Raw genomic sequence first — 144179 nt, 5'->3', positions numbered from 1 at the left:
CATTTCGGAAGTTATGTGCTATGTAATGAAGAAAATCAAATGGGATGGTGTCTCGCGGCCATATATAGATTGTTGCGATATTGATAACAAGTGATGGGTAATAAATTGACAAAAGAAGATGCTCCGAATGATTGATGAAAATCTGTGGATGATATTGACGAAACGATACCATAGGGGAAAACGCAACTGCGACCCCACCCTGTGCTCTTGCACCATGCCCTGAATAGTCATGGCGATATATTTGATAACCTGGTAGACGTACTGTGCTGGTAGGTTTGAGTGCAGTTTCATTTAATGCAAATAGATCAATGTGTTCCTCTAGCAGTAGCTGTTCCAGTAGAAGTTTATGTTGTAGAAACGATCGAATATTAAGAAATAGAATATTCATAATTACCATAATGAGAAATACGAGTGCCATGGTTTTATACGGTTGTTTCAAGTGGTGCGATTTGAAAATGGGCATATTGTCTGGAGTAGGTAGCATGGAGATTGATATTGAAGAGTGATTTAGCTGTGTCACTAATAGTGCGAAGGATATGATCACGTTGAAAAGGCAGTATGTTTTGAAGCACAATAGTCAAATAACGGAGAAGATCCTCAACACTGACAGGGTGTAAGACGGATTAAGCTGGTGACGTTGGCTTATCAGAACTTCGGAGGGGTGCTGTAAACTCTGGAAGTGTAGGTTCTGCCTGAGGTTTTACCTTGCAGCGATAGCTGTAAGTGGGGTGTGAGTCTCCGCACGTGGCACATTTTGGAGGTTGCTGTTGGTTTTTACAAATCTAGTATTATGTTGTTCGCCGCAATAGCCACATTTAGGTTGATTAGGGCAGGAGTTTGTAAAATGAGAATTATAAACTTGACATTTCACGTCCGAGAAGTTGCCCCCCCCCCCATTGAAGTACAAATGATCTCTTCTAGTGCAATCGTTAGTGCTTCTTACAACACCAACTCACAACATTAGTGCTTCAATAGTTTTGACGCTATAAGCAAAAAACTTTGGGGAGGGGCCAACTTCACGTTAGCCCCCCAGAAAGCACTAACGATTAAATCTAGTGCAATCGTTATTGCTTCCAGAAAGCACTAATAGTTCGTTAGTGTTGCACAATTAGTGTGGCTATGGCCAGTTATATGTCACGAAATTCCCATAAGATATACACGAGGAATTTTTAATAGGCTCAAATTCCCGCCAAATTCAAAAGCGCTAATGTCCTCTTCTAATGCAATCGTTAGTGCTTTGTTAGTGCTTCTTAGAATACCAAATCGGAACATTAGTGTTGCAATAGTTTGGACGCTAGGAGCAAAAAACTTTTGAAGTGTAACTTCACGTTATGCCCCCAGGAAACACTAACGATTAAACCTGGTGCAATCGTTAGTGCACCGTTAGTGCTTTCAGGAAACACTAGTGTTTTGTTTTGCTTTACTATTATTGTAGATCTGCCCACTTATATGTCGCAAAGATATTCAAACTCACGAGGTCGGCGTTCACGAGTTCGAAACTTACGCTCACTCGACCTCAGCCTCACGAAGTGAGCGTGAGATAAGTCTGGTGATGTGAGCGTGAGGTTGAGTGAGCTCTAGGTGAGACTGGTGAGGTGAGCGTGAGATCAGACTGGTGATGTGAGCGTGAGGTTGAGTGAGCGTGAGGTCAGACTGGTGTTGCGAACGTTAGGTTGTGTGAGCGTGAGGTCAGGCTGGATATTTGGGCGTGAGGTCAGACTGGTGATGTGAGCGTGAGGTTGAGTGAGCGTGAGGTCAGACTGGTGTTGCGAACGTTAGGTTGTGTGAGCGTGAGGTCAGGCTGGTTATTTGGGCGTGAGGTCAGACTGGTGATGTGAGCGTGAGGTCGAAATGAGTTCATGAGTTCAGATCGAAATTAATTTTTTGAGCGCGAGGTTGAGTGAGGTTAGGTCAAAGTGGTCACCTCTGGTTACGAAACTCCCATAAATACATGGGGAATAGTTCACTGGAACAAATTCCGGACAAATTCAAAACAGCTAATGATATTTTTAATACAATTGTTAGTGCTTCGTTAGTGCTTCCTAGAGCAGTGACTCTTAACACTAGTGCCGCAATAGTATGGAAACTAGAAGAAAAAAACTTTAAAGGACAAACATGAAGTTAGCCCCAGGAAGCACTAACAATCAAACCTAGTGCAATTGACAGTTCATTGTTGGTGTTTCTAGAAAACACAAAGAGTGAAAGAGAATGTGAATAATGAGTGTTTTTTCACACATACTCTCTCTTCCACTCTTCTCCAAAACCCATTCCAGAGTTTGGAGCTCTTAAAAGTAGCTCTAAGTAGGAGTATTACAAACCACCGAGCCCCCAGAAGTCCATCGTAGATCCGCCTCTCGAGAAGAGTATGCGTGAATAAACACTTATTATTCACATTCAGTTTGCACAACTCAACAAATAAACAATATTTTCATTCACTTCCATCTACTACTGCATTCTACTGAACTGTAACGCCTTTTATGTTTAAAAATAATTATTCATTTTCAATAATTGTAAATGTTTAAGTTCAGTAATTCACCATGAATAGAGTCAACTAGAAGTGTTTTTGTAACGAAGAAATAACAACATGAACTGTAAAATATCTTTCAACAAACTGTCGAGGGTTGAGAGTCGACAAACTTTACTCTCTCGTTTACCGATTACCTCGAAACCGCGGTAGCCAGAATTAGTCCAGGATAGGGGACTTACATTAAGAAAATGAAAATCTCAGGAAAATGCAAAAGTCTTTTAGTCTTGTAGCTCTTAGTCCGTATGAAAGTACTGATAGAAATATGGCCAATGAATTATGACTATTTTGTAGAACATTCCATTTTAATATCACAGGAAATTCATCTTCCGGCTTGCTTGGTTGTGAAAAGTTATAGAGTGTATTGGTATACTGTGTAAAGTATGTGTACTGTCGCTGATTTGTGAAAACAATCAGAAACAGAAGTAAAAGGTAAATTACAGTAATAGTTTGCTCTTAATAGTTTTGTATTGAAAGGGAAACGGAAAACCGACTTTTATCTTAACATGTTCTTTCTTAAAGTTTCTATGCGGGTTCACACCCTTCCCCCTCAACATTGAATACGGAAATGGAGAACTTATTTAGAATTTGATTGCTGATCCCAGTATATTTCAAGCATCACTTCTCGGGCCTAGGCCTCTGTTATGTCGATAACGCTATCGTCGATATCTATATCATCATACATCAACATTCGATATCGCAAATATATGGACATGAATATATCATTCTAAATTTTCGATATCGATATTGGGGGGGGACGAGTTATAAGGAGCCCCTAAGACTTGCGATGGATGAAGAAATTAAAGTTACTTTTTACAATCATTATAACTTTATTACCATAAATTGCAATGTAAGTACATCCGCTTGCAAATTTCCAATATTATATTATATAATTTCTTAGACGCCAGAACGTTTCTGTTCCCTAAAAAAAAAAGAAACAAAAAATCACGTCCAAAAGCAAGTGCTTCGAACTTTGAACTAGAATTTACCATAAGAAAGTTTTTTATTTCTCTCTTATTTGCAGTTTGCCACACTGATATATTTCTGACAAAATTGAGGTTTAGTCCAACGCCTTTCGAAGTTGCAACCAATCCAACCGCCGAGCTGTTTGGGTTGCCTGCTATTTTAGGAAGAGGAGAATTGCAGGTGGTAATGCACTTTTGGGGTCGTGTATACATATCACCGTTGAGTTGATACATTTATAATTATTGAAGTATGCCTTCTTTGTTTTTATTTGGTTTGTGTATATTGAATAATTAGTAGAACACTGTATGGTATTAAATTTCGTATGTTGCTGGTAACCCTGTTAACAATTTGTATTTAACGTAGGAGGTGTCTGCTAGGGTGACCGGGGTGACAACAGGAATCTCCTTAGAAGAATTGTTCAAGAAAAAGGTTAATCAATAACAGTTACTTCACATTATTTAATTGCTCCACATTAATTAACTGTAAAGACACTTAGATTGTTTTAATTACAGTCTTCTTAGCATTTTCATCTTCGTATACAACTTTGAATCATGAAGCCTAAAGTTCACAAATAAATAATACTATTGTAAAAGATCAATTAACGTTATGTTCCAAAACTCGTAAACACCATTTTACATACTCAACAAACAGAATGAAACATACTAAAATTAGAAAAGGATTGTAGTTAATTTTTATCGTATCGTAAAACAATGCAGAAGAAAAAAATAATAAAATGACTGTTTATATATGAACCAAGGAAAAAAATTACATTTTCATACGAAAAATTAGAAACATAATGAAATTCATCTCCCAAAATCGAACTAATAGAGAAAAAAACAAAACTATTACTGTTTTCAACAAGTCCTAGCGATGCACTATAGATAGCACTAGATTTTGTCGTTAGTGCTTTCTGGGGAACTAACGTGAAGTTAGCCCTCTTTCTTTTTTACTCCTAGCATCCAAACTACTCAAGCATTAATGTTCGGATTTGGTGGTCTAAGAAGTATTAACGATTGCACTGGAAGAGATCATTAGCGCTTTTGAATTTAGGGAAGTTTAACTCAACGGAAAATTCCCAATGTTTTTCTTACGTGAGTTTCGTCACTAATAATAAAGCACTAACGAAACTGTTAGTGTTTTCTAGTACCACCAACAATGTACTATCAATTGCACTAGGTTTCATTGTTACTGCTTCTTGGGGGGCTAACTTCACGTTTGTCCTTGAATTTGTTTGCTTTTAGTGACCAAACTATTGCAGCACTAGTGTTAAAAGTCACTACTCTAGAAAGCACTAACGAAGCACTAAAGATTGTATTAAAGATATCATTAGCTCTTTTGAGTTTGTCGGGAATTAGTCCCAGTGAAATATTCCCCATGTGTTTATGGGAGTTTCGTAACCAGAGGTGACCTAACCTCACTCAAGCTCAGGCTCAAAAAATTAATTGCGACCTGAACTCACGGAATCATTTCGACCTCACGCTCACACAACCTCACGCTCACATAACCAGCCTGACCTCACGCTCACTCAACCTCACGTTCGTATCATCAGTCTGACCTCACGCTCACCTCACCAGTCTCAACTAGAGCTCAGTCAACCTCACGCCCACATCACCAGCCTTATCTCACGCTCACTTCGTGAGGTTGAGGTCGAGTGAGCGTAAGTTTCGAACTCGTGAGCGCCGACCTCGTGAGTTTGGACATCTTTGTGACATATAAGAGCGCAGATCTACAATAATAGTAAAGCAAAACAAAACAATTAGTGTTTCCTGGAAGCACTAACGATGCACTAACGATTGCACCAGGTTTAATCGTTAGTGCTTTCTGGGGGGTCTAACGTGAAGTTGCCCCCCCAAAGTCTTTTGCTTCTAGCGTCCAAACTTTTGAAGCACTAATGTTGGGAGTTTGTGTTCTAAGAAGCACTAAGGAAGCACTAACGATTGCACTAGAAGAGGTCATTAGCGCTTTTGAATTTGGCAGGAATTTGAGCCAATTAAAAATTCCCCATGTATTCCTTATGGGAATTTCGTGACATATAACTGGCCATAGCCACACTAGTTGCGAAGCATTAACGAAACTATTAGTGTTTTCTGGAAGCACTAACGATGCACTAACGATTGCAATAGGTTTAATCGTTAGTGCTTTCTGGCGGGGCGAACGTGAAGTTGCCCCCCTCCAAAGTTTTTTGCTTCTAGCGTCCAAATTATTGAAGCACTAATGTTGGGGTTGGTGTTCTAAGAAGCACTAACGAAGGACTAACGATTGCACTAAAAGAGATTATTAGCGCTTTTGAATTTGGCGGGAATTTATGCCAATTAAAAATTCCCCATGTATTCCTTATGGGAATTTCGTGACATATAACTGGCCATAGCCACACTAGTTGTGAAGCACTAACGAAACTATTAGTGTTTTCTGGAAGCACTAACGATGCACTAACGATTGCAATAGGTTTAGTCGTTAGTGCTTTCTGGGGAGGCTAACGTGAAGTTGGCCCTCCCAAAGTTTTTTGCTTCTAGCGTCCAAACTATTGAAGCACTAATGTTGGGGTTTGTGTTCTCAGAAGCACTAACGAAGCACTAACGATTGCACTAGAAGAGGTCATTAGCGCTTTTGAATTTGGCGGGAATTTGAGCCAATTAAAAATTCCCCATGTATTAATTATGGGAATTTTGTGACATATAACTGGCCATAGCCACACTAAATTTGAAGCACTAACGAAACTATTAGTGTTTTCTGGAAGCACTAACGATGCACTAACGATTGCACTAGGTTTAGTCGTTAGTGCTTTCTGGGGGGGGCTAACGTGAAGTTGCCCCCCCCAAAGTTTTTTGCTTCTAGCGTCCAAACTATTGAAGCACTAATGTTGGGAGTTGATGTTCTAAGAAGCACTAACGAAGCACTAACGATTGCACTAGAAGAGATTATTAGTGCTTTAATGGGGGGGCCAACTTCTCGGACGTTATAAGAGGACAGGGAAAAAGTAATGGGAATAGGGAAATTTCCAGAAAATTTTTTGTCAGAATTTTAGCCCCTCTGGAACAGCCCTGTGTAAAAGTAGAGATCTGGAAAAACTGTGATAAATACTAATCTGTACACTGAATATTTGTGAAAAATTTGAGTCTTCTAGGTGCAAAATGTAAGCCTGCCATAAATTGATAAAAACAGATCTAACCATTTTTTTTCAGAATTTCAGGTAAAAATTTCCTGAGCATCCAAATTCATCCTAGGATAATGATTCGCGAATCATTCTTTTCAGAGTAGAACTGCCTTTCAAACGGTACTATTCACATATCCCCATTATGTATCTGAGGCTTTAAAATATCGAGAAAATGGATTTTTGATAAAAATAGCCTTTTTTCTTCTTTTTTTAAACAGTGTTTGGCCTTTCTGGACCCCTCCTGTGCTAACGCAGAGACCTGACAAAAATCTGATAAATACTACTCGGTGGACTGAATGTTTGTCGAAAATTTCCATCTTCTAGGTGCAAAAGTAAGCCAGCAAAAAAATGAAAATAGGCCTAACCAAAAAAATATTTTTTAAAGTTATGACGTCATCATCTCCTATGTCTCGACGGAAGAAGGCGTGAAACCGAATGTAACGTGTTCTACAATGATCCTAGGCTTCAAAAACAAAGAAACCCAGACGAAACAGCTAAAATACGAGAGTTATAACGCTACAGTATCATAAAACACCCGTATGGTACAAATTATAAGATCGTAAAAGGGCTAGTGCGTGCTGATTTGTTTTACAGCTTGTGTAGTTTAGAAAACGCCTGTAGATGGCTGCACGTTGTGTAGGTATTAATTTTGGAGATACCTAATTAAAAGTACACACACTTTGATGAATATTTACTAAAAGTATAATAAATGTAAAAGATGTATTTAAGCCGTTTTGTCAAACTACACGGACTTCTATACATTCTCATTTACTAAACGTGACATTCCAAAGAAACAATTTTAATTGAATAAATTATACGGATTAGAGTAAGTTCAGAAAGCCAACAGCACTTACTAAAAAGGCTCACCGGAACGTCCTGGGGACTAAAAGCGAACACAATTCTGAACACATACAAGGCCTTTTTACGGCCTGTACTGACTTACGGAAACGTTGCATGGATTGCGGCCACCCGCAAAATTTATGAAAAGTTATTAGTATTAGAACGACATGCTTTCCGCATTGCATATCGAGTCAAATTGCCTAGTCCCACAGCAGACTTGTACAACCGAATTCAGTTTCCTACCCTTCAGTTTCATCTTGAAACTTTACGTCTCACATACATATGCTCTCGTTATAACACCCAACACCCTTTACTTCTGAATACTATGCACCACTTAGCTCTCCATCCTTCTCCATCTCGATATTACCCTACACCGCTATCGTTACTCTATACTCTCTACTGCTACACTCTACCTCCTGACGCCTTAGACCAGGAACTCCTCAAAGACTATCAAGTTCATATCAGTTGCTCCAGTTCAGGTTCGGAAAGATCCTTAAGACCTTAGTAATTATTATAATAAAGAACTTCTCTGAGACCGTCACAAAATCAATTAAATCTTCTATTTACGCAACACTCTTCCCTAAGAGAGGGCGTAACCCTCTAAAAGGGTGCTAGTCATTATGACTAGCTATAAACAGACCGACCAACCGACCGCCAACAGCAATTGGACACTCTTCATTTTTGCACGTTATTTTTTGGAGAAGGAAATAGATGATTTATGTCTTTCCTTCAACTTAATCGAGTAATTGAAAGAACTGAAATAGTCTTCCACTCATATTTCCATCATTTGCACGCTGAATCCATCTTCTACTAACATAACTCCTATTGTCTACTTTGAAGCCTAGAGCAGCCCCTAGGCAAGAAGATGATTTCATCTGTCGAACTAACATTTTTAGTGTTGTGATGTGATAGCACGCCTCGCCTCACCCTTCATGCTCATTTCACAATCTATTTATCTATGGTATGCCTTCTCACCAGGTACTCATATTACTTTGATATATCAGTTGCTCCAGTTCAGGTTCGGAAAGATTCTTAAGACCTTAGCAATTATTATAATAAAGAACTTCTCTGAGACCGTCACAAAATCCCTTAAATCTTCTATTTACGTAACACTCTTCCCTAAGAGAGGGCGTAACCCTCTAAAAGGGTGCTAGTCATTATGACTAGCTATAAACAGACTGACTGACTGACTGACCAACAGCAATTGGACACTCTTCATTTTTTGCACGTTATTTTTTGGAGAAGGAAATAGATGATTTATGTCTTTCCTTCAACTTAATCGAGTAATTGAAAGAACTGAAATAGTTTTTATGTTGGAACGAATTACTAAAGAGCTGGATTTTTTTCCGTTATTAAAACGTCATAAGTGGAGTATTTCGTCAGAAGTTCCCAACCCTTCCCCGCGGCCCTATACATGAAAAAGTCGCATTCGAACATTGAAATGTCAATAACTCGATTAAGATAGCTCGTATCAATATGATATTTTGAATTTATTTTCCTTATCTTACGCTCTTTAAATTATGTCCGTATGTGTTTTTAGCTAAAGTAAGTATATACGGCGCTATTGAAATAATTTGCTGACAAAAGTAGATTTTTCAATATAATGTTCAACATTTTTATTATTATTAGACCTACTAAAAACCTAATAGCGCTGGAACAAAATGTTTCAAATAAAACTCTTACCTTGTTTCATTAGCTTTAAAATGATATACGCATAGGTTTATAGGAATGGGAACGATGTCTAGAGATTTCTTACCAAATGACTGCACGTGCGGGAAAGTCATTCTGCCGGGTCGGCTAGGCGCACGCCGTACTACCATTTTTTTTTTTTTTTTTTTTTTTTGTACGTCATCTTTCACATTATCTACCTCCATGCGTTAGTTTTTTCAGTGGGAAATTTATGAAGTTTGTATGTGTTAAATGATGGAAGTGGTGCAGTGAAAGTGAGAAGTACTTAATGACTATTTAGTAGTTTTTTTTTTTCTGTAAGGTTTTTGGTTTATAATTAGATATGTACGCGTATTTTAGTCTGCCTTTAGTATTCTGATATGCTATCTTTATCTGGAACGTAACATTTTGTTTACATGCTCATAAGATTAATCAATTTAGATGCTTCTCTTTTAAAAACCAATAGTCAAATTTTCGTTAGGTTTAACTGCGAAATAGCAGTTTTCAAGTGCAAAGTAAGCATTGAAAGGTTTAATCACTACATGATTACTCACAGTCAATATAGGAATTAGGATAAAATATGTAATATGCCTGGATATAAACCCAAATGTGTTTCATTTCAAACAATAAAATTCAATTTAAAATACATAACTCTTTATAACGTTTTTGATTATACAATATTTGATCATTTTCGAGCTGACTATATTACTATTTCTTTTGTCCATAGCACTTGACTTAGAAATTAATGTTCCTAGTTTTAAATTTGAATTTCCATATCATTTTGATTAATGAAACTTAACGCAGTATAATATATTACATTGACAAGAATGTAGGAATTTCAAATTGTTCCAGGCTACCTGAACAACATTAATATAGAAAACAAGGAATATTTTAATTTCATTTCTTTAATTTGTAAAGTGTTGGGTAAGTTATTGTAAAAATGTAACGCGTTACAAGTTACCCTACTTTCTCTTAAAATGTAACGCGTTACTAACGCGTTACTTGTTTCAAAAAAGTAGCTGTTACTTTACTTTTAGTACCGAAACTTTCAATATGTGAAAAAAAATTATTACTTCAGTTTTCCGTACTGCTATTACTACCGCTATTATTATTATTATTATTATTATTATTATTATTATTATTATTATTATTATTATTATTATTATTATTATTATTATTATTATTATTATTGTATGTTCTGAATCGATTTATGTAAATGCAAGGACAAATTTTTACTTGCATTTACATAAATCGACAGGTATATTTATTTATTTTTATTTATTTATTTAACAACTACCAGATACAGCTCAGAGACCATTTTATACTGGATATCTAACAACAACAATGGGAAGGATTTGGGAAGGTATCGGCTAGGGCCTGTCTTAGTAGGTACCATCCCGGCATTTGCCTGGTAGGATTGACGGAAACCCTGGAAAACCCCAATCAAGATGGTCGGCAGCGGGAATCGAACCCGCGACCTCGCTAATGCGAAGCCAACACTCTACCACTACTTCTACTTCGCTCGGTATGAATATTTTAATGTAATGTAACATTGACTAAAATGCCAGACTGCGTTACTCGTAGGGATGGGCACGAGTGAGTTCGAGCAAGTTTTCCTTGAAACTCGATCGACTAGAAACAGACATCTTTGAGTTCGACCCGAGCACTGGTGATGAGGAAATGCAAGACCAAGACCAAGATCCGGGTTGTCTTGGTCTTGGTCTTGGTCTTGGTCTTGCACCGGAACCCTTGTTCTTCGTCTTGGTCTTGGTCTTGCTTGCAAGAGTCCTGCTTTTAAGAAATCTTATGCTTTTCATAGGGAAATTTTACTCTGGATATAAGGGATAATAAATTCTACAATGCGCCAATAGTAACGGAAATGCAATGTATGTTTCTAAATGTAATATAGGCTCTACTGTTTATCTTCGTCTAAGTATGATGATAGTGTATAACATAGGCGATGTTCCTTTTTTTTCAGTGCATGTCCACACTTCACTACTTATAAGATAAAGCACAACGTTTTGTAATCTTTTTCTGCTTTTTAACAGATCCAATACTCCACTGGTTCCCAAACTGGGGAGGCTACTCCTGAGACGCATGAAAGAAAATCAAGATGGCACACATTACTGAAATACCATGAATTGCAAAATTATTTTTACACTCTAAAGGCGTCAGATTTTTTTCTTTTCAACCACGGTTAGCTAACCTTTGCATTGAACCAACTTCCAATTAAATATTAAGATTTTCTTTTACTCATTCCAAATATGTACTCTATGGGGTAGAAACATGGACATTACACAAAAACGATGAAAAAATTGCAGTCTTTCGAAACGTAAGCATGGAGAAGAAAGGAGAGAATAAGTTGGTTTGAACGGAAAACGAACGAGGTGTTAGAAATAGTAGCAGTAGGGGAGGAAACAAGAATTTGAGATATAATTAAGAGAAAGAGGAACTGCTTGTGACATTAGCTGAAGAGGAACTGTATTACGACAGACGTATTAGAGGGTATGGTAAAAGGAAGGAGAGGGAGAGGCGAATGAGATTGTAGTTGAAAGAATGTATTAAAACAGAAAATTGCTATGTAAGAGGAAGAGACTAGCTGAGGACCACCGTACATCGAAGCTTCTTAGTTGCAGTTAGTGACCTGCCCATAATGACAGAATAGCTATGATAATAATAATAATAATAATAATAATAATAATAATAATAATAATAATAATAATAATAATATGTTTAGCAATATTGGCCAAAAAGATAGGAAAAAATTAAAATAATATTGATTATAATCAAACCAGGTTTAAAGAAATCTGCAATATTTCGAGTCTGCTGCTGCTTTAATGGAAATAGTTCCTGCGCTTCGTTCTTATGCACCGATAAAAGATGTTTTTTCGGTCCTTGAAGTGTTTCTGTTTTTCATTTTTTTGCCACTTTACTCTTCGATTTTTTTTGGGGGGGGTATAGTTTGCATAACCCATAGGGATGCTCCCCACTTCCCGTAAGAAGTTCGAAGTACACATGAGATCTACTTTTTGCGCTCGCGACCCCCGTTTTTCATTTTTTAATTTCTTCTTACTGGACGTTTGTGGCGTTTCGTCAGCAGACTGTCTGAGGGAAAGCAACTGAAGGGTGTAAAACAAATCCCTCTTTTGCTATATGGAAACCAGGACTAGCCGACAAATTTTACCAGCTCGAAGGCCAAAGGTTTAAGTTTACTCCAGATAACACACACCTGTAGAATAGTGTCTGATTTCCCGATAAGTAATCTTCATTGTTTGAAAACGCAGCAGAAATGCATCGTAATCCAGTACCAATGATACATTTCTTTGTGTACAACAAGCTTTGATTAGAATGCTACCTGTGTGGCTTGGAAACGAGTAATAACTACAGAAAACGCGAACAACCGAACCAATTCACAAAACGACGTACTGTAGCTATATACTATAGAATCAGATCGACTCACACGGATTGCATAAACTACTTGAAATACATTCAATCCAGCGGCATTTTTATTGAAGCCAAGAACTTCAAGTGAAAGATGTAATGTTTTTCCCCTTTTTACATTTTATAAAAGAATTTAAGTAGCAAAGGTACTTATGCAAGACTCTTGCGCAAGAGTCTTGGTCTTGCATCGGGATTCCTGGTTTTGGTCTTGCATGCAAGACTCTTGCAACAGCTGCAAGACCAAGACTCTTGCGCTCATCACTACCGAGAACTCGGCTTAAAAAATGTCCTCCAACTCGACTCGAATTCGGGTCGAGTTTCGAGTCGAGTCGAACCAAATTTGGAGTATAGTTTCGAGTACTCTCTTCAAGTGTCTTAAATAGACAATATAATTATTATCAATGTTACAACAACTACTACAACTTTATTATTATTATTATTATTATTATTATTATTATTATTATTATTATTATTATTATTATTATTATTATTATAACAACACTTTAGAAACATGAAAGATAGGTGGTTTACATCTGAATACTAAAAAAGTAGTTGATTGCCAACCTCGGTAGTCGTGAAGTCTAGGAGTCAAGGACATTGTTAATGAGCTTCTGAATTTGGATTGAGGTTATGGGTTGAGTATACGGGCTCGAGCCAAACATTGTTAAAAGTTATAGAACACTGGTCAAATATATTCAAAACTGCTCGGCCCGGGTTTAGAATTGTCAACGACTCATGAAGTTCTGCTCACAGCTCATTCACTATCGACCCAAACCGAGAAGTGAGCCGAGCCAGGTTTAGGAATGTCAACGACTCAAGCAGATCGGCTCACAGCTCATTCACTATCGACCCAAACCGAGAAATTAGCCGAGCCAACAGCTCACCCAACAGAGTCGGCTAGAGCCCTTCTCTCAGTTAAGTCGAACTGAGCAGATGGCTCTTCCCAACCAAGCCAGCTCGAGCCGATGGTTCACCCCAAGCGAGCCGGCTCGAGCCATCAGCTCAGTTAAGCCGAACCGAGCTAAGCTTGTTATAAAAAAATCTCTTGTAGTGTCGTTATCAAGACGAGACGAGATGCGAGCAGTGTCCCCTTTCGTGAGCAACACTAAAAGTATTCCATATTACTGCTTAGCTTACAGTTCTCATGACTTTCGCTTTCCACTGTAATCAGGCCATGATTTCAAAACGAGTTAAAACGAGCGAGTCATTTATCAAACTCGACTCGACTCGAAAGTAAACGCCAAAAACAGTGAATCGGCTCGGAACTCGACTCGATAATATTACTTTTGACTCGACTCGAAACTCGACTTGGATTCGAGTCGAGGTTTAGCTTTACTCGTGTTCATCCCTATGCGTTAGGAAAAAATGGTTGCTTATTATTGTTCAGCTAAACTAATTATATAATAATAATGTTTCTATGTAAAATCAAAAATACAGAATATAGAGAAACATTACACTACAATAAACATTACATTACAGAGACAAAATGAGAACACATGAACTGGGTGTGAATCAAAACTTGGCAGTAACTCTAAAATCGATACATACTTTTTAAAGCTAGTTTTTCCAAACTCTATAATCAACGGGACTTTAGGATAAGCGAACTGATCTAAAATAACTCTAATATTACACACCATCAACATTACATCAATAAAGTAGGCCTGCTCATCAGAACACCTTTCATTCATATTAAACCCTTACTGTATGTTGTTAATTATGGCACCCTAGCTGTTGATAAATATTTCCCGCCAGGGCCACCACTTTACTTTTTAATTCTGTTCACTATCATCTTCAGCTTTTAAGAAAACTTATTCTTTCAAATGGTTTCTTTGCGGTAATATAAATGCACACCTATGGTTTAACCATATTTCAGTTTTAAGCTATATTTTGGGCTTAAACTGTTATAAAAACATTTTTTTGTTCATATTTTAAGAAGATATAACTTTTTTCCTAAGCAATGGAGTTATTTAGAATCTTGTCTTCTTGAAAGTGTTCAGCCCTGTGTAACATAATTTTAAGGAACCAGCATGAAGGAGAGTCAAAGTGGTTGATCTGCGTAAAATTTACCAGTTTGGAAACGGAAGTTTACAGCTCAGTTTATATCTGTGTTAATATCTCTCTTTATACTCTCTATAGCATACTTGAAATGCAGTCTCTTTGTTACACAGTGGTTGAAAATATATCCTTTTACGCTCAGGGAAGATTTTAAATGCGCAGCAGATAAAAGTAGGACTGCGAAAATATTATAGTAATCTACTTTGACCACAACTCCAGCAGAAATTTTTCGCGGGATACCTAACTAAATCATCGCCGATGCTTATCATAAGATACTCGTTTCTACCTTCACACTGAAAATACGGATATATTTCGAATATTATGGACATTTTAGAAACATTTGAAAGGTTTTTGTTATAGGCTCTGGTATCATTGAACTTCAAGCCAAGAGCTCTTATAATCTGCATTTCTGTAGCTTTTTTAAAAAATTCTTTTCAAGGGGTAGCGTCATTTCAGGAATTTCGTGGGACGGGGAGAAAGCTCTTTGATATAAGGTTTTCATTAATATATTATTATATTATTTGAGAAAACAACGAAGCGTTTGTTTTTTAATATTATTTTATGACATATTTTATATATTTTTTAACGATACAAGTAAATAAATGTATACTTTTAAACCTTTTAGGTCATAGAAAATTGAGCGTTAGTAAAAATTAAGAAGAAGAAAGCTAATAAAAGACAAAACATTGTAGTGTGTCTTTAGGATACAAAAATCACTAAAACTATTAAATACCTCTACTAGTCTACTGATAAGTGCGGTGTCGTACGCTTCAGTGCGGATGCCAGATTTATTTTCTTGGCCGTTAAACGGGGGAACAGAAAAAAATGTTTTTTGTGTTCGTTACTTTGAATTTCATCAATATATATGGAACAAAATATTTTAAGTGTTTAGGACTCTAAAAACCTTAATTGGGTCCTGATTTTATCAATATTAACTTTGTTACAGATCTCTCTTCTCTCTCTCTCTCGTGCATGCCATTTGTAAATACTTCCCTGGACAAAAGAGAACTGGGAGATCTCATGTAGTTTGAATGCTATCTGGAGCTTTAGCGTCACACCTGATATAGCCTCGGTGCTGAAGACGACTTTAACCTACGAACGAATCAAACAGAAACTAAACTGGAATGGTTGAGCTGTAATTCTTTTTATCCTCTCTCCGCCTAATCTAGAAGTCAATATACGGACGACCATCTCGTGAAGGTTCTAGAACACAGGTCCCCCCATATAGGTTAATAGCTAAGTTGGTTATTTTCTGTACCAAAATAAAATATTTAATTCACATAGTATTGCCGAGCGAGCGTGAGCGAGTGATAGCGAGTTAGAGCCCTGCAGGACACTCTGTTTTCTGTCTTAAATACAACTAGTGATGGGCAGTGGGAATATTCCCGGTTGAAAGGAAAATAAAAATTGGGAATATTCCCGGGATTTTCCCTGTCATATAAATTCCCGGGAAGAAATTTATTTTTATTTCTTTATTTTATTTTCAAAATTATAAGAACTATATGACTAATTACTTTATTTTCATTTATTATCATTTACTACTAGATTTTAATTAATTTGGAGGTTAAAATATTTAAATTGTTGACTGTACTTTTTATAATAGTTAATAATATGATCTTTAAATTTCCATTTCCATTTGTACTATAAAGTAGCAAAACACTAATTTATAAATGAAAAGGAACAACTCAGTAAAGTAATCTAGAAATTCTATGGAGGTAGAGTTGGAGTACTATCAATACACCCCGAATTACCGTTAGTAATAGACGTGTCTGCTGTCTGACTCAGAGCTTCTGAATAAGTACTCAGGCTTCTCTTACCTACGTGTGAATTAACGCATGAAATTTCGAGATATGGGTAGGAAGAAAGGTCGTGTATGGCAATCTTACGTCCAAAATTCTAAAGACAATTCAGTATCTTGCAAATATTGTGGACAAATATATATGCGCAAATGTTGATAAAATGGTAAGACATGTGTTTTCTGGCAGTTGCTTAATTTGTATATAATATAAAAATTTCATATATTTATAACATCAGTAGTAAGATCAACTTTTGAAAACCCAATTACTTATAAACATAAACTGTTTAGTGGTATAAAATTACACTGGTCTACAGTGGATTTTTTTTTACAGAAACGAAAGTAGCCAATCTTTATAGATTTCGAGGCGCTTAACACGAATACCACACTTAAAATTAGCTGGTAGCTCAGGGTTGCAGTAAATGTGGAATGTACCTAAAAAATTCATGTTTTCACGTCAATTTTGTTTGGTTTTACACAGGAACGTATAATTACGTCCCTATTTATCGTTGCGGGATGTGTTATACCTCTTTCTATTCGGCGATGACCGTACTTTCTGAAAATTTAACAATCGTTGCGATAACCGGTACCGTTGGGAAATTATATACCCATATATTCGAAAATATCCCTTTTTTAGAGGAAAATCCGAATTTTTATATTTTTTACTGGCAACCCTGCAATAGTAAGATTATAATTTATATTTGAAAAGTAACCTGTCTATATTAAAAATGTTTTCTGCAAATGTCGTCATGATCGAAGCGAGCCGATCTGTGAAAAAAAATATTATCCCTTCTACCGAAATGCCGAAATTTTACATACCTTTCCAACATGTACATTAAAAATGTAATATTGATTTCCGTATGCCGAACAGAACTATAGGACAATACATTCAGACAATGTAACTATCATTTCGGTAGTCTGTACTGGGGTGGGGATTTATGTACTGAAATATTCCACGACAAATTCCCTTTCTGCGAAATTCCGATTTTTTTCTGCCTACAGCTGGCAATCCTGCAATAAATAACTGGAAAGAATTCCGATTTTTTTCTGCCTACAGCTGGCAATCCTGCAATAAATAACTGGAAAGAATGCTGGAAAAGTTATTATAAGACTGGTAACATTATGTGCCATCAAGAAGACCAAACTGAGAATAAATATTATTCTTTGAACTGAAATATCGCAAATTTCCCCTTTTCACTATATTTTGGCCAAAAAAAAAGAAAAATAATAAATTGGTCCTCGGACCTTCGTTATTGCTGCACAAAAGTAAATTGTATACAAATTTATTGCCTAGGATAAATGAACGCACTCACCTTCAATGAATGCGCCGTTTGTTTGCCTTCCTCTTGTAGGTTGTATGTGGATCATCCCTCCGTAGCATCCAGCAGAAGTCAGCCAACATTGCAGCTGTCCACCGACCCGTGTATCGATGTTCCATGAGAGAAATATCCCTGTGAAATCTCTCGCCGTGTTCATCACTGAAAGCACCACAGTTCTCTGGGAAGACATCGAGGTGTGGGTGAAGAAAACACATTTTCAGTGTCATGTTGCAGCCAGTGTTTTGATAAGCATGAATTAATTCATCCACAAGGTCCCTGTAATTGTCGGCTCTCTTGTTTCCCAAGAACGATGTGGTCAAATTACGGAAACAACGCCACGCATGCAGTTGATCAGGGGTTAGAGTGGCCTCAAAGTCAGGGTCATTTAGAAGCTGTCGTATCTATGGACCAATGAATATTCCCTGTTTGATCTTCTCTTTACTTAATCGTGGAAACTTCATGCACAAATATCTGAATGTTGCTTCATTCGTGTTCACTGCCTTTACAAACGCTGTCAAAAGTCCCTACTTAATACGCAGTGATGGGAGGACAATTTTCTGAGGGTTCACCAGAGGTTCATTGACAATATTTTTTGAGCCAGGAATCAGAGCTGTTCTTAAAGGCCCCTCTTTTTGTGTATAGTGTTTATCTCTTGCGCGACTGTCCCACTCACATATATAACAACAATACTTAGTATAACCTCCTTGTAAACCCAACCAAATCGAAATTACTTTGAAATCTCCCCATACTAGCCATTCATGCTGATTGTAACTAATGACGTGTAGAACAGATTTCAACGTAGTGTACGTTTCTTTCGCTAAAGCAGCATATGCGACAGGGATGGACGGTCTTTCGTTATTTATATGTAACAGTACACCCTTCAGGCTTGTTTTGGAACCATCTATGAATAGTCTCCACTCGTCCGGTTTGTATGAAATATGTAGGTCATGAAACAAACCTTCAACATCACTGCAGAATGTAATGTCACCTTCAGTACTGAAATGGTTCTCAAGTTCTTTCTGACGATCCCGAAAAACTGACAATCGTACTGTTTCAGCTAGAAGGTTCCACTGCTGAAGCCATGAGGCTAACACTTCAACTTTCCACTTCGGAAGGTTTAAATCCCTAATCAGATCACTGAGTTCACGTTGTGTGATTTTGTATGTTTCGCTGGATGAAGATGGCGTAAATGAAGGATCAACAACACTGGTGGATGGATGCACTCCTTCGGCTGGAGGTGTAGGATCAGCATTCTCGCTATCACTGTTTGATGTTGTTGCATTTGGGGGAACAGGAACTGGCAGTCCTTGTCCATGAGGCACAGGGCGAATTACAAATTGGATGTCAGGGTATTCGATATTTCTCTTCCTTTTGGTATTGATTCCTTTCTTCAAGGGCGGTGTCATACAAAAATAGCAATCAGACACATGATTTGTGGGTTCACGCCAAATAGCAGGCACGCCAAACTTCATAGAGACGTTCTTCCCATGCATCCAAGCACTTAGTACGGAAGAACACGACGTATAACACACATGTGGAGCCTAAGATTTGTCTTGGTCTCCCACTCGACAACCGAAATACAATGAATAAGCTTTCCTTACTGCATCAGTAAGTGGTCGCCTTCTATTACCACAAATAGCGTGTGCACAAATGTAACAAAATTATCAGGATTGTTCTTGCAGGTGCGGGGCATTTTCATGAAAACCGACACTCGTTCAAATAACACAAACACTCCCAGTTTAATTCAAATACTTTACTGTATATACATTCACTACCAACCACCTCTCAACCAAGACACATTACAGTACAGTAAAAGAGAGCGCGGACACACACACGCACGCCGCCAACAAGTTTCAGCCTGTCGAATGATCAGGTGATTGGATCGTGGGCACATGAGTGAGCTTTACGCATTGTTGCCAGATCCAACAAGTACAACTTGCTTAACGACGGCAGCGAAACCGTTGTTGCACTTCTTTGTATATTGCTATTATAACAACAACGAATTCATTTGTTCCCTAAGTACGTGTGACACTTACCCCTTCGAAATTTCTTGACAATACGGTCATCCCATGGGAAAAACATTTTTTGTGTGGATGTGAATAGAATATAAATTGTTGGTGTCAACGTATATTTTATGATTATATTTATCCGAGGATTGCCAGTGCAGTTATTTATTGCAGGATTGCCAGCTGTAGGCAGAAAAAGTCGGAATTTTGGAGAAAGGGAATTTGTCGTGGAATATTTCAGTACATAAAATTCCCACCCTAGTACAGACTACCGAAATGATAGTTACATTGTCTGAATGTATTGTCCTATAGTTCTGTTCGGCATACGGAAGTCAATATTACATTTTTAATGTACATGTTGCAAAGGTATGTAAAATTTCGGCATTTCGGTAGAAGGAATAATAATTTTTTTTTCACAGTTCGGCTCACTTCGATCATGACGACAGTTGCAGAAAACATTCCTAATATTGATAGGTTACTTTTCAAATATAAATTATAATTTTACTATTGCAGGGTTGCCAGTAAAAAGATAAAAAAATTCGGATTTTCCTCTAAAAAAGGGATATTTTCGAACATATGGGTATATAATTTCCCAACGGTACCGGTTACCGGAAGGATTGTTAAATTTTCAGAAAGTACGGTCAACGACAAATAGAAAGAGGTATAACACATTCCGCAACGATAAATAGGGACGTAATTATACGTTCCTGAGTAAAACCTAACAAAATAAGTGTGAAAACATGAACTTTTAGGTAAATTCCACATTTACTGCCAACCCTGAGCTACCAGCTAATTTTAAGTGTGATATTCGTGTTCAGCGCCTCGAAATCTATAAAGATTGGCTACTTTCGTTTTTGTAAAAAATAAAAAGTGAAAATTTGTTGACCAGTGTTATTTGGACTTCCTATACCAAATGTTTTTCAACATATTTACTCCCGTAAAGCACATTATAAGTAAATACACATATGTGCGTACCCTCTAAGCATAATAAAATAACACAATACCGTTCAGAATATACATTTTAAAGAATCCTCTGGAGACAACAGTAATAAATATACTATGATTAAAAAAAGGAATTTGATTTTTAAATCAATATAGTAATAGAATGCAAGTTTCTTTCGTTTACACATAAATTCCCGGAATATTCCCATTTTGGGTAATCTTCCCGGGAATTTTCCCTGGGAATATTCCCAAAAAATATATTCCTGGTAATTTACCCATCACTAATTCCAACTAAGTAGGAAGGTGGATTTGTGTTCTGGAACCTTATCGACCATCTCTCTAAGGGCTCTGACGTAACCTATTTTCCCCTTCAAATTTCTCATTCTACCAACAAATTTATCACTGTCTTACCTTTTCTGTATATTTATGTACTTAATAGAAGAAGAGAAAATCAAAGATATTATAAAGTATCTTTTTATTCAGAGAACAAGACTAGATTTATAAAAGTTTGTGTAGTTTAAAGGAAGTCATGAGAGGGCAGCACAAGCACCCCATATTTATTTTAGAAAAGCACGATTACAAGTTTTGAGACTTTGAACAATATTTAAAAGAAATATATTTCCTGTAAGGAATGAATTTAAATAGTTTACTCAATCTACATATATTTCGAAATATTTGAATTTGCTGATCACGAAATTACTAATAACTGTTACTAAAATAGTACATTCCGTGGATTGGATAAAAAAAACTGGGGGCAATATTTCATCTTCTGGGTCGATAGCAATATCGTCCGTATCAACTGTGACGTACCAAACGTCAGAACAGTTGTCTTTTAAGAATCCTGTCCAACTTCCTGGTCGAAGAAGCTTCATACTGTGTGTAACAGCTGAGAGACTCATCAAGCCCACCTCAGCTGATACCTACGCATTTGGCAAGCGTCTTCAGGCCCACCTATAAGTAAAAAAGTTTGTAAACAGAACGCTGCAGCCTAGCTGTCGCGCACCTAATCCTACATTTCCCCACTCCCTTTTCCGCGACGATGATGTTTTACAGTGTTGCAATCTGCAGGGAGCGGAATGGTCTGAGGATTTTCTACGACATTTGAGTGTAAAAGCTGTATATTGACTGTGCCAGTTTGTACCAATGAAAAAATAATAACAAAAAGAGAAATTTTCCTTTCAGAAGGCGTGAAGGGATCGCCCCGTCGGAAAGCGTCACTGCTTACAGTGTATCCATGAGGTAGTCTGCACAGGCCCGGCCCATGAATTAATAATATGAGGCCCGACCCGAGTTAGAAATATGTTTTAGCATTTAGGCCAGACCCCATGTGATAATCAAATGAGCCTGAAATAAGCCCGAATTACAAAAACTTAACAATTAAGGCAAAATTGTATTTTTTTTATTTGCAACAATTAAATGTTTAATTTTGCAGTTTAAAAGCTTTCATGATTCAGAGCCAACAAGGAAATAAAGGTTATCCTTTATATTTAGTTAACTATGAATTCTCTTTTTAAAAAAGTCATTATATAAATGCTCATATAACATAAACTGACATTGTCTTGAAGAAAAAAAAAACAAGACACGTTCTCAATGCTCTTGTTCTTTAATTCAGTGTAAGAAGCAGTATTTTCACTCAGACAAGCTACGCATATTTATTTCTGTTACTTTCAGTTTTTTTTTCTATTACACAGCTTTTCTCTCGATTGCACAGTGATTTTAAGTGTAGGCGTCTCAAGTTACAAATTTAGGTGTACGTTAAAAGTTCTCCAGAAAATATCGTTGTATTATGCCCGAAAAGGTCCAGAGAAATATTATTGTTTATTTAAAAATTTACGGCCCGGGCCCGGCCCTAGGCCCGAGCTCGTGCAGACCTCTACCACGAGGTTGCTTACCTACTAAAAAAAAAGTAAGTTTCGGACTTTAAACATTTTAGCAGGTGATATTTGTTGTAACATAAGTTTGCTGAGATAGTATCACTGGAACTTTCAAAGCCAGACAAGTGGATGGAAGAGTAGTGGGGAGGAAGGCGGAATGCGAAGTGCTCCGCAGCGATCTGCGCATCTTGGTTTGAAACTTGTCGAGTTATAGACCACTATCCGAACGGGTGGTCTTCATATAACCTTACCTTACCTACTACATCAGCCGGCTTTTTAAGCTTGCATAATGGATCCTGGACCAGGTCCAGGGCATCCCGGACTACCACACCAAGTTGTACAGGGCCCCTCTATCCCATCAGTGAAAGGGGATAAGCGGAAGGATCGGCATGAAGTCATTTCAAATTCTACAGGAACTTCAAATTTGCCATCCAATGCATCCGCTCCTATAAATACTGACCAAATCAAACAAGCTTGAAAACGTCCTCACACATTAAGTGAATCTTCCTCTTCTTCTAATGAACTCATGGCCGCAGACTTCCCGCCGCTCAAGACATCTACTAAACCACCAATTTATGACTACCTTCTCACGAACTATGCTGCTACATATCAGGATCTTCGTCAGCTATATATACGAATTTTGAAATACGTTCCTCGAACTAACATCAAACAACTCATTCATACCAAGAATGGTATCATTATACGCTCGCCAGATCCAAATCTAGCCACTACCATACGTAACACTTATTCTTATGAAATTTTCGGACCATCAGCAGATCTTAAGAAGCTAACTTCCAAACAAGTCAAGCAACCTCCGCCTCCTCGTAAACCACCGGCACTTTCTGTAGTCATACGCGGTGTGGACCCTCAATTCAGTGATGAGGAAATCACCAAAGAACTACAGCTAGAGGGACATTCCATACTAAAGTGCATCCGTATTAAGAACGCTAATGGTTCTACTTATATGGTGCGGGTTCTTACGAATTCCCAAGACACCATAGACAATCTTCTTAGCGACGGCGCTTATATTTATTTAAAACGTCACCGAGTTGAACCCTCTCGCTCCTCGCCTCCTCTGCCTGTTCGATGCGAGCGCTGTCAGTCTTATAATTCACATTCTGCGTCTGAGTGTAAAAACCAATTTAAGTGTGGCTTCTGTTCAGGACCTCATGCAACGAAGGCCTGTACGAATCTCCAAAACCCTCCTAAATGCTCGACTTGTAACGCGTCACATCCCACCTACAGCTATAAGTGTAAGGCGAAACCGGGAGCAGAACCTCTGAAACCTGAACTTACTGTACCTATTCGTACACATGAATCACCAGACATTACCCCTACGCCAGCTTCAGCTTCTGAACCTGTCACTATCAATCAATTCCTTACATTTCTTACAGTCTCTCTACAAAACATCCATCCGTTCCTCAGACAACATATCCTTCAGCAAATTCATCTCACTGCCAAAAGCATCTTCCACATTAATTTCACTGGTACGTACTCTGGCAACTATGTTCATTTTCACTCAATTCCTTATGAAACTGCTGTCTAACACCTTGCTACATCTACTGATCATCACGCTGATTATGGCCATTAATTTTTTGTTTTTAAATATTAGCTCTTTAGCTAAAAATAAACCTTTGTTTGAACAACTACTTTTGGAAGAACATATTAATTGCTTCTTACTGAATGAAACCTATCTTACTTCTGCCTCGCTTTGCAAAATACCGTTATACCATCTACACCGTCACGACTGCCTTACGCCCTCACGTCGCGCCAATGGTGGCGTAGCTATCGGATTCCCTCCAACAATTCCTCATAGACTCCATAGTTCTGGGATACAATCCTTGCCCGAACACATTATCAGTACCTTATATTTCCAACAATGTTATGTAACAGTAGCCACCATATACATCCGACCTGGACATCCCATTCCTTTGCAGTTCTTTCAGTTTATTTCAAACTCATTTCGCAGTTATATAATCATGGCAGACATTAACTTCCACAGTCGCTCTGATAGACAAAAATCGGCCTTTCGCACATACATCCCAACTCATACCACTGGATTTATCCATAACCTCCCAAAACCTACCAGACCCAGCAGTAACAGTACACCTGATGTCGTCATTACATCGTCCAATTTACTTTCTCAGATACAAGTGGATCTGCTGGATCCCATGGGTAGCGACCACGTACCTATAAAGCTTATCATCACTCCCCACGGCCAGCACCATCCAGTTCCTCCTGTCATACCTCCCACGCTCATTCCTCGGTACGATAGAGCAGATTGGCCGAACTACCGTAATTATCTCACCACCCAGTTAGAAAACATTACTACTCCCACGACCGAACAAGATTTATACAACACTCTTCATACGATCACTCACAGCATCCAACAAGCATCCTCTAAATATATACCGCACACCCCTCTTCATCCGTACAAACCTACCTTACCGCCTCAATACTTGCCTTTGATTCGTCGCTCGCGACAATTGTATAGGGACTACAAACGTACCGGCAATCTGGAATCGCTTCGCTTATCTCGTCAATACCAACGAACTGTGCATAATTACATTGTAGCATACAAGAAACGTAACTGGATCAAAACATGTAATACCCTATCAGACAATACGCATCCCACAAAATTCTGGAAGAGATTTAATCAACTCACTGGTAAATCTTCTAGCACTCCATATCCGTTAATTGTGAATGACAATCCTCTCCATACCGATACTGAGAAAGCAAATGCTTTAGCTCATTACCTTCAGGATATCTTCACTCCACTCTCACCCACCATCCCGAATCGGAACCATCCGGCCGACCATCTTATCTCCATGCATCTGCCTTACAACCAAATCCCGATCACGCTCTTCCACCCAACTCACCGCTCGCGGTACCCATCACAGTCGCTGAAATTCATACTGTCATTGCTCGTAAACGCAATACCGCTCCTGGTCTTGATACTATCACCTATCGCCATATCAAAGAGGGTCCCTATGTTCTGCTTTACTTACTCTCCCTGATTTTCACCTTTGTTCTCCGTACAGGATTTATTCCCGCCGACTGGAAAACTTCTAAAACCTTAATGTTTCTGAAACCCGGTAAGCCAGCAACCTCTGCCTCATCATACCGCCCTATACAACTTACTTTAGTCTTCAGTAAAATCCTTGAACGAATCTTAGTCTCCCGTCTTCATATTCATCTCACTACTCACGACTCCATCCTTATTCATCAAGCAGGCTTTAGACCATCTTTCAGTATTAATGATCAACTTCTTCGCCTCACAACACATATCACCAATCAATACAACCTCATGAAACCTTCTTGTCTTGTGCTCTTTGATTTAGAAAAAGCATTCGACAAAGTTTGGCATAGCGGACTCTTGTATAAACTGTACTCATTCCACCTTCCATATTGTTATATTCGCTTCATCTTTCACTTCCTTTCCTGCCGCCTGACATATGTCTCAATTAACAACACTCTCTCACATCCTGTCTTCATTCGTTCAGGTGTTCCACAAGGTTCCGCCCTTTCCCCTTTACTGTATTTACTGTACGTGGCGGACTTCCCTCGCCTTCCTCTCAATATCCGTCTATTCCAATACGCTGATGACACGGCCTTCCTAGCCACTGGCAACACTATCCATCAGATTAATCATATTCTCCAAGAAGCCATAAATTATTTCTTCACCTGGTGTCAACATTGGCGTCTCAAAATCAATGCGGATAAGACTCAGGTAATTGTGTTTCTTCCTCCTGGTTCACGCAGCCGCATCCATCGTAATCCCACAAAACTCCGTCTACAGGTCGATAATTCACCTATCTCCGCAAGCAAAACAGTCACCTATCTCGGCATAACTTTCGATTCTCAGCTGAAATGGAATGCTCATCTTAAACGCATCACAGCCAAAGCCACAAACCGCCTCAACCTCCTCCGTCGCCTTATAGGTACCACTTGGGGTCTCCAAGCAAATACGGTCTTAAACACCTATAAAGTATTCATGCGGCCTGTCTTGACGTATGGGTTTACAGCCTGGGTCGATGCCCCGATTTCCTTTTACAAACGGTTGCTAATTTTAGAACGCCATGCCCTACGTCTTGCTTACCGCATTAGGCTTCCTAGTCCTACCAGAGATCTGTATGCTCGGACCCCCTTCGCCAACCTTCTGTACCACCTAGAAGATTTGCGACTTCGCTATATAACGAAGCGATTCCAGAATCATCATCCTATGCTCTTCGACACTATGCACCATGATGCTACATTTCGCAAGTCCTCTACACCCTTACGCCATACACCATTATCTCTATTATTCACAATCTATCATTATACTCTCCCGCCCAACAGTCCATTCCTACCAATCATCGAAGATTACATCACAGACTTGAACTCACCTTACATACTTCCATCATATGTCGCACAGTAATCCTTCCGTACTAACAGGGCTCCCCATGTCTCCATTATATCCAGAGCAGCCCCTGGATAAGAAGATAACCTGCATTCGTCAGATTAACATTTCCCACGTGTTGTATCGTCAATCGCACCTCACTCTCATCTCATCACATGATCATCATTTTCTATAGTATCGTTTATACATATATTAATTTGTATTGAATATATTAATTTCTATTCTATATATTTATTTGTTTTGTATATATTAATTGGTATTGTTTATGTTACTTTGTATTATCATAGTTGTCCTCAAATCCTGACTTACTTTCCGCTCCTAATGATTATGGCCAAAAGGCCATAATGACCATTATTGATTTGGATTATTGGAATAAATAAATAAATAAATAAATAAGACCCTCCATTAACCAACTACATGTACTATTACATCCCCAGCTTCCTTCACTCCCTCATCCCGAATAAAGGGCGTAACCCTTTGGGCGGGCGCTAGCCTCGGCTAGCAAAAAAAAGGCAATATATGGATACTTAGATCGATACTGTAATCGATCTCACCAGCTATTGACGTACCATACGTCTGAAAGCTGTTTTTTGATCGTTACCTTCCTATTCCTCATCCCGGGTACTCTGTCGTTCCTTCTCAAGAGATCCTAGACGTCAGACTGATCCAGCCAAGGGCGTCTGGTTCTACTGTAAAGGCAACGGGAGCAACTCAACCTAGATTACTATCCAAACGGGTAGTCTAACCTTTGTTCGTATTATCATCTCGTCATCACACAGTTAGGGCCACACTGGTTTATTTTCGGCCTTCGGGCCAAAGATTAGCATCATGTCCCTGGATGCATCACGCGACCTAGGGCATCATCAAGGTCTACCTATGATAGTAGCCGCTCCTTCTGCCACTGCTTCAGGAGCAAAGCGCAAAGGTGCTAACAATCCGAGTACGAGTCGTGACACCAGTCCTGCTAGGTCGTTAATCGGGAAATCATATACTGACAATCATAAATCACCGCCACCAAAGAAAATTCATCAAGGCGACTTGTCAGAAACAGCAAGTGAATCAGGTCTTGTAATGGACCTTGAGAATTTTCCCGAATTAACAGAGACCACTCGGCCACAAATTTATCAGTTTCTGCTGACTAACTTCGATCCAAAGTACTCGCAGGCACACCATCTGTATAAACAACTAGTTAAATACATGCCACGCGCTAACATAAGTCAAATCATACCTACACGTAACGGCACTATCTTACGGACTCCAGATCCAAACTTTCGAACAACCTTGCTCAACAAACATGGATTTGAAATCTTTGGGAAAGGCACTACACTTACTCGACTCACTGAAAAACCGCTAAAACAACGGCCCCACCACGTAAAGAGCCTTTTCTGTCAGTGGTGATTCGAGGCGTTGACACAGATATTACGGATCAAGAAGTCACTGATGAACTTGCATTAGAAGGTTATACCATATCTAAATGCATTCGCATTCGAAACAATAACGGCGCAACATATATGGTAAGAGTACTTACACACTCTCAAGAGACCATCGATGATCTTTTGTCAAATGGAGCATACATCTATCGTAAACGACATAGGGTCGAGCCTTCCCGATCTCAGCCACCTCTTCCTTTACGCTGTGAAAGATGCCAAAAATATAATGCTCATTCTACTGATAAATGTCCGAACCAGCCAATCTGTGGATACTGCTCCGGCCCACACAATACGCGCCAATGCCAAAATCTAGCACAACCTCCAACCTGTTCAACATGTCATGAGCAGCATCCAGCATTTAGTTATAAGTGCAAGCAGCGGCCTCCTCCGGAACCAACCAAGCCTGAAATGACTGTTCCTTTGCAGCATTACACTAAGTCCATTCCATCTTCTTCCATACCTGCTGACAAACACCAGGCTGTCACCATTGAACAATTCCTTGCTTTCATCACACTCACACTTCAAAATATACATCCTTTTCACCGCCCTCACATCCTCCAGCAGCTCCAATACTCAACACGTGCAATATTCCATATGAACTTCCATGCTACCTACAGCGGACGTAAAGTATACTTTCATGTCAGTCCACTTGAAACCGAAGTCTAACTCCATCCTCCTCTTTCCACATATCATCATGGCACTATCCTTTATATTTGTTAACATCAGTTCTATCATCCAGCACAAACCACTATTTGCACTTCTACTGCAAGAACAGCGCACTTCCGGTTTTCTTCTCAATGAGACTCACCTTACACCTAAAACCTCCTGCAAGATATCCGGATATTCAATCATAAGGAAAGACAGTACGATGCCAGCTAGACGTGCAAACGGCGGAGTTGCAATAGGGTTTTCACCTTCTAGACCGTGTCGTCATTACGAACTTCCACAGCAAAACCTTCCAGAATATCTAATAACAACTCTATACTTCAAACACTTGTATATCACTCTTGCTACCATTTACATTCGACCAGGTCATGTTATTCCGATAGATTTCTTCCAGTATATTTCAAATAACTTCCAACATTATATCATAATGGCCGACATCAATATCCATAGCAGAACACCTCAGCAGCGACAGGCTTTTCTCAACTTCCTTACAACTCATACAACCGGTACCTTTCACCAGCTACCTAAGCATACCCGGCCATCCTCTCAAACCACACCTGATGTTGTAATTACTTCTACAAACTTACTATCTTCCTGTACCATAGAAGTGCTAGATCCAATAGGTAGTGATCATTCGCCAATTAAACTTATCATCAATCGCTCCCATCCTAGAGCCTCAAACCGCGAACGATTAACACGAAAATCTCTCAACTACAACAAAGCAGACTGGACCGGATATCGCAACTTTTTAACTGCAAAACTTTCTAATATTCCCGAACCTACATCAGAAGACAGCATGTACAATTCTCTTGATCTCCTCACCAGTGCGATCAATCAGGCCTCCACTACTTACATTCCTACATCCAGTTCGAACCCGTATAGTCCGAAATTACCACCGCACTACCTTCCGCTCATACGTAGATCTCGTCAGTTCTACCAAAACTACGAGCGTACGGGAAACCGAGAGTCATTAGTTCACCACCGGTATATGCAACGCATCGTCACCAATTACATCATCACATATAAACATCGGCAGTGGGCTAAAACCTGCAATACACTGGCTGATACTTCTCATCCGACGCAATACTGGAAGAGATTCAATCAACTCAGTGGCAAACGTAGTATTACAACATATCCACTTCTTCTTCATAATCAACCGCTTGCAGCAGATACTGACAAGGCAAATGCTTTCGCCAATTACCTGCAGGATATTTTCACACCGCCTCTGGCACATCCTTATCCCCATCGACATCCCGTCGATCGAATTGATTTCCAATCTCCACACCTCCAGCCCGCACTCTGCCACACCTTGGTCAACAATCAAGAACTCACATCGCCGATTACAGTTGATAACATTCTAAATGTAACCAAACGAAAACGAAATAGTGCACCTGGCATGGACAATATATCTTACAGGCATATTAAAGAGGCCTCTTACTGTGTTCTTCATTTTCTAGCTCTACTCTTCACATTCATACTCCGCACCGGTTTCTTCCCTCTCACTTGGAAAATGTCCAAAACTTTAATGTTTCCGAAACCGAACAAACCTACCAATCTCGTATCTTCCTACCGCCCTATTCAATTAACCAGTACACTCAGCAAAATCTTCGAACGAATTCTAGTTACTCGGCTCCATACCTACTGCACAGATCATCACCTTTTACCTCTCTATCAAGCCGGCTTTCGCCCTCAGTTCAGTATAAATGATCAGCTACTTCGCCTTGTCAACCATATTTACAACCAATTTCATTCCACAAAACCTTCTTGTCTGGTTCTCTTCGACTTAGAGAAAGCCTTTGACACTGTCTGGCACCAGGGTCTGATTTACAAACTTACGAAATATAATCTGCCTCTCACGTACATACGACTCATATTCAATTCTATCACCGGTCGCATAGCCTACATCTCTATTAACAACGCATTATCTTATCCAGTCTTTCTATATTCAGGCGTACCACAGGGATCTGCTTTGTCTCCACTTCTTTACCTTCTCTATGTGGCAGATATTCCACCTCTTCCACCAACTGTCAGTACTTTTCAATATGCGGACGACACTGCATTTCTGGCACTAGGCAAAACCATACAACAGATCAACAAACATCTTCAGGCAGCTATTGATTTATTCACATCCTGGTGTTCCAAATGGCGACTTAAAATCAACGCCGATAAAACTCAAGTAATTGTTTTTGTGCCTCCTGGCAAACGTACTAGGGTTCACCGCAATACCACGCTGCTAAATATTCATGTTCAAGGAACACGAATTCACGCTTCCAACACAGCCAAATATCTAGGGCTTCTTTTGGACAAACATCTCACCTGGAGACCTCATTTAAAATCTATTCTATCGAAAGCCTATAATCGAATCAACTTACTGCGTCGCCTGACTGGCACCAGCTTTGGCCTTAAAGCCTCTACAGTTCTCACCACATATAAGGTCTTTCTCCGACCAGTACTGACTTACGGTTTCACAGCCTGGATACCTGCAGCACCTTTCTTTTATAAAAAACTACAAATCTTAGAACGTCATGACTTCAGAATCGCTTACCGTATATCCTTACCTAGCCCCACTGCCGATCTCTATAGTCGTATTACTTTTCCCCCGCTTCTTTCACATATAGAACATCTTCGCTTGAAATATATCACTGATCGACTGACAATGAACCACCCACTACTCATGGACACAGTACATACTGCAGCCGACTTCGTCACCTTCCCACCATTACGCCCCACCCCTCTCTCTCTGCTTTTTACTCTCTATCGATACACTGTCCCTCCGGATCATCCCGACATTCCTCTTCTAGATGCATTTCATCTCGATATTCATTCTCATTTCGTCTTTCCATCACATCATTCACAGTAATCCTACCGTACTAACAGGGCACCAACTGTCTCACATCAATGCCCCGCGTTGCCCCGGGGCGAGAAGATAACTCCACTTGTTATTCTAACATTACCTATGTGTTGTGATGTGTATTGCACTTATTCATTACTTCATACCTCATTCATTTCATCATTACCTTATGCTTATTTTTATGATCAAAAGATCATAAAGTCCAGTGAATTAATATGCTCCTAATAAATAAATAAATAATAAATAAATATCACTTAACCCAACAACAGTACCAGATATTCCATCTTCCTGCTCATCTCTTCCCGAGTCGAGGGCGTAACCCTTGGGTGGGGCTAGCTTCGGCTAGCAAAAAAAAAGGCAATATATCGTGACTAATTATCCGCTTACCTTGTGTTATTTTTTGAGAAGCAAATAGTGGGTGAATTATGCCCTTGCTTCGTCTTCCAAATCTCGAATATTCATAGTTCATAGAAATGTGCAGAACTCTTGCCATGAGAAAATTCTATAGCCTTTGATAATAGAGGCATGAAGATCAACTCCATTTTATAATCTGTGGGTTAACAATGGTTTGCTTTTTTGTTTGTTTGTTTGTTTGTGAGTGCTCTTTATTTACGTAATTCAGAAACTATGTATGACTGAAGTGAGTGAACATTGTAATCGTAAAAAAATGTTGTTTTATTTGTTCGTGTTTTCGTTATTGCTGTTAATTGTTGATTAGTTATTATATTATCTTCTTCTTCTCGTGGTGAAATTTCTTTGTTCGTGGGTTGACAGCACTGTTGGGGTCTTGGCCATAACCAAAAGTCGAAGTTAATGTCGAAGCAGTCAACATAAGCGAAGATTAATGATTTAAAGATAAGTGATACATAATTTTCTTCCGATAAAATACTGCTTGTAACTCGGACTAGTTCATAATTTACAAAAGATATATTAAATATGGTTTATATCTCAAAGCGCTTTCCTTTGATTACAATGCATCATCAAATACTCAACGTAGATGCGATACCGTATTTCAGATATCTTATTTCCTATTACACAATGGCATAAAAACAAAGACACCGTTACATATCGCTAATGATCAATCAATACACCATTTTAGTATATCCAGTACTCTCATCATATTCAACCGTCATGAATTATGTCGCAGTTGTGATGATGTAATACGTCTGCATCAAATGCTAGTAAACAGGGCTAGTATTAGTACTGTAGGAGACCGTATTCCAATACCAACATCAATAAAACCCGACATTCATATTCGATGTGCTTTGAATAATTTCGGCAGAAAAGAAGCTACATTTTCTCGAATGAATGGAACTCATGACACAGTACTTTTCTTGTTTCAAGTCATCATCTGAATGATTAACTTAATGCCTCGTTAGAAGAACTTGATAGTCCAGAGAGATACCTGGAAACGTTTGGCGAACTCTCACTAAAGATATAGATGCCCAAAAACTATTGTACTACACAAAGCCAAAAACAAGGTGCTGTATCCTCAGTATTTTCGTTCCTAGCAGTGACCAAATTATAGCAAGTAATATTAAAACAGCCAGGTAGAAATTTGGATCTCATATGATTTATTTCAAGAATTCTTAAAAAGATCCAACGTACCTTAAGCAGATTTCCCTCAGGAGGTCGAGATTCCCTCCAGAAATACTTTAATGAGTGCACTGTCTGAACATCCATCTCATTGGACCATTACGAGATACACTCCAATTCTACCCTACCCTGCAACTCACTGTGACTCTAGTTATACGATAATCTGTGATTTCCAAGAAATCTTGCACCAGTTAAATGTTGAAGAGAACTCACTGTGGTGTGACGAAAGAGTATATCATAAAGCTAAAGAAACCGATTTCCTTCAACCCGAAAATTTTCCAACATATTTCTTGGTCATGGATTATTTCGTCTTGGAAAAGTTGTGTTGCATGTATTGGTCTATATCTCAAGGACAGTGGAGTTTTGGAACTTCTTCCTGAGACTAAAAACATGGGACTACACACTGCTGAATGCGATTTAAAAGGAAAACACCATAGCAGGGGAGTTAGACCAATAGGAATGCTCTGTGAAGTAGTAAAAGCATTGGAGTGGAAGGTATTCATGGAACAGACTAATATAATTAAATATTCCGAATTTTTCTCAACAGTTAAACGCATACAGTTATCACTGTATGAAGTACAAATTTTTATCTAAATCGAAAACCTGAGCGCCATGAGAATGGAGTTTGAGAAATTTAGAGAAATTGGAGCACAAAGAAGTGAAATGTTTGGTTATTTGGAGCAGTTTGTCTCCTCACTGGCTCCTCTTCTCCGAGACTTAATTCGAGCGGACAGAGAAAATAACTGGGACTTTCATGTGTGCAACTCTTGTGCTTGAGAGAGAAAATCCATTCTCAAAAGTTGATAGTTGTGGAATTTCTAACATTATAACTGGAACAAAAATTGATTAAGTAATAGCTGAGCACTTACTCTGTATGCAAGAAAAAAGAGATAAAAGAGATAACTAAAAAAACTTCATTCAAGAAAGGCTGATTGAGAAATCCAAAGGTATTCTAGAACCCATACATAAAGAATTTCCTAAGAAAATAAATATGTATCTGCAACTAAGTCGGCGCTATAAGATACAAAAAATACTATTCAAATCATAGAAATGGCATGTTGAAGAAGTTTTGATGTTGAGGCACTACTAAAACACGAACTTGCGTCTACATCGTATATCTAACAGATGATGTATTCTTAAAGAAAACAGATAAAGCACAAACCACCAAAGAACTTGAAAACCGCTTTTTAAATAAGACTATATAATTACTATCTACAAACACAGGAGACGAGAGTAGCAATAGTGATTGGTTTGATGGTGTACGCTTGAAAAGTCTATGTGAAACGGCTTATGTGTAACACGTTTCGAGACTACTTTGGCTACTTTTGAAATATATTTTTAACACTCTGCGAAGGTTGTTTGCGCACTGACAACTTATTTGATCAGTATCAAGAGAAAAGTATCAAAAACACTAGCTAACAAAGGTTTTGTTACATAAAAGGAAATACCTGTTCTTAAAGGAACTTTTTGCGCTGAATTCGAATATGCACTCGGTTTTTCTCCATCACGTACGATTTTCCCGTAACAGAGGGACTTTCGGGAAAATCCCTAAAAAATTTCCCTTTTCGTTTATTTTACACCCCAAGATCTTGTCCCCTTGCATATACTAACATAGAAATTATACCTAAGTATATTGATTCATATTTAACAAACCCTCCAAGTTTCGTAATAATCGCTTTATTCTTTCTAGAGAAATAAATATGTTTGTATGTATACTGTGTGTACTGTTTATTGCACCTTATAGTAATGCTTTCAGATCTCTTAAGTTGAGGTAAAACGTTTTGCTTTATTACCACAAACACATACATAAAATATAATACAACATAATTTACAAGTGTGACAATTTACAATAAACAATAATACAAATATACCAAAAGGTCATGAAAAGACAATCAAAACTATCACAATATATGAAACTTCCATTGGGTTACAAAAACGTACACTACTTCCTTCTTTTGTAAGAAATGTTGCATTCTCTAACAAGACCCCAACAATAGTCCCCCATCATTGAAGGATCCCATCGTCCCTGGTACCTTTTCTCCATTGCCATTATATCTTGGTGGAATCTTTCCCCCTGTTCGTCGCTGAGAGCACCTAGGTTAGCAGGAAAGAAGCTGAGGTGGGAGTGCAAAAAGTGGATTTTTAAAGACATCCTACAACCCAACTCTTTGTATTTCTGTATCATGTCCTGTACGATTTCTGTGTAACTCTCAGCTTTGTTATTGTCCAGAAAGTTGCACACAACACACTTAAATGCTGTCCAGGCAGCTAGCTCAGCACTGTTAAACTTGCTGTCAAAGCTATCATCAAGCATTAATTTCCTAATTTGGGGACCAATAAGCACTCCCGCTGAAATCTTAGCATCACTCAGGTTAGGGAACTTATCTCGCAAATACTTGAAACCTTCACCAGATGTCTCCATGGCTTTGACAAAGTTTTTCATAAGTCCTAACTTGATATGAAGTGGCGGTCGTAATATCTTATTAGGATCTACCAAAGGAGCGTATTTGACGTTGCATTCTCCAGGTACGTAATTCACTCTAGGTTCCCATTCCTTCACTTCATAATGTTTGTCATCAGCTCGGCTATCCCATAAACATAAAAAACATTGGTACTTCGTGTAACCGCACTGCAGTCCTAATAAAATACCAACTACCTTGAGATCACAACATATTTGGCAACAATGGTCCTTGTAATTTATAAGATTTAGCAAAGTTGACATGGTGTCATAGGATTCCTTAATCTTCACTGAGTGCGCAAGTGGTATAGAAGGTTTTTTATTTCCATTATGTAAAAGGACAGCTTTAAGGCTGACCTTTGACGCGTCGATAAATAACCTCCATTCTTCTGGAACGTAAGGAATTCCTAGCTCCGCCATCAACCCATTTATATCCGTACATACGCACACATTATCTTGCATTGAGAAATAGCTTGAAAATTGAACATGCCTTTTCCTGTACACTGATATGTTCGTTTCTGCATCCAATAAGTTCCACTGCTGGAGCCCTGATCCCAGAAGTTCCGCCTCTTGTTTTGTCAGGTGCAAATCACGAACTAGGTCATTAAGTTCACATTGCCGGATGAAATGTGGCTCGCGAACACAGTCAGGGATGAACGTTGGATCCTTGGATGTACATGTTGATGTCGATGGTTCATCAAGGTCATGATCATCATCAGAGTCTTTTGGCCATATCTCTTCCCAGTTGGTAGGGGGCTCGGGAAGTGGAAGTTCATCCCCGTGCGGAATAGGTCTAATTGCGGATTTAACGTTGGGATAATTTATTGTGTATTTGCTTTTTTTAGAATGTCCCTTAACTACTGTGAGACAAAAATAACAATCATCCAGATGGTTGGTGGGTTCTCTCCACACCATTGGTACAGCAAATTTCATGAACCTCCGTTTCCCTTTGGCCCATGCAAGTAAAGTGACGTAGCACGACGCACAAATTATGTTGGGTGCCCAAGTTTTGTCCTGATCTCCCACACGACATCCGAAATATATATAATATGCTAGTCTCACCGATGGCGTAATGGATCTACACTGTCCTTTAACTACAAACTGGCCACACACATAACAAAAACTATTTGGTGAGTTAACACACGAACGCCGTCCTCTTGACGCCATTGTACTGATCACAAACTAAACTTCTGGTCTTAGTTGGGTATAATGCCGTTAAGATCAAACATGAAAGCACTCTTAGCAGCAAAGACAACTTTGAAAGTGAAGTAGTGTTAAACCACACGTCAATATAAAAATGTACAAAACTCCTTCACCAGGTGTCAAGAACACAAGAAAGAAAGAAATTGCGCGAGGGGAGGGGGGAAACGATACCGTAGTGGAAAATTCAGACTGCATTAGTTCATTGTTGTCAACAATGAGTCTGTATTCCATTCTTTTTTCTTTTGCATTCTGTTACATTTGATAACAAATATTGATAACCATTTCATGAACAAAACGAAAAAACTTGGAGAATTGTATATATATGTATTAAGATATACATATACTGTACGTTTAAAAAAAATATACGTTGGAAGTACATTCTATTTTTATACACGTTTCTAATTTACAGAGAGCAATACAAGTGTGTTGTTGACTATTGTAAATATTCATTTTTATGTCTGTGTTTGTAGTAATAAAGCAAATCATTTTTACCCCAACTCAGGAGATCTGAAAGCATTACTATCAGGTGCAATAAACAGTGCACACAGTATACATACAAATATATTTATTTCTCTAGAAAGAATAAAGCGATTTTTACGAAACTTTTAGGGTTTATTAAATATAAATCAAGGTATACTTAGGTATAATTTCTATGTTACTATATGTAAGGGGACAGGAGCTAGGGGAATAAAATATCTGAAAAAGGGAAATTTTTGAGGGAATTTCCCGAAAATCCCTCTGTTACGGGAAAACTGTACGTGATGGAGAGAAACCGAGTGCATATTCGAATTCAGCGCAAAAAGTTCCTTTAAGATCAGGTGATTTTTCTCATGTAACAAACAAAAAGTTTAAATTTGTTAACTAGTGAAATTGGGAGCGGCTAAGGCAAGAAAAAATGCTGATTCTTTTGATGTAATTACTAAAAACGCAAATGTACCCCTTCCCGTCAACATGGATAATTTCAGGGGCTTAAGCCAAAACAAAGCACTTTGCAAGAACTCTTCATTGAGTGGATTGTCTATGAAAGAAATTGCGCAAAATCTTTGTATTTGGGAGGAGGTCACAAACAACCCAAAGCTATGCCTGAAATTAAAGAAAGGTTCTGTTAGTTTTACTGTGACTGTGACGAAGCTGAATCATGAAACACATCTAACACATGGTTGAAACTGATTCCATTGTAAGAGTTGTGATTGCCTCTGTAGATACAGCTGTTATGATTTCCGCACTATACAATTCCAAAAAGAGGCTGAAAGAAAGAACTGTGGATTGTCGAAGACACAAGCCAATCTATAAGCTACATACCACTTCATAAAATGAAGAATAACATGGACGATACTCTTTTTTATATTCTTTCCGCTGTTCAAAGTCTAACTGGTTGTGATACCACAAGTAAGGTTGGGACAAAACTTATGTCACTTAAAACAACAATGACATCGGGAACACTGTTAAGCAATTTTGGGGTTGCTGAAGGAATGATACAAAGTGCCGTGCATTATATCGCAAAAGTGCTTGGTTTATCAAAAACAAACTGTGAAATGGTACGTTTCGAACAGTACCACAAAGCAAAAGCTGTCAACTTTCCACAACCATGACCACCATCATGAACGATAGTCTTTCATATACAGCGTCCTTATCTCCATTGCTACACATGGATGACTGTGCTGGATGAAGTCTAACCACTGAATCAATTAGAGTATTCTTACACATAAAAAGCAAGGTATTTTAAGCCTACAGTAACGACTGAATATTTGAGACCTCTTGAATTTGTCTTCCTCTTGTACGTGCAAGACATGTCCAAAAGTTAATGTTTGTCCTTGCAGAGTGAAAAACATACCGTGTTGTCCATTCTGTAAATGTAAAGTGAAGAATATATGTGTAAACGCGTAATGAAAGTGTCAGTTTACAAGACACTTATACACTGTTATGTAAAAAGAACAACAAATTATGGAGCACATTTTTTGGTTATAAAATTTGAAATGTTAAGTAGGTTTTATTTATGTCTTCAATTGTGAATTAAATATTGAGTATTAATTTTTAGTGAATTTCTAAGAACAAAGTTTCATGTAGTTCTACTTCAATCATTAGTGCTTCCGCATCATTAAATATTTCGTGTGAATTTTATATTTATTTCCTTTATACTTCCTTGCCATTAGATATAATAACACCTATGTTACATTAGTCCACATCATATATTATATCTGATAAAACAAATTATAAAACGAGATATTATTTGTATCTCTTGGCAGTTACAGTCTGAGTTGGAGGTCTTCCAGTAGCAGAAATTGACTTGTTAGAAATGTGACCTTTGACACTTAGGCCCGGCCTGGGAAAGTTCCCTGGAGGCTTAAACCGACCTGAACTTATATGTAAGGATGCATTAATGTTCTTGGACACCTACCGGCTGTAGGAACAAGATGAAAAATGCTGTTTCCTCTTCTTCTTCTGCATGTGACTGTTTCCATGTACCGTCTCCTTTAGCCTAACCGGCATAAGCGTGGGACGTAAAACTCAAAGATTTCATTTCATTTTTTGTTTCCATGTATTGGGTAGTTAATTGGGAACAGATCAAAACTCCCACAGCCAAAAGCCCCACACTCAAGAAATGTCAAAACGCCCACACAAACGGTCATAACCCCCACACAAATGGACAAATCTCCCAAATACATGAACGGTTATAACCCCCACAGCCAAAACTCCCACACTCAAGAAATGTCAAAACGCCCACACAATCGGTCATATCTCCCACACAAACGGACAAATCTTCCCTATGCACGAACGGTCATAACTCCCACAGGCAAAACCCCCACACTGGTAATCGGTCATAACCTCCAACGGTCATAACTCCCACATAAATGGACAAAATTCCCACACATAGCAACGGTCACAATCCCCACATAAATGGACAAAACCCCCACAGAAATGGACAAAACTCCCACATGCAGAAATTGTCACAACTGCCACACAAATGAACAAAACCCCCACACAAACGGACAAATCTCCCACACTCTGAAATGATCCTAGTTGCATGTCTTGCCCTTGTACTTTTTAATAACATTTTTTATTCCACTTAAACTGATGTTGCAACTATTCTTCTTGCACTGTTTTCTAATGACAGAAACACTAAAGTGGGAGTCACAAAGAGCCGCAACAAAGACGTGCAATCACGATCATTTCAGAGTGTGGGGGATTTGTCCGATTGTGTGGAGGTTTTGTCCATTTGTGTGGCAGTTGTGACAATTTCTGCATGTGGGAGTTTTGACCATTTGTGTGGGAGTTTTGTCCATTTATGTGTTGATTATGACCGTTGTTATGTGTGGATATTTTCTCCAATTACGTGGGAGTTACGACCGATTGTGTGGGCGTTTTGACATTTCTTGAGTGTGAGAGTTTTGGCTGTGGGGGTTTTGACCGTTCGTGCGTTTGGGAGATTTGTCCATTTGTGTGGGAGTTATGACCGATCGTGTGGGCGTTTTGACGGGGACGCGGCACAAGTCCTAAATGGCAGAAGTCCTAAAAGGCAGAAGTTCTAAAAGGCACAAGTCCTAAAAATCATATCGCGGCAGAAGTCCTAAACGGCAGAAGTCCTAAAAGGCAGAAGTCCTAAACGGCAGAAATCCTAAAAATCATACCGAGGCAGAAGTCCTAAAAGGCAGAAGTCCTAAAAGGCAGAAGTCCTAAACGGCAGAAGTCCTAAACTGCAGAAGTCCTAAAAATCTCTTGTGGCGCTACCATCGCGTCCGTAAGAAGAATATTGCCAATCTCTTAGTCAAAGTTTTAGATATACTGTTTCATATTACAGAGCCTTAGTTCTTACAAGTTATTTGTATAAATACATATTGTATCGTTCTGAAATAATAAATAAATAAATAAATGAAGCCTATTGTCCTTTCTTACCCTTTCCATGATATATTTCTATGTTGACAGAATTTTAACTTTCTACCAAATGTGATTCCCAGATCTTTCATAATGTCTGTTTTTCTCTATTTCCACACCATTGACTTCATATTAGTAACATAATATTGTGTTTTAGTTATGTACGTCATAAATTTTGCTTTCCTTGTGTTGTTTTGAAGTAAATTATTTTTACACATATATTTCTTGTACAGAAGTCTTTCTGTAGCAAATAATTGTCATACTCGTAATTAACTACTCCTGGGATACGGCTGTTTCGGTGTAAGGACGTTTAGGTCTGAGGCTGGTTAGGTGTAAAAGTTCTAATGTTTACACCGAAACGTGCACTCTTCAAAATGAAAATTATTCGTTAGGGAGAAATACATTCACGAAGTAGAATATATAAATTAATAAATAAAATAAAAATTAAATGTTTCTGTAATTGGCAAGGGTTACTTATTTATAGTGAGTCCCCTCGCTTTACTCTATGTCAGAACTTCTTATATCCTCAAATGTTATAATTATTAATTGATTGGGAAAACGTTTTACGGTATTGATATATAGTAAAAAAGTGTGTGATACATAAACATTGTGTACGCCACACACACCTTATTACGGAAATAACTGTGCACAAATCGCAAAATGCTGCACAATCTTTGAAAGAAAATTTTCAAACACAGGTGGTTTTTCTTCCAATTACCGCTTTTATATCATGCATACCCAATAAGATTAGCAAATCTAGAAAAGAAAACTGATTATGAATCAGTGATGAGATCTAAATTATATTATTACGGAGATGTAAATTCATGTTATAGTTGTAGAGAAGGACAGTGTCAGAAAAATGTCTCAAGAAAATTTTTAACGACCTAAAGAACACAAGAGGCTGAATCCTACCAGTTGTTCCTGCAGAAATTGTTTCTATTATGAGTTACTCTTTTGTTCTTAAAATAGGTCAAAGTTGAATTGTGACCACTCCACGAAACTAATAACAAAATGGACTTTCCATTAGACGCTTGAAGAAAAATCTCTTGGAACCATGATCTAACAAGACTTGATGTTAATTTTTCCGGATTTGATGCTTTTACAAGGATATCTTCAAATCTAAAGAGGTTGTTTTGGACTATAAGACCAAATGTTCTATTGTTTTCCTACAAAACAATTAAATGTGGTGATAACAAAACACTATTTGCAGAAATTAAAGGCTGTATGATGTAGCTACGAGTCATAGAATTTACTGACTGTACCACACTTTCTACTGTTTGTGTCCCTGTAAACACTAGAGTACGTCCCGTCTGCATTTAAAAATTAAACCTATTGATCAGAGTTATAAATATTTAATTTTCCAATATATGTTGCTTCACATTCGCGACAAATGCATTGGCATTGGCTTCTAACTTTTTGGCTATGGATTTAATCAAACGTCCTGTTAAAATAAGTACAAAAAGGGGTTTCAAATCAGTCTGCACCTTCTCTCAGTAGCCCCTGCCAATTATAATTGTTCTTGGCTAACTGCAGAACATTTCAAACCAGAAGACTATTTGTAATTGTAATCATCATATTGGATCCGCCAATTTGAATTTTGTAATTTCAACGTCAGGTTCTGAATCACCTGTTCTAAAACCTCCTTGACGGTAAGCTGGTCGTATCATTTAGTCTTCTATTTTAATGATTCCTTTCTGTTTATGCTTGGAGGCCACCTCTAACGTTCAAAGAGTGATTTCTACCCTTAAACCCGCACCACTGCCAAAAATAAAATTAAAAAAAAGTGACGATTATTTTTTTGATATTCTACAAGTATGCAAAGTTTCATTCAAATCAGTAAATTACACTTCCGTAAGTCTCCTTGTTAGTGCTGTTCAAATGGAAAAAATAAGTTAATTGGCGGATATGAAGTCAGAACAAAGAAAAAATACGCCGATGTTACGAAGAGACTGAACAACGTTTGTGAAGATTACAAATCTGACAATGTGATTACAGTCTTAAAAGGAATTGTGTACAATTTTAAATTCTTAGTTGAGTGATTCTATGTAATTATATTTTTTTCAACAAAATTCCTTTGAGTTGAGATGAGTTGATTCTGAGTTTAACGTCCCGTTCAGCAGCGAGGCTATATGAGACGTCCACATACTGATTAACGTGGAATCCGAACCACATGAGTTCTCATCGGAAATCGAACCCGGGTCTCCCACGCCAAAAATTCTTTTGCGGTATTATTCAGTTTGTATATATTATTACTGTGTCTCAGAAACTTTGTACAATATATTTATTTCAATTTAGAAATAATGCTGAATATTTTGCAGTAAATATGATTATTATTCTATAAAACTCGCCTATGGACATCTCTGAATAGAATTTATTGTTGCGAATGGATTGGTGTTGTATTATCATCCTGTCTCAATAACAATGAGACTCAATAACAATGTTAATCAGTTTACACTATTCCAGAGTGGCTACACTATGACACTTCATGCCTGTTCATTACAAGCATATGATTAATGCAATCAAATATTAGGCTATACACAGAAGCGTCCTTTACAGCAAGTGTCCTTACACCGAACCGTCCTTACAGCGTAGCGTCCGTACACCGAAACATCCGTACACCGAAACGTTCTACACCGAAACGTCCTACACCGAAATATCCTAAACCCTTACTCGTTATCATTATTAATAATAATTTTAGTGTTAGTAACATAGTTGTTACCGTTGGAATTAAATACGTTCATATTGGTATTGTGCCAACTACTTAGTACTGAAATGCTTTATCGAATATTTAAGTCTGTAGTTTGTAGCAGGGTGGCCATAGAAGTTAATGGCTTATAGCCCATAGTGCGTCACTGAAATTTTAGAGGATCTTTGAAAAGAAACTTAATTGAAATTAATGAGAAATATATATTTAAAATACATTTATTTAATACAAGAACATTACTTTTAATCAATTCCGCAACCATGGTTGAGGAAGGGATGTATTAAAATACGAACCATTGAAATAGTACAGAAGCAATAGCTGAGTTTTTTTTTATAAACATATATATAAATGAAAGTATAGGGGCTACTAGAATATATATAAAAGAAAGTAACTATATTTGTAACTTAACAACACTTGAACCACCAGACTGATCTCGACAAAAACTTTCAACATAGATGAGGTTCGGGCCTGAGATGGTTTTATCATTTCACTTTAAGGTGCAACTTGGAGGAAGGAAGTGCGGATATATATTAAAAATTATTGATCTTAGTGTCGAACACATAGTTTTCGGGGTTGCTGAGATGATCACTGACATCTCCGATGAAGCTTAAATTCTAATTCAGCACTGCAACTTGGGGGAAGGAGAGGAAGATGTATAAAATGATCGAAAATGACCGCTATAAGTGTCGAATCCATAGCTTTTGCGGTCGCTGAGATGAACAGTTACACTTTCGATGCCGTTTAAATTCAAATTTACTCCCGCAAATTGAGGGAGGTACATAAAAATGATCCAAAATAATTGATATTAGTGTGAATCCATAGTTTTTGGGGTCGCTGAGGTGAACAGTTACACTTTCGATGCCGTTTAAATTCAAATTTACTCCCACAAATTGAGGGAGGTATATAAAAATGATGAAAAATAATCCATATTAGTGTGAATCCATAGTTTTCGAGGTCGCTGAGGTGAACAGTGACACTTTCGATGCTGTTTAAAAAATTTAAATTTGTCCCCGCAAATTGAGGGTGGGGGAAGTGTATTAAAATGTTAGAAAATAATCGATATTAGTGTGAATCCATAGTTTTCAGGGCCACTGAGATGAACAGAAACATTTCCGATGCAGTTTAAATCCAAATTCAACGCCGATACTTTAGGGAGGTGGAAGGGGGTGATATATAAAAAAATGATCTAAAATGACTGATATTATTGTTGAATCTATAGTTTTTGGGATTGCTGAGATGAGCAGTGACGCTTCTAATGCCGTTTAAACCCAAATTAAGCGCCGTGACCTGGGGACAGAGGAGAGGGGTATATATATGTATGTATATATATATATATGTGTGTGTGTGTGTGTGTGTGTATGTGTGTGTGTGGCCGATATTATAGTCGAATACATCGTTTTTGTGGTTGCTTTGATGAACAGTAACACTTCCGATGCCGTTTACATCCAAATTCATCTCCGCAACTTGGAGGCAGAGAGATATATAAAAATGATCGAAAATGACCGATATTTGTGTCGAATCCATAGTTTTTAGAGTCGGTGAAATGAACAGTAACACTTCCGATACACTTTAAATCCAAATGCATCCCCGCAACTTGGAGGCGGATATATATATGATCCAAAATGATCGATACTAGTGTTGAGTTCATGGTTTTTCGGGTCCTGAGATGAACAGTGACACTTCCGATGACATTTAAATCCAAATTCAGCACCGCAACTTGTGGGGGGAGAAGATGTAGGTATATAAGAATGGTCGAAAGTGGTCTATATCAGTGTCGAATCCATACTTTTCTGGGTGGCTGAGATGAACAGTGACACTTCCGATGCCGTTTAAATCCAAATTCAACCCCCATTATTACTCCTAAAGAGAGAGGATGACATGTAATAGTAAGTGAAAATGACTAATACTAGTGTCAAACTCATAGTTTTGAGGTCCCTAAATTCACTGGTGACAGTTTTGATGCTTCTTATACCGAAAATTAAACTAATCTTCCCGTGTGAAGAACGGGTATTCTGCTAGTCTTTAAGAATAACGAACGGAAGTTACACATGTTAAATTCTTTAATATATTTGTCGCTGCTCAAATTTACGCACTTATGTGGTGCATGTGTGTATATGTAAAGAAAATCCTATCTTTTTTTGAGTTCTTCGAAAAATATACAAATAATAAAGAGGTAATTTTATCAGAAAAGTAAAACTAAAAAGTAAAATTAAAAGATGTTGCTTTAACTATTTTTCCTGCTATCGAAATACGTTGTATGTATAGATGCTGCAGACACGTTACAGCAAATAAGATTAGCATCAGGCGAATAAATAGTTTTTGAGTTACATTGTCCGGGTTTTGCCAATATTTCCGAACAAAAGATTTTTTTTTCTAATGGGTTCAACATTTACAAAAATTTACACAGCACAAGGAAGATACGTATCTCCATAAAATATATATTTGATTTTAACATACTGGTATTAACTAAAATGATTCTGGCCCTGTTATTTTAACACTTCCCTGCCATAAAACGGTAACTTTATAAGATTACTTAAGATAATTTAAATGCGTCTATATTATTTAATCTAACTTCGATTATATTTCAGTATTTTGTGTAGCCATAACTCCCTTCTATCACGGTGCTAACTTTAAAGGAATGGTGTAAATATATTTATTGCCATAAAATTTCCCTATTCTAATACAAGAAACATAACTACTCAATGATCTTAACTGTAAAGTAGTAAATATAAAATAGTTTTTATTTTAAAAGCTTAATGTGTGAAACATTCGAAAATTTCAATTTTCCCCAATCTTTTCGTTTTTTTCAGGTTCGGGAAAAACTGTAAAAAACTGTTTTTTTTAACCAAAATTTCCGTTTTTTTTTTTCTAGACCTTTGCAACACTAGTCGCACATATTGTGAACATTCATCAGACACGAAGACACATGATTCATCACTAAAACTCCTATTCTCCAATCATCAACAGTTCAATGTTCTTTGCCTCGTGCCCATTCGAGGAGGTTCTTTGCAATGATTGGAATAATTTTTGCTTTTTTTCTTGGCCTGAGTGCTTTTATTCCCTCAACACAAAGAACCCTTCGAACATTTTCAGGCGAAATGTCTACACCATACTCAGCCATTTTTATGCTTAAGTGTCTAGAAGTTGCGTTTCTGTTTCCCAGAGCCAATCTTTTTTTTTAAAAAAAAAAAAGTTTTTCGATACCTCTTAGCGATGGCTTTGGATCTCACACACACTTCCAAAGTCTATTTTGCTGACATATTTGCTTCTTGCTCATCGCAACGGAGATTTTACTCAACAGATTTTTGCCTGTGGGGAATTTGAACATAAAAAAAGCGCTCTCTTTGCTCTTTCCCTTTTATGTGTTCAATTTTCATTTTTTTTTAAACAGGAAAGTTTATATGCCAAGTTTCATTTTACCAGCTTCAGAAACTTGCGACTTGCGAGATACACTACCGTTTTTAAAAAATCTTGCACCACCGTTTTTACGATACTTATTTCAAAAAGTTCTTTTGTATGTCCTGCTTTCATAAGAAAATTATATTTTATAATTAAAATTTAACGACTCTAATTGTAGTAGTATGCCCAAAAAATCACTCATCTTTACTCTTTGATATAAGAGTACAGAAGATAAATACAATCAAACAAATGGACTTCCATGAAAAGTTTCCGATTTCTTATAACTAACTTATTCGTACATTTCCCACAAACTGTGGTTTTAAATTTACGCTCTGTCAAGGTCCAAGTTTCAAAAAGGAACTAACTGGAAATATAATAATATCATGTATTTATGTACATGTGTAATATGTATAATTTTATTGTCTTATTGAAGCTTTCGTAATCTGGAAATAAACTTTTGATTTGCTTTTAATATATAAAAAGCCTGCTCCCCTAGAAAAATTTGCAGGCTACACCCCTAAATGACTATGTAGTAATTTCTGCAAAAATGTCACAGGACCTAAAATTTAGGTCTAATGCCTATATTATTAGGACTTGTGCCGTTTAGGACTTATGAATGTCACCCACTGTATTGCATAATAAATGATGTTTGTTCAATTTTAAATTTACTGCGTTCTTTATGCATACAGTTGGTATTTAATGTTCACTCGTGAAATGTCTAGTGAGCTTTTGTCCTAATTAAGTAAATTCCTACTCTTAATAAAATACGCTCCACACAGTATATTACAATTCTGAATGTTTGCTTGGTTTCAGAAGTCTGGTAAAATATGCTTTTTAAACATTTTTATTATTTTTTATTTATTTATTTATTTTTGTTTTAGGGATTTGTCTTGGGATTCTCGTATCTCCATTCGAAAGAAACGAATTTCTTAACTAATTATGTAATTAATTCTTAGAATGAAATAGGTTGCATTATGTAATTTGTGTATAAGAGCAGAACATATAGTGATGATAATAATAATCTTAGTAGTACAAATATAGCTGTTACTGTTGGAATTAGTTACGTTCGTAACATTATTGCCAACTAGTTGCTGCATCGTCGCAATTTCGTGTGGTGGTGGCGAATTTCAGAACTAAAGTAAGTGAATGGAAAAGGCACAAGACCTAAACGGCACAAGTCCTAAAAGGCAGAAGTCCTAAACGCCAGAAGTCCTAAAAATCATATCGCGGCACAAGTCCTAAACGGCAGAAGTCCTAAAAATCATACCGCGGCAGAAGTCCTAAACGGCACAAGTCCTAAACTGCAGAAGTCCTAAAAGGCAGAAGTCCTAAAATTTAGGTCTAATGCCTATATTTTTAGGACTTCTGCCGTTTAGGACTACTGGATGTCACCCATAGAGCTCTGATCCTCGCGTGGGCCTGTCAGACCCAACCCGACCTTCACGTAACTTTCTTTTCTTTTCTTTTCTTTTTTTCTTTTTCATTTTTTTTTTTTTTTTGAGCGTGCATACACGAACAACATTTCAGTTGGTATTTTGAGGAACTTTAGAACATAATGGAACGTGAAACAGTTTCTGTGAGTGAAATTCATCGAATTTTATATGATAAGGATCTGTATCGGAATCAATAAGTTTATTTTCATCATCTTGGATTATTTAGTGGTCATGATAGTAACAGTGAGTGCGGTGAAGAAGATGATAAGAGTAAAGAATTGTTATCTGCTGCCGCTCCTGAGAAAATTCAACCCACTCCCCCATTAGATAACAATCTTGTCAACAATAGAAACTAAAAAAAAAAAAAAAACTGACATTCAGCACATTTCAGTACAATTGGTGTCTCAGGTTATGTTATAAGTGTCCTTTATAATATTACTTAATTACTTATCTACAACAACATTTTGTAGAAATGCTCATATAATTTACTAACAAAAATATGTAAGCAATTACAAATATTTTTTAAGAAATAAGCGAAAACACCAGTTTTGAGCTGAAATACTCTTTTGTGTTTTAGAAATACTTGTAATTGCATACAAGTATATTTTTATTAAAATAATATCGGTTACAAATTAATTATGCAGTTTTATTTTCTTGGACCCAGCCCGACCGTTTATGAAAGTTTTTTTCTGCCCGACCATTGTAGGGTTAAATGAAAATCTACAATACCGAACTTGTTACTTAGTGTTACGTACTAAAAAGATAGTACAGTATTGAAAACATCTGTAAACATCCAAATTTGAAGTAATAATGCAAGTGAAACTGGTATGTCAATGCCTATCGAATATGTCAAAAACTATGGCCATGATATGACATTTTAGGAACAAAATTAAATGTGAATAGTATAGTAATGTAACAATAAAAACATGGAATTAGTTAAATTAGTTATTTTGCTCCCCCATCCACAACAAAATCTGAAATGATGGTGCTAACACTTTATCCCTTTAGTTTAATTGTGCGTCAGCGCTTGTGGGGCGCAAAATATTTCATTATTAACTTTGCAGTATAACATAATATTATATATGGATTCTTTTCAATCCACTAATGTGTTAAGTTTAATTTATATTGTATAAGCTCCTACCTAGTGAAAGTTGTAATTGTTGGCACTTTCATCACAATAGTTTGATAGTTAACTCAACGAGCGACTATCAGTTAAAGAAGCTATCATTATTTAAAAACATTAATAAAATCATTATATACTTGAATAAAAGAGGAATAATAAAAAATGTCGAATTGGTTGGTTAATGTATTTGGAGTTTATCGTCACGTTAAGCACCTAAGTTAAATGAGAAGTAGATCTATAGCTTGACGTGGTATTGAACCATGACAAATCCAACTAGAAACCGAGCTCGGGTCTCCAGCGCCACAGGCACATACGCTAAACATAGCATTGTTACGTAAATATAGTTTTACTCGATAATCATAATCGCTCTTGGACAATACGATAATAATTTTACCAAATTATTGAATTACAAGATGTTCAAATTCGCCAATCAGTGATGATTTCATAGGCTAGGGATCTATCCGATGATGTTAACCTGGATTAATATTCGCAGTACTACTTTCACTGTCTGTTAATTCAAATTCCCCCTTCTATCCTGATTCAGGGAGCAGTTTTCCAAAATCATCACTGTCAAACGCTTGTAAATGTATATCCTTTTGAGCAAAACCTTTTCGGGTCTATTTGTTCATAGTTTTCAATGTACTGTCAATTCTGACATCTTTGTACTTCATATACTCTTGCATATGTAGCCTATATATAAAAACTAGCCTCCGGATAGTATGGGACTTCGCCCCCAAATCACGTCATTTGCTCGGCCTATGGTGTCGTATCTCATATTTTATACTTTGCTTCGAATCTTCGCACGACAAAAATATGTTTATGACATTTTGTTGTGCGAAAAATTTAAATCCTTTTTTTCCCTTTAGAATACTATTTCAGTCTAAGTCAAATGAAAAAAAAAACATTTTTTTAAAGTACAAACTTTCAATAATTGTTTAAAAATATCCCTTGATGATGAGATTGACAATCTCGAAGGCATATATTATATATATATATATATATATATATATATATATATATATATATATATATATTGCTCTTTTTCTCGTTAAAATCGAAATTTACGATAACGCTCTGGCATATTCTCACTTGCTTTGAATATCACTAATCTGAATGAATTTCGAGATATGGTCATTTTATTGTAATCCTTTTTTTCTTTCCTTCCTCAAAAGCACCAAAAAACGCGGAAGCATTTATTTAATGAACATGTTTTGATCTTAAGGGTTTTTGATTAAGTGTAAATACCAAATGGCATGTCTCTAAAAGATTTCGAGATATGGTCATTCTGTTATAAAAATTGTAGCCCCACAAATTATTCTTCGGGCCTTCTTCTAGAGGATGTTTCTAATTATTTTAAATTGGAAGTCCATGTACCAGACTTCATGCTTATACCCTTCAGAGATTCAAAGATATGAACATTTTACTATAATAACTGTCACCTCCATTTCCTCGTCCTAGTCGATTTTTAAAAACCCTTTGTTAATAGCATCATACGTCTCAAATTCTATGCACTGTCAAAATTTTAAGTTTCTAGTTTAAGTGGTTTGTCTGCGAGTTGATCAAGACACTCACTCACGTACTCAGACTTATTTTATATATAGAGATTCTACTTATGTACGTCAGGAATTACATAACATAAGCCTATAATGATATATTTCTAAACTGTAATAGCAAGAGTTATTTAAGTTCCACGATTTAAAAGAGAGCGAGAAAACGAGGGTAAAAACAAGCACATGATCTTTGTCCGCCACGAAGCATACTTGACGAAAGCTAGGATCGAATCATATTACAAAGCACACTGGCGAAATCTAGGATTGAACCAGGAATAACGCGCACTACAGATGAGCACTCTACCACTGAGTCACCGCAGCCCCGAAGAAGTTCTATTTTAATCATCATCCCCTATTAATTTGTTTTTATAAAGACATTATCACGGTTAGGTAAATACTTTCCCGCATCTCTTCTCTCAGAAGGTTCTCTCTAGTTGCTAAATAGTGAGCGTTTATATCCTTTGTGAAGGATTATCTAGTTTTATCTTTACGGGAACTAACGTAGTTTGCGTCTGTGAAACTGAAGGTATACCCTTTGATGAAGACATGTTAGACTCTGAACAAACAGAGGGGGCCGCGGTGGCTCAGTGGTAGAGCGTTCACCTATGGTGATAGGGATCTCGGGTTCAAACCCTGCTCCCGCCAAGTGAACTTTGTGGTGGACAAACACCGTGTGCGTGGGTTTTCTCGGGGTTATCCCGTTTCCTCCCACTTTCTTCATTCCACCATTTCATTCATTACTCATCATCACCGTCTCCTTTAGCCTAACCGGCATAACCGTGGGACGTAAAACTCAGAATTTCATTTCATTTCTGAACAAACAGTAATAACATCAAAATATGTAGTCAATGAAGGATGAAACATAAATGCATTAATGCTTTGAACACCCGTGTCTTTGTATGCAAACTGGATTTTTTGAAAATTATAATGAAAGTAGAGTATCCATTTTTAAACTTAAAACATGGCACTTCCTCTTACATGTAAAACCCATATTTATAATTTTAATAATTATAACTGAACACATGGTCCCGGTCAATCGACTGCGGAAATGGTTGATTCGTAAAAGATTCAAGTAGCGGAGTAGAAGTTACTTTGAATACTATACTCCTATATACCATTGCTTCGGTGGTATGAAGTTCCGGTAAACTATATATAAAATATAACGACAAAAAAGTACTGAATCTGTCCTATGAATATTCTGACTTACCTTTCTTTATTGTTGTTGGTAGATGTCATCAAACCGTGTGTCGCACCATCTTCTAAACACAAACTAAACTTTTACATCTCGTTAGGGTTATATATATATATATATATATATATATATATATATATATATATATATATATATATATATATATTCTTCCCGCTTTTGTCTCAATTTTGTGGAATGGTAGTCTATTTTAATCCCCTGTAAACATCATCTGACCGGCAATCACCCCTTTCCCATCTGCGACAAACCACTTAGTAAAGAAAGGATTTGTTTATGATGATGCATACTGACCAACAGTACCGATTGGAGGTATGATCTATTGTATTTTTGGAGGGTATACTCAGGTTTTCCAAACATTTCTCTCAGTAGGTGGCTATTATCGGAAAACAGGTAGAATCACCGAAGATATGACAGGAAGCCAATATTCATATGGTCAACTTATCATCTCCTCCTCCTCTGACAATGAGTCAAGCACTTGGAAAAGAAAATATCTCACGCCATAGCATGTTGTCAAGCTGTGAGAGTACTCTTATCAGTGTGGGAACTTCATCCAGTTGAGTACCAAATTTGCACTTGGTATTTGCTAATCCTTCAAAACATTAACCGCAAATACGGAAAGCAATTCGTGCTACATTTCTACGTTTAATAAAATATAAAAGCGTTTTGTTTTTCAACGCCCGAATTGCAGCTTGCAGGTGCGTTGTTATATGGCACGTGGGAATGTAATATCTGAAAATCATCTTTGTAATGTGTTCTTTCTATGTATCACATATTCCATGCTACTTTTTACTTAGAATATTTTTTTTCTCACGCTGACGCCTGCTCCCCCTCTGGTACAAGAATACAAACCACTGCACCAATACTGAAACATGCATGAATTTATATAAAGTTAATAAAGCATCCGAAAGTACAAATCTGTAACAAAATAGGTAAAAACGTATGTCATTTCTTCTGTATCTGTTTTTTCTTATTTCTGAGAATAACCAAACCTGCATTTAGCTACCTGCAACGACATGAGAGATGTCAAAACCAATTAGTGTCTACAGTAAACTCAGATAGAAAATTCATTTCCATAAATCTAAAATGAATCACATATTCTGTAAAGTACTCAAAGGCTTAATTGACAGAAAAATATCAACTACATTTATACCTCTTAAATATAACCATACCCTGTTTCCAATTGTCAATCAAAGTTATATTGGTATTTCTTTTACAATCGCTTATATTTCCCAATTAAGACAGCACTATTGTTAAAAGTTTGTTCTGCAGAGTACTAACGATGCACAAACTTTCAGCGTTTATGAAGCAAGGAATGTAAAAGTTGAAAATCTAAAGTTAGCACCTCCAGAGTGATTCACTAATAGTTCCTAAACTGTGATAGCACTAATGTTAGTGTTGGTGCTGTCGGTAGCTCAAAAGTTGCACTAAACTTTGGCGTTTGTCCTACCTTTGCGGAAAAAATTATTGAAAAAGTTGATAGATCAAGGATTCGCTCCTACTGAATTATCCAATAAAAACTCCTAAACTATGTTAACACTAACGTTACTGCTTACTGTTTTGCAGCCAATACCTTCTGATGACTATCCCGTCTTTATGAGACAATTAGTGTAAAATTGAGGAAAAGTTGATAAATAAACGTTAAAGGAGGGCTAGGAAACGGCAGTTCCATTATAAGCGAGGCTGGGTCACAGAGGCCTTTTACAAGCAGGGTTAGGAAACAGGGCCCCATTATAAGCGAAACCCTCATTGTTTGTGTCCTAAGAGTCTATTGCATAAGAATACAAGATATCGTTGTTGTATGTGCGGTTTATTGCTTTCTCTTATTATTTGAAAAGCTAGTTTTTGTCTTTAAAATATTTGGAGCTCTAAGCTATAGCTTGTTTAGCTTATACGGAAATCCGTCAATGCTACTAGGTATACAATAATTTCAAATTTGAAGCCAAGCAATCAAATTTTATTGATTATTTCACTTTTTCAGTTATTATTCTCAAGGTAAAATGGAATGAGTTACAAAGAAGTTTTAAAATGAATAGGAGAGAAGAGGACGCTTCTAGCTACCGTCATTCGTAGAAAGGCGAATTAGATTGGATACGTCTTGCAAAGAAATTGTCTTCTTCATACCGCTATAGAAGGAAAGTTGGAAGGAAAACGAGGAATAGGAAGAAGATCAACACAAGTGATCTATCATTTGAAAAATAGGAGTTAAAAGGAGAAGCTGGAAGTCGAGAAGCATGGAAGAAAGATTTCCATTTCCAAGTCAAAACTGAAAATTAAAAAGAATCAGAAAAGTAATTAGTCCCAAAACCTGCCAAAGGGCAGAATAGGATTTCCAATCGGGACATGCGGTCTCTTACGCCACACATAGCGTCAAAATTTATTAAGAACAGTTCAGCATCCAAGAGGATTATCTGGATAAGCTAACGCCTGATTCGAGTGTATAGGAGCTTCCTTTCAATTACTTCATTCCTAAACTATTATAAAAAAGGAAAATTTGACAGATATACACGCGAGTTTTGAAAAAAAAAAAAAAAACAAGTCAGAAGTTGTATAGAGACAATAATGCCAAACTGTTTTATACAAATATGCAACTACATTCATTATAATGTAGCTACTTGCTAATTAGATATTTCAGGCTGGTGCAAATAAAATGTCAACGAATGCCTGATCTCCCAAAAACCAAACCTGAAATCAAAATATTCGCGGTGCAACCACACATTTTTACCATTGCTTAGTCAATTAATTTACTGCATGACAAAAAATATTTAGTCTGCGATACGAAGTCTTCAACTGCATATTGCAATGACCGATCATCAGGGAAGGTCTTCCCTTGCAAGAAATAATCGAAGCGGTAAGCAATTTGAGAGAAATAACATCAATACCGTAGATGGTTGTTTGCGTGACATGTGAACAGTAAGAACAAATACTCAGATTCAAGGGAGTTTCCCTTGTCATCAGACAACAAAAAACAATAGGCATATTTCGAAAGCAAAGGGGGACATTTTAAAGTAAGTATCATCGAAATTGGACAATCTTCTCGAAAGTTATCATCGAACATCACATACAAAGAAACAGACAGCGTGATCTATAATAGGGACCCTCACAACCATAATTCTCAAAGTTTGTTTTAATGACACTCGAAGTTTAAATATTACACGAAATTTCGACTATATCAAATACTCGAAGTGTTTCGAGTGCCGGATAATAAATTATCGAACTTCCTTCAGCCTTACCTATATCACAAGCTGTATCCATCCAGAACTTTAATTCAAACACTAAACCAAATGCAAACTTTTCCTTTTTCTGCCTGTTCTGTTATTGGCGTAATCGGTAAAATGACAGTTTGTACCCTAATGGTGTCTTGGATTCCAATACCGTTCAGGTTATGCATGTTTACACTTCTCTCTCTCTTTTCTGATACACTACTTAAGATATAAAAATTGGTCTTAAAGACAAGAAACTTTTATTTCACTTCATTTCAAGGAAGGCAATTTTTAAAATTAACACCCTGCATAGATGTAGTACATATCTACATCTATGCATATGTACACATATCATAACCTCGATTGCATTATTTCTTCCTAATTCTCCGATAACACCGAATTTCTCAACGTATTCAAACGACAAAATAAATTCAGATCTTTCAGTATTTGATCATTTTAAACAATCCGAGACTTACGAACATTTCGAGAATCTCGAACACTTCGAGTGTCTTGAATTTCGAGAATCTCGAACCCTTAGAGTGTCTCAAACATTTCGAGAATATCTAAATTGTTTAACCACGAAACGCTATATAAATTTTATCGAGTTGTTATCGGTTACTCGATTATCGTAACAGCCTTATTTACTGCGCCATAATACGTCTAGAAAACATTTCCCATTGATCATCTTATAGAGGCAATTATAGAATGTTCATATCGTGCGTCCATTATGGAGTGAAATGCCTTCATGATAATATTTTCAATTTAGGACAGAGTTATCAGTCTGTACAATGTAACGCACGAAGAATAATATTAAAATTTCATTCAATACTCTTATTTCATTTGCAGAAGTGCTTATACATCTTTTCTCCCATTCATGCAATAAAAACAGATATAGGTAATATTTAATTTGCAGGAAATTCTCCAAACACTCACGTTGTTCCATCCTCAAGTAGCGAAATAAAGGAAGAAAGAAAACAACTCTTTCCCACAGCTTGGTGATGTAAATGTGGAAAAGCTGACCGCCAAAGTAACTGAGTGTAGTGGGGTGTGGTCAAAAGTGATTAGCAACGCGCATTTTACTGCATCAATCATACTGTCATTTGGCATAAATTCCCTTTAACTTCTCCGAAAAAGATATTTTATAAACACGTGGAAAAGGGAAAAGGAATGTATAGTTCCATAAACCAATCAACCAAATGTTTAAATGTGGGAAATGAATTGGAATACTTAGTGCATAGACACCAAGGTATACGGTAAACATATAAAGGAATAAACATCTGTAATTTTCAAGAGATTACATTCAATAGATAGGTTCTTATTCCACCTTTCTCACGCCGACTACTTGCACCTACTGATTCAAGGCCAATGATGACAGTTGGCGGCTATTTCAAATAGGCTGAAAGAGAGGAGGAATTCTGCCATTGTCATCTATTATTTTTTGTAATTCATTCATTTTTCCCATTGCTCCAGCTCTCTCACGCACAATTCTTTCACTGACTCATCTCAAGGTTGACGAACTTTGCGTACATCAATGCAGATATGTGTCAACTACATGACAGAAGGAAATGACGAGGTAAAAGTTGGCAAAGACAAAATAAAACAGAAGGGTCTGGTACCATAGATTCCTGCTGCGAATTGATCGTGAGAAGACAGCAGGTACTTTAGCTTTGCTACAATTTTACTCGCACCGTGAGATAGGTTTGCTATTTCTTAAACAAATGTGTTGTTTTTGCGTTTTAGCACACACACATATACACCGCCGTCTCTGTTCTTTTAATGATCAAAACAAGAAACATCATACCCATCCCATACATATACACTCTGTAAAGAAAAAATAGCGACACCTCAATTTTCAAACTAATTTACACAGAAAACCATAATTGCAGCCCGTTAGAAGAGGAATAGAAGGAAATGTAGAGTTGGATAGTTCATTTGCATTATCTGTGACATCTGTGGTGTACGACATCACTTGCTAATTATTTGTAAATATGTAATATTTTCGCTAGATGGCACTGAGTGCGTCTCGTAAATTATTGTAGTGAGAATTCTGCACTGCATTTCTGATGTGTAGGCTGAGGTAAATAGCATTTTATGATTGTTCTTTGCTCTTTCACTGTTTGGAAGGTGTCAAGTGGTAATATTGTTGTGCAGCGCTGTTTTGTGTGATATTGTTGCTACATGTGGACTGTAAACAAGAAGGATGGGTAAGAAATGTGACTTGTCGCTATGTGAACAAGATAGTTCTTGCTTTGCACAACTAAGGCAAATCTCTAAGAGAGATAGATGGATTAGTAAAAATCCATCATTCGACGGCAGGAAGAATAATTCATAAGCGGAAACAGCATAACAAATCGTTCCTTCGTCAACAGTGTGAAAGAAAAAAGAAAGCATCACCCAGAGCAGATCGCTAAATGAAATCAATAACACTGCAGATTTAAGGAATAATTTCCCCAAAAATCGCTTCTGTAATTTGACATAATCTTGGAATTGCAGTTACTCGTACACCTGTATTGCCTTGACGGCGTAAAGAGGATATTACGAAGAAGAAAACGCATAGAAAACCGAAACTGACAAAACCACAGAGGACTTCAACATGTAGGTTTGTGAGTCGATATGCAACTTGGACTTATGACAACCGGAAGCACGTCGTTTTCTTCGTTGAAAAGAAGTTTAGCATAGTGGGAAACGATGGTGGAGTGAAGTTGTGGATACGAACGAGCAAGGAACTTGACAAGGATTTTGTTTAAGAGATACAAATATTCAGTTACTGAGTGATGGTATGGGCTTCGTTCACCGCTAAAGACGTCAGAACGTTGGATATATGTGAAGGATCGTTTGATGCACGAAAATATCTTCACATTCTGGTGCGTAAAGTTTTTACAACAGCTAAAGATGACTTTTCTGAAGAAAATATGCATTACTTCCTTTTCCAGGATGATAATGCTTCATGTCATCGAGAAAAAATCGTTAATACATGGTTCAAGAATATGACTATTTAGAACCTCATGTGGCCTCCGAACTCACCTGACAGTAATCCAATTGAAAATTTGGGTCGATATGAGAAGAAAATTCAATACACAACTATCTCGAATAAAATGAAATTCAAGGAACACATAATCTGATGTGAAATCGAGGTTGCACTTTACAATAGCCTTGTTACCAAAGGACCCCGATGATTCGCTGCAGTGTAGAAAGCCTATGGTGCACATACAAAATATGGTTTGCTGTGTTGTACTTCCCGATGTTCGTACACAATATATCTTACCCTTAAGAAGTTCCATTTCTGGTTTTCTGCTATTGTTGTTGATATTTTTCACTTTTATGTATAACTCTTCCTATAAACAGTTTGCTGAAAACCCACATAGCTACTTATATATGCATATAAATTCACTAAATTCATGTCAAAAGCCTGAAACTGTGGCTCAAGTATTAAGAATAAACTGCTCATTGGGAATATGCAGTGTAGTATTATCAGGAAGTCATGTAAAAAATCATATTGGTTAATGTATGTTGCGAAAACCATATCCGAGCAAGTGTCGCTATTTTTTTCTTTACAGAGTGTATTCCTAAACAACGAACAGATTGAGAAAAAAAAATTGTTGTAGATAATGTTTTCTGCTTGGTACCAATGTACACAATACATCTTTTGATAATGTCACGTAGATGAAATTAAATATCTACCATATGACCTTGCAAGTTTTCAGCAATTCTCGTCTCATGAAATTCTCTTGAGAATACGCCTGACAAATTTCGGGAAGTGTATTTTCTATCCAAAAATAAAATAATAAACACATTAATAGCACTAAAGGATATCCTTAAACGAAAAAGAGAACAATACCTCACACTCCTATCACTCAACATTGTTTCTTTTTATATTATTATTATTATTATTATTATTATTATTATTATTATTATTATTATTATTATTATTATTATTATTATTATTACTTTAGATGAGCGATAGAAACTAGCGAGTTAAGAGATCTTACAAGAAGTAGCTTTCCGATCCACAATTAAACGGATGGTTACAGTCCGTACCGGGAATCGAGAACCGATACCTCCTTTGTGGGACATTTATTGTAAAATTCGGTAAATTTACATTTATAGCCGTGAGTCCTTCATTAGAAACTCCAAAACTATGATAGCACTAACGTTAGTAGTCGGTGTTTCTGGAAGCACTAAAGATGCACTAACGTTTGATGTTTACCCTACCTTTGTGTGTCAATTTATTAAAAATTCGATAAATTTAAATTTTGTCCTGCGGAAGTAATTAACTAATAACTCATAAAATATGATAACACTAACGTTTGTTCTTAGTGTTTTCTTGAGCACTAACAATGCACTAACCGCTGGTGTTTATCCCTTTCTGTCTGACAATTAGTGTAAAATTGTATAAAAATTGAAAAATCTAAAGTTAGCCCCGCCCGAGTTATTCGTCAATAACTCCTAAATTATAATAGCACTAACGTCAATATTTAGTGCACTAATGTGCACTAACGAAGCACTAACCATGTGCAAAGTTTGAGTAGCATTTGAAATGTGGGCGGGGCTAGCCGCGTGAGTTATTCATTAATAACTCCTAAACTATGATAGCACTAACGTTAGTTCTTGGTATATCTGGAAGCACTAACGATGCACTAACGCCTGACGTTTATCCCACTTGCATTTGAAATGTGGGCGGGGCTAGCCCCGTGAGTTATTCATTAATAACTTTTAAACTATGATAGCACTAACGTTAGTAGTTGGTGTTTCTGGAAGCACTAACGTTTGACGTTTATCCCACTTTTGTGTGTCAATTTTTTAAAAATTCGATAAATTTAAATTTTGCCCTGCGGAAGTTATTCACTAACAACTCATAAACTATGATAACACTAGCGTTTGTTCTTAGTGTTTTCTGGAGCACTAACAATGCACTAACCGCTGGTGTTTATCTCATTTCTGTCTGACAATTAGTGTAAAATTGTGTAAAAATTGAAAAATCTAAAGTTAGCCCCGCCTGAGTTATTCGCTAATAACTCGTAAATTATGATAGCACTAACGTTAGTACTTGGTGTTTCAGGAAGCACTAACGATGCAGCAACGTTTGACGTTTATCCCACTAGCATTTCAAATGTGGGCGGGGCTAGCCCCGTGAGTTATTCATTAATATATCCTAAACTGTGATAGCACTAACGTTAGTAGTTTGTGTTTCTGGAAGCACTAACGATGCACTAACGTTTGACGTTCATCCCACTAGCATTTGAAATGTGGGCGGGGCTAGCCCCGTGAGTTATTCATTAATAACTCCTAAACTGTGATAGCACTAACGTTAGTAGTTAGTGTTTCTGGAAGCATTAACGATGCACTAACGTTTGACGTTTATCCCACTTTTGTGTGTCAATTTTCTTAAAAATTCGACAAATTTAAATTTTGCCCTGCGGAAGTTATTCACCAATAACTCATAAACTATGATAACACTAGCGTTTGTTCTTAGTGTTTTCTGGAGCACTAACAATGCACTAACCGCTGCTGCTTATTTCTTTCCTGTCTGACAATTACTGTAAAATTGTGTAAAAATTGAAAAATCTAAAGCTAGCCCCGCCCAAGTTATTCGCCAATAACTCCTTAATTATGATAGCACTAACGTCAATGTTTAGTGCACTAATGTGCACTAACGAAGCACTAACCATGTGGAAAGTTTGAGTAGCATTTGAAATGTGGGCGGGGCTAGCCGCGTGAGTTATTCATTAATAACTCCTAAACTATGATAGCACTAACGTTAGTAGTTGGTGTTTCTGGAAGCACTAACGATGCACTAACATTTGACGTTCATCCCACTAGCATTTGAAATGTGGGCGGGGCTAGCCCCGTGAGTTATTCATTAATAACTCCTAAACTATGATAGCACTAACGTTAGTACTTGGTGTTTCTGGAAGCACTAACGATGCACTAACGTTTGACGTTTATCCCACTTTTGTGTGTCAATTTTTTAAAAATTCGATAAATTTAAGTTTTGCCCTACGGAAGTTATTCACTAATAACTCATAAACTATGATAACACTAACGTAAGTACTTGGTGTTTCTGGAAGCACTAACGATGCACTAACCACTGGTGTTTATCTCATTTCTGTCTTACAATTAGTGTAAAATTGTGTAAAAATTGAAAAATCTAAAGTTAGCTCCGCCCGAGTTATTCGTCAATAGCTCCTAAATTATGAAAGCACTAACGTCAATGTTTAGTGCACTAATGTGCACTAACGAAGCACTAACCATGTGGAAAGTTTGAGTAGCATTTGAAATGTGGGCGGGGCTAACTTTAGACACGTAAATATTCTGTGACAGTCCTGCCAACTACGTTCCAAAACCTTATTATTTAAAACATATACAGACATATGAACATCTTTTTATATTGATCTTACATAATAATAGTTTACATATATGTTTTTCTTTATCTTCTTCGAATGGCATAATAAGTCTAGTATATATATTAAAATACCTTACGCCATAAAGTTACCCTAAAGTAAGGAATTACAAGTACTAGATATATAAATATACAACGCACCGTTGTATATTATGCCGCCCGACGGACTTTTCCTTTTATTCATTAACTTCATGAAAAGGAAAAGAATTCTGGACCATCTACATATACATGTTAATTATTCGAGTTTTCGAATGCACCTCGTATACTTAGTAATTGCAATTCATGTAATTATACATACATATATATCTTATTTAATTCTATAACCATATTATTATCATATTTATCATCATATTTATTTTAAACTTTATGATCATCTCCATTCATTTATACATTTCAACGACGATAAGGTACATTCGAAATTTGATTAACAAGTTATTTGGTTGCTTTTCGGGGCCATTAAATGCTTGTTACAATTATCAATTATTTATTTAGGCAACATGAAGAAGGTTTTGAAAAAGATGAATCTGATATTCATATAGTTGTTCATCAAACTTGAAATGATCAGATGTAAGACATAGATAAACCAAATATAGATTAAGATGGAAATATCGATGATAATCAGGACAGAACATAATAGTTAATGTCTTTTTAACATCATAGAACTCGAATAAGATACGAACAACAAACGAAATCATAATGAAAGCGAAATCAATTGACTGGCTAACAAACTCCTCATAGAAAACAAAACTTATTAACTTCAATATATACCCTAGCATTACAAAGATGCTTTTAAATATACTTCAATAACATGGAACATGAATAATGTGATTGATAATACACATATCAAAGAAAACACATAACATTAAGACATTTGACCATATTAAGAATCAATTTGATATGTCCCTTCAGACGTCCCTACATTAGGTTAAGTCACATGACCAATGAATTTGTTTGGGTTGCATCCTAAGTCACAAACCGGAATACGGTTGTCTGCTTTCTTTACTTCTATAATTCTTAGTTTCTTACGTTGAGAATTTTCGCCATCTGTACAGCGTTTCTGACAAATCGTATTATTGGGGCTGTGTTTAGATTGCGTCATGTTATCGATAAAATTAGGTTCGGATGCACAATAACTACCACTGTCACTACTATGATTAGCTTCATTTGTATCACCGGTGAAATTAACTTTGGTTCTCTTTCGTTTTACTGATGTCGAGATATCGTGTCTCTTAACATGTCTGTACCCATTCTTTCCAAAATGCTCACGGTACTTTGTTCTACCACGGGTTTTGTTTCTTCTGTGATTATTAGGTACGGTTGCATCACCGGTACACATGAATTTAACATCTTCCTGCACATTGGAATCACATTTCAATCGCACATGAATACATTGAAGTTGGTCTCGATTAATGTTAGTTTGATTCAAGCTAGCAATATGTTGCATCACTGATGGATTTCCAAAAATTTGCAACATCACGTCTGGATGATGGAAACTAACGCACTGCATCACATTATGTGAAAGCATCATCGGAGTGTTAACTAACATTATTCTGTTTTTTTGTTGAATACACAGTTCAACAGATTCAACTCAATCGGCCACTCAATACAAACACTGTTGGAAACACACGTCTTCTTTCTGCATTTCACAAATATTGGGATCAAGTTGTCTCCTGCTACATGAACCACAGGATTAATATCATGTTGGATTTACGGGGAACGCAGATAGTCAATAACATTCTCTAGATGAGGATGATTATAATTTTTCGCATACTGATAACTACCAGAATCTTCTTTATACACATTATCAGCAAAGCAGTCAGAAACATTCGAACGAAGAGAGAAGTCGGGATAATGCGATCTAACCAATACAGCAGTATGCTTATACGAACATTCAGCTAATCGTATCCAAAGTTCTTGCATTTGATCCCGCTTACCATCATTGCCCTGCTGAAGTTGCTCTAACTTTTTATCATTGCGTTGCTGTAATTGATCTAGCTTTTGGTCCAAGTTTTCCAGTTGCTGGTTCAGCTTTGCAAAATGTTCATCGGTACGTCGTGCTTGGTCATGAGAGTGTTCCTTGATTTGTCGGAACAATTCTTTCATTAAGTCTATTATGTTGTCTGAGGAATTCATGGCTCAATGTTGTTCGCTTCTACTTTTCTTCAAAACGATACAACTATTTCCACTCTCGAGTTTACGGCACCACATACAACTATAAACTGGTTCCTTTTTAATTATTAACTTGAGCCATAAAAAATGACGACAATTTCTATGCAATTTCTTCCATTTATTTGTATCTTGTTTTTCTGATTGTCCTGCAAACGACGTTCCAAAACCTTATTATTTAAAACATATACAGACATATGAACATCTTTTTATATCGATCTTACATAATAATATTTTACATCTTTTTCTTTATCTTCTTCGAAAGGCATAATAAGTCTAGTATATATATTAAAACATCTTATGCCCTAAAGTTACCCTAAAGTAAGGATTTACAAATACTAGATATATAAATATACAACGCACCGTTGTAAGTGATGAGTCGCAGTGGGTCAAGGCCTCTTGACCCACTGACCCTGACCCAAGAGACCCGCTGACACACTCCGTCTTAGGTATACATGACTTCAAAGCCTTTAAATAATAGAAAATCGAGCCTTAGATGTGTAAGTAAAATACAATACAAAAGCTGACAAAAGTTTAGTGTGTCCACAGGATACAAAGTATAAGCAAAAATCACTAAAACTATTAATACTAGTCTACTAATAATTACGGCTTCGTACGCTTCACTAATGACGTCTACTTTACTTTCTTGGGTGCGAAGAGGAGGGGCAGAAAATGGTTTCTTTCTGTTTGTTATTTTGAATTTCATAAATATATCTGGACCAGTGGCGTATTTAGGGGGGTAGTTTCCGGGCTTAAGCCCCCCCCCCGAAATCTTACTTACTATAGTAAAGTATATGAAATATCTTGCAGAATTTTCACATTTACAGGCAAAGCGCCCCCGAAAGTTAGCAAAGCCCCCTCCGAAACAAATTTGCAAATCGCCACTGATCTGGACCAAAATATTTTAAGTGCTTAAGGCCTCTAAGGACCTTAATCTAACTTTGTTGTGTTGTATCAACATTATTTTCGATATAAATCTCTCTCGTGCATGCAACCCGTGAATACAGCCTGGAACGAAGGTGAACTGGATTAGTTTCCGGTGAGAGCCCATGCACCTTGAATGCTAACTGAAGCTCAGGGTTATACTTGATATAGCCTCGTTGGTGAAAACGACGTTAACCTGCGAACAAATCAAAAAGAAACTAACCTGGAATGGTCAATCTAGAGGCCACCATCTCTCCAAGGACCTGGGCGCAACCTATTCTTCCCCTTCAAATTTATCATTCTCTCATTCTCCCACGGTTTTTGTATATGTATGTAGTTAACAAAATAAAAAAAAAGTCAGAAATTATATGAAATATATTTTGTGTAGAGCGAGGTTGTATGTTTGAGTAGTTCAAAAGAAGACAGAAGTTGGCAGCACACGGAATAAATGCTTATTTTGTAGAAACCTGATTATAAGTTCAGAGACTTTGAACATTATTTTCCAGAAACGTGTTTCCTGTAAAAGATTTATTTAAACAGTTTACTCAAACTACATATATTTCAAAATACTTGCATTTTCTAAGCATAAAATTGCAAATAACCAGGCCTCTTGACCCACTGACCCTGACCCAAAAGAACCGCTGACACACTCCGTCTTCTTACTCTCGCCTCAATCTCCTGAAACGTCTTGCTGGAACTACTTGGGGACTCAATGCTCATACAATTCTCAACACATACAAGGTCTTTCTCCGTCCTATTCTCACGTACGGATTTACGGCTTGGATATCTGCTCCGATCCTCTACTATGAGAAATTACGCATCCTGGAACGTCATGCTTTGCGAATCGCTTTCCGTATCAAATTACCAAGTCCCACTCAAGATCTTTATGACAGACTTACGTTTCCACACATCTTGTATCATTTAGAAACACTCCGGACCAAATACATCACCCAGCGCCTGCACAGCAATCATCCACTTCTCCAGAAAACGTTTGAAGACCACGCCCGAAGCATCTCCCCTACTGCTGCTCTTTTCCCGCCGCTCTCATTACTGTTTACTCTATACCGTTACACTCTACCTCCAGACCACCCTGACACCGCTTATTACGAACCATACTCTACAGACGCTCATCTACCTCACATATGGCCATCATATGCACAGTAATACCTTCTGTACTAACAGGGCTCCTCTGTCTTCATTGATGCCTAGCGCCGCCCCTAGGCGAGAAGATAACCTGCATTTGTTCAACTAACAGAACCTATGTGTTGTAGTGAGTTTCGCACTTCATCTCATCTTCTCATCTCATATCATATTACAGTTATGTTTTTCCTTCACTGAAGCTTATGTATTTCCTTTACCTCATGATTATGGTTAAAGGCCATAATGACCATCACAATTGTACAATAAAGTTTATGTATCAACCCATATCCCAACCACGGCTTCCTGAACAGCACAATCTATTTTAAAAATCTCTTCCCCTACAGAGGGCGTAACCCTCTTCGGGTAGTAGCTAGCGTCGGCTAGCTGGCAAAAAAAAAAAAAAAAAAAAAAAAAAAAACTCCGTCTTAGGTATACATGCCTTCAAAGCCTTTAAATAATAGAAAATCGAGCCTTAGATGTGTAAGTAAAATACAATACAAAAGCTGACAAAAGTTTAGTGTATCCACAGGATACAAAGTATAAGCAAAAATCACTAAAACTATTAATACTAGTCTACTAATAAATACGGCTTCGTACGCTTCACTAATGACGTCTACTTTATTTTCTTGGGTGCGAAGAGGAGGGGCAGAAAATGGTTTCTTTCTGTTTGTTATTTTGAATTTCATAAATATATCTGGACCAGTGGCGTATTTAGGGGGGTAGTTTCCGGGCTTAAGCCCCCCCCGAAATCTTACTTACTATAGTAAAGTATATGAAATATCTTGCAGAATTTTCACATTTACAGGCAAAGCCCCCCCGAAAGTTAGCAAAGCCCCTCCGAAACAAATTTGCAAATCGCCACTGATCTGGACCAAAATATTTTAAGTGCTTAAGGCCTCTAAGGACCTTAATCTAACTTTGTTGTGTTGTATCAACATTATTTTCGATATAAATCTCTCTCGTGCATGCAACCCGTGAATACAGCCTGGAACGAAGGTGAACTGGATTAGTTTCCGGTGAGAGCCCATGCACCTTGAATGCTAACTGAAGCTCAGGGTTATACTTGATATAGCCTCGTTGGTGAAAACGACGTTAACCTACAAACAAATCAAAAAGAAACTAACCTGGAATGGTCAATCTAGAGGCCACCATCTCTCCAAGGACCTGGGCGCAACCTATTCTTCCCCTTCAAATTTATCATTCTCTCATTCTCCCACGGTTTTTGTATATGTATGTAGTTAACAAAATAAAAAAAAAGTCAGAAATTATATGAAATATATTTTGTGTAGAGCGAGGTTGTATGTTTGAGTAGTTCAAAAGAAGACAGAAGATGGCAGCACACAGAATAAATGCTTATTTTGGAGAAACCTGATTATAAGTTCAGAGACTTTGAACATTATTTTCTAGAAACGTGTTTCCTGTAAAAGATTTATTTAAACAGTTTACTCAAACTACAGATATTTAAAAATACTTGCATTTTCTAAGCATAAAATTGCAAATAACCAATTGTATGACAGTACATTACATGAATTAGGCCAGAACTATAAACTTGTCGTACCTTTCCCACTGAACAAGTATATTATTTTATTTTTAGAGAAGGAAGCAATGGGTGTTTTATGCCCTTCCTTCATCGTTTAAATTTATATTGGTTGTGAATTAGGTATTTGGGGTGCTGAAACGTAATAAAGCAGTTTTCTAATAACTCATGTAAAGTATACCCAAAGGTTAGGTAGAACACTCTCATTCACTGTTTTCTCCATGAAAGAGATAATTATGTATGATGAAGTAGTCTACTTATTACACATACAGTTTTGGGTGTAGTTGGTTGTAGATCCATACTAGTGGTGGCTCCAGCCCTCCATAGAAGATAAGCTTGATCGACTTGATTTCATTTTCAGTTTCGGTTCCATTCAACAGCAAGGCTAGGCATAATTGAGACGTACATCTAGAGTTTAACTTGCAATCCGAACCACATGAGTTAAGGTCAAAGGTGCGTACACTAATCCCTTAGCCAAGAGCCAGCTCGAGAAGTTACATGAGAATGGCGGCGGAACCGGAACCAGTCTGAGTCTTTCAGTAACTTTTAAATTTGAAGTTTCTCTTTAAATTCTTACGTGCCACAAATATTCCAGAAAAGTAACCGTTTTCCATTGCATAAACAGTCGTACATGTTACACAATTATGGATCTTGTTAAACATTTTACTCAACACACACACACAAAAGAAAGAAAAGAAAATTCAGATATGAGAAATTGTTTGCATTGCCAACACTGCTCAACATTCTTCGAGTTCCAATCGGCGCGGGAGAATCCGGCTTCAATTTTCGACGAAAGTTCGAATGGTTTGGATGCCACGTTAAGCTGTAGGTCAATGTCTCATTTAACCTTGGTGTTGAAAGAAATGCCAAATGCAATTCTATTAATTTTTCAATCGATTTTGTAAAAATCATTTGCAACATACATCGTTATCACCAGGGTATTTTTAAACGGATACCAAAATGACTCGAGTAATAGTGGAGCTATGCTTATCCATCTCATGTTAAAACGCAGTCTACCAAAATAAACAATTGTCCCATCCAAAAAAGTAATACAGAAGGTGCCTCCCAAAAATAACAAATTCCTAAACTAATTTCCATGCCAACTACATAGAGAAAAGTGGGTGAATACAGCGCAGGACGGTAATACGGCGCATCAAAGTTTCTCTTTGATATTGCAGAATGTAATATTTGTAATGGAAGTGACAGGTAGCGAACAAGGAGCAAAACAATATTACACGTAACATTTGGCTTTGTGCTCCATAATAAAAGACAACTGGGAAGGTGTTTATAATTTGAGCAGAGACATTAAAACATTGAGGGAGTCTTTAGAATTTATATTCTGAACGATGTTATGTTATTTTATTAGTATTTTATTATATTTAGAGAGTACGCAAAATGGATATTTATTTACAGTATGTTCTATGAAAGTAAATATGTTTAAAAAATAAGTTCACATACTTTTAAACCGTTAAACAGTTTAAATTTACAAGTTAGTGGATTTTCTAAACTTCTGCTACTATTATAAACAAATTAAGCTTTTAAATGTTATAAACAAATTAGGTTGGATAACTGCCAGAACAAACATGTCCCACCATTTTGTCAACATTTGCGCATAAATATGTATGTTCGCAATATTTGCAAGATACTTTCCTGTCTTTATGATTTTGCATGTAACATTGCCACATACTACTTTTCTTCCTCCCCATTTCTCGAAGATCCACGTGTTAATTCACATGTAAAAGAAGTTCGAGTACCTCTTCAGAAATTCGAGACATAAAGAGGAGACAGACAGACGTCTATTACTAACGGTGGTTCAGTTTTTATTAATAGTACTTTATTCTACATAATTCTACATTAATGATTTCTTTCCGCCATTTGTAAAATAGTACTTTGCTACTTCTGGCAATTGTTTAGCTTTGGCGATTCAGATTTTGAACAAACATTTTTGCGATATTCTATTCCGATGCTGTTGTTTTATGGTTTCATACGTTAAATTACGTTAGCAACATTGAATTTAGGCAGGATTGCCGAGCGAGCGTGAGCGAGTGAAGGCGGGTTACAGCCCCGCAGGGTAATTTGTTTTCTATCTTCGTTACCAACAATTCACTTTCTTTCCTCATAAATCACTTCGACTTACCTTTACGGTTTGTACAAGTCTCCCACTATCCTAAAAAAAATGTGTTCGATACTTTCGTGACTACTTGAACACCACTATCAACTCATTTCTTCCGTAAATCATCCTACTTTTTGCTAGTTTTGGCCCCCAATACTAAACAATTAGTCTACTTTTAAGTGCGAATGGAAATGGAACTTAAAAAATCATATAATTAGTTTAATAAAGTACTGCCAAAAAATCTTAAATTTTTTAATCTCCAAATTCTTTGAAACCTCGAGTAAGTCATAATATATTAAAATAAAGTAATTAGTCATGTAGTTCTTATAATTTGGAAGATAAAGTAAAGAAATGGAAATAAATTACTTCCCGGGAATTTATAGGCCAGGGAAAATACCCGGGAATATTCCAACTTTTTAAATTCCTTTTCACCGGGAATATTCAAAATGCCCATCACTAGCTATTACCCTACGGGGGTGGTGAATACCGCGCATTTCCCTTACTCACTTTTTTCGCTTGCTTTTTCGTAACCTAAAAAAGTTGACACAATAGCCTATACACACATTTAAAGTGAAAGGATGTAATTATATGTTCCTGAGTTCTTAGTCATTTTAATACCAAAATGTCTGCGAAATTTGCGATTAAATCTTAAGTGCGCAGTATTCACCCACTTTCTTCTACCTGGTTAACTGTAACCTCCTCTGTCTACTTTTCAAGCAGAATAAGTTTATAATTTCTTGTCTCCCGCTAAAATTATGACATTTCACTCAAAAGATAAATGAAACGAAATGCTTCAGTTTCTCATCTTCATAGTTATGCCATGTAGGATAAGGGGGATAGCGATGATGAGAATTTATGAAATAGTGAAATGAAGAAAGTACGAGGAAACGGTATAATCCCTAGGAATCTCATGCACATGGTGTTTGTCCACCATAGAGCCAGCCTGGCGCTAACACTTATCGGACCACATACCAAACGCTTCAACGGAAAGAGAATAAACTCTTTAATATGACAATTATTTAAAAGTGTTTATCTTTTTACATTATCTCTCACAGTTAGCTTTCTTAAAATCATCACCATAGTATAATTAAAATTCGATAATGCATTTTCATTGAAGACATATTCTCTTCTCCAAAATAATAATAATAATAATAATAATAATAATAATAATAATAATAATAATAATAATAATAATAATAATAATAATAATAATAATAATAATAATAATAATAGGCTTAACCTACTCCCCGAAAGATGCTTTTGAGTACTCCTGAGTATGTAGAATACGAACATTAGTCCAGATTGCTTAGATGAAAGAAAAAATGAAAGAAAAAAACTTGGAAAAAATTCCAAGGATTTTTTTTGCGCAGATCTTATATGATATCCTCAATACCGGTATATCCTGAAAGTTACCCTTGACTTGAATTATGAATTATGTGTTTTTTAGAGGCTTAAAAGGCGAAATTTTAATTTCTTAAAAAAAATAAATACGAGGAAAATTGTAGTTTACAAAATTCTACACAGAAGATTCCTTTAGTCTTTTTTCTGTAGAATCAACCTATTCTAGGATCATAGGCGCAAATCTGTCCTCAACATTGGGAGGGGGGACAGAAGACCGTTCCCATATTTTCCTTTTTTAACCGATGTTCAAAATATTTATGAAATTGAAAAACAATGCAATGGAAGATCAGGGGAGCAGAGTTGTCTTCAACATTGGGAGGCGGTCAGATTTGAGGCTTATTTTGGGAGGGGGAGAGATGAGACTCATATTATGGTAGATGAATCTGATTTCTGGGGTGAACTTGTATATTATATAACAGGCGATGTAGATGAACTACTGGTACATGTCAGTATTACAAAACAGTGTCGTGAACACGTTCTGAAATCTGCATACATGCATATTTATAATTGGTATGTTTCAACATAGACAAAAAAAACGCATTTCAAATCGGATTATTGGGGAGGACAGTCCCCCTCTGTTTCAAGATTGGAGGGGACATGTCCCCCTCAATCCTCGGGATTTGCGCCAGTGCCTAGGATATGGATTGACTTTTTTCTAAACACTAATAGAGTATGAGTTTACTAACTGCGACTCTAAGGTATTGCAAAAATAAACATCAAAAGAAAAAAAGGTTCGAAATAAAAAGTTAATATTTTGGAGGAGGGAAGTTCACCTGTGATGAAAATAGCTGCTCTCGCAACCTTTGGGGTGGAATGATTGCAATTTTGAAAACTCAGATAGAGATTTCTTTTTTTTCAGTTTGGGATCATACGAAGAAAAATATATTTTATTTGAAACATTTTTCTTGATTCGTGATAGATGGCGCTGTAATAAGTGTGTAACGTTTTTTCTTCCGTTATAATTCCTGATTCCATTCATATATTGGTTATATGCATACTAGGTAAGATTATGATGAAATCACACCTCGAGTATGCACTTTAGAATATATATTTCGTACTATATATATCGAATTTGTCACATTGAATTAATATACATACAATTCTAACAATATGAATCTTCGTTCTATATATTTCTACATTAACATATCAACCAGATAAACAAGTTGTCATTTTTCTTAATAGCTTGTGCCCTTTAAATGCTACTTTTGCCCCTGAATAGAAATGATACTTAGAAGTGCATACAAAATATATACTATCGTTGTATAATTGCTCCCGAATTATAGGACTTCTTTAAATTGATTACAATTAAAGAAAGAATCCAGTACCGTTAAACATTTCATGTACGTTGTTACCTTACTTTTTCAATCTCCTTTATATACATAAAAATTACAATCCATGAAATAATACGGTATATTATTTTCATCTTATCTCAATATTCTCATATTTATCCAATAATCTATTTTATTTTAACTCTTTCAGAATATCGATGAGAAAAAAGTATTCAAAATATGATAAGTGGATTGATTACTTTTAGGTCATAAATAGATTTTTTTTAATTCAATACAATTTACTGTATGTTTGATAATAAATTTGATGTAAGTTAAAGTACAACATAACCTATTTCATTGATTTGGCCGTAGATAGCATAAATTTTATAGACAACATTTGCATTAATGCAAAGACATGATTGTATAGAGTGGGAACAAAGTAAAAATTACAATGAAATCATAACCTAAATAGATTTAAAATATGTTTGGTAATAGATTGAAAATTATGATTAATTCTTATGCGTTCCTCGCAATCGTTAATATAACTGTACAGAATTCAAACGAAGCACCAATTACAAATGAAATCATAACAATATTCGAAGTGAAAAAAAAAATTAATTAATTGGATATGTTCTGACGGACGCCATAAATTTAGCTTAAGTGACATTATTAAAAGACTCGATTAAATTGCATTGAATAGCACAATCTTGAGTAAAGTCCTGTATATCATTTACTGCAGCAGTTCTTTGATTTCTATGTTGAAAATTTCTGCCACCTATGTAATTACTGTGAAATCTGGGATTACGTGTGAAATTAGATCGATTGTTTGTATTATTTCTAAAAGCGGAACGATTATTATTTCTGTTTCTTCTAAATTAGGGTCGATCGCATTGCCATTATGAGAAAATCCAACATTACTTCTCGTATTACGACTACAATCTTCTCTAACATTGATATTTCGTAAAGAAATATAAACAGCTTCGTTTCTGCAGCCTAAACAGTAATAATAATATTCTTATTGATGCAATAATGCTTGATTTTTGCTTATGTAGATTGATCTGCTTCAAGTCATTATATGCTGAAATTACAAAATCTGTATGTTTTTCTCTACTTTAGGATCAAAACGTCGGTTTTTAATTCCGGTCTGCTAATATAAAATCGTTTTCAAAATTTGCTGACAGCGTATTTTTAAAATCTGAATAATAGTGCAACTACCTCTGATCGACTTATAGCATACCGAACAAGGTGGTAACAATATAAGTGACAATATTTTGAGGAAATTAGCCTTATCTATACCAGTTTGTTCACATTCGTCTTCAAACTTTTCTAAAAAGGTACTCGCTGTGTTGTCCTCTTTTCTACCACTGAATTTAGTTAAGGATCTGATTTCCCTAAATTTCACGCGATTACATTTAGTACTAAAATACCTTAGAGGTCTAGGTTTTACGTGTGTATGGTTCCTTTAACGTAATCTTATGTCTTCGTCCTTGATATTAGAGATGGTGTCCTCGCTTTCAGAATAACTTTCTGATGGGTTGGTATCTTCTTCACATGGTATTGATGCATTTCTCCTATGTTCCTCATACACTACGTTAAGGGCAGGATCAGAATTACACTTTGCAGTACTGATTTTCTCTTTGATGGCCTGCACCTCTTCTTGCAGTCTCCGAATTTAATTTGTATGTGCGTTGACTAGTGTTTCTACTACATCAACGGTACTTCTCAGCACTGCAAGGCTATGGATAATTTGCTCTATCCTATTATCGGTTATTTCCAGTTTGGTATTTACCTGATGCGTTACTTGCTCCAATTTAGAATCCAACTCTTTTCCTATTTGTTGGATTACTTGTTCCAGTCTGGAATCCAAATTTTGTTATAATCGTTCCAATCTGGTAGCCAATTTGGAATCCATTTGCTGATCTATTTGTAGTGTCACTTGCTCCAATCTGGAGTTCATCTGTTGCGTCATGGATTTCATCTGTTGTTCTAGCTGTCGTAAAAGATCAATCACGTCCGTTGAAGTCTCAGTTGCTGAAATATTGACATCTTCAGCTCCTGTAGTGGTATTCATTTTAATTATTCGATATATTTTTTCTTTTGTTACGTAGTAAAATGCAATCCGTGATTTTGGGATAGTTTACTAAAACTTCCGACAAATCCCAAGGTTCCACGGTTTCGGCACCATATAAATATTTAACGTTATTTCTTCCGTTACAATCCCTGATTCCCAATATATATTGATTATTTATATACTACGTAACATTATGATGAAATCACACCTCGAACATACACTTCAGAATATATATTTTGTACTATATATATAATATTTGTCACATTGAAATAACATACATCCAATTCTAACAATAGGGGAGACGGGGGGAATCCCGGTCATTGGATAATACTGGTCACCCTGATATCTCGTACACGACGTCACGTGAGAAAGTTTAACATGTGCTATCCTTTTGCTGTCTGTCTTAGAACTCCACACGGGAAACCCGCCAGTCTGGAGAAGAACGAGAAAGAAACAGGAAGTGAAATTGTGATTTTGCAACTTTTCATCTAAAATTCATAGATTCGAAGAAGTGCTTGAAGTACCATTATTATGATAATTATTTTCTATAACCTATTTGCATTTAATATATATTCCTTGTACATTTTAAACGTACATTGAAGTTGCTTTGGGGTTTACGATTAGTCGTGGTGTTATTACGTTTACGACAACATCCGCGATAGGGGTAACAGCAGTCATGCTGACTGGCATTCCGCGCATGATACCGTAATTTCCCACAAAAATATTATCTGCTAATTATCGTGTGGATGTGTGCTAGGTATGTGCATGAAAGAGTTCATGTAAAAATACGAAGATGTGTGCCACTTACCAGAGAATGAGTCTAAGTATGTGGTTTTGTTGTACGCTTAAGATAGGCTAGAGCTTTGATCCAGAAAAATGTACAATTTGATATTTTGCCAGTTTCTCATGAACGAAAACAGATAATGAAATATAACTTAAGATGATAAATAGTAATACTCTTCTGTACAACCCGCGACTGGTTTGAATCCTATTCAGTGTATAATCTTTAGAAATTAGCAGTGTTGCCAGAATATTAAAACCCAAAAAATTTTCGGTTAAGACAACAGATAGAACAATGAACTCGACGGCATGATACTTTCATGCGGGTAAATTCTTTGAAAGTAACAAGACCACATGACTTCACGGCATTGTTCAGCAAAGCATATTCTTATGTGGCTATTGTTGCAAAAGCCGTATCTGCTTTTTAAAGCCACTGGTATTTATGCTCTGGATGCGAGACTTTCTGGAAGATGTACATGCATGTAAGCCTAATGAGGTTGTACCTACAGCTGTAAACAGCTGTCAACCTCCAGACATGTCTGCAGATAATAAGCACTTGACAGCTCCATCTGCATCTTCAAATTCTCCGGAAATTCATCCTGGAACCTCTGCAGCTGTATCCACATCTCCGTCTGCATCTCCAAGTTCTCCGGAAATTCAACCTGGAACTTCTACATCTGGATCGACGACACCTTTTCGTGAAATATTACCGTTACTTGGACCAAGTCATGAGAGGTATCATGTCAAACAAGTTCGCTCAGAAGTTTTGACTGGAACTCCAATGAAAACATCTTTGCAGCTAAAGAAAAGGAAGAAAGAAGAGAAGCTGTTGCAGGAAAAGAAGGCAGACGATAGTCAAGAAGGTATGCAGAAGAAAACACCTTTCGGGAATTCTAAAAACGTTCGGACAAGTCTTTTGAAAACAGGGAAAACATCTTTTGAAGGTAACAATATTCAAATAAATGATAATACAAACCGGGGGAGTCTTCTAGTAGATCAATTGGATACATGTTTTGTTTGTGAAGGCGTTAGTATGGATGACGAATTGTGGTATAGATGTACTGTTTGTGGTCAATTTGCATTCATTCATAGTGTTCTAGCTAGGTTACTGCTGAGGGAAGTATGTGCGATAATTGTAACAGGAGGCTTAAATGGGTGTAAGTGTAGTGGTAGGGGACTAAAATGTGGTATAGATGTACTGTTTCTGGTAGATGGATTCATTCAGAGTGTACTGGTTGGAATACAGTTGAGTGATACATGTGTGATATGGGTAAATGGAAGTAAGTTCCAAATATAGGACATTAAATGTATATTACAATTACTTATGCGAACTGCTAACTCAAAGAGCAGTCAAATATACTGACGATTATTATGACTGTCATTACCCCGCATTGTGGGAAATCCCGGTCAATCGTATGTTTTTTTGTTTTCTGTATCTAGAAAAAACACTAAAGTTACAAATCTATTTACTCCTAAGCTATCTTGTAGTAAAGACTCTACTCTACTAGTGATGGGCAGTGGAAATATTCCCGGTGGGAAGGAATTTTAAAAATGGGAATATTTCCGGGTTTTTTCCCTGGCCTATAAATTCCCGGGATGGAATTTATTTCCACTTCTTTAATTTATCTTCCAAATTATAAGAACCATATGACTAATTACTTTATTTCAATATATTATGATTTATTCTAGGTTTAAAGAATTTGGAGGTAAAAATTTAAAATTATTTGACGATACTTTATATAACTAATAATATTTTTTTTTAAGTTCCATTTCCATTTGTACTAAAAAGTAGGGTAATTGTTTAGTATTGGAGGCCAAAACTAGCAAAAAGTAGGATAGTTTACGGAAGAAATGAGCTGATAGTGATGTTCAAGTAGTCAAGAAAGTATCGAACATTTTTTTAGGGCAGTAGGGGATTTATACAAAACGGACAGGTAAGTGAAAGTGATTTATGTAAGAAAAGAACGTGAATTGTTGGTAAGGAAGATAGAAAACAATGTGCCATGCGGGGCACTAACCCGCCTTCATTCGCCAACGCTCGCTCTGCAATGCTGTCCGAATTTAATGTTGGTAACGTAATCTAACGTATGAAACCATAAAACAACCGCATCGGAATAAAATATCGCAAAAAAGTAGGTGCAAAAGCTGGCCCCCAATACTAAAGATCAGCCAAAATTAGCAAAGTACTAATTTACAAATGATGAAAAGGAACCATTTTGTAAAGTAATTTAGAATTATGTACAAATAGAGATAAAGTACTATTAATAAACCCTGAACCACCATTAGTAATAGACGTCGGTCTGTCTCCACTCTCTGACTCGAATTTCTGAAGAGGTACTCTGACTTCTTTTACATGTGAGTTAACGTATGGAATTTCGAGAAATAGGTAGAATGAGAGGTCCTGTATGGCAATGTTTCGTGGTAAAATATAAAGATAAGGAAGTATCTTGCAAATTTTGTGAACATAAATATGTATGCGCAAATGTTGATAAATTGGTGAGACATGTATCTTCTAGCATTTACCCAATCTAATTGGTTTATAACATTTAAAAATTTAATGTGTTTATAGTATCAGTAATAGAGTCAAGTTGGGCAAATCCACTTACATATAAATTTAAACTGTTACTATATAATTTACTATATTTTTTTGACAATTAACATGTATTAACAATGTAATTATATGATAGTGTTACATATTACAAATTTAATATTTTTTTTACGCATCTACTATAATTATTTATTGTGGTAGGCTTATACAATTTCCCTCTCTACTAAGAAACAATCTATGATAATTTTTGAATATTAATTAACAAAATAGTCACAAAAGAATTATAGGAATTAAACAAATAGTTGAAAATAGACTGACAATAATTATGACAATGAAATTTCACTTCCAAAAATAAAAATTATTATTAAACATAAGTTCAAAACTTATTTATATTCAAATCTTCTGCTTCCATCTTATTAAATATTTGTTAATGAAATCTATAGCCTATAAATGAAAAGATTCTACTTTCTTCAGGTTGTCTTCAATTTACTATATAATTTTTTCACACATATTTAATTGATAGAACATATTGTAAATAAATATACATTTATGCGTAGGCCTACTCTCTAAATATAATAAAGTGTTAATAAAGTAACATAGTACCGTTTAGAATATACATTTTAAAGAATCCTCTGTGGACAACAGTAATAATATGCTGTGATATAAAAATTAATTCAACTTTGAAATCATAATATAGTAATAGAATGCAATTTTCTTTCTGATTGCACATAAATTCCCGGATAAATTTCCATTTTGGGAATATTCCCGAAAAATATCTTCCCGAGAATTTTCCCATCACTATACTCTACATTATATACAGAGTGAGTTTTGACGAACCTGCAGTTAATTTTTGTCATTGAAATAATCCTTCTTCCTTAGGTGACCGTCATTCCCCCCGTCGCCCCTATGGCTTTTCGTTCTATATATTTCTACATTACCATATCAACCAGATAAACAAGTTGTCATAGGAACGAAAACAAGAAAAATCTCGATATAATACAAAATATTTAAATTATATCTTTCTATACTTTCTTCTTCTTCTTCTTCTTAATAGTTTGAGCACTTTAAATAGCACTTTTGTCGGTAAATAGAAACGATACTTAGAAGTACATACAAAATATACACTATCGTTGTAATTGAAAATATTTCAAATATATTTTTTATAATTTAAAAAACAAACAAATATAATAGTAGCAGAAAAAGCGAGTTCTCACGAAAAAAATCGACAATAGTGAAATTAAAAAGTAAGTACAATGAATCACGATGACCCCGTATTAATTACCCAGCCACCTGATACGCACGTTATTTGCCTAACGTCCGCAAATATCTTCGAGCCTGTCCCCAATAAGCTTAACAATTCCGTTAATTAAGGTTTCAGCAATAATTTCGGTCATTTTGGACATTGTTTTCCACTTGTCACCCCTCCATACAGTGGTAAAAATGGATCTGAAAAGGTAGGAGGACGGTGGGTAACGGTATGACTTCACGCCTATGTCTGTGTTTTGTAATTTTTTGGAAATGGGTAAGGCCGTATTTTTGGAAGTTGGGGACGGTGTCCCCCCGCGTTATCCCAGTTTTACCCCTGCCTCTATAGAGATGTGGTTGAACTTGGACTTAAATCATATCAAAGCTGTTACTATTCTTCCCAGCTACCCCCAACACAGGAATACTATGAATCAGCACTGATATTGGTTTTTCTCCATCATTTTTACATTACACACTCCTCTCCCTCCTCCATACTATTGATTTCTTATCGACACAGTATTTTTTTATGTTGTAAGATACATGTTTATGTTGTCTTGTTTTAGAAAATGAGTTTAGAGACCGTGTTTCATATTTCTAATATATGAGAAAAATCACAGTTTAACTTCCCACGTAATACCGTTTCAGGCTAAGGGAGACGATGATCAAGGCAAGTGAATGAGGAACGAATAATAGGTGGAATGAGAAAATGGGAGGAACTGGGAGTACCTCGAGAAAAGTCACGGGCACGATATTGTCCAGCACAAACTTACTTAGCCGGAAATCGAACTAGCGACCCCATGCACCAGAGGATAGCGCTCTACCTCTTGAAGTCCGTGCCCTCCCTCTAACATGAAGAGTCTTGTGAAATACTTCATTTTTGGCATAAATCTTAAACACCCTTTTTTCTTTGAAACCTTTTTCCTTTCTCATAGAATACGTACGGAATCAAAAACTTTTGAATAACTTACACTCCCTTCTAGACTATGTTCTCTTCGGTGCAGTTACTTAGTACTATGCCAAACAACTGGCCTTCACTTATATACTGGACTATTAGGTAAAGAGATATTCACTTTTACATTTAAGAATATCTTGTGCGGAGTACGCCCTTTACCTACTATATTCAGAAAAAAAAATCAGTTCATATCTTTGAAACGACTGATTGTACGAAAGAAAAGTCTAAGGATATTTTTTGTGTAGAATTTTATAAACTACAACTCATAACTCTTTTTCTCGAAAAATTGAAAATTTTCGTGAAAATTGCATACAACTAGAATTCCCGCTTTCACACCACAGAGCAAACAAAAAATCCCTTTTCTCAAGTTAAGGATACTTTAAAAGATATTCTGACAACACGAAAATAAGCTTCCACACAAAATTTCAGCTTGTTAAGAGTGCTTTCGATGTTAAAATTCTAATTTGACTGGGCCGAAATGAAAGTTGTGATGCGACGTTCCTATGCGGTAAATGGATGCGGTTAAGGACACGCCTTACAGCACCAGTACCTGGCAAATAGACTGATGTGAAAGTATCACAAAGAGATTCCAAAACCGTGGCCATTTCGTTTTCTAATAGCGTTTATATGGAAGTTGAAGATCCGTCTTCAAACACCATCAAGTTTGTATTACGCTTTAGTTTCTTTTTACAAATGTTTTTCATGTTTATTTTTTATTTGTTAGTTTGTTAACTTGAAATATCGCATTTTAAATTTTACTCATTTCCGTATCCACTACAGCTGTGAAATGTTCCATATCTATCTATCACTCTCTCTCTCTCTCTCTCTCTTTCTCACCTATAACTGAGGTACACATACCTGGTTCATTTAACTTCAGACTGGAGCGACGAATATCCACTGCTGGGCTCTGTCTCTAACTATCAGGACGATGTTGGTATCTGCGACTCGGCTGTTACAGTTAGCCAACTAATGACCAACTATTAATAGATAGTAATTCGTGGTAAATGAAACTTAAACTTAGATCAACTTCTGATCTACTTCGGAGCTATGACTGATCTATCGCTCATTCCCGACTCCTCTGAAACTCCTCTGAGACTGACCGCCGACTGATCCAAGATTCATCACCGACTGATCATCATTCCTTCCAAAACTAGGTTTTTGTTTCTCCTTGCAGACGATGGAATTCGTCTTTTGTGATTCGACTTTGTGTACCTCAGCTATTGGTCAAACATTTGTTTCAAACCGTATTACATCGTGACCGAATTCCCAGACTATCAATCTCTGCGAATCTGAATATTATGCCATATCCGAATTCTGCCAATGCTAACAAATGACGTTATTACACATTTCAAGCTGACATTAATTTTCCTAGTTTCTATTTACATAAACCTGTGAGTTAGCGTCTCGCTAGGATTTCACGAGTAACAAAACATAAATATAACCATGTGCAATTATTTACAAAACTAATAGACAATAAAAAACAATAAACACGTGCAATACCTGCCACAATTTATCTTCGTTGTAATATTCTGAGTTTTAGGTTTGATTTTTAAATTATACTTATCCGAATCACCTAATAAAATATTATAATTATTGGTATATATATATACAAGACACACTCAATTTTTTGTTTTTCCTTTTTCTACAACGAGTTTCTACCTCTCCGGTCTCTATTCCCATTTATTTGCAATAAAGAAAGCAGTCAACCTGACTACTAACCCACCTTAACGTACGTATGCATTTTAGAACCAGCATTTTAGAACCATCCTCTCATTTTCTATTAACTACATACGGTGATAAGATTGACAAAAGTGGGCAGTTGACACCCCACCTTTTTTAAAGCGACGCATTTTTTAAAAAGTGAGACTACGTAAAACTCTTGGTTTCTATTTTCAATATTACAAACCAAGGGCATCATTTCTAGGGAATAGGTATTAAGAATAGATTTGTTGAAAACTGGATCTGATGTCTTGATGTTAATGTCTTCTGGAGTGTTGATGAGTTTTGTGAATTTAGTGCGTGGAACACATTCGACGAGTCGGAGATAGAGAATTTTTTAGATCTTGATACTTGGGATCATAGTTTGTGAGTAGAAAACAATGAATCTAAGGCTTCGTGGTACGTGCCATAGAGTCACGGTCATGTGGTAGTCTGATAATGAGTGTGAAGGTTCACTGAAACTATCATGTCGTTTGGCCATTATAGCATGAGCTTGATGATCAAGTTAAGAATCGTGAATGGGTGGATCAGTATCATTAGAACGTTTTGAGCGGGCCTTCCGCGTGACTGACGAAGCAACCGAAATGGAAGAGGCCGCGGGAACTGTTGCTAGTTCACAAAAATCTGTGGTCATGATAATACAAACAAAAGTAGAACAGAAAGTGTTTACAAAAGGTAGGTGCACAGGTAAAGACCAGTCATTCGGATAGTGGCCAGGTGCAGAGAAGCCCCACTGCAAAATCTGCATTATCAAATTGCACTTTACTATATTATTCTTACAACTGTTGCTTGATGTTTGCTTTGAGCAGCTCCCAGAATCAGGAAAGAATGTTCGTATGGACCCTATACTAGTTCTAAATCGAATTCACGCACAATGAGTTCTAACCATTCGTTGTGTACAATCTCATGGTTAATAAATACAAAAACTTGAAGTATCTTTAATTTGAGAAAAATAATTAAATGCATTTTTTTTACAAATAATATGTTTCTAGAAAATATATTCAAAGTTTATTTCACTTTTAATTATGTTTCTTCAAAAAGAAATATTAATTTGTTGATGTTTGATTGTTGATGAATAATAAAAGAAAGATTAATTTGAATTCCAAAACTATTCTAGTAAACTCTATACTTTTTTTTTTATTCCAGTTACTGAACAGGAAATTGAAAGCTTCATAAACGAATTATCATCAAAAACAACATCTGGTATAGATGTATTATCAGCATTTGTATTCAAACATTCAAAATGAAATATATTCAAACCTTGCCAATATATCTTTAACCTAAGCTTAGAAACAGGTGTATTTCCTGGTGATTTCAAGACTGCAATCAATATGTAAAAAACACTCAAAGGCTGATCCTTATAACTATGGACCTACAGATGGTGATCAGAAAAATGGAAACACCTGTAGTTGGCAACACGTCAGATGTATGGGTTGGCAGTGGTGTCGTGGCGCCCGCTGCGCCGGACCACTGGTGGTGGTGTGTTAGGTCAGTCTCCATACTACGTCAGGCGCAGTGGAACAGCAGTGCCTAGTGCCTGAAGCAGACGGAGGTAGTGTAAAATGGTAGACCTCTCAGATTTTCAAAGAGAGCAAATTGTTGGTGCGCGATTATGTGGAGTGAGTGTGACGGCAGTGGCTACTGTGTTAAGTGTGTCGCGTGGGACAGTGTCGAAGGTGATGACGGCCTACACAACACACGGGAAAACCACATCGGGGAATCGGAACAGTGGGCGGAAGAAAATCATGAGTGACAGGTCACACCGGGTATTAAAGCGCATTGTCACGCAGAACCGTCGTGCCACTGCGGAGCAAGTAACGGAGTAACTCAATCAGCACCTCCCCCACCCTGTTTCGACAATCACAGTCCGCCGCAAATTACATAACATGAACTTACGGGCTCGTGTTGCACGGGCCAAATCGCTCATCAGGGACCATAACGCTTTGCCGCGACCATGCAACTTGGACCGATGAGGACTAGAAACATGTGATATGGTCGGATGAGTCCTCCTTCACCCTATTCCCAACCACGGGCCGTGTTTATGTGTGGAGAACGCCCAAACAACCTTATGATCTGCAGTGTCTCCGCCAAACTGTGAAACATGGCGGAGGCTCGGTGATGCTGTGGGCCGCAATATCATGGTTTTCATTGGGTCCTGTGGTCACACTTAGGGGACGAATAATGCCAACGATTCTGTCGCAATTTTAGGAGACCACTTTCATCCTATGGTCCGGATGTTGTTCCCGGACAATGACGGCATCTTCCAGGATAATAATGTATCCATTCACACAGCTGGCGTTGTTGCAGCATCGTTTGAGGAACATCGGGATAAAATTCAACACCTCCCCTTGCCCGGCAAATCCTCAGACCTCAACATAATTGAATTTCTGTGTTCCGTCTTGGAAACACGACTCCGGCGACGATTTTCACCTCCATCCTCTCTCACACAACTGGCCCATGCCCTGCACGAGGAATGGTGTAAAACTCCACTTGCTACCATTCACGACCTCTATGCCTCCATCCCACGTCGCATCAATGCTGTCCTGAAGGCGAAAGGTGTCCCGGCACCATATTAATCTGGTAAGTTGCAATTTCGTTCAGGAGTTTCCATTTTTCTGATCGCCATCTGTATATCAATCCTCATGGTGCGATATACAAGTTAACAGAGATTGTTTGTAAAAACACTGATAAATCTGGAAAAGTAATAGCAGTTTTCTTAGACCTAACTAAAGTATTCGACACAACATTACACAAAATTCTAGTAAACAAACTAGAGAGATGTGGAATAAGTGGTATGTCGCTATTTTGGTTTAGCAGTTGTTTGAAAGATAGAAAACAGACAGTCCAAATAGGTAATTTCCAAAGCAATTATTCATATGTAAAACAAGGAGTCCAACAAGGAATTGTATTAGGTCCAATATTATTTTTAATTTATATAAACGATTTGTTCAATTTAAAAATGGACGTCAATATACAATCATTCGCTGATGACTCCTCACATATATCTATTAATAAGACATGGACAGATGTATTCAAGAAAACTGAAACACAAATGAAAAAAGCAAAGCAATGGCTTGATAATCATCAGTTAGTATTAAATACTGATAAAACAGATACATAACGTTTTCGCCAACTTTAACAGGACAGCCGGAAAACATATCACTACAATTGCTTTATTGTTAAAATACTGAAAAATGTAATTGTAGGCCAACTATTAGTGAAAATAAAGTAAAATATTTATTTATATTTATTGATAGGCATCTAAAATGGTCTTCTCACATTACACATATCACCACAAAATTAAGAAAATTGTATATGAATTTGCTCAATTACCATACATTGTAAGCATATAAATATTACGTATTGTATGTTATACTCTTGTAATGAGTATACTTACATATAATACATTAATCTGGGATTCTGTTTGCCCTACTCATTTAAAACCTTTGATGGTTCAGCAACAAAATATTCTAAGAATATGGTTAAAAAAGGACTTGACAGTAGACTAGACAGAATCTATGAGCAGTTTTCAGTGTTGCCACTTTCAAAATCATATTTATAGAAGTAGTTAATGAGTACTTTAAATCATGTGCCTGTAACTATACTCCTTCTATGAAAAAAGTTGCGTGAATACTACGGGATTCTCACAGATAGATATTTAGATCGAGTCCATATTAATTCCTAAGTGTAGTATTGACCGACTACGATAGGTACCACAGTTTTCCAGCTCAGTATAAAGTTCATTTTATCATGTTTTCTGCAGCCTTTAACTCCGAAAGGAAACATTTGTGCATACAGATTGGTCTATAATAGGGATGTGCCGATCATGAACGATTCCATCATATGAACGAATCATGGCGTGAATCAAATAAATTATGATTCTTTCAATAAATGAATCGATTCTTCTAATGAATCATTTGTACTTTTCACTGAATTGCTTGCTGTGATCGAAATGAATTGAGGATCACAAACGGCCAGCTTGTGTGAGAGAATTGGTAGGGTTGCTTCTGCTTATGCGCTTGCAGTTCACGGGGGAGTAAAAAGAGAAAGAAAACCATACGCATGCTGTTTCTTCCTGCTTTCGTAAATGCGTGCGGTTGTTTATTCTTTCTTGTTGCGTGGTAGGGTTGCTACCTACGAAGAAAGGAAGCTACGTTATTAGAGAGAGATTACTTTCAAAATAAACTTTTCTGTTGCTTGCTTCTCGTCGTGAGGTACTGACAGTGTTGCACAATTAGACGTAATACAATTTCGTAGTTAATACTAACATACTCTTGATGAGCATTTATCCATTTTATTAAGATACTGTACTTAAATTGGATAAAATTACTTTTATCACTTTCAACTGCACTAGCTACAAAAGTCAATTTTAATGTTTTATAATCAACTCAATGTAATCTATTATATTCAATGTAAATACAGTATTTGCACACAAAAAGTGCACTCTAAAATGTTTGTAATGTATATAATGGATTTTACAAACGTATATATAGAAAGACGAATGTAGATTCCTTATGGGAAGACAGTGTATTCCATTTTTCAGTAAAAACAATTGTCCACATGGAACAAAGCTTAGTGGTAACTACTTTTCGCTTTACTACTATTAAAATAGACGTGAAGATATACAGATGGTTTTCCCAGCTTCCATGTAAACAAAGCTATGTTGGAAACCCGGGATCTATTCTTGGCAAGAGCTCATGTGGTTCCGATTCAATGTTAATCAGTAAATCCGCGTTTCATATAGCCTTGCTGCTGAAAAGATCGTTAAACTCAAAATCAACTCAACTCAAATTTAATAGACGAACAGTGATGATTTCAGAATTAGCCGGACAGAAAATCCCCCGGGACTAAGAAGTTTCCCCTGGGGCACTTCTCAAATTGGGTTCAATTGGGGTTACTAGTACTTTCGCAACTCGTATATGTTCATCTCTTGCTTATTGAGGTAGTGGTGGCTCAGTGGTAAATCATTCACTTCTGGAGGATGGGGTCCATGGTTTTCTCCTATTTGCGCCAAATGGTCTTTATGGTGGAAAAACACAACATTTGTGGGTTTTCTCTGGGTTTTTTCGTTTTCGCTCACTTCCTTCATTTCATCATTTCATTCATTCTCATCATTATCGTTTCCTTTAGTGTACACGATGCTATCCATGGAACGTAAAACTTTAAAATTTCATTTTATTTCTCGTTTATTCAAAGTTTTCCCGAGGTAAATCTTTTAAAATGATCACAATAATATTAAATATATGTTGACATCTCAACTCTCTTCCTTCTCTAGCTCAAACGAATTCAAAAACATCATTAACAATTTTTGTCAGTCAAGAATAAAATAGAACACATTTTAGAATGTAATAGGATCAAATATAAACCTTGCAATTTAACGTTCAGCGTTTATGTCCATTAATCTAACGAAAATGAATGATTAAAGCAAGTAAATGGCGATGGAAGAATCGGTGGAATGAGAGTGTGGGAGGAAACAGGAGTACCCCCAACAAAACTTACTTAGGAGTGGATCAAACCAGGGACTGCACGCACCAGAGACAAGAGCTTTATCTGTGAGTCACGGTGACTCCCAGGATAGAATTGAATGGATTGCAAGAAACAATTTACTTTAATTAGTCATCCGCCTCTTCTTTACCTTATAGTGCATAACTGTAAGGCATAACAAGAGAAGAAATCCAATCACATGATGTGTACTTTACAAAATGTATATGACCTGGAAAAGTAATACTCACCAGAAGAGATATAGAAGTATAGACCCCTTGTCAAATGCTTTCTGTATTTAAAACCAAAAGCATGAGTGTCGCCTATACATTGCACTTAGAGATCTATATTTTTCTCCATATTAATATATACGACAATAAGAAGTTTAAAATAAATTGTTATAACTGCTCGTATACGTATCCCGTGAAATTCTTATGCAGTGTTTCTTCCAGGCCTGCTTTTCAAGTGGCACTGCCATCCCCCCGGAGCTCTGAGAGTGTCCCTTAGAGCGGATCAAAATAGTACATTTATAATATAATATTAAATAGAATAGTATGAGCAGTGCCTCCCCCGGAATACTTAGTGTGCCTTTTCGGAATATTATTTCTGAAACAAACACTCTTCTTATGGAGTAGGCCTATATTTTAATAAAGTATTTCCTCGTAAAGTGAAATTGGCAGAAATAAACGTGGAGATTGCAAAAGTTTTGGTCTTTGCCTAAGCGCTAATATGAAAACAAGATGCATAAATAACAACAATGGGAGTAAAGTAACAGCGTATTATTGAAACTTCAATATAGCACTAAAGCTTTCGAGTTCTCGAGCCACTCCACTCACCCCAATGCAACGCGTGTTATGTGGCAAAGATGATACACGAGATTGCATTTCCTCACAGGGAATATATTAAATTGGGAAGGAAAGAAGTGCAGTAGCTCAAGCGAGCCGTATGATCGAATAATTACCACTCAATTCGTATGATCAAATAACTCAAGGTGCGAATTACCGGGGGGATTTTCCCCTCAATCACATTTTGTCCCCCCCCAAAGAAGTCAGCTGAAGTATCCCCACCGGGGATGCTCGCTTTCCCCCTCAAACTATGCTTAGTATAACTCCAAATTTCACTGATTTTGGTTATTTCTTGTAAATTTAATCTTCTAGCTGTATTTCGAAATGATCAATGTAAACTGTTCAGTTTTGGTCATTTCTACTTACCACCTAATTACCCACTATTTTCAACGTTGTTTAGTAGAACTATATTATTATGACTACGGTTGTTACTTGCAACTGTACCTTCGTATCCTTCAGTTCGTCATCGTTTGTGAATTTGAATGTACTAATTGCGTACATGTGACGCTGAGTTCAAAAATATGGTTACATTGCTCTTTATTGAAGGAATTGAAAAAGATTATTTTGATTAATATGCATTTTAAAAGACATTTTTCTCTCTTGACTTGCTACAAGCTAACAACAGAAAAAGGGAAATACGTAAAACCTTCTGAAGGTGACTAATGTTGCTTTTGCTGCGCAATTTTGTAGGAAGTTTACTTGTCAAAGGTTACTCATAGTCATCCTACAGGATACATAATCATGATTTTGGCAACGTGACACCGCATTAATATGTTGAAATTGGTTATATAGATATGAATCTATAGATAAGTCTAGAGATCACGCTATTGAATTCTTCCGGCTGTGACAGTACACGTATGTACATGTGTGTCACGCCACGTATTTTGGGTGCGGCAGTCTCTAAGAGCCAATCAAAATGCAAAAGAGCAATAAGTTTCCATATTTATGGAAATGATAAAACGGATGTAGAGGAGACCAGGGCTTGTTGTGACAGGGGCAGGTTGTGACAGTTATGTTTCTATTAAAAGTGCTAAGAATATACACGATCTGGCGACGTTGATTGAAGCCTACAGTCATGAATTCACAGTCTATTGTTTCCCATCAGCGTGAGTCGCGCCGAGCCAGAGCAAAGAAGAATGTTGGTTTTGTGGAGGTCTTGATCTATTTTTGAAGGTAAGTTTGATTTCTGTTTTCTTCAATATAAAATAGTTGGAAATATTAATGGTAATTTCTAAAAACTAAAGCAACTATAATACGCATTTAAAACGGTTTTGTTTCTTGGTAAAGTAAAACTGAAATACTGAATTGCCAATAAAAACAAAAAATACCCATTGGGGTTAGTTGCGACAAACTGCTAGGGGTAAATTGTGACAAACGTCACAACTGACCCCGCAGAAAACTAGACAATGGAAATTTATTGTCTAATTAATTTTATTAATTTTACATAAGGGATATTATTAATGTTTTGTTAGGAAGTGGATATGTTATTAGTATTGGGAAGAAATTTCCGATTTCTAACGCATAAAATCATTAGCACACTGTTGATTGTATATGTATCAATGTTTGCATATTTAGACTGGTTTCTTTTGCATATGTCTCTCGTAGATGAGTGTACTCAAGGGAACCCGGGTTCGATTCCCGGTGGAGACACAAATGGTTCGGATCCCACCTTAGTTGTAGATCCCTCCTTAGGACATCATCACCATCTCATGGAAAAGAAAGGCAAACCGCCATGGGTTCACCATGCCCAGATACTTTGAATCAAAGACTGGCCTTTGGACAGAACACCACATCATCATTAACAATAACATCCTTTTGCATGAAATTTGCAGCAATTTGAATTTGCATTTTAATGTTTGCTTCAATCTTTCTCATTGCAGATGGTACGAACATATAAGAGAAAGAGAATGGCCAGATACCAATTGAAGTGCACATAGATGCAGCACGAGCATACCAAGAAAACAAGGGATCTTCAAGACGAGTGCAGCATAATATGAGGTTAATAAACAGCCACTGTACAGATTCTACAAGAAGCAGTTTGTTGCAAGTAATTAGAACCTAGGACTCAGCTTAATTTGCATGGAGAAGAGATTCGACCGACTTAGATTTCATGGTAAAGGTCCTATTGGAAGTATTGCAGGAAATAATCCATCAGGTTGGATGACAGGAGACCTGTTTGTGCAATTCATGGAGCATTTTGTCAAACATACAGGCAGTTCTCTTCAACATCGTGTTCGTTTGGTGTTTGATAACCATGAATCTCATATCTCAGTGCAGGTAATCAATTATGCCAAGAAAAATGGTGTAATTCTTCTGTCATTCCCACCTGACACGTCCCATAAGCTGCAACCCCTGGACAGAGGAGTATATTCTTCATTTAAAAAGTTAGTTGCAAATGGAATGGATACATGGATGGAAAACAATCCTGGTTGTGCATTTAGTATCTATGACATTCCGACTATTGTGAAAACGGCATTTTCTCTTACTGTAAATAAATCTAATATTCCTAATGCATTCAGAATAACTGGTATATATCCCTTTAATAGAGACATTTTTACGGATAATGAATGAACCGCAGGTAACTGATCGTTACATTGAAGATGATGACCACACTATAAAGTTAGCACTAGGACGTACTTCGCTAACATCACTCAAGTTCAACAACATCATTATCCTCAACGAACTTTTCAGGTCATAATGAAGAACAAGGAGCAACTAACATTACACAAGAAGTGAATTCAGAACTCCCAGATTTACCTGTGAGGAAATAAACCAGCCTTATCCAGCAACAAACCTGAAACCTTATCGACTGTTGTCAATAGACCTTCTACAGGTAAAGAAAAACAACAACTATCGTCTATGCAAGTAATGCCTTAATACGAAACGTCCGGAAATGACCGTAACCCTCATCATGTTAGTCCCAGCGTCCTTCGTCCGTTACCAAAAGCTATACCCAGGGAAACTAAACGAAGAAGGAAGAAGCGAGTGTCCGCTGTACTCACTGATACTCCAGTTAAAGAAGTATTAGAAGCAGAAGAAGGAGCAAGACATGAAAAGTCTCTGAAAAAAGGTATAAGCCGTAATATTCTGAACGGCTATATGAAAAAAGGGGATGAAAATTTCAAAACGTAAAAATGATAGTGAAGATGATTGTTTTTGTCTTGTGAGTCTGGAACCATTTTCTAATTCCAAACCCAGAGGATCGTGGGTTCAATGTGTTGACTGTAATCAGTGGTCACACGAAGCGTGCACAGAAGGTAATCCTTTTTATGTATGCCACAATTGCAACTCGGACGATAGGGGATCTATGTAGTCTAGGTTTGCATCATAAGTCATTTCTGAAAGGAACTGCGATTCTATTATAAAACTGAGTATTAGGAAGGAAGTATTGTTGACGCATTTCGATCTCGGATATCGATATATAGCTCCTACTCTGTTATCTCTTTACGGAACATTAAAATAAAACCTTAATTTAACTAAAGTCACTAAATCCTTCAGCACTCCTTCAGAAAACTGGCCTAATGCCAACTCGTAGTACGGCCTTTCGGAGGCAGTACCACAAAACAAGGATTCTATCTAATCAGTTTACAAGGATTGGGCAAGGTTAAGGTAAGGCTGTATTTAATCAAGTAGAAAATATATCTCTCACTACGGAACTGGTTAAATTGTTGGAAATTTAACTAAACGATATAGGCCTTTAATCTCTATCGCTCAAGAGTAAGACGAATCTTTATCCGGCAGGCCGATCACCTCACCTGCCTTCAAAATTTCGAATCGAACCCAAAACCATAGGATTCGTAAATTCCAGATAAACCTGCAGCTGGCCCTCAATTAGAAACCAGACTTAACTCAGAGCTTACAAACTCTCAGAGAAACTCAAAGAAAAATCCAATATCCAATTTAGGAGTAGGATTGAGAAAACACATACAACAACATAATAACTTTTAACTAAATTCTTTATAATTCAGAAAAGAAAGAAAATCCTAAGTAGGGACCAACCTACGAAACCTACCTTACACAGGAATAAAGCCTCTCATTTAAAGAGCTTAGAAACTTGCTGTCTCAGAATCACTCATCTAAGTTTCAGAAAAGTGCTAAACTTCTAAGGAACCTAACGTAGCCTATAATGCCATCACTAAGCCAAAAAAGCCAGCATACAGCTGTGACAACTACTATGTTCGAGGCGTCGAGCGGGAAGTTTACCCATAAATGAAGTTAAAGAATACAGTTCCTCCTTGTATTTATAGAGAACTACCCAAAGGGACGCTTTGACCTACCATACAAAAGATTCATTGATACTTCAAGAGTGAACGGTCTTTCCCATCTCCAAATCTGGCTGTCTAAATCCAGAAATAAACTGGTTTCTCAAGAATAACAAGAGGAAAAGTAAGATTTTTGTCAAAAATTTAGGAAGCTCTAAGAAAAAAATACATTAAATATACAAACATGTATACATTAATAATAATTTTTACATGCTAAACTATATAATACCCAGGCCTGGGATAACCATTTTATTTTAACATAATTAAACATATAATAATAATACTAATAATAGATATATACTGATGTTCAGTTTTTTAATATATACAAGCAGGAGGCATAAGGTGACTCTTGTAGAATAGAATAGAATATATTGCCTTGGAATGGAATATAATGTTGGTTTAGAATAGCATATTTAATTATGACAGTCAAGCTGTTGTCTCGACTATTATACTCGGACATTTTGGAAATCTTTTAAATCGATGTAAGCTAAATGAAAACACAAAAAGCTGGAACTAAAATTGAACTTTGTGGGCTCTTTTTGCTTCAAAGGTTTCTACAATGTTCTCAAAAGATGGCTTTGAAGCTAACTTATCTCTATGGATATGATCCTAAGGTTGGTGAATCATTGTTGTCCTGTTAAGTTTCTGAGCTATTTTTTATGATCTTTGGTTTGCTAAAACTATTTTCTTTGTCTTATAATTAAAATAAATATTTGCCTAGTTTTTCGGCCCCAATCCGGCGCCCGGGTCACAAGCCCTGTTCGCTTCCCCCGTTAGTTACGTCACTCGCTGTAGCGCGTCTACTAAGCAACATCGCATCACAGCCTACATTTCACACTTCCAGTTTCGAGAACATTTTTAACACAGACTAGAATATAGTCTGTGATTCTTAACAAGTTCAAATTTTGTGGTGTCCTACATTGTGATCAGGGTTGGGAAAAAAGTTTAAAAGAAAAAAAGAACAAAACATTTGTTTAAAACATGAAAAATATGTTCAAAATGTTTTAAAGATGTTTTAAAACACACAAAATAAACATTTTGAACAATTTAAAACATGATTTTAAACACATTTCAAAATCATGTAATAACGTATTTATTAAGACTTTTTTGCTCTTGCAACCTATCTTTTCATTTATTTTATTTTCGTTAAGACTACACTGTGTTGGGTGCAGTATATATCAGTATAGATTAGTAATTCTCAACTTATTTCATATCACGACCTCCTTTTATTATACTCTCTTGCCAGTGACTCTCGTAAGTACTTTTTTGGTTGTACAAAACTTTTTAGGTATATTTTATAATCTACTTATTATTAAGATTTCACACAATCTATCAATATACATGGCAAAACAAAAGTCCTCACCATCCTTGTCTATTGAGATCATGTTGAGGGAGAATGATGAAACTTGGAAGTGGTCTGACACATCAGATGGTGCTATCAAGCATCATGGCGGAAATCTTTGATTGGTATTCGAAATTTCAAATGCAAAGGGAGACATGTCATATGTTTTAAGGCTAGAATATTTTACCAGAAATACGGTTGTGTGTTTATTTTAGCCCTAAAGCAAGTCATTTCAGAGTTAATGCTTCTTAAAGTTTTCTAGTTACGCATTTAGGGGCCAAGCTCGCGTTTCGTGGAGGCGGGTGAGATTTTTGTTGCAAAATTTGAATACTATTTCGGAACACTGATGCTAATAAAATTATTTTAACATAAATTTTTGAAAAGTAATATTTGAAGTACATTTCATGTTGTGCTAACTTTAGAATATTGCCGTTGTTGCATTATTAGGTATATTAAAGGTTTTAGACCAGGTGATGAGCTGATCTTTCACTGAAGGCACATAGAATGAATGGTGTGGTGCATCCACTACTGTTTGTTGTCACTACTGTTTGCAACTATAGAAGTTACATCGTTACTTCTCTCACTACAGTTTGTAAATATAAAAGTTGTTTCAGCGCTTGTTATACAAGGACTGTAAATATTTACATTACTAGCAACACTTGTACCTGAGTGAAAGTTCACAAAATTCGTAGAACATCCTGCAACCTGTTTCCCAGATGAACGCAATGCCTCAAGAATGGTCCATTCCTCCTCCTCGATTAGTCTCCTCTTGTGTGTCTTGGAAATTGGATGACGTACGCCTTCGATCTCTTCCTCCATTTCTATCTCTTCCCCAGCGGAACCAGTTCTGAATCCTTTCTTTTATTTCCCGGTCTGTTGCTTTCCTGGCTATTCCATTAAGACGCACAGCCCCTGAAATGAAAATAATTTGTGAAGTCAACAGAATAATACTAGATATACTACAAATAGAACCAATAGATTACATCAATTCTTTATTATACGTACTTCAGTAACGGTTCGAAAACACTTGAAATATGAACACGCAAAATTACTACAATGTTCTATGTAACAGACTGGCGTGACTGAAAATAAAACCATTGTCTTAATGATAGTTGATTTGAAAAAATTACGATTCTACACAATGAAATAAAATCTGAGCACTCACCACATAGAAATAGTAATTTTAACGGCCTCACATCATAATATTTGGCTGTAATTAAGTAAAGAAGAAAGGTCAAAAATAAAAATGGGTAAAAATCATGAAGGTAATTTCACAACACTTCAAGTCAGAACATTGTATAAGCGATGCACGAATACTAGAGATAAGTCACAGCTACATAAACAACTGCAAGAATCACTGCTATGCTTTCTTCTGAGATATTGGCAAACTGAAGAAAATTCGTGTCAATAAAAAGTTAACTACGTTCAACGTTGATAACAGTTAATTTTTATTTCCAAACTCTGTATCAAGTTTTAATTATTTACAACATAAAAATTGATGATAGGTTATCGAGTTTCTTTCTTTCTTTTAAGTGGTGGGTTTTAAGAGGACTCTCGACGCCGAAATTAAATTGCACGCATGATTTTACAAATGATAGCATAGTTAAAACTTCTCTGAATATTTTCCGTTGTTTGAAAGTTAGGAAATAAACTTTTTAACCCGAAAAAACAATTCATTCCTCGCTTTTTACATAACCAAAACATTCAGAGGAGTTGTAACTACGCTATCATTTGGAAAATCACATTGATAAAATAACAACTTGCAATTTTTCTCCTTATTATAAGTTTATGAAATATTTAGGGAAACGTTTAAAATTTGCAGCAATTTAATTTCGGCGTCGAGAACGCTATTAACCTTTTTTTAAAAAAATTGTTAAGTCGTATATATCATCTGCCCGGTTCTACTTGAAAACACATTTCCTTCTCTGCCTGTAATTTTATTTACTTTTTCTGATTTCTCATCTTCCACAACGGCTTATTCCAGGGTGGCAACTTTTTCTGGATATCAAAATTCCCTGACTTTTCCGGGACCTTTTTAAGCTTTTCGCCTGAATTTTCCCGGGTTTCATAGGTGTCTGCTATAAATTTTTATCCAGTTTTTCTTATATTTTTTAACTAACCATGGAGTTCCCTGACTTTCCCAGGGTAGTATTTTGACCAGCTTTAGTTAAATGGGTTAAAAATTTTGGAAAATATGAATTCTTGAAAAGTTCAAAAAGACTCACATTTTAGAAATTTGGATCCCATCTACCTTGCTAATGAACTCGTCCAAGATATATATATAGCCAATCTTTCTGCCAAATTTCGTTTCTATTCGTTGAAAATTACGGTATAAGATAGACTGTATCATCAGATAGGTATTTCATGTAGACGGTGTTCACTAACGCTACAATCTCAAATAGTTTCGAAATTAAAAATATCAAATCCAGCTGCGCAGAATTGTACCAATGTCAGTTATATATATATATATATATATATATATATATATATATATATATATATATATATATATATATATATATATATATATATATATCAGGTTTACACTGGATAAAATAGGCTTCAATTCTGCTTTACACTGGATAAAACGGCAAATTATGGTTTAGCCCCTCCCTTGATCATATCCTGGATCCGCCACTGTATATATATATATATATATATATATAATATATATATATATATATATATATATATATATATATATATATATATGTATGTATATATATATATATATATATGTAAAGCAAGGGATCCTGCCAACTTGGAAATTTCAAATGACAAGTCAGATGATACATCGTTTAATACATCTTGGAAATGTAACAACGGCTGTAGAAAGCATTGCGATATAGGCCACAATTTTCAGAATGGCTGCCAAAATGTATGTCATCCTAATAACTAGTGCCTAACTCTGCTACCTCCCACAGTTTCAAAATGAAATCACATCACGTTGACAAATGTGAAATGTGACAAATCACGTTGGTCTTAAATGTACGTGTCCAAAAGTATTTTGAACTGCAAGTACCCACAGGGCGCCTAGGGCCCCTATCATGGAACCCCGGAGGCCAACTTGAAAATTTCGAATGGCAACATACAGTAAGGTCGAGTGCTACCTTGTTCGGTAGATCATAAAACATGCAACAGCGGCTGTAGAAAACATTTGCGATATGGGACACCGTTTTCAAAATGACCGCCAGAATTATTCACGGGCGGTTAGGAAAGCACATTTTGGTGGCCATATTGAAAATGGTGCCTCATAACCCAAATATTTCCTATCTCATAACCTCATAACCCATAACCCATATGGTGCCTCATAACCCAAATATCTGATTTTTTGAACGAGCTAACTTCCGTAATTTTCAACAGATAGAACCAAATTTGGCACAAAAATCTACTGTATACATATCTTGGACGAGTTCATTAGACAGATAGATCGGATCAAAATTTCTAGAATGGGAGTCTTTTGCACATTTAAAAAAATCATATTTTCCACAATTTTTAACCCATTGGAACTAAAGTTTCTGAAAATATGAGTGTTATCCATACATTATTTGTGTGTAAATATAAGAAATGTTTAAAAGAATGAAAGAATAAAATCGTTGAACTTCTTTAAAAATTCGTAATTTCCACAATTAACGACCGATCAGAAACAAACACTTCAAAAATGGGTATTTATAATACGTCAGTTGTAAAATACTCCTTTTTGAACTAAATTTGTTTCTGATCGGTTACTAATGGGAGAAATTGCGAAGTTTTCGAAAGTTCAACTGGCCACCATTTTCACTTTTTTGATCGATCTTTCTGATTTTCACGCACAACTAACACATGATAAACACATATCTTGACTAACTGTAGTTCCGATCGGTTAAAATTGTGGAAATTGTGAATCGTTGGAAACCTCAAAGGGCGGCCATTTTGAAATTTTTCATCAAATCGCTGCGCCTAACGAACTCATCCAAGATATTTATACAACCAATCTTTATGACAAAGGATTCAATCTGCTAAAAATTGCTTTAAAACAACGTAATATTATCGCTACCGACAATGTCGTTTATTGCAGAAACAGGCTATTTCAGATTTTAAGGCTATTAAATGTTCTCATATCATTACTTTTACACCTAGGTTTGCTTACACACAATCTTCTGTACAGTAAATATCGCCTAGGGCTACGTGAATATCTCCAAACCGAATCTTCCACCTCCAAATACAATACAACTGTCAGTTCTCATTTTGCAACATTGCTCTCTTCCGCATTGAAGAAAATTATTGAAAATGCACAGAACTCCCACCAGTGAAGGCCGGTCTCGCTACTCTTGTTCCTTCTGGCGGCCCAGGCTAGAAGTGGGTGATGAAATGCGAAAATGAGCTTCATTGATTTTGCAGATATGCCCTTTTAACATGAAATAATTCAAATATATTTCATCAACCTCTGCTCCTTACATAGTAGTATCATTGAATTTCCTTCAGTGAAATGAAAGGCGTCAACACAAGTCGACTAGTGCCACTGCATCAAATTTACCAGAAGTATCGAGATAAGGTAATATCCTACCTATTATTATTCTTGAAATGGTCAACTTCTCCAGAGATCCCTTTTTACATTTCCCAGTCCAATTGTACAAGACCGCTCCAAGTCCAATTGTCCGTCAGTAAAAACTCTTCTTAATATGTTTCTCACGACGTGGCCAAGATTTCTCCCACCAAAAGTGCCAGGGTACGTTTCCTGAAACAGAATTATAAAAATAAGAAAAGAAATGAAACACTTCGTTTACGTTGTAAGTAAAGCAATCACAATATACCACTAGCGGGTCTACAGACCAATGGCCTCACGTCAATTGCAATAACTATTTAACATCTAAGGGTGGATTTCTATAACACTACTTAAGCACTGAGTAGGATGAGGATTGTTTAATGGTCCAATTTTTCTTGCAAAGAGATCATTTTAGGAATGCGACGGTTCAGCCGTCGCTTGAAAGCCCAAGTAATCTAGTTACTGTTTGGAGGTGTAACTAAGATGCAATTTTTCAGAATGAACTGTTTAGTAATCAAATAACTCCGTATTTTTGAAAAGATAAAACATTATTCACGGAGAATAACTGTTCACAGATGAATAAAGGATGATTTCGATCCCATTCTTGCGTACCGATGCAATCATGATGATGTACGGCTCATGCATTGAATTTGAAAGCACACAGCACACGAATCGGTTGATCTCCCATGTTTAGGGTAGTTTGACACACGGGATTGCTCATTGGCAACTGCTGTAAAGCTCTAATACTTTGTGGGAACTACTTATGAACAGGGAGTGCTCAAAGAACATCTCACACACACATCGCCGTTGTACTTAAGGTCGAAGTTGTAACGTAAGAGACGACGGTGTGCTTAATGTTGAACATTTTGAACCATGAATACGTGTGCGTGATAGAGTTTTGAATATGAAGGAAAAAGCCTTCTCTAGGCATTCCACCCGGTTAAATATTATCAGGGTTTGTTCTTCGTTAAGTGGACCATTGATTTAGTTTTTTTAAAAAAAAGTTTCTAACCCAACTTACCGAGCAACATCTTTATTATCTGAACGTATAATTGTTTAGAAGCAGGGCTGCCACAAATAAACTACAATAGTGTGAACTACTTTGTGGGTACGAGTTTACACAATTTGGTACTTCAGTGTTTTTAAAGAAGGATGTTAAAAATTAAAATGTATTGCCTTGGACGAAATTTGAAAGTTGACGTGTTTTTAAGACGCGTAAACAATAAATACTGGGGTTCGGTAAACTTAATTCAACAATTCACGAACGTAGCACAACGAAAGGTTAAAGTCCTAGACACGTTTACACATTAAATTCATCTCTAGATATTATTTTTAATTTGCCAAATTCTCCGTTATTCTTATGGGATTTTATGTTAATAAAAGAAATTTGAGGCCCTATCCCCTTGGTTTCAAATCTTTTAGGTATCCTCCCCCCCGATTTACTTTCACTGATTCTTAAATTCACTCTACTAATTAATTAAGTGAAGTCTTCTTCAATTCTTCAAACGTACTGAATTGGCCTCTTTTCGTTGAAGGGTTGGGGCTCCTTTCGCCGGTAGGATCCCTTGAAGAGTCAACATTCGATTTTTATTCTTTCTTTTTAATCAACTTTGGGTTAACACGGGACAAGGAAGGTGTAAGATAAAAATGACGAGCAGTTTATTTGCAGGTCTGTTTCTACCTACTGCACTGTTACCTTACATTAATAGGTCTTATTACGAGTTCTTCCCAATATCTAACATGCCCTTTCCTTACCCTGTGTTCATCCACAGTTCCTAAAAGCCAAAAATAAATTTTCACTCTGGATTCTGTTAGCCCCCCCCCAAGGAAAAACTAGAAATTTCTTACTATATAGACAATTTACAATATTCCGGAATGAATAAAGTATCTAAAATTGGCAAGATGTCCATTAAAGTAGACATCTTGAATTATATTTAATTTTTCTCCTTAATTCAATTTTTAAATATTGATGAACGGAAACAAAATTAGCGTAGAAATGCAAATATAATATTATTTAGAAAAACAGCTTACTAGCGTCGTTGCATTATCACGTACTTGAAGCCATTCTTCCAAGTTTAACACGTCTTCTACTGATGTACATGGAATTGTGCAGCTTTCCGGTAATTCACTTTTGCAGGCGATGTAGAATTTGCCGTTTTTAATTGGTCCTTCAGTAAACAAACATCATTGCTTAAATCTATTAGCATATTTTTCATTTCTGCAAGGTGTCTTGCAACTACTGCAAAACCTAGAATGAAAACAAAATGGGAGAAAATTAATACTCAAATTTTTGTAATAATTACTCTCAAATATTATGTTCTTGTTGTGTTTAAGCATGACGTGTATGAATTTTTGGATGAAAGAAAATAGTTGTTAGAAAAGGTAGGCGGTGGGAAGGGACGGTAGGCCGAAGCACCAGAATACCATAAACACACCATTTGCCGTTTAAATTGGGAATAAGTGACCTAAGTATATCTAGGGTTGTTGTATTTTAAAATAAAAAGAAAAAGAGATAGTAAATAAATAAAATAAACCTGAAATACAAAAGAAATAAGTAATTTTTAATTTACTCTCACTCACATCTTGGTAAATACTTGATTTTTACTGAAACCCTTGACATTAAGTTGTGTCCACAATCATGTGAATATGTTGGCCTTACGTCCAACCCCAGAAAATGTTTTCTTCAACAAAGGTACTGAGAAGTTAATAACATATATTTTAACATTGTAAATATTTAATGTAAAATAACATATAGTACAGTATTCATATATGTTAAAATTGTACTACGTTACTTTGTACTACACGACTATTCTCTAAAAGTCGAAAGTAGAAGAAAAAATGATAACTACGGGAAGTTTTATTTCTCGAGATATTTAAGTGATTTTTATTATCCTCCAGTGTTTAGATACTTAACAAGTGTGTCTCTTTGTTTTAATTACAGTATTACATTCTTGTAATACCTACCAACTAGGTGAGCCTATATTCAGATCAAGCTGAAAAGAAAACACGAAAATGCCTACCTAATGTAGATACGTGTTAATTCGCCTGATCTGGCATGTACCACAACTACTTTTAAAAATTAAAACATTAGAAGGGATTTTTCGAGCAGAGCTACGTCTTTTATCAGGCATGAAGCAAAAGAAACTCAGGGAAAACTAAATTAAGATTAAAGGAAACGGACTATTTACATGGAGTCACCAGCGTGTCATTGTGCCAGCCAATATAGTTGAGTTTGTACCCAGACTTCCAGAAGAGCAAATGCACCCTTATTCTGCACATTCTTTAATATTAGACAACAAACCATAGTAGGCGGTTTCAGGGTTTCAGAATTACAAAATATCCTCTAAAGCCTTTGTAATTCTTAAACCTCATATCATTCACTCATGGTTGGTTGTCTGATGTTAGATCATGTGTAGAATAAGATGGATATGCTCTTTTGGAGGCGTGGGTACATAATTGCAATTTCATTGCCATGAATAATGGGAATGCTTTGTAATTCAGCTTCTGTTCAGGCAAAATAAAATGGTGGAGAAACGTAAGAACAAATCTGTCACTTCATGAACTGTTACTTCATTAAAGTTCTAAGGGTGGCTGGAATCCAAAGTTCCGCGTTGCATAGCTGCGATGGTTAAAACGAACGTATAACTCCAAATTTTAATATCATGTAAACAACACGAAAAAAATAAAATTTTGGCAAAAATGCAATATTAAAATCAATCAAATAACTTACTGCACGAGCACTCCGAAACTGTGGACGACTGGGGATAGGTCGAGTTCGAAATTATTCTTGACGTTCCGCCTTCTAACAGCTGATTGTCAGGTGATGTATTTCCATCTGAACTTGGTCTACCTTCTGTAACTTCTGCTGAGAAAAAGAAATAAAATAAAATAAAAAAATAAACTCAAATGAAAACTTTCGCAGATTATTCAAAATATTAAGATCATATTCACAGTCATACATTAAAAAATACGCTTTTTGGAACAGGACAGCAAAGAACAGGTAGATTCTTTTAACATTTTAAACGACCTCTACTTTCAAAGCAGTTTTTTTGAATCATGCCGATTTTCACATTCACCTCAGATATCGTAAATATCTAATTTTTTGTACGAACTTTGGTTCCAATCAGTTCTAACAAGTACGCGTGGCAGCCATTTTTTTAAAGAAATGGCTGCCACGCCTAAGTTTCACACTCAACCAACATATTGTACTGCAACTATCAATTTTTGGGCAAAATTTGGTTCCAATACGTTCGAAATTGCGGCACTCATGTTTTTTAGACAATTAAATGCCAACTATTTTGGACTTTTCTTGATGGATCATTGTGATCATCTTGGTCAACTCACATATTACAAACACCCCAGCCAAATTTGGTTCTGTTCGGGTAATAATCGTGAAAATTAGTATTTTTTTTGTTTATATGGCCGCCATTTTGAAATTTGCCATCCGATCGTTCTGGCTAATAACTTTTGAGCCAAGTTTGGTTTAAACCCGTTTCAAAATTGAGGCAGCTATGTCGTTCACAAGCAAAGCTTTTGTGTCCGGATGTGATCAGAAAAACTGTCTAGAAATTTTCCGGAATTTCAGATATGAGCGTCTCTGCAATAGGTATATTCCTGAAGAAATCTGCCTATTGGCATACAATGAATAATGTTTACAATTTCAGCAACTTTAAATTTCAGTTCCACTCTACTTTTCTATAGTTGTATCTACGTTAACGCAGTTTGAAATGACACGAAGATTCGTTTCGTCAATGTATGCATATAGGGAAACAAACTCAATTTTAACAATAATAAAGTGTGGACTCTGCACGGAACGACTCTGAGTGAACTTGTATACCACTTTGGAATATTATTCACTAAAAACAAACATATATGACGAAACTAATTTTATTTATTCCCAAAAATACCTTACTTGACAAGATGCAATTTGTAACAAGACCTTCCTCAGACGCACTGACTTGTCACGTAAGGGTGTGTTTTTTTTAAATAGCATTGGTTTGGTCTTTTTTTTTTGTGCCAATACTCTGTATGGTGCAGATATTTATTTTAAAGAGTGACAACTATGTGACAGGACTGGGATAGACCCTGGTACATTTTAGATGCCCTTACAATGCACTTCCGACTGCACAAACCAGTCACGCTGCACAGGTAAAAAGGAAAGACCTATCGTCAAAATCGAATATTTGGTCACCAACGGCAGGAAATTGCACCTTGTCTGCAACTGTGCTCAAATCTAACTAGTATGAAGGTTATTCTAACAGTCGAACTCGCGATAAATCTGCAAAAATGTTATTCGGATTCATTTTTCGAGTATTTCTTTGCATCCTTCACCCCCACCCCCACCCCGAACCACCTCCAAAGTGTTTACACATTTATAAGGCTCTTATAACGAAGATGATGATTGGTGTTCTACCCGAAGGCAGGTCTTTGACACAAAGGTCCCTGGAACAGTCCATTAAATGCGTTTTAAATTATTTTTTCTTGCTTTTCTACATTTTTGCCCTTTAAGGGGGTTCCACCCTTTCCCCTTCTTTAATTTAGCCTCCCTCCCGTCCACACAGATAGCCTGGAATCTCCAAAGTGTGTGTGCACATTTCTAAGGTTGTTCTAACAGAAGACAGTGCATTAAATTTGTGTTTAATAAAAAATTATTGTTTTTCATACATTTTTGTCCTTTCGGACCAGGGTTTCACCCCACTGTCCGATTTACTTCCCCAACGAGCCTGACCTGTACTTTGAACAATAAACAATCTGTAAAAATTTCATTCGAATCAGTTTATGCATTCGGCAGAACACACAGACGAACAACACAATGGCCGGCTTTAATTAAGAGAATATAAAGAGTACATACCTGCATCACATGAAGCTGGTTCTGATGGTAATGAACGAAGCGGTGAAGGTAAACTTAATGATGAATTCCTGTAATTCGTCCGACATTGCCCTCTTACATAAAATTCATCCTCACTATCATCATCATCACTAATTAATCTACTCGGACGCTTTTTCTTCCTCTGAGGTCGCCCTGTAATTTCGTTATCATTTTTTAGATTCGATTCATCCTGGGCTTGTACCAGCTTTCTTCTTGCCTTTAGTAGGTCGTCTGAAAAATAAATCTGAGTCACTTTATGTAAAAACACCCAAAACGGTATGAAGACGGTAATGAAATTCAGGGGTGTAAAAAACGTTTGAAATTCTTTCAAGTGTTTCGTTATCAGAACAAATTTAATACTACAGTGTTCATATTTTCAGAGCTGGGGTCTAAATTTAGGTGTCGATCGCTGCCGAATTTGGATATTCGACGTCTTTAAAAGGTTAGATTAAGTTTGATAACAAGATGGAGCTTCTCTGTATAACAATAAAGCAATTTTACTTGTCAAGAAAAAATAAAGTAACCATTCGGCACAAATTGACACCTTGAAATGGTCTTGTTAAATGTTTGAAATCAGCCAGTAGTCCGCACACCTTCTGTGGAGCACTGGCTTTTGGTTATATTTGCTGCTTTTCCCATATGTTGGTGTCCATGACAAGTACATTAACAGTTGTCATGGACGCAAGCTCTGAAAAACTCTCATTTGCGCTCAAGTTTACACATGACCTGCGAGCACTACAGTGCGCTTAAAGCTTAAACATGGCCGAAATGTGGCATCGGTCAAATCGCTTCATTTTTACAAATGTTGTAGACAATGACGAGTACATTAAAAGTCACTGGCGCAAGCTCTGAAAACTCATATGTGCGCGCTACATCGCGCTCGAGTTTACATGTGGCTGAAGTGTAAATCACTTGATTTTTACATATGTTGTAGCGATCGACACCTGGAAGCTCTGAAAATCGTATGCGCGCGCTACAGCACGCTCGTATTCATGTAAACTTCAGTTGGAATAAGATTGTTTTCACATATGTTGTAGAGCTTGTCGAGTTTAAAAATCATTTAACAAGAAAGCCAACCTGGCCGGCGAAGGCCAATAAAAAACAAAGCGATTTGACCTAAACCATATTTCGGCCATATGTAAACTTGAGGCGCTGAAACGCGCGCATATGAATTTTCCAGAGCTTGCGCCCATGACAACTTTTGATGTAGTCGTCATGGGCTGCAACGTATGTGAAAATCAGATAATTTAAGCGGAAGCCACTGCTACTTAAGGGGTGTGCACTTTTGTGGAAGCACCAGAAAACCCAAAACACATTAATTGTATACGAGGCTAGTGCAGCCATCTAACATTGCGGCTGTTCCTTCACACACATCTTGCTTTCTTTGCTTTGTATTTTTCCTTTCTATCTACTTTCTAGTGTCCCGTTTTAAAACACGTCCACGATTTCTGCAGCCGAAGACTCTTTTTGAAAATTTTGAATGATCTTTCACAATCATCGTGTATGGGGAAAGGTTCGCCGAAGGATGGTATCTCAAAGACAAGTCAATACGGTGAGTGATACCATTCTTAGGCGAAACTCCCCCCCCCCCCACACACACATACACGGTGATTGTGAATTTAAGGCTTTGTTCATGAGGAAGAACATTGACACAGTTCAAACAGAGTTTACGGCTACAGAAAGTCGTGGACGTTTTGAAACGGGACACCAGAAACTTTTCGATAGAAATGAAAAGTAAAAAGACAAAGAAAGCAACAATTCATATATATAACATAAAGAAGAAACACACATTAACGTAAGTTTCCAAGACATACAAGGAGATAACTCTATGAGACTTGTTATATCTGCATTTTGTTCGCTCATCCTGACTAAACGAATTTGAACGCAAAACGATTAATTGAAACGGGTATAATTCCCTATTACACTCGACTGGAAACTAATTAAAATCGAAAAGTAGCCTATTTAATGTGACTTATAGGAATATGCTTTTACTCTAAGTATTAGCTGAGTCAATATACATTCATTTTACCATTCAGCAAGAGATTTCAACTCCATAACACTTTAAACAATTGTATCCGTTACGATTTTCTCCTACTTCGTGAAAATCGGTTCACTTATACCTTGAATATCTATAGTAATCACAGAGTATTGAAAGAGTTTTATTGTTAAATGTATAGGAGGCATTCCATACGAATTCACCAGAGGCATGTTGCTTCATAGACACAGATTTGGCTGATATTTATATTACTGAAAGCTAGTGTTATATAGGTAACAGACATGCAATATGAAATTATTCTAACAGATACTGCAGAAAATACAGGGTGTTCAAAAAAGTGATGAATCTTCCCAAATTGGTCGTTTCTGAAACACACCCAAGAAAAGGAAAAGAAGCAGATCTCAAAAACTGTTTGGACAGTTATAATGATTTGGGTTTTATTTGAAAGCGAATGATCTGTGTAAGCCAATCCCAAAAATCCGAGAAAAATCTTCAGCATTATACAAAATATAGTACCCTAAAATACATCCGAAGAGAGAACTTTTTTAATGGTGAATCCCAGGTGGTAGAACAAAGTAATTTAGTACATCACATTATAAAGACATATATAATAACATATGAAGGAATTAAAAAGGTATTATTTCTGAGAATGAAATTATTATAATTTTACTATACCCTTACGTGGTTGCAGTCTGAAGCACAAGATTTGTCCATATTTCAGCAAAGACAATTTTTTCTCGTCTCTCTGGAACTAATATATCGAGTATACCATTATAATCTTATATGTGGGTGGCTTGCGGCATCAACTTGACTTTTTGATGGCATTTACATACACAGACAGAGTGCAATCCACGGCTAGAACTACCATTACAAATTACAAAAAAACATACGCGATCTTCAAATTTAATGAAATTTTGATATAATAAGTACTTTATGAGAGAAGAGTATTTTCAAAATAACAGCTCTCAGTAACGTACAATTTTCATGTTGCAGAGTTGCCAACCTTGAAATGTTAAGTAAATTTTAACATGCAAGGCCGAAGAAAACCTTGCATAACTTTGGTTATAGGTACGGCACAAACAACGTGTAGGGCTTATTTTAAAGCCAAAACATTACTCTTTCATTAAAAAATAACCATAATGATATTAAACAGGATTTTGTTATCCGTGCCATGTAACATAATATTTGACCTTGAATATTTCAAAAGGTACTTTTTAACTTTATAACAGATACCTGGGGTCCGGACGGACCCCAGGCTTCGTTTTTGCCCTATATTTTCACGGTTTGATATACATTTTTCTTGACGGCTCATGATATCTTGTTTTAGGATGTTGTGAATTTACTCATAATATTTAACCCGTGGTTTGCTTTCGCATTTAGAAATTTTAAGAACAGTTTTTAGAGAGATTACCTTTTTAATTTTTTTTGTCTGTTATGTTTGTGTATGTTATTGTGTATGTCTAGATAATGTGATGTACTAAATTATTTTGTTCTACCACTCGGGATTCACCATTAGAAAAGGTCTCACTTCAGATGTAATTTGGGGCAATATTTTTAGTATATTGCTGAATATTTTTCTCGGATTTTTTAGATTTAACATGCAAAAACTCCATTTTTAGTTTACACGGATCATTCGCTTTCAAATATGCCGTCTCCTTTAGCCTATCCGGCATAAGCGTGGGACGTAAAACTGCAAGTTTTTCGCTTTCAAATAAAACCAAAATCATTATATAATTGTCCAAATATAGTTTTTGAGATGTGCTTTTTTTCCTGTTCTTGGGTGTGTTTTAGAAACGACCAATTAGGGGAGATTCATTACTTTTTGAACACCCTGTGTTTTCTGCAGTATCTGTTAGAATAATTTCATATTGTATTTCTGTTACCTATATAACACTAGCTTTCAGTAAAATAAAAATCAGCCAAATCTGTGACTATGAAGCAACATGCCTCTGGTAAATTCGTATGAAATGCCTCCTATACATTTATCAACAAAACTCTTTCAGTGATAAAGAAAATAGCAAACACGCACGAACAGAACCCGGTAATGGGCTATTACGTTTCATTCTCTACAAATTTGAATATCAACTGAACATTAAACTTCGGGCACAAAAGAAGGGCACAGGGCCGACTCGACACAAGATCAGCTACGAAGATTATCGCGTTAATATTAACTAACATTTTTTTCAATAATATCTACATTTTGTTATTCCATATAGGTGACAAAGACAATGAGAACAAACCTGTGTGATAGAAAAACTTCTTTATGGTGTGTAGAGGCCAATCTTTCGTAGGCGTACTATTCTCCGCTAAGAGATTATTATATTTAAACATTAACGTGCGAGGTGGCCAATACGTCTCTCTTTTCCTGGGAGTCAGCAAAGACTCATGTACGATCCCGACGCCTCCGCCACTGTCTTCTTTAAACTCAACAACATGACACGACAATTTCATTTTCCCCTGAAACAATCAAATACGTTAATGGTTGTCATTATCATTCCAGTCAATCTGAAATCACTTTCGATCAATTTATGATCAGTTCGAAGGGAGAGAGTTCAAACCGTGATCTAGCTTCAGAATCTAACCGAACTGAAAAAATACGTCTATCCAAGTGTTGGGCAAACTAGTGCTATTAAACCTATCATAATATGGCACGAGCCGCATCGCAAGGTGTTACAACTTCAATTGCTCAAACGAACTAATCTAATAATGACATATTTAAACAATCACTTCAAGGTTGTGATAACTAGACCTAGGATTTGCACCAAAAATTAGAAATGTATGCACTGAAAAGTACAAAAATACGTCTTTACATACTCATATATATATATATATATATATATATATATATATATATATATATATATATATATATATATTGTTACACAGTTGTGCCTCGTAGTCCTAAGCCGGACTCACATTATGGGCGAGACGCCCGCGCTTTTCAAATTGTATGTGTAGTAAGGAAAAGAGAGATAGGGAGAGCGGAGTCAGTTGAGGTTTAAATTGGTTTAGCAACCTGATGCCTCATTGACACCAATCCACACGTATGTATTAGTGGTATGACCCTAGCTTTGATTTTACTCAGATCACAGAGCTGGGTCCTAGAGGCAATAGTTAGGGAATACCACGAGAGCAATAAATATATGAAATCTATTATGTAGTTAGAACCAGGTATAAAACAAAAACTGTAAAAAGAAATGTAAAATAGGAATTTCAATCCCGGCGTGATAGAGAAAAATCATAGAAATACTAGAAGTCTTAACCACTATTGAGCATGCGCGTGAAGAAGTCTCTCCCATGCTCGATGAGGCTCGTGACGTCGCCTTCGAGCTACGTCAGAAAAGGCAGAAATGCGTGGGACGAAGCGCCTTTATAAACGAGGCTTGTCTGCCGCACCGGTTGATTCTACGGACGGACGGATAACAGTGAACTTCGCTCTGGTTAGGGACGCTCTTCAGAAAAATCAGGTATGTGCTAATTTTTTCTAAGTTCCCCCTCCACACGGGATGAGCGCTTTGAGATTGTTTAGTGATCAATATGAGTTTTATTTTCAAGTCCCATCAATCTGAGACCACATTCCCTCTTCGAGACTTAACATTTCTTCCTTTCGGGCCAATGCAAGTTGCGATGTACAAAGTTCACACTTTACTATTTTCAATAACTCGCGGTTTAGCATAAAAACCTTCTAGCACCCATTGAGTATTATAGGGTTGTGCTCCCACTTGAATAATGTAGAAAAACTTCCAAGTTGTAACTCCAAGTAACCGATTGTGTTAAATTGATCTGTATTCTTATTTTATTTTTTTTAATAAAAAGTAAAGTGAAATGGTCTCTTTGATTCAGTCAAGCTATCCCACCTAGTTAGATTCAACTCACAGTCTTCAAGTGTTACCTGGGTTTCGATTTCTAGTACCAAGCTCTACCACTGTTAGTGCACTTTCTCATCATCTTCGAACCAGTAGGCTAAAGACGTTTTCAAAACCGAGGCTATTAGGGAGTTGGACTCCGAACCAACTTCGTCGTACTGGGTGGAGAGTGAAGAAGTGATCTCAATTACGATTTCACAAAGGAAAGTGTACACAATTGCTACGCCAATCTCTGAACAAAAACAAAAACAACATCATATATAACATTTTATGGTGTTCGGTGTTCGCCGGGTAACCAACTGTGTGTTCTTGAATCTCTAAACAAATCTCTGGTGCTCATTCACTTTATAGGGGAACCAAATATCTCAATTGCCTGAAACGCGATTTTTGCAAATCGGGAGTGATTTTTTTTTTATCGAAAGAGTTTTCAATAGATAAAAGTGAAACGTATACGCGAAGTTTTCTTTTGACTAGACAAGTGGTGAATCGATACTATGTAAAGCCAGTAAAGTTCAGTGGCGTACTTAGCCTAGGCGGTGTTCAGCCTATGACTCTGATATACAAATATAATTTTTTCTGCTCTAAATAGTGCGTTTCACAAGTAGTAAAGTGGCGACGGAAAATTTTTTATTCTCAACTTCTCTCGCTTTAAGTTGTTATAAGTCAGCGGAATAGCTGCTAGGTTCCGCAGAACAAGACTCAGTTCACCTCACGACGTTTTTCTTGTGTAGTAATGGAAATGGAAAATCGGGACGCGAGTGTTAATACAGAATTCAGCTCTTGTCTCATGTACTTGCAAAACCCTAAGTCTGCTTATGCTTTTGCTCGCTTTGGTAAGGTCACAGTCAGTTTTATCTCTGGTCAACAGAACCTCCCGTTTTACGGGATGAAAGTTCGACTAGTTTGTCCGGCGATAAGTGGCTAATACCCTACCACTTATTTGGGGAGGATCACAGGCAGTTTATCTCTAGACAGTAGAACCGCCCGTATTACGGGATGAAAGTTCGACTAGTCTGTCCGGCGATAAGTGTCTAAAATCCTTTCCCATGCAAAGCTTGGGGGTCACAGGTATCTTATTCTCTAGGTCCAGCAGGGCCCCTCTGTACTAGGGGTGCAAGCCCGACGGCTGCCTGGGAATGACTGCCTAAAACTCACCTTTATGCAAATGCAATACCTAAAATCAAAAATGCAAGTACATGAACCAATGATTGGATGATCGAAGTCCCCCGTGTGAATTTAAAAACAAAATAGTTTAAAACAATGTTGTTTGGGTTTTGTTTTTTTTTTAAAAAAAAAAGAAAACAAGTTAAAGAATAGAAGTAAAAAGTAAAACTCCTCATAAGTGAACAAATAGGCATTATCTGTTATAAACAGCTGTCTAGTCACTTTCCGTTTCCCGTTCTAAAAAGTAAAGCAAAATTTATAAAGAAAGGGAAGTTGAGTATTCAAGTTCAAAGGAAGTTAAATGAAGATATTGAAATAATAATAAGTCTCATAATACGTAGCAATTTGACGTAGTATTTCCGAGGGAAGTAGCTATCAGTGATTAAATTCTTACCATATCAGAGGAAATAGGTTGATTACCCACTGCCCTGGTTTGAGAGGCCACTGACTTGCGAAAAACAGATTTATTGTCAAAATGAGTTTCGCGCAGAAAATAAAAGAAAAGCTATTAGATTTAGGGCAATCTCATTGTCCTAAGACGCCCACGGGCAAGCACCGTTATATTTTAGATCGGTGGAATAATTATTATTGCATTGAGTGCAATAAGATAAAAGTACACGGGCATTCTCCTCCTGAATTTGGCCGTTGGAAAAAGAATCCATTACCGAGATACTTGGATACGTGGAGTCAGCCAAGATATCGTGAACCAACGACCGCGAGCCCGCAAACCCCAGACGCACCAGCGAGTGGTTGTGATCTAACGCCGCTGGCCGCGTCTAGTCCTATTCCGACTAGAAATGATATAGAAATACAAAGTGCTGGTTCAAGTGAAAAACCAACGCCAGCTCCTAGGACGATATATGTAAATTCAGATACGGACGAGACCCCACCGGGGGTAGATCCGAAAACTCTAGTGAATGATGTAAATTTAAAAGATGAACTAGAGATAGCCGACCTAATCACTGCAGGTCAGGAATGGCCTCAGGCAACAATTGAGATAGAAACAACAGCAGGTGTAATACCTGATGTCCCCTCGAACCAAAGTCCCCTAGATAATAATAAGTTAGTTGTTAAGGAACATAGAATAAGTGACTTAGTGTTAAATTCAGAAAATAAAGATATTGGTGTATCTAAAGGACCGGATAGCCCAGTAGCGCTATATTTCCCCATAAAATACGAACTGTCAGATCCTAGAACGCCGTTAGAAATGCAAAGACCCACCTTTCAATCTTTTTATGCTGGTAGTAGTGATGAAACGGTTTATGCAGAGATCGGTCCTAGAGCTATGTATGCTAACTTAGATACTGAATCACGAACCTCAGTGAGTAAAGAGCCAATCTACGAAAATATTGGTCTCGAACCCAAGGCAATCACGAATAAAGAGCCAATTTATGCAAATATCGGAACCGAACCAAGGGAAATGAAAATTGAGAACCCTGACGAGAATAATGAAAATGAATCGCGCTCTCTGACACAATCTAACGATAAAGCGTTAATAGATCAGATTAAGCATTCATTACAAACAGAACTGTCCCCAGCAGTAGGAAACTTAATTCGACCTTTAACTAAACAACTTCGGAACAAGAAAGTACAGGTCACAGTTGTTCGTCGCCAAGGTGACGAAGAAGAGAAATTAGGTATTTTATTCCAAGCGGACCCCTCAGCCCCCTTTGAAGATTTATTACCTGAGGAAAATGTAGTTGGAAATTTTGATATGGAAATACAGACCGACGTTTTTCAAAAGAAAGATGTTAGTGTTCAGACCGAATATAAGTTTCCTAAAATGATCCGGATTGATACAGACCGGGAACTTAAGGTTCTTCGGACAACAGCTACCCAAACCAACCCTGTCATGTTTGAAGAGAGCCTTACCCTCCAAGAGAAACTGCAATATTTGGACAGTATAGATAACATACTCAGTGTAGTTAGTAAAGTTAGGTGGTCAAACGGAGATGTTAGTAGTGCCGACTCAGATGGGGGTGAGTCGTTGAAAGACGATTGGTTAGGTTACGAACTAGAGAAATTACAAAACGACGAAATAGCGAAATTACAAGACGACAACCCGGAGTCTTCTCCTGCGTCATCCCTGGAGGATGAGTCAAAACCTTCGTGGAACTCCGAAGAAGAACTCCGATATGACCATTGGGATCCTCCCACGGTCTCTACTCCCCGAGTAACGAACCAAGACCCTCCCAAAGAGGACGCTGACCAGAGAAATGACCTCGTCGCCCCTGCCCCAGTTGAGAGGAGGTTAGGCGAAGAGACGAAAAGTGATGATGCTTTTCCCTCAGTTTGCTCTGACCACCAGAAGCAAATTGAAGAGGAAGAAAAAGAAAATAACGATTCCTGGTCTGAAAGTAGAATAAACGAAAACATTGGTAAAATCTTTGAATACGCGGAATTTGGTGCGTCTGTAATTTGTTTAGATGAAGTAGAAAATAGAAACGATTCCTCAACCTCTCCCACCCAAAGTGAATCTAACAAACAAACTGATAGTTTTCAGAATAGTGGTTTACAACCTTCAGCTAGTACTAGTTCTAAAATTAGTTCCTATAATGAAACTGGTGAATCACCTGCGACTAAAGAAATGAAAAAGTACCAACAAGAGGAAAAGTTAGATCCCTTACAAATAGTGTTTGTTTCGCCACCTAGTAGCGTAGTTACCCCCACGACCCCAGTGGAGAAATTAGAGTTTAGCGAAGGGGAAAAGACAGAAAAATCAGTATTTAGCAAACATGATAGATCTTACACATCAGAATTTTGTTCAGAACAAACCTCTGAGTTAGAAAATAGAAGCGTAACTGATACCGACTATAGGTCCGTCTCAGAAAATTTCAACACCTCGGCTTCCTTAGACAAGTCCTTAGATCTGAAAGATGAGCCCGTTTCACATTCATCAAGTGAAGATAAGACCTCTGATAAGCAAAAATCAAATTTTTCGCCCTTTTTGAAAGTAGATCCTGAGGATAAGCCTCGTATAAATTCAAAGTCTGAGCAAGAAATTAAGACTAGTCCGGTTACAGAACCATCAATACCATATAGTTTTGAGAAACCTAAATTTACGGATACAGTAGTAACAAGCAAAGTTAGCAACCCTCCTCCCGAGGGTGACAATCAAAATTCTCCTATTAGTGCTAAACCACAAGTCTTTAAGATCTATCCAAATGTTGAAATTCCCTCCTTCTCTGGTAATAGATATGAGTGTGTGGAACTTTTTCTGCAAGAATATGAATTAGTGGCTAGCATATATGAATGGTCGACTCTAGAGATAGTAAATTACCTTCCTTACTGTCTGAAAGGGGAAGCTTTCTCCTTTTATCTAGTAGACCTAGCAAACATTTTACCTTTAAACTATAACGAGATGAAGGAAAAACTTAAAAAGGCTTTCCCTAGTATTGAGTATACTGCAAGATTAGAATATGACGTTGATACAAGAAAACAACAACCCCATGAAAGTACTTTAGCATTCATTTATAAGTTAATAAAGGATTTGAAATTTTTGCGAGGTTGGGTTAATGAAAGTGAATTGATGAGTAAACTTCGAATGAGTTTGTTGCCAGACATCCTAAATAAGCTGATGCTTGAAGTGGATGATTGCGATGATCTCGAACAGTGCCTACAATATCTTAGAAAATTTCACACAGCGCAAAGATTAGTTAGTCAAAGGAATGGTTATGACATAATATGGGAAAATGACCGCTTGGACTGGTCTAGCATTGAAGAACAACACCAACCAGGATTTGTACAGATTAGTTCTTGTTACACAGACGAAGTAGTAGCAGAACCGGGTTACAAAACGTATAGGAACAATCACCAAAATACCTATGGCCTTGGCCATGGGCAGGCGCAGCTTTGTACAGTCAAGATAAAAATAGGAAACCGCTGGGCGCAAGCTCTTATAGATTCTGGCTCTGAAATTTCAATAGCTTCAAAAACCCTTTTACCCCCAAGATTCCCACTAACTGACAGACTGAAGGGTTATGTGAAACTTCGCGGCGTCGGTGCTCAGCCCACAGATTACATTCCTGTGATGAGAATAGCGTGTTGCTTCAAGGATCACTTGAAAACAACCAAACGAAGATTCCTAGACGTAGCTATAGTTGACCCACAGTTTTGCGCCTATGACGTTATTTTGGGGATAGATTTTCTGCACAAGTGTCACCACCATTCATTCCAAATACATGGAATTAGCAGATAAAGACGGGAATCATGTTGAAGACCTATGGTTCACAGTCCCAAAAAGTACATATGGAAATCGTCATGGTGTGATTCATACCTTAGATTTAAAACACGTTAAACGATACCCACCATCAGTAGGAAAAAGATCGTTTAATGAGTTCCAATCAAGACAGAAAGGTAATGCTGGACAAACGGCTTACTCTGTCCCCCCTCATGGAAACAAACCAATTTATAGGAAACGGAACCTCTCATATAAGAGAAAGGATCCGTCTCCAGAATTGGTCACCGGAAATCACATAAATCCTGTTGTTAGCGTACCCGATAAGAGACAAAATCTTCATACTGAAGAAATTACGTCCCGCGTATTCGTGTGTTCCAGGGAAACTACAAAATTTCCCTCGGAGCCTACGAATAAAACGAATGGGAAAGTCAATAGACGTAGGAATGCAAAACGTAAACGAACTAAGAAAAGCAAAGTGTCTTCCAGTGCTCCTGAACTGGAACTTACCAATTCGCCTGACTTAGAGACAGAGGAAAAGAACCTATCCAACTTTGACCCTCAGCCAGGCCCTAGTGGAACTTCTGCAGTTAGTTCCACAGATAGTTCGGATACAGAGATTATACCGAGAAAGAAAGAGAATGCGTCTTATGCGACAAGATATAACACAAAGAACCAACACTCTGTAAAGCCACCCCTGGCCTCCCAGGCGCCTCGTGAGCCTGTAGAGGAAAAATCAGACAGTGGTCAGTTAGAGCCATTAGAAAAACAATTGATAACGCAAGGAAGTGAAAATAATCCAGCAACTCTCCCTGACCTAGAGAGTTCTGCCCAGGATCATAGTCCGAAAAAGGTCGTGCCAAACCCCTTGGGGTTAGGCGACGAACTTTTTGATATCTATCCGTACACTACCTACAAAGTACACCTTCCGACAAATGTCCGCGTGCCGTCCAAGGCTTCATATGACATAGAAATTACCGCACCGACCGGGAACGTGCATATTTGGGAATTCTTACCGTCCAAAGGAATTCGATATTGGCACTCCTGTTTGATCCCGAGAGGTCCAGTTTTTACTGACAATGGAAATATTACTCTATTTTCAATAGTTCAGATCGAACCAGATCTTTGTCTAAAAACCTTTATCTAGGGAAACTTGTACCCCAGGCCGAGTCCTTAACTGACGAAACGGAGGATAACGTACAGGCCGTTAATCAGATCATACACCTTACTAACAAAGATGAAACAGATGACGTGGAAGTCCCTGAACAACCCCAGAAAGTCCCCCAAACCAAGGAAGAATTAGCTCAAGTACTAAATATTGGCCCAAATTTAAACCCAGAAGAAAGAAATCAATTACTGGACTTATTGATGGAATTTAGGGACGTTGTAGCCTGGGACAAGTCTCGCCTGACTGCGGCTACCGATAAATTTATGTGCCCCTTAGAGGTCATTACAGATATACCTATTTCTCAGCCCCCATATAGAGAAACACCAAAACAGAAAGAGATAGTCGCGGCAGAGATTCAGAGAATGTTAGACAGCAAGATTATCCGGGAAAGTCAAAGCCCATATTCGGCACCAATTGTAGTAGTACCTAAAAAAGATGGCTCCCCGCGTATATGTATCGACTTCAGAAAACTGAACCTAATATTAAGGCCCCATTATACGCCAGTGCCACGTATAGATGAGATACTAGCGTTTCTGAATGGTACCAAATACATAAATACGCTAGACATGCAGAGCGGGTACAACCAATTATTAATCCGTCCGTGTGATATAGAGAAGACTGCATTCATCTGCAGCCGTGGAAAATTCGAATTTTTGAGACTACCATTCGGACTAAGCACGGCCCCGGCCCTTTTTCAAAATATGATGAATGTTATATTTGGCGACATTATGTGGAAGTATGTAATTTGTTATTTAGACGATTTGGTTTGTCCTAGTCCTTCTTTCCCAGATTTAATAGAAAGAACGAGAATTATTTTATCTCGACTCCGGGAGGCCAACTTAAAACTCAACCCTAAGAAATGTTACTTTGGTTACGAAGAAGCCTCTGTGCTTGGTCACATCGTCGGTAGACGAGGAATTTGTGTAGATCCCGCAAAAACGGAGGCTATAGCAAAGGTACCATACCCTACTACAGTGAAAGAAATACGTAGCTTTATTGGACTTTGTTCATTCTACAGAGCTTTTGTCCAAGGGTTTTCTACTATTGCCAAACCACTCATTTCATTGACTAAAAAGAATGCCAAGTTCGAATTTGGAGAAACTGAGAAACAAGCATGGGACACTTTGAAAACTTGTCTTATATCTGCTCCCGTCCTTGCCCACTTTGACCCGAATCAGGACGCCATAGTTTATTCGGATGCTTGTCGAAACGGAATAGGTGGATATGTCGCACAAATTAAAGAAGATAACCAAGAACACCCAATAGCGTATTTTTCGAAATCATTGTCTCCAGCGGAGCTCAACTACTCCACGGTTGAGCTTGAAGCGCTAGGAGTTACTAAGACAATTTTGCATTTCCACTTTCTATTGGCAGACCGTCCCTTTATTGTGCGAACAGATGCTCATGGTATATGTTACCTAAGAAACAATAAGATGCTAAATTCTCGCTTTATGCGTTGGGCAATTCGTTTACAACCCTATCTATTCACAATCGAACACATCAAGGGCCGCAATAACGTGACCGCCGACTTTTTGTCAAGATGTCCGCTAAAGGATGAATTACCCTCCAAATTTGGTCAAGAAGAAGATTGTGCAGACGTGTGCAACTTAGTGTTATGTCCCAAAATAGATATCAAAACAATGCAAAAAGAGGATGATAAAATTAGAGAACTAATACAGAAGAAGAAGGATGACCCCACTGATCGTGCTCTAAAACCCTATGTTGTAGTTGACGATGTGTTATATCGAGTCATGAACAAAGATAAGAAACTAGTGATACCGGAAAAGGCTATCCCCGACATATTACAAGAGGCCCATTCGTCTCCGCTGTGCGGAGGCCATACGGGATTTTCTCGCACTTACTCTAAAGTGAACGAACGTTACTACTTTCCGAACATGGGAAGAATAGTTAAGGAGTACGTGCGCTCTTGTGACGAATGTCAGAGGGTGAACATCCCCAGAGAAAAGAAACAAGGTTTTCTTCATCCCTTACCGGTGAAAGAGGAATTGTTTTCCCGCTGGAGCTTAGATATTTTTGGCCCGCTACATAGTAGCGCAGGCTACAGCTATATCTTAGTTATGATAGAATATCTCAGCCATTTCGCAATATTAGTACCGCTACGAAATATTAAAGCCCCGACAGTGGCTAGGGTCATGTTGGACGAGTTAATCACGCGTTTTGGCCCTCCTAAAGAGGTACTGACGGATCGAGGAAGTAATTTTTTATCAACGATAATGACCGAACTGAATGACTTATTTGACATTAAACATGTTCGAACTGCAGCATTTAAACCGTCAACGAACGGACTGTGTGAGCAATTCAACTCTGTCATTGCAAGTTTCCTTACTAAGTACACGGCTAAACAGCCTACTAAGTGGGCGGAATATGTCCGCTTGTGTGCATACGCTTATAATATATCAACCTCCCCTATTAGGAAATATTCCCCATATGAGATTGTCTTTGGTCAAAAGGCCAGGTTTCCCACTCAGTTGGACACCCAATATCAATTCACGAAAATACAGGAACATCAGAAACAATTAAAGTTAATCCGTAAACTAGCCCAGAAGGCTATGACACATGCACAGCAGCAGACTAAATTACGCGTTGATCGCACTAGACAACCTATTAAGCTAAAGGTTGGTGACTTAGTATTATGTAGAGATTATTTGCCTAAGAAGGATATTTCTCCAAAGTTAACACCCAAGTATATGGGACCGTATTACCTAAGGAGTATTTCTCCCACAAATGCTTGTAAAATCGAATTAGTAGCAAACCCTAACCACACTCAGATTGTAACTATTGAAAGATTGAAGAAGTATTTCCCCCGAGACAACTCACGCGAGCTGGAAAATTCTAGCGATAGTGAGGACGATGAATGTTAAACGTGAAGTACACGTTGATCATGAGGCCTCGCCGCCTCAATTTAGACAAATTTAATAAAAAAAAAAAAGAAAACAAGAAAACTTGGCGTATATTCATTAGTGAGTGTGTCGATTCTTGCCTACATCACATAGACCACTCAAAAGTGGAGTACCTGTAGTGATGCAAGACCTCTGGTATACCGGAACACGTGCATACAGGGCTATAGCTAGAGCCTGAAAAGAATACATTGTGAAATTAAAAACAAACAAAAAGTTATAATATACTCTTCATCAACTTAAAAACAATAAGTTACTTCCTGGATTCCATTCTCCTCTCCATTCGATGCGGCATTAAACACCCATGGCCTACTATGGAAATAGGCAGTCATCCTAGTGGGCGGCGCTAATACGTGGTCTGAGGAGCAAATAAGTCATTTTTAAAATTAGGGCCCTACCACATCTACCAAACCTTCCATAACTACAATACCAAGGAAAAGTTTGACGCGTCACAGAAAAGTTATGTCGGATTAATACCAAAATAAATGTTTTGCCAACATATTGGGATGAATAATTTTTTTTTGTTCTTTGTGTGAATGTGCCCGGGCACGAATGTGTTACCCTTCTTCTTCTTCTATAGGACTCCCAATATGCTGCCAAACACAGAGAACCTCTAAGGAAAATAAGTGTTGACATAGCTGAAAAGTAAAATATTATTAGTAGCTACTAACATTAATACGTACAGGTATAACGCCTTGAATATGTAACTCCGACTTTTAGCATACGTCGTTGCAGATGCAAACTCTTCAGTCACAGTATAGGATTCCATCCGTAGCCGCCGCCTGACTATTTCATTTCTCTCTTGCGAGAAACTCGCCGCTCTCCCTCTTTGTGTCTAGGACTGCATTAACCTGGAAAGTAAAGCAGAGTCAATATTGCCCGCTCTGGGTTGTTCCGCGACAAACTTATGCCTACTTAGGATACACGCATGCTTACGGGACGTTTTTCCTGTGACCCAGGATATCTGCCTGTTTAAAAAAAAAAAAGAGAGAAAAGGGAAAGCTGGAATTCCCCCCACCAGATATTTACATAGGTTACTCCACACAATGCCTACCCCATTTGTTTCTTCTTGAGCAATTATTATTTTTATTTTATTTTTTTTTCGCGTAGTTCGGGCGGGAAGCATATTGGCAAGACAATTAAAAAAAAAATAAAATAAAATAAAAATATACTAAAATACAATAAAGTAGAAAACGAAATATGGAGAAATACGCCTTAGCCGCTGACATGTTGTTTTCTGCTGTTATTACTGCTGCTATTCATAGATATGAGTGAAATTTTTCTGTGACCCCTTCTGGGTGAACACAAGTGACCCTTTTGCTGTTGTGAAAATGACCAATCTCTTAGCAAGGATGGCCAATCTATTGGCAAACTACGGCAATGTACGAGCATACTGCGCATATTGTACATAATGTAACATTATGTCTTCCATTTTCTTAAAAGAATATAAATAGCTACTTGTGTACTATACTTGCTACATTTAGTCAGTAAGATTTAAGTTATGTTCAGTTCATGTTGAATTATGATCAAGTATTAACAGTGATGCTCATTCTAGAATAATGTTTTCAGTTATGTTTATCAAATTACTAGATAGTATCATATTGAATCATTATTTCATTGTGGCAAGCTAAACTTAAGTTAGTGTTAAGGCTACCATATGTATTTCGTAAGAATATTGGGGTAGATTGAGCCCCCCCCCATTTTTTTCTGTCCTCCCATCATTGGGTAATGGGCTAGAACCCGCTCATTGTAACTAACTTGATTATATTACTATCGCCATGTATGTAAAGTCACGGTTACAAAATGGACACCATTGTGGGCTATAGTAACATTCACGATGTTGTCCTACCACTACACCACTATACTCGTGTTTCTCACTCATCCCTGTGTAACTGCCTTCATTCAAGTTAAAATCTTGGCTTGAATTGAATTAAAAGGCACACCACGCTGATAGTACCATGCAGAGTGGTATTAAATCACGTTATCATTGGTACATTAAAATAATAATAATGACAATAATAATAATAATAATAATAATAATAATAATAATAATAATAATAATAATAATAATAATAATAATAAAAATAATAAAACATTGGAAGCGAATCAGTACGTGTACATCATTTCGTACTCGGATAATAGAGATTTCCATAAATTAAAGGACACATATTAAGGATATTCGAGCTCTGTTTTTAATGAATCTAGTATAAAATAACTTAATTCTGTTTAGAATTACACTTATGATTATGCCCGCCAAAAGGTTTAAACCTACAATTCAGAAGACTTTCAAAATTCGGTGGCCCCCTTCATAAGCGGCCCTGTTTAATAGGTGGAAAACACTGCTTCACAACAGCGCCTGGCGCACATAACCTTTAGGATATAAATATATGAACGTGACAGTATTTAAAAAATTAAGTGAAATAAAATTAAGTGATCACTAAATAAACAAACAAAAGTGTACTCTTTAAAACTTAAAAGTTAATCGAATAGCATTTTGTTTGGATGCAAATATTTATAATGTTCACGGATACTTTCTCAACACTTGTCTTTCATTCTGCCTTAAAACTAAAAGCAAATCACCTCTTATCGGGTGACGGAAGTGAGTCTAGCTGTTAACGAGGACTCAGGATGTTGTTGCGTGTAGCTTCTATACACACCAACATTTATAACGGGAAAATAGATAAGTAAGAAAATAGGGAAATGACGTCACAACGAAATGAATAATAACAATAAGGTTGCCTCATAAATCATTACGATTGGGATAAACCATAGTCTCAGATAAACAATTGATTCTTAGCGATCCCTGGTTCGACCCCCTAATGGATCAGTTCTTTTATCCTATATCTACATTATCGCTCCTCACGAGCGCAAGTTTATAGCTGCATTGGTTATGAGAAAGTAGGTTCGAATCTATTACTTTCAATAGACACTTAGTGGATCACATATCATCACTACCTACACTAGAGGTCCTGAGTTCGAGCCCCGAAATATTTAATTCAAACTTAATATCGTTGTAAACATGGTCTCAATTACCGGAAATTATTGGCAGTTACGCAATTGTATCTCACGTTGAAAGGAAACAGATAAGTCGGAGATCGAGTCCCGACTCACGCACTTTTTGGTATGAATGACACACACTAAGCAACGATTTTGTTTATCCTTAGGGAATCACTTACAAAAATCACAGGTAATGCAAGCCGCACTTCGTATAATCACTGTTACCTTGTAACTTAGGTCACTCTCGTTCATTATGATCTCTTGTTTTTCTCAATTAATTCAGTAATAATAACAATCAGTATGGGATACACCCAGGATATGAACTGAGATTTCATTGACGTGAAGAACTTGAAATGCATGTTTCAAAAATAACACACTAACAAGTCAAGGAGATAGTACTTACCCTGTAACAAGAAAACCTCCCCTTAGTGTCTTTGGAGACGTACGTCTTCTCTTCTCCTTCCTTTGTGTTTTCCGAGCAACAGATGGTATGTATACTCCAACAAGCTGAAAAATATGAACCACAAAGTTAAGATCTCATTTAAACTCGTTGATTATCATACTCAATAAAAACAATAATTAGCCTCATACTTAATATTTCAAAAATTAAATAAGATAGCTCTCCTTCAAAACCCAGTCACGCCTTAACTACCAAGTTCGTCAAATTCGACTAATAAGTAGCTGGGACACTACACTCAACTTCAGGTTCCCACGTCCAGCCTATAATGCTATGTGTGTGTGGGAGAATTTTTTTTTTTCGTTTCAGGTTTTTCCTTACAGAAGCCGAAGTAGCAGAACCGGCCCAGGTAAAAAGCAGTGGAAGGACCTACACCTTGGAAATAACTGAGTATTCGTTTTCCTTTTATACTTCTGTTAAAAGTTATAAGTTTTTAATCACTTGAGTATCAATTTGCTTTAAAAAAAAAAAGGGGGAATTTGACATTTTCCTTTATTATTCTTCCTAAGTTACTTACAAAAAAAAAAGGATGCAATATAATGGATAAATCACCATGTGCCCAAGATAAGACGGCCTCCTCTGAGGGACTCATTTATCTTAATTAACCTTATAGAATTAAAAACCCTACAGTATTATTTTAAGAAACCTATAACGATTGAGACAACAAATTATTAGAGATTTAGCGAGACACTACAATTGTGAAAAAATAATATGCACGTTAACTGAGCATTTCTCAAGTGCTGGATTGCCCCATTGTGAGATACGTCTTGTCTTGAACACTATGAGTACTTAAGGTGTAATAAAGTGTAAAGCTAGAAATGCAGTTCCATTATGAAATTTTGCATGTTTAAAGTTATATCAGTTCTCCTTGATTGTGTTTTAGTTCAATTAGTTGCCAGAACCTTTTATTAGTCTGCTTTAGATAAGTTACAATTATTGTTTTTAGTTAAATTCATTAACAAAATTTTGATGATACTCTGGAACTAATTTTCTTAACTAGCATATTTGCAATGGTATAACTAAATTTATTTAAATCTTGTTGAATCTAAACTCTGATCATTAGTTCTGTGGTTTACGCAGTAACCTAGAATAAAATCTCACCATAAAGAAAAGGTAGATAATATTAACATTCCAAGGTATAAAAGATTGTATACAATAGACTTCTTGTACTCATGCATGAAAATCTGAACGACTGACCACTTCTTGTCTTCTAAATCAGAAAAAACAATGCAAATATACTTATCTGACAATGCTGAGATGTCACTGGTCTGAAGCTGGCTTCTGTAACAGTATACTAGATGAATTCTCTCAGTTGCGATGCAAAACCCCCTTTTTCCCCTCTCTCCCTCCAAACATTCGTCAGCTGAGCTGATAATTTACCAAGCCACTTGGCAGTATACCAAGCTGTATAATTAGCTCACTTCCGCCACGCTGGCTAAATTCAAGCTTCCTTTTAATACTCTAGTTCTCAACCTGACTACAGCTGAAACAAAAGATACGGCAAATGTATGTCAATATGGCCATTACGTCCTGACGTGTCATAACACACTAGGTATCGACCCATCTTGTAAAGTACCTTGGATTTACTCACCATATGATTCATCACCCATTAATCATAACAGTAAGTGGAAAGAATATTTAACATTGCAGTTTCCTCCATCATTATCATTCCACTCACAACGAAACAAGCCGAGTTAGGTACATCAATCAATTTGAGAAAAACTTGTCTTACCAGGACATTGTTCGATCTTCATCCACAGTCACAGCTTGAACACAAGAGGCATCCTAACAATAATGTGTGGTCAGCGCACATACACTCAATTCTAGGCTTCTGGTTTATTTGTTCAATGATACAAAATTGATTCTTGTAATATTACTACAATCACATACAATATTTAAACAGGTTTCTATACCTAGATGCTGACGATGTGTGGTCAGCACATTCAGGACATCTGGAGGAAAAACATTCTGTATTCGAATCTCATCTTCGAATAGCCTCATTTTTGGGTAACCCCTGCAGGTTCCATTGATTACTATATCTTTCTTAGATTTGATGTGTGGTCAGCCCCGTTGAATAAATATATATAATAAACAATTAAAAAAGGAATTCGGTGGACTTCCTATGTAAACAAGTACTTCGCATAAGACAAGGATATTATGTAACGCAGTAATGATTATGTAGTCTAATAGTCTCTCTGATTGCAGAGCCATATCCATTGCCTACCCAGTGTGATGTCTAGAGTAAGGCCCCCCCCTGGTATCTGGAGGTACCCAAGGATCCAGATTGCAGCCTGTCAGCCCCCTCCAGGGCTGATCCAGAGGGATGATATGGTAATCGATTACTGTTATTGATCGATCCATCACTGTTTAGTAACTGTTTAGTAATGGGCAACAGTGATCTAAAATCTGAATTTCCATCCGGATCCAGAACTTTCTTTGTGCTACAAAATTTTATAAAATCCTGCAGTGACAAGGAAATCTCGTTTATCTATGGACAGACTTCCATTGACTTACCTCAGTTCATTGCTTACAGGTGAAAAACTCTTCTCGTATCAGTACAAACAAAAAAATGGACAAGTGAAAAGACTCAAAATAAAAGGAATAAAAACTCCTTTCAAATCAGCGTTGTAAAAAATCATAAGAAGATTGTAAACAATGTCAAGAGACTTTAAATATTTTTCAATATATGAAACAACTCAATTTCATTGTAATATCCACGATTTAACGGACCAATAACAAAAACCATGGACAGTTATTGTCTAAATGTAAAAATTAAGTTTCTATTGATTGGTCAAGTAAAAGCACAAGTTTGTTTTCCAGACATTTAATGAAGTCTATACGTGAGTATGGTAATCGAGTTTACACATTTTCATTCCACCATGTTACAGACCGTAAGTTGTGGAACCCTCTGTATAGCTATCTTTTGGCAAACATCGAAGCGAAAAAGACAAGGAAGTACTTTATTAAATTATCCATTGCACGTTGAATTTAACTGTTGCTCAACAACAGGTCCCCGTGACGTCATCATGTAGAATTACTCTCCGTATAATTAAATCACTTACACTAGGCATTTAAGATTTAAAAAACAGAAAAGTTCACCACAACGGAAACCGAGGCCGGTTATCAGTCAAGGCTAGTAGAATTAAAAGAAAGAACGGAACACACTTCCGGTGTGTTTTAAAAATATATCAACCATAGCTTATGTTGTGGTTAACTTTTGCGTTTACAATCTATCCTATAAATCAACAAGATCCACTAACATGATGAAACATGATGCAACTTGACTTCGTAAAATTCCCTTTATAACCGCAAAGAAACCCCTTTCGATTTCGGTGTATATTAAAAAAAAAAAGAGAGAAAAGGAGACATAAAATATGTTAATATTATCAATAATAATAAGAATAGGAATACTAACAATACTAACCTATAAACCCCCCCTAACATTCCCCCATTATTATAAAGAAATGTTATGTAGTCCCCTGTAAAAACATGTACTCTGCTATAGCAAATGTAACTGCATCCCTGATTATTAGACTTTGTATCTGTTATTACCATAGGCCATTAGGGCATAAGCTAACACACTAACCATAGGGTCAGTATGTTAACCATTCAGACTCCCCCTCTGCTAACAGAACCACTCAGGGAAAAAGAAAACTAAAGTAATGGCATATAAATCTCTAGGTGCGCTAAATCGCACCAATCATTTGTAATGTCTGTATATTGTCAGTATACGTAAAAGTAATCAATGTGTATAGTGTATTGCATACCACACAGGATGAGAGAAACCAAATCGAGGTCGAAATAGCAATCAAGCTGAGTAGAAGTTTAGAAAAACACATGTACATACTATGATTACCCTGTATAGAACAGAGCTATACAGTAAGTTTGTAATATAGTACATTTATTGCATTATCACTATAAAGAGCGATACCTAATAATGTGAGATGCATTTTTGATAACAATAGGATGAGTTTAATATAAAATGCGTATAGACGCACTTATAAAATTTATTAAGCATTCAGCAACTGTTTTAAACGTTAGTTGATAATTACTCAAGTTATTTTACATATGCGGTATAATCATTTAGTATGCAATCGCTTCTATGTTACAAATAAATATACTACCAGATATGTAATGGAGTACTCAACTATTTTCAAAGGTTTACTCAAGGGAGTACTCAAATACTTTCAATACATTACAGGTTATAAAATATTCACTTGATTCTGGAAAATAGAGTATAGCCTATGATTTATGAAGTATAACTGGTATATTGAAACAACATAAGAAATGTTGTTCACAAACTGTAAAGCACAACCCCGCAATAATTTTAAAAATTGAGTGCCCTAGTCTATATCATTGCATGTTTTTCCCATTTGACTTATACTATAACCAAAGAAAACTTCTCTTGTAATTTATCGTCCTTCTCAGTCAAACTTTAAAAGCGCTTCACGCTATTTTTTTTTGTTTGAGTGTAGTTAATGTTGAATTTCTTTCATTTATAGTTGCATAAAATTAGTAGCCTGAGACAATCACATTTGACACGTATATTTATAATTGTACTCAGTACAGCAAAGACAATTGTATTAAAAAAAAAAAAAAATCAGTAAACTCACAAAATCTACATTTTCTTTATAATACTAGAAGTTGTACTCATAATCGGTTCGAAGTCATGCTTAATAATATGGTTAGGAATTGGTAAAAAAAAAAAAAAAAATACTATTGTGAGTTCATGCAAAACCTGTTGGTAGATATAAGCTAGAAGGAATCCATGGTTGTAAGGTTTCATCCTACAGAGTTTTAATCTAAGAGTTTGTTAATGGAATTGAGTAACATTTCTACGTACTATAGTCAGTTATGACACATGAAATCTTACAATCACGCTCTCTTGCAGTTAGTTGTGCATAATCTCCAAATCCCTCAAGAAAGTTTGTTTTTTAGTTTCCTAGCGCCTGACGTAAGGCCAGTTCTATATTAACCCTTTAACTCCCAGCAACTTGCCTTGGACAACCGTTTCTGTAACCGAATAAAAATGCCAGAAAGATAACTTTCGACATTTTTTTTGTTTATTTTTTTTTACCGAGGTCGGCGGATAACTGTTACACAGTTGTGCCTCGTAGTCCTAAGCCGGACTCACATTATGGGCGAGACGCCCGCGCTTTTCAAATTGTATGTGTAGTAAGGAAAAGAGAGATAGGGAGAGCGGAGTCAGTTGAGGTTTAAATTGGTTTAGCAACCTGATGCCTCATTGACACCAATCCACACGTATGTATTAGTGGTATGACCCTAGCTTTGATTTTACTCAGATCACAGAGCTGGGTCCTAGAGGCAATAGTTAGGGAATACCACGAGAGCAATAAATATATGAAATCTATTATGTAGTTAGAACCAGGTATAAAACAAAAACTGTAAAAAGAAATGTAAAATAGGAATTTCAATCCCGGCGTGATAGAGAAAAATCATAGAAATACTAGAAGTCTTAACCACTATTGAGCATGCGCGTGAAGAAGTCTCTCCCATGCTCGATGAGGCTCGTGACGTCGCCTTCGAGCTACGTCAGAAAAGGCAGAAATGCGTGGGACGAAGCGCCTTTATAAACGAGGCTTGTCTGCCGCACCGGTTGATTCTACGGACGGACGGATAACAGTGAACTTCGCTCTGGTTAGGGACGCTCTTCAGAAAAATCAGGTATGTGCTAATTTTTTCTAAGTTCTCCCTCCACACGAGATGAGCACTTTGAGATTGTTTAGTGATCAATATGAGTTTTATTTTCAAGTCCCATCAATCTGAGACCACATTCCCTCTTCGAGACTTAACATTTCTTCCTTTCGGGCCAATGCAAGTTGCGATGTACAAAGTTCACACTTTACTATTTTCAATAACTCGCGGTTTAGCATAAAAACCTTCTAGCACCCATTGAGTATTATAGGGTTGTGCTCCCACTTGAATAATGTAGAAAAACTTGCAAGTTGTAACTCCAAGTAACCGATTTTGTTAAATTGATCTGTATTCTTATTTTATTTTTTTTTAATAAAAAGTAAAGTGAAATGGTCTCTTTGATTCAGTCAAGCTATCCCACCTAGTTAGATTCAACTCACAGTCTTCAAGTGTTACCTGGGTTTCGATTTCTAGTACCAAGCTCTACCACTGTTAGTGCACTTTCTCATCATCTTCGAACCAGTAGGCTAAAGACGTTTTCAAAACCGAGGCTATTAGGGAGTTGGACTCCGAACCAACTTCGTCGTACTGGGTGGAGAGTGAAGAAGTGATCTCAATTACGATTTCACAAAGGAAAGTGTACACAATTGCTACGCCAATCTCTGAACAAAAACAAAAACAACATCATATATATATATATATATATATATATATATATATATATATATATACAGGGTGGGCCATTTTAATCAATCCATGGAAATATCTGAAAAATGATAAAACAGGAAAAATTTTGAAGTACACGTTATATATTGCTCAGGGGAAAACCAATTCTGCCAAATGTACCCCTCCCCGCCCCCCGTAAATGGGGGTAACGGGGGGTAACTTTGAAATGTCAAATGGGAACATGGGTCGAGTAATACCTCGTTCGAAAGGTCTTGGAAAACTAAGTAACGCTGTACCAAAAGATGTTTCATGTTGTACACCAGTTTCAAAATGGCCGCCATGATATGGTTCGGAAACTCCAGTACCTGTAGTATGAAAACCATGGAAGGTAAATGAATGGAACAAAATTTAATTCGTAAATATCATAGGCATATCGAATGGTGTGATCCCTGTGGCCTCCCTAAAGGGGTCTTGGGGGATAACTTCAAAATTTCAAATAGTAACATGAGTCGAGTGGTACCTCGTTCGATAAATCTTGCAAAATCAAACATATTGCAGGAGAAAACGATTGAGGTGAAACGGCAGTGTTCTCAAAAGGCCTCCGAAACATAGTATCCGTGTCTGAGAAAAGGTTTAGTACCTGTAGTATGAAAGCGACTGGAGATAAATCAACAGAAGAAAAACTGGAGTAGCTAACTGACGTAAGGCACATCGAGAGGTGTTGTCTGGGTGACTCCAAGGGCCAACTGAAAGGTATCCGGGGCCAACTTGAAAATTTCAAATAGCAACTTGAGGCGAGTAACACCACGTTACATAGACAAATTAATATCAAACAGCTTCTGTAAGAAAATTTTCGACATGAGACACCGTTTTCAAAATGATCGCCAAGACATGGTGACTGTGTCTAAGAAAACGTCTAGTGCCCATAGTATGAATACGGTTAGACATAAATGAAAATAACGAAAATTAAATAGGAAAACCACGGAGGCGTTCCAAGGCTCGAGAATAATACAACAGAGATAAAAATATTAGAGTAAAATTGCCATAATGTACAGAGAGAAATCCAAGTCCTGCAAAATAATCTCTCCCTGCGCTCTGTATGTGAGTGGGGTGGAAAGTAACAGTGAAAGTTCAAATGAGAACTCTACTTTAATTCGCAAATTAAGGCTAGCTTACAAATAGGCATGGTGTGGTTGAAATATTTGTTTGTAAGGATGATTTTGTAGCGACTAAAAAAAGAGAAACCTTTTTGCAATGCGTGCTGGTTATTCAGAAAGCATTTCGGGGATATACGTACACACCGTTTCGTCCCTCAAGCTCACAATATGACATGAGTGCTAATAGTTAATCAAAATGTAACTGTGGCCATCCGCATTAACTCAGTACACCAATTCTCTATCCATGAAGTCTGCCTTCCAAACAGCATTGGGTAAGTCAAGCGTACGCCCGAACCGTTGTCCGGTCGGACATTAAAATTTTGAAGTTAGCCCCCAAGATCCCTTTAGGGAGGCCACTGGGATCACAGGGATCACACCATTCGATATGCCTATGATATTTACGTATTTCAATTTTGTTCCATTCATTTACCTTCCATGGTTTTCATACTACGGGTACTGGAGTTTCCGAACCATATCATGGCGGCCATTTTGAAACTGGTGCACACTATGAAACATCTTTTGGTACAGCGTTACTTAGTTTTCTAAGGCCTTTCGAACGAGGTATTACTCGACCCATGTTTCCATTTGACATTTCAAAGTTACCCCCCGTTGCCCCCATTTACGGGAGGCAGGGAGGTGTACATTTGGCAGAATTGGTTTTCCCCCTTAGCAATATATAACGTGTACTTCAAAAATTTCTTCTATGTTTTATCATTTTTCAGATATTTCCGTGGATTGATTAAAATGGCCCACCCTATATATATTATAGGGTGGGGGGTACATTATATATATTGCTTTGTTTTTTTAATATTTTTATTTCAAATTCCAAACTTCGATATTTAATGAAAAACAGACGATAATTAAAATACCAGTGTAAATAATAGTCAGCGTTCCCAGTTATTTGATTTGTCGACCGCGAATTACAGGACTTTTCCAAATCACTATTTACACAATTCCTGGACTTTAAAAAAAAAAAAAAAAGCATAGGTCTATTTTTCCGAGTAGAAGTTGATTATGCAAGTACAGTTTTATCTGTACATGTGTACTCGGCGTTAAAATGCCGTTACATCTAATTTAAAGTGGAAATATGAAAACTGTGGCTCGTCGCAAGTCGAATCAAAAGAAAAACCTGCTGTAGCAAAATAACGCTCTAAAAACGGTTTGAGAAATATAAATCCGTACTTCAAATTGCGCTACTTTCTCAGATCAGTGGGAACGCTGATTGAACTTTTTATGGAGGACGAAACAGGGACGGGGATATTTTCCTGCTTACCTGAACTTTATTTACACATTTAAACGAGATAGAGGCTATAATAGGGTCTAAATGTGTGAGTCCATTAGTGTTATGGGTGGTTAGGAAGAAATATAATGAAAAATCATACCACCTGATTTTATCTAATTTAACAAACACGAGATATGCCTTAATGCCATTTTACACTAGATACATTGCCACATTAACTATAAAAAGGGTCCGACCAGCGCTATTTGTCAGGTACCATCTCACTATTTGCCTGCTAGGACTGACAGAAGCTCTGGAAAACCAGGTTAGGATCGTCGGCCGTAGGAATCGAACTCATGATCTCCCGAATAGGAATTCAACAGAGCTAACTAGCATGGTCTTTAATTCTGTTTTCATGAACTTAAGGTATACGCAAAAACGCAAATTTTTCTAACATATATATATTTCCCAGCAACCCTACAGTACTTTTCTTATTACTCATTAAGCTTACAGTCGTGGAGCAAATTGTGAGTTTCAGGTTACTAGTATTCTATAGGAGATATATTCAATTTTGAAGACACTGAATTCCGTTTTTAATGTTTTATTTTTCGGGAAGAAGTGATATTTTCTTAGAATGCCCGAAACCTCTTCAAACTTAAGAAATTTTCTAGCCCGAGACATTTTGTTTGACACAAATGTCAACCATATGAAATCTGTATATGCTATTTCAGTACATGTAAAAATAAATTTTTAAAAGACTCTAAAACATACTAAAATTCACCTTTTTAACTTTTTAACCGTAACATGTATGTGCTAAGATGATTCTATACAACAATTTTTAAAATTTTCCAACATCTAACTTCTGGACACTTGCACAATTTATAAAAGTCTCGAAAAAACTTTATAAGGATGTGGTGTTTTGCCCGAAGGCGGTCCTTTGAGCCGAAGGTCCTTGGACAATGTGAACCCATGGAAGTTTGCCATTGCCTTCCGTGGTATGATGACGTCCTAAAGACGGGATTACAGCTTAAGTGGGGTCTGAAACACTTGTACCGCCGTCGGGAATCGAACCCAGGACTCTTGATTACAAAGTGACAAGCGATACACTCATCCACGGGGTACATTATTAAAATGAGCTTAACCTATGATAAGAGAAAATAACTTTAGTACGGTTACTTTATTGGGTACTTCAGCTTATCTGAATACATATAGTTGAAGTGTAATAACTTGGACAGATAAACCCAATGGGCGTGTTTTCTTGGGTGCGGAAACAAATTTAAATCAAATTGGGCATTCTGTATGTCGTTGCGAGGGGAGGGGGTTGTGGTTAGAGTAGGGTGGCCAGACGTACTGATTTTCACAGGACAGTACCATTTCTCAAATACCTGTTGTTTTCTCTTGCAAAGACTTGTAGAAAAGCGAGAATTGTCCTTTTTTTAAATCTTCTGATTTATCTTATTTGCAATACTTTAATGTCATTCTTCATTCTTAACATACGATAATTTAAGTTACTTCTGATGATAATGTGGTATTCTGCCCGAAGACAGGTCTTTCGGGGGCAAGGTCGCTGCGAAAGGTGAACACATGGTGGTTTGCCTTTGGCTTCCATAGGATGATGAAGGTCTAAGGACGGGACTTTCAGTTTAACGAGAGATCCGGACTCCCTGTCCCCAACGGAAATCGAACCCGGGACCCGTTGACTAGAAGCGCACGATCTTATTCACTGAACTACCGGGGACACAAGTTGCTACATTACTGACTTTCTGAATTTCGGGAATAGTTAATCCGGTTGAAAAATTGTCATATAAAGCAAGTTTTTTCCAAAACTTCTTTTTTTTTGTTTTGTTTTATAAGATTTTTGCTACTTCGCGCATACAAAATGCGATTCAATAAAAAATAATTGTCGTGTTTGCTTGTCACGAATCGAGATTTCAAGGGAATTCCGTCTTTTATATAGATAGACTTGAGCCCAACAGCTCAGACTAGACTGTGGATGGACAAAGGTAATAATAACAATAATAATAATAATAATAAAAGCATTTGTCGCACAGAAATAGGCTCAAACATTTTGATACAAACCAACCAAGCTTTCTCAAATTTTAAGATGGATTAACCAAACAAATTTTTAAACCTTTTTATTTAGTGAGCTGTTGTGTAAAAGTTTATTTCTAATTCATACGTATCTCACAGTTATGTTTGTGGAGAATTTAGATAAGAAAATTGAAATTGAAATCTTTAAGTTTTACGTCCCACGGTTATGCCGGTTAGGCTAAAGGAGACGGTGATGATGAGAGATGAGTGAAATGATGGAATGGAGAAAGTGGGAGGAAACGGGAGAACCCCGAGGAAAACCACGAGCACGGTGTTTGTCCACCACAAAGTCCACACGGCGCGAGCTGGGATCGAACCAGGGACCCCAAGCACCGGAGGTGAACGCTCTACCACTGAGCCACCGCGCCCCCAGATAAGAAAATAATTCTATATTTTGTAACATGTCCATTTAATTAGAATTGTTCTTGCAAAGCAATTATTTTTTAAATTCATTTATAACTGTGTGAAATGCGAACATTATTATTCTCTAATGTGGAGATTACTAATCTTACAAACTTCCTATCACCCCATTTCTGTCGTACTCACGTATCTCAATTTTTCTAACACGCGAACCTCGTCCTTATCGACGCACATGTTCAGCTCATTTGCTATGTGGATTGTAGATATAAATATCAAATTGAAGTGTAGTACTGGTGCTGTAGTGAATTTAATACATTATGTATCTCATGTGTTAATACAGCACAAGGTGGCGAGCGGGAGGAGTTTCTGAAATTCCCTGACCAATTTAGGTTTTTGTAGCCTGGAATACCCCTGTCAAAACTCCCCCTTCCTTTGTGTGACATTAAATATGGTATTTCATTTAGCACAAGGCTCAAAACGTTACTATAACCATTCCTTGTATCATCATTATACAATTTTCATGCAATCTAACCTAACTTTATCTAACATGAAGTCTGTAGTATGTATGGAGAACCAAATAACGTAACTGCCGAATTTGCGGTAATTGTGTATATTGCAATCTTCATTAGTTCTATCGTACGACACGCTTAGTAGCTACTCGGTGCTGCCAATGTACTTGAAAACGGGCCGTTAACAATCAGCGGTAATTGTCACGATTAGTAACTTATACAGTGTTGTTTATGCCGCTATTATCTTTCTCTCTTTTGATTACTAATTATGTCTAGAATCCAAAACACAAAAAACAAACATCAATAAATGCACTTGGAGGGAAAATCACCCAGGTGTTAAGAGCGCGCATTGCATGCGCAATCACTCCCACCACCACCCCTACAAGAAACTTTCCTTTTTGTCTCACAGGGTTGGTATATTATTAGAATGTAACCGATTGGGTAATATTTGACGTTAGCCACTTCGGAGTTCGTGAAAAAGATGGGGGCCAAATTTAGCCAAAAATAGGAAGATTTATAGGAGAAATATGTTAACCCTTTCCAGCCCGATTTTTTTTGTGTGTTGGAAAAACATATGTTCACAGTATTTCCTGTTGCAATGATGCTACGTCCTAGATCCTCTGTTTTGCTTCACCGCGACTAAGTAGAGGTACCAAATTTGACCCAAAAGAAGAGTGTTATGATTACCTGGGGAAACTGCATGAATTAATATTAGATTTAAGGGAAGTTCCTCTAAGATCGCGCGGCCTCTAAGAGTACGATCAGTAACTTGCCAGATCTGGAAACGCTGTACGATGTTTGTTTGTATTTCTTCAGAAGCGTCGTTGTGTGAAAGATGGTTGTACGCAAGTTTTCTTCTTCCAGCATCTGTGCCCTACGTTTTATTGGTAAGAAAATATTTTTGATGCTTCCAGTGTAATAATTGAGTTTCCACTAATTAATGTGTGTAGTTGAATACAGATATATTCTATTTTTAAACTTAGTGTCAAATGTTAGGTGTCACAATCAAGTTTGGGTATATGGCGGATAAAATCATCATGTCTGGAAACTACTGCACCCTTGTACGCAAGTTTTCTTCTTCCAGCATCTGTGCCCTACGTTTTATTGGTAAGTAAATATTTTTGATACTTCCAGTGTAATAATTGAGTTTCCACTAATTAATGTGTGTAGTTGAATACAGATATATTCTATTTCTAAACTTAGTGTCAAATGTTAGGTGTCACAATCAAGTTTGGGTATATGGCGGATAAAATCATCATGTCTGGAAACTACTGCACCCTTGTGGTAGATTTATAAAATGAGAGCGATTCCTCTAAGAGTACGCATTTTCTTTCCTTCAAGAGTACGTGCGCACTCTTGGAGGACTATGTAGACAATTGAATTTGACTATCAGAGGAGAACTCCTTGTCAGATTCTTTCCCAATTCTGACATCATCTATACAGCGTTTTTTTAAATCTTGCTTGAGCTGCATTAGAAACCCTACAACTCTAAACCGTATAATTACCTTTCATCTACAACGAAATAGAGGAAAATTAACACTAACTTATCTATTGGAGCTTTCCTGGCGACGTATTGTGAAGAAGTCTTCCAATCATACATACATGAGTATACATATTCCATACACTCCATTGCACCATCATATTTGCCTGAAGATGAGGACGATGTCAGCCCTCGAAACGTCGCAAGATATAACAGTATTCACCTGGCTGCTAGCCCGAGAAGACCTCTTCACTAACTAATTTGTATAGAATTAATACGTGCAAATTTTCGCTGTCTTGAAATTGTTGTCCGTCAATGAGTTTGAACAGGTAATTATTCCTTTTTTAAAAATTCTAGGATGAAGAATGTCGTGCTAGAAAAGAAAATCGAACCGGACCCTAGTGTTTACGGAAGACGTGATGGATGTATGAAGGAGACGATTGCAAGATGGAGAAAGTAAAAGAGGTATTGCTGCTTCTCTTGGCATCAACGAATCCACTCTTCGGAAACGACTAAAAGTGGTAAGAAAAACCGACAGTTGTTTTTGTTTCGTTTTAATGAGTACAATCAGGGGCGCAGAAAGGAATTGTTGCTGGGGTGTAAATTGTGTATTAAGCTATACAAACCTAAAATAAAATATTCTTAGAAAGTATGCCAGATTTTAAAATGATGTAGTCCTACTAAGCTAGTAGCTTAGTTAGTAAAATAAATTTTCTTCATAACGCCTACCTCACGCTGTAATGGATATGCTCCTGGATGCGGTTATTTTGTGAATTCCAGTACAGAAATGGGCCAAATGTGTAATTGCTAGTCTTAATGGAAATTACATTTATTTTCACAAACGTTTTCAGAATTAGGGTAAAAATCACCTGTCTAGACACCATTATATCTTAAGCTTACGCCTATTCATATCTGAGCGTTGAACATTATATTTACAATTATTCACAGGAGAAAAAGGTTTAAGCTAGTAAACAAATGTCAAGAGAAAAAATTCTAGAACGTTGAATGACAGAATAAAATTTTAGTTTGTTCTATTTTTAACCCTTAAGTGTTTCCTTGTAGCACTCAGTAATACTTCAAAATGCAAATCATAATAGCAAATACAATAGTCCTGCCTGAAACCGGGACCCAACACTGCGGACTTACTTTCTGAGGCAAAATGAATAGGCTTAGAAACTAAATAGGCTGAGGTATGATGTGGATCACCGGTGATTTACATAGCTTACTAAAGCAATACTAATGTGAATCACCTGATTTACACTATAGCAATGTTTTATTACGCTATTACTAAAGTGAATGAAGTAGGACAAGATTTCAGAAAAGAGAGTATGATTATTTCAGAATCAGATGACGACTGTGACAAATTTGAACCTACTGCATGCGAATTAACCTTGGAAAAGAGTCTCATAATTAAATTAACTAACATACTGCAATGACTTTTTAAATTGGATTTTGATTAGTTATAAGTTCCCTATTTTTTCTTTTTTATAAATTTTTCCAGGGTACTGTTCCAACGTCTCTGGGACGGATAAAGCCAACATTTAACCCTCTGTAAGAACAGGAACTGGCTCAATACGCTAGGGACCTGGACTCCATGTTTTACGGTATCACACGCCAGCAACTGATGAACCTTGCGTTCGACTATGCGGAGAGAAATAAGATCAACCACAATTTCAACAGAGAGAAGAAGAAAGCTGGGAAAAATTGGGTATATGCATTTTGCAAAAGGAATAACTTAACATTGCGCTTACCGGAGAAATGCAGCCTTGGAAGAGCAATTGGTTTCAGCAAAACTCAATGCACGATATTCTCCAGCAACTTGCAGACAGTATTACAAGACAAACAATTTCCATCTCATAGAATGTTTAATATGGATGAAAGTGGCATTTCAACTTTCCCAAACAAAATTTCAAAAGTACTTTCGCCGATCGGTAAAAGCATGTGGCTAAAGTTGTGTCTGGTGAGAGGGGTCAGACGATTACTGTTGTTTGTTGCATGTCTACAACTGAACTTTATGTGCCTCCACCCACCATATTACCCAGAAAGAGAATGAAAATGGAGCTGTATGAGGAAGCGCCTGCAGGAACTTTACCACTGGTCTCAGATTCTGGATATATAACCAGCGAACTGGTTTTGGATTGGTTAAAACATTTCTCTTACTTCATGAAGCTAAGTCAGAATGACGAAGTGTTGCTCGTTCTTGATAAGCACACTACACACTGCATGTGGAAGCAGTGCTGTTTTGTAGGGATAATTACATTACCTTGCTTTCTCTTCCTCCTCATTCAAGCCACATGCTACAGCCCCTTGACAAGGGGTTCTTTGGACCTCTGAAGACTGCCTATGCAACTGAGTGTGACAAATGGATGATCAACCACCCGGGGCGAGGAATAACACAAAGAGACATTTCCGGCATCTTCCGCATTGCATACGAAAAGATTGCAACAATTGAGAAAGCTAGGAGTTCGTTGGAGGCTACAGAAATCCACCCCTTTAATCCTGATGTCTTCAGCGATGTAGACTTCCAACCTTCGGATGTCCAACCGATGACCAATGAATAACTGTGCTCTGCTGACAGCGAAGGGAATGGTGCAACATCATATGTTCCAGATAAACCAGTAGCAGTACATCCGTCAGCATGTCTGCGCCTACCTAAACACTCAGGTGTACAGAAGAGAAAAAGGGCAGGGAAGAAGTCTGAGATTATGACATCGTCACCATTCAAAAATAATCTTGTAGCATCCTTATAAGCATCTTGCAAGAGGAATAAGCCTAAGGATCAAGTTGATGCCAAGACTGAAGGAAGAAGATGTTCTGTTTCTGCAGACCAACCAAAATCTTCATCCAAGGATAACTACTTCTGCCCTGGATGTGGTGAGCAGTACATGGAAATCATCTCCGAGGATTGGATGCAGTGTCATGCCTGCAAGAAGTGGTGCCACAGGCCTGTTCAAATTATGAGGGCCTCGATGTTTTCAAGTGTGATAGCTGTTAATGAACATTAAAAAAAGGTTTTAGATGAAAATTTCGTCGCAATGTTTCTATTTGTTTTCTTTGTGCATATAAGTTTCTGTTTAGTTTTTAGAAAGTGCGCCTAGTTTGGTATAATTCGTCAGTTTTCAATTTTATTTTATAATTTCACTTTCTGTGCCTAGGTTGATTGTAGCTTTCTCTTGGTTTCCCTCATTATCAAGAATTTGTATATTTTTGATGTTGCACTTATATTTGTATTCATTTAGATCAATTTCTTGCAAAACTATCACCTTCATTTTCCCACTCTGAACCTGTTGGAGGGATGCTGGTAGCGAAACACGTGAAGCATCAGTTCTATTAATAAATTCACTATTCAAATCAGGATGGGCTAACATGACATCTTTGCCTACCATCTGCTTCAACTTCTCAAAAGACTGCTCACACTCTTCATTCCATCTCCATTTCTTGCCTTTCTTCAGGAGAGTGTACAGAGGTGCGGCTACTTCAGCTAAATTCTCTAGGAACCGATGTTGGTACTGCAGGAACCCCAAGAATCGTTGTAACATCTTTATACTAGTGGGAGGAGGATATTGAAGTATTGGCTTGATGGCTTCCGGATCCTTCTTGATCGTTTTCGGTGTTATAACATACCCTAAGAAACGCCTAACCATTCGACAAAAACTTGATTTCCTTAAATTGAGGTTGAGATTGGCTTCACGAATAGCTTGGAATAATATCCTGAGGTGTTTTATATGTTCATCGAAGCTGTCATCTGCAATTTGAAGGTCGTCTATATACCTGACAAATGATGAACCAAGTTGTTAGATCGGTAGCACGTGTTGCAATACCAAAGCCAAAGATTCATTAATATAACCGTAGGGCACGACGGTAAATTCTCAATTTTCACCTTCGAAATTGAAAGCGGTAAACTGTCTGGACTCGGGATGTAATGGTATCCCATGGTAACTTTGGACGAGATCAATTTGTGTTTGGTACGGCTTATACTGAATCTTAGCAAATATATCTTCGATAGGCTCCGCTTTAATAGGTTTCAACGATACGTGCTTCTTCACCTCACGGAGGTCTAAGCACATTCTTATATTGTCCGTTCCCTTCTTTGGGACGACAAAGATCGGATTACAATGTATAGACCCACTGGGCTGAATTAACCCTGCTGCGAAAAGTTTCTGTATTTCTTGTCTAATCTGTGGGCGATACTTCAAAGGGATGGGAAATTGCCGGCGTACAATTGCACCATACGTTTTTACCTCCATCTTATACTGATAATCTCTGCAACGTCCTGAATGATCCTTAAATATATCACGACATTCGCTAAGTAAATTAAATAATCTTTCCTTTTGGTCTTCATCTAAGGCGTCTGCATTCCGAACCACTTCTTTCAGCTCTTCTTCATTGGGCATGTCATACAATAGCTGGCATGACTTGTCCTTCTTCTGATTATGACACAGATAGACTTCTTCAGCGTTCTCTTCATCTGGTAATATAGGTATCATCTCGCATATACTATCATTTGTCAATGACTTCAACATTAGTCTTATCTCGGAAATGTATAATTGCTCCTAATAACAAGTCCTGGCTCATCTTTTTCACAACAAGCACTCGTATATTCATTTCAATATCTTCGATGTTTGCCAAGATTTCAATTTGACCAAGAACTTTTCTACCTTTACCTGAGTAATATACTAAAGTGATATCCGATGCAAGAAATAACCGAGGATGAGACACATCATAACTCACCTTTTGCTACGCTTCTTGAGTCATCAATGACACTTCACTTCCGGTGTCTAAGAGAGAGACTAATGTCACTCCGTTTACCTTAACCTTAATCTTTGAACTTGAGTGTACCACCTCTTCTATCAGTCCTTTATTATAATCATCTTCAACATCACTTCGTTCTTCGGGGTTACTCGTAGCATGTGAAAAGCATACTAGATATCTCTGTTGGGAGGCTCTAAGCCTTTCTGTGGACGTGGGTTGCGGGCCTACCAACCCACGGTCGATGCATTTCCCGGTTGGTTGCCGTTTTTACCTCTGATGTGTTCCGTCTGATTCCATTGTGCATGATGGGTTAAATTACTATTGTCCCTCAACAGACTATTAACCGCAGGTGGATCACTTTGTCTGGACCTTCTTCAGATAGGTTCCTGATCTCTTCGTTCATCCCTTCGTCGGATGCCGATCCGTCACTTTTGTATCTTCTCCGCTGAAATCGTTTCTCCTTGCGTTTGTTGCCCCGCGTCGATTTCTACTGCTGTTGGTAGCCTCCTTCCTCGTCACTTTGTGCAGTCCGGTTGCTAGACTTGCTCTTCACAACTTGGTGCACATTAGGTTTAGGACTCGCTTTATGGTAACTCTTATCTTGACGGTTCTTCATCTCACAATTTCGTAAACACTCTACACGCTCGATAGTAGACAAAAATTCGGGGAAAGTCTGCGCTGGTTTAATCAAACACTCACGGTATTTCCATGGTAGTAACGCAGTGACGTCTGATAACAGGTACGTTTCCGATAACGTAGGACATAATTCACGCAACTTCTGAAACTATTCGATTGCAAACTGCTTCACAGACTGGTTCATCTTTGGGCCAAACTTAGTGTTCTTATAAGCTGCTAACTTACTCGATATCACCTGAGTTGATTGAAACGTATCTAAAAGATATGTCTTGAATTCTTGGTAAGTCTTAAATGGCTTGGGTTGTAGTTTTAACCACGACTGTGCCGGTTCGTCAAGTACTAATGGGATGATACTTAGTAACTGGGCATGGGACATATTCATAACCTTAGCTTCTTCTTCAATCTTGCTTAAAAATGACGATACCAAGGGACCGTTAAATTCACCTGAAAAGCGTGAAAGATGCTTGATATCACTCATTCTCAATAGCGTTACACTTCCACTGGAAACCTTTGAACACGGTAGTTCCTTATGGTTAATATTTTCTACGTCTTTTCCTGAATAGACTCTTCTCTTTTTATTGGGTGTACCATTAAATGGTGGGTTCTTGTTCCAATTGGGCATGTTTGGCGATTCGTCATTAGACAACACAGAAACACACCGTCGTCCATCTTGGGTTATTGAATTTTCTTCTGATATATTATAGTGTGATGACTCCTGTCTTCAGTGTTTTCTATTTCTACAACATCGTGAAACTAACTCATCTTGATTCGAAGAACCCTCTGAGTCACTGTCTGGGCTTGGATCAACGTCTGTCACTTTCGATGTTTTGGGTAGTTCAAATTGATGACTAACCATATGGTCAAATTTCTGTTTCAAATTTTGGATTTGTAGTTCCTGTTCACCTTGACGTTTCTGAATTTCCACCTGATTTACTTGCATCTCTTCCATGTCCTTCCTCATTGTCTGCTGCTGATCCTGCAGCTCGTTGCTAGTAGTCTTCAGTGTTTCCACTTCAATATACAATCGACTGACACCTTCTTGCACTGTTTGCATGATCTGACTTACTTCGTTTAATCCAGAGCGTAAGCCTGCTATCTGCACTTGTGTAGTGTCACGGCAATCAGATATCTCTTCACGGAGTGTCTGTAATTGATTTTTCACCTCTTATTGATCACTATTTAATTCAGCCTGCACTAACCTAATGTCGGTACTTAAATCCTGTTGTAATGACTGTAACTTCACTGCTGTGTCTTCTTGCAATGACTTGAACTGGTCAGCCATACAAGGTCTGTATGATAAGTAATGAGACTCGCCGCGCCGCGGCGCGCGTGTCGCTGGAGCGGGTTTGTCGGTGATGGAGGATGTAGGGGGGAATCCGAGCAAAGCAACGCACCGCGCGTCAGTTGGCTCCGAGCCTTAGTGGAGCGCGGACAAGCCTTGGACAAAGCCCTTGTGAACATTCTTGTCACGGCGGAAAATCAACAAACATGGAGGGTTCCATCGAACAGCGTTATGCGATCAAATTTTGCGTTCGCCTGGGGAAAACGGCTACTCAGACGCTTTCTCTCATCACGGAGGCCTACAAAGAGGAAGCCCTATCCAAAGCCCAGGTGTTTCGTTGGCACAGTGCGTTCCGGAACGGCCGGGAAAGCGTTGAGGATCTGGAGAGGGCTGGACGCCCGACAACAGTGACTACGGACGAAACTGTGGCAAAAGTGAGGGATCTCCTGAACTCAGACCGTCGATTATCGTTGAGATTGATTGCTGATGAACTCGATATGAACCACACAACAGTGCACAAGATTGTGACGGAACAATTGGGAATGAGAAAAATCTGTGCGAAACTGGTGCCGCGAGTGTTGACTGACGAACAAAAGCAACGACGTGTTGATTGTTGTCAGGAACTGTTGAACCTCATGAACAGTGACCCTAACTTTGAAGATGACGTCATAACAGGTGACGAGTCGTGGGTGTTCCAGTACTACCCTGAAACGAAACGTCAAAGCGCGGAGTGGCACACTCCTGCGTCCCCGCGCCCCAAGAAGGCCAGAATGTCGAAGTCAAAGGTGAAAACAATGTTGATTGTTTTTTTTGACAATGTGGGGGTGGTCCACAAGGAGTTTGTACCCCAAGGACAAGCCGTCAACGCCGCCTTCTACAAACAAGTCCTTGAGAGACTGCACAGGAGCGTCAAGCGGAAAAGACCGGCGATCGCTAGCCGGTGGAAGTTGCATCACGACAATGCCCCTGCCCACACCGCCTTCTTAGTGACCTCCTTTTTGACCCGGATTGGGGTGGAAGTCCTTCCACAACCACCCTACAGCCCAGATGTGAGCCCGGCCGACTTCTTCCTCTTCCCGAAGCTGAAGCCACGCTTGAAAGGAACCCGTTTTGCAGACGTCACAGCCATCCAAGCAGCCGTGACCACATTTCTAAAGGACATGCCGGCTGCTGACTTCCAGGGGGCGTTTGCAGCGTGGAAACATCGATTGCAGAAGTGCATCGACGCAAGAGGAGAGTACTTCGAAAGCTTTTAAGTCCCTGTACAGATCAGATCAATAAAACAATGTTTCCAGACCTGGTCTCATTACTTATCATACAAACCCTGTATCTTTGCGAATGTTTTCATTATCTTGTTGTAAT

At 37.1% G+C, this 144179-nt stretch overlaps 2 protein-coding genes across 3 annotated transcripts; one reads left to right on the top strand and one right to left on the bottom strand.

Moving 5' to 3' along the window:
- Nucleotides 1-90348: 90348 nt before the first annotated feature.
- Nucleotides 90349-90840, top strand: LOC145669796 (uncharacterized). The gene has a single exon (XM_081738137.1). It carries the CDS (start codon nucleotides 90349-90351, stop codon nucleotides 90838-90840), a length of 492 nt encoding a protein of 163 aa, XP_081594263.1.
- Nucleotides 90841-92697: 1857 nt separating this feature from the next.
- Nucleotides 92698-124278, bottom strand: LOC145669636 (uncharacterized). 2 transcript variants are annotated; one of them, XM_081737876.1, is made up of 8 exons: nucleotides 122957-124278; nucleotides 120240-120407; nucleotides 108504-108720; nucleotides 104250-104498; nucleotides 102129-102263; nucleotides 100430-100646; nucleotides 98420-98590; nucleotides 92698-94785 (listed from the first exon to the last, which is right to left on the bottom strand). In XM_081737876.1, exons 3-6 carry the CDS (start codon nucleotides 108712-108714, stop codon nucleotides 100486-100488), a joined length of 756 nt encoding a protein of 251 aa, XP_081594002.1. In that variant the 5' UTR covers nucleotides 108715-108720; nucleotides 120240-120407; nucleotides 122957-124278; the 3' UTR covers nucleotides 92698-94785; nucleotides 98420-98590; nucleotides 100430-100485. The 2 variants fall into 2 exon arrangements, with proteins under 2 accessions (XP_081594002.1, XP_081594003.1); XM_081737877.1 differs by lacking the exon at nucleotides 108504-108720 and having other exon boundaries at nucleotides 100454-100646.
- Nucleotides 124279-144179: the final 19901 nt, after the last annotated feature.

Source organism: Thermobia domestica, chromosome 14, assembly GCF_964235325.1.
Source record: "Thermobia domestica chromosome 14, izTheDome1.hap1.1, whole genome shotgun sequence".
NCBI classification, from domain to species: domain Eukaryota; kingdom Metazoa; phylum Arthropoda; class Insecta; order Zygentoma; family Lepismatidae; genus Thermobia; species Thermobia domestica.
Note: the sequence above shows the minus strand (reverse complement) of the source record. Positions and strands in the feature narration are given on the sequence as shown.

Excerpts from the sequence above, each read along its gene's own strand:
- LOC145669796 (XM_081738137.1), top strand. The coding sequence starts at position 90,349 with ATGGAGAAGAGATTCGACCGACTTAGATTTCATGGTAAAGGTCCTATT.
- LOC145669636 (XM_081737876.1), bottom strand. The coding sequence starts at position 108,714 with ATGAAATTGTCGTGTCATGTTGTTGAGTTTAAAGAAGACAGTGGCGGA. Across the intron at positions 102,264-104,249 it reads ACCAGCTTCATGTGATGCAG|CAGAAGTTACAGAAGGTAGA; the intron begins GTATGTACTCTT and ends TCTTTTTCTCAG. Across the intron at positions 100,647-102,128 it reads AGTTTCGGAGTGCTCGTGCA|GTTTTGCAGTAGTTGCAAGA; the intron begins GTAAGTTATTTG and ends TTTTCATTCTAG.